Source organism: Panthera onca, chromosome B2 (genome assembly GCF_046562875.1).
Source record: "Panthera onca isolate mPanOnc1 chromosome B2, mPanOnc1 haplotype 2, whole genome shotgun sequence".
Taxonomy (NCBI): Eukaryota; Metazoa; Chordata; class Mammalia; order Carnivora; family Felidae; genus Panthera; species Panthera onca.
In genome coordinates this window covers 104,829,570-104,973,748 of record NC_138343.1, presented here as the reverse complement: position 1 = coordinate 104,973,748, position 144,179 = coordinate 104,829,570, and the positions used below count along the sequence as shown (strand labels likewise).

At 36.3% G+C, this 144,179-nt stretch overlaps 5 protein-coding genes and 1 pseudogene across 10 annotated transcripts in view; 3 read left to right on the top strand and 3 right to left on the bottom strand.

Moving 5' to 3' along the window:
* Window positions 1-2,819, top strand: part of GPRC6A (G protein-coupled receptor class C group 6 member A) — a 20,993-nt gene extending 18,174 nt beyond the window's left edge. For all 3 annotated transcript variants that reach the window (XM_078446443.1, XM_078446442.1, XM_060616489.2), the window contains one exon: window positions 1,705-2,819. In XM_078446443.1, coding sequence (XP_078302569.1) covers window positions 1,705-2,819 — 1,115 coding nt within the window. The remainder of the gene's footprint in view (window positions 1-1,704) is intronic.
* Window positions 2,820-22,370: 19,551 nt separating this feature from the next.
* FAM162B (family with sequence similarity 162 member B) lies at window positions 22,371-30,137 on the top strand. The gene is made up of 6 exons (XM_060617222.1): window positions 22,371-22,473; window positions 22,536-22,868; window positions 23,035-23,146; window positions 25,098-25,140; window positions 26,859-26,967; window positions 29,950-30,137. Exons 1-6 carry the CDS (start codon window positions 22,371-22,373, stop codon window positions 30,000-30,002), a joined length of 753 nt encoding a protein of 250 aa, XP_060473205.1. The 3' UTR covers window positions 30,003-30,137.
* Window positions 30,138-45,498: 15,361 nt separating this feature from the next.
* KPNA5 (karyopherin subunit alpha 5) lies at window positions 45,499-88,858 on the bottom strand. The gene is made up of 14 exons (XM_060616473.3): window positions 88,669-88,858; window positions 82,807-82,940; window positions 81,285-81,386; window positions 81,066-81,165; window positions 79,452-79,546; window positions 78,358-78,489; window positions 76,122-76,210; window positions 65,964-66,063; window positions 59,910-60,073; window positions 57,698-57,776; window positions 55,952-56,077; window positions 55,244-55,371; window positions 52,062-52,240; window positions 45,499-48,959 (listed from the first exon to the last, which is right to left on the bottom strand). The coding sequence occupies exons 1-14, from the start codon at window positions 88,670-88,672 to the stop codon at window positions 48,772-48,774; spliced, it is 1,620 nt and encodes a 539-aa protein (XP_060472456.2). The 5' UTR covers window positions 88,673-88,858; the 3' UTR covers window positions 45,499-48,771.
* Window positions 88,859-91,442: 2,584 nt separating this feature from the next.
* Window positions 91,443-117,539, top strand: ZUP1 (zinc finger containing ubiquitin peptidase 1). Of its 3 annotated transcripts, XM_060616469.2 has the most exons (10): window positions 91,444-91,707; window positions 93,273-93,848; window positions 101,859-101,969; window positions 103,577-103,698; window positions 105,644-105,812; window positions 107,311-107,499; window positions 108,140-108,305; window positions 112,388-112,539; window positions 113,606-113,826; window positions 117,300-117,539. In XM_060616469.2, exons 2-10 carry the CDS (start codon window positions 93,287-93,289, stop codon window positions 117,345-117,347), a joined length of 1,740 nt encoding a protein of 579 aa, XP_060472452.1. In that variant the 5' UTR covers window positions 91,444-91,707; window positions 93,273-93,286; the 3' UTR covers window positions 117,348-117,539. The 3 variants fall into 3 exon arrangements, with proteins under 3 accessions (XP_078303371.1, XP_060472452.1, XP_060472454.1); XM_078447245.1 differs by lacking the exon at window positions 113,606-113,826 and having other exon boundaries at window positions 91,443-91,707; XM_060616471.2 differs by lacking the exon at window positions 93,273-93,848 and having other exon boundaries at window positions 91,445-91,707.
* LOC132666534 (eukaryotic peptide chain release factor subunit 1 pseudogene) lies at window positions 100,603-101,297 on the bottom strand (annotated as a pseudogene).
* Window positions 117,540-119,466: 1,927 nt separating the features above from the next.
* On the bottom strand, window positions 119,467-135,764 carry RSPH4A (radial spoke head component 4A). Of its 2 annotated transcripts, XM_060616464.3 has the most exons (7): window positions 134,845-135,757; window positions 131,094-131,328; window positions 125,180-125,920; window positions 123,646-123,796; window positions 122,667-122,784; window positions 120,349-120,600; window positions 119,467-119,994 (listed from the first exon to the last, which is right to left on the bottom strand). In XM_060616464.3, exons 1-6 carry the CDS (start codon window positions 135,519-135,521, stop codon window positions 120,360-120,362), a joined length of 2,163 nt encoding a protein of 720 aa, XP_060472447.2. In that variant the 5' UTR covers window positions 135,522-135,757; the 3' UTR covers window positions 119,467-119,994; window positions 120,349-120,359. The 2 variants fall into 2 exon arrangements, with proteins under 2 accessions (XP_060472447.2, XP_060472449.2); XM_060616466.3 differs by lacking the exons at window positions 119,467-119,994; window positions 123,646-123,796 and having other exon boundaries at window positions 120,456-120,600; window positions 134,845-135,764.
* Window positions 135,765-144,179: the final 8,415 nt, after the last annotated feature.

Genomic DNA, 144,179 nt, shown 5'->3' with positions numbered 1-144,179 from the left:
ACGTTCCAATAGTCTTGTTCTGTGGCTATCTCACAAAAATGCCGCTTCTCCTAACCTGAGATGGGCTCTGCTGTGTAAACAATTAGGTAATTGTGGGGGAGAGAGATTTTCCAGGCAATGTCTACCAACTGTCTGCCGAGTGGGATAAATAAAAACGCTGGAAGAGTGTGTCGCATTTATTTCCCATAAAGACACACAAGAGTTTTCAAAATACAATTTGGGCTCTCTTTTGATAACCAAGGCAAGAATAAGTGTTGAAGACTGCTTTTCCTTTGGAGGAAAAGCAAGGATTTAGGGTGATATGAAAAGACATCATCTCCTGTCTTTCTCTCTGTCTCCAGCACACAGCTCTCGTACGTAGACAAGGCCATTAAACGTTTGCCAAACAAGCGAAGAAAATGGCACACGGTAGCAGTGGCAGTTAGGGGAGGACAGAGAAGAACCGCTCTTGTAGGGAAACAGGGTTTGGAAAGAGGAAGAGGCTGGAGAGGTAATGAAGTTCATAAACAGAAACACAACCTGACTTTGAGGTTAATGAAGAAGGGAACGCAGGCCCTATATAAAAATGAATGGGCACTGTGGAGTGTTCTCAGATGGATGCCCAGGGAGTGCCTTTTGGCAATACGGGGGACCCCACCTTTAAGGGGTGAAAATGGAGAGCAAATGCAATCACACTCCCAGGGACTCCACTCTGATATCAACTCTTCCTTCTCTGCCATCAGAATAAGCCAAAATCAGTTTTAAGCTTATCACTGCACATGTGAGTTTACTGACATGTTTACTGACAAGTTTACTGACTTCCTAGAGAAAAAAAATAAACTTTAATTTTTCATCAACTGAAGTGGTTGCAATCCTGTGTTATCTCACTTTTAGAGAGCTTTTAGGGTGACTCAGCCATATTTTCTCTGCTTTTAAAAGAACTGCAGCCTTATTTATAATAGCATTTCTCACTACATTTAGTGTCTACTATGTGTAACACTCCACACAAAGAAGTTTACATTTATTCTGGGCATTGAATGCAGCACCCCAGTGAGGCAGAGCCCTTTTTTTTTTTTTTTTTTTTTTTTTTTTTTTGCTTTTTTAAAGATTTGAAAATAGACTCAGAAAGTTCAATTCACTTAGTCAAGATTAAGGGAATTATAAGTGATAGAGAAAGGGACTTGAGATACATTTGATTCCAAAGCCCTTCTTTTTTTTTAAGTTTATTAATTTATTTTTGAGAGGGGGAGGGGCAGAGGGAGAGAGAATCCCAAGCAGGCTGTGTGCTGTCAGCTCAGAGACTGGCGTGGGGCTTGATCTCATGAACCCTGAGATCATTATCTGAGCTGAAACCAAAGTTGGATGCTTAACCAACCGAGCCACCCAGGCACCCATATTTCAAAGCCCTTCTTAACAGAGTCCCTGAACTGCCACCTATAATAGCAAGTTCATAAGAGGCTGGCATCTATCTTGAGTATATGGATTCCCTTAAGACTCACAGCCCAGCTGGGCTTTTTGCTTTCTCTTCCCTCACCCTCACACTTTCTCTCAACTTCTTTTGGGTTCTGTGCATGCTTTATTTTAATAAGTAACCAATGTGACAATTATCTATATCCTTTTCTCGTCCGCACTATTACTAAGAAGGAGTCTCATTTGTAGCATCATTGTGGACAATCAATCACCTGGCTTAAATGTTTGCAATGTAACCGAATCTCTGTCTTTTAGATATGGATCACTGCCTTTTATGTAACAACGAAACTCAGTGGGCCCCTGTAAGGAGCACAGCATGCTTTGAAAAAGAAGTGGAGTATCTCAGTTGGAATGACTCCTTGGCCATACTGCTCCTGGCCCTCTCCCTACTAGGAATCATGTTTGTTCTGGCCATTGGCATAATATTTACAAGAAACCTGAACACGCCTGTTGTGAAATCGTCTGGGGGATTGCTGGTCTGCTATGTGATCCTTCTCTGTCATTTCCTCAACTTTGCCAGCACGGGCTTTTTCATTGGAGAACCACAAGACTTCACGTGTAAAACCAGGCAGACGTTTTTTGGTGTGAGCTTCACTCTCTGCATCTCCTGCATTTTGGTGAAGTCCCTGAAAATTCTGCTAGCCTTCAGCTTCGACCCCAAGTTGCAGAACTTCCTGAAGTGCCTCTATAAACCGATCCCCATCATCTTCACTTGCACAGGTATCCAGGTTGCCATTTGCACAATCTGGCTAATCTTTGCAGCACCTGCTGTGGAAGAGAATGTCTCCTTGCCCAGAGTCATTATCCTGGAATGTGAGGAGGGATCCATCCTTGCATTTGGCATCATGCTGGGCTATATTGCCATCCTGGCTTTCATTTGCTTCGTATTTGCCTTCAAAGGCAGGAAACTACCTGAGAATTACAATGAGGCCAAATTCATAACATTTGGCATGCTCATTTATTTCATAGCTTGGATCACATTCGTCCCCGTCTATGCTACCACATTTGGTAAATATTTACCAGCTGTGGAGATTATCGTTATTTTAATATCGAACTATGGGATCCTGTGTTGCACATTCTTCCCCAAATGCTATGTTATTCTTTATAAGCAGGAGACTAACACAAAATCTGCCTTTCTCAAGATGATTTACAGTTACTCTTCCCACAGCGCAAGCAGCCTTGCCATGAGTCACGTTTCCCTGGACTCCTCTAGCAGCAACATCACAGCGACCAATCCCAGCTCCAGTGGCAGGCCTGCAGCCTGGCAGGAAAGCAGGGATATTCAGGCACAGGCATTTGCACACATACGCAGAGAAAACGCTGCAAGTATGTCTAAAACTTTGCCTCGAAAAAGAATGTCAAGTATATGAAGGAGTCCTTAAGAAATGGCATGTTCTGGAATAAAATGTCTCCAGGGTCTCTGTGTTTAAAATGTGCATTTGTTTCCCAACAAATATATTCTATGTGTTTCTTCACTGCCACCGTGTTCACCAATTTTTGGTTGAACACTCCCTCTGTCCAACCACTTCTTTAACAAAGAAAATAGTACCCTCAGCCTGGAAATGCCTTCATTCCTTATCACCTCCATCTGTCTCCATCTTTATCTCCTTCTTCTTAGACACATAGTTAAAGGTCTCTTTTCTATTTGAAATTAGCCCATCATATATCATGCTCATTGTGTCCTCTATCTCCTCTTCTCAGACCTTTTCATATGGGTCCTCCTTCTGCCCTAAGTATCTTTATCTTCCCACCTCCAGGGCTCAGTTCAGTTGAACAAGCATTTGAGCAGTTACCATGAGCCAGGTGACATGCTAAATACAAAAGTACAAGGAGGATCAAAGCATCATTTCTGACCTCAAGGAGTTCAAAATCCAGGAAGACAGTCACATACAGATATCATCATTTGAGTGTGGGGATTTCTATGATTGTCCTGTGCAGATGGCACTGTGACAAGATAGTGAAGGGGGTGCTTAGCCACCCTGGGGGATGATGAGAGAGCTTCAAAGAAAGCTAAATGTGGGATATGATGTTTAGAGGGAGTCTTGAAAGATGAGTAAGAGCTAATCAAAGAAAGTCAGAAAGCTGTTCTAGAAAAAGGGGGAAAGCAAGGAGCAGCAGCAGGAAGTGTGTCAAGAAGGTATGCTAGGGGGAGTACAGTCATTTGGTATTACTAGAGAGGAGTCTTCTTTTGCATGTAGAGATTACATCATGAATGAATACCATAGACTGGAGTTATTTTTTTAAGTTTATTTATTTATTTTTAAAGAGAGAGAGAGAGAGAAGAAGAGGGACAGAGAAAGAGAAGAGAGACAGAATCTGAAGCAGGCTCCACACTGTCCGTGTGGAGCCCAATGAGGGGCTTGATGTCATGAACCATGAGTTCATGACCTGAACCGAAATCAAGAGTCAGATACTTAACCGACTGAGCCACCCAGGCATCTGTGGAGTTCTTTTATAAGGAACTTAGGTCTTTATTTTGCGGTAAGAAAGTCATAAAAGCATCTGGCAGAAAGATGACAGGTTCAAAGTCCCATTTTAGGAAGATCACTTTAATATAGGGTAGAGGATGGAGTCTAATTGGGATAGGATTAAGATCTACATCAGGGAATAAAGAATATGAATATGTATTCTGCTATATAAGAAGTGGTAATTTACCTGAAATAGTTGGTGAGGGATGAAGTATAAGCTTCTAGTTTGGTTTATTGAAGGAAATGTGCAGTGCAGGAAAAAGACTGGTTTAGAATAATTTCAAGATATATCAAGCATTCATATGGATCTAAGACTCTGAGCTCAGGGGATAGGTCAGGGCCGGTGATGAGGATTTGAATGCCATGTTCACGATGCTGCCCATCCTTGTAAAACAGATCAACATACAAAATAGCATTGTCTCCAATCTTGACATTCTCTTTAACTACGACCCTATTTCCCCCTCCTCTTCACAACTGAATGTTAAGGAACAGTGTCCTTATTGACTTTTGACCCACTGAACCTACTGATATCTGGCTTCTAGTTTCACCACTCTGCCAAAATAGTTCAGAGAAAGTTGCCTGTGAATTTTTATCTGTCAGATTCAATGGTCATTTTTAAGCTTTCACCTCCCTTGAATCTGATTGGCATTTGTGGTATAATTCCTCCTCCTTGAAATTCTCCTTCTTCATTCCCTACATGATTTTCTAAAGCTTTCAATTATGCAAGACTCTTCAATCTGATGCAAAGACTCTTTTGGTTCTATTCTGGCATCCTGACCATGTGTCTTCCTCCACGTGACCCTTGAATGTGGGTATTCACCAGAGTTCCACCCTCAGTCTAAATCATGCTCCCTCACTACAATATCATCCATCTTCATATATTAACTTTGCCCTAGATAACTCTGCAAACCACATCTCTGGTCCAGGTCACTCTAACCAGCCCACCTACTGTCCCTTGTATTTTGGCTTATCAAGGACAATGCATCATTTCCTTCTCCTGGCTCCTCCTCCTTTTTTCCATTTCTCAGCATGTGGACTCACTGGAACCCTGAGGTTCATCCTATTCATCTCCGACTCTACCATCTGCTTCACCCTTCTACACCTTTAATTCATTACCTGTTATCTTCTAACTCCTGTATTTTTTCAGAACTTTGCCAAGATCTCTATTCCTGTTATTATTTTCTTAATCTAGGCCCCTTACCATCTCTTTCATAGATGGTTACGATAGCTTCCTAATTTGACCCTGGTCTCCCATTTTATTTCAAATGTAGAGAAGGTCTCCCTAAGCCTTCTGCTCGCTTCCACTTGATGTATTTCTAGAATAAAAACCTCTTTATGTTACTTGGTTGTCTTAAAACCTGCAGTAAGTCAAAACTCCTTATCCTGACGCCCAGGCTCTCCAAGTCCAGTATCAACTGCTGCCCCTTCCTACCTTGTATGTTACCCTTGAGAAATGGCCACCTTCTGGTGATTGTACACACACCATGCTGCTCCATGCCTCAGAATCTGCCTCTCCTCTTGGCCTTGGTGTCCTTTCTGCCCTGTCCTCCTGGAACACTCTAGCTAATCCACCAGACACAATTCTAGCATCTCTCCTTCTACCAGGCCTTATTTTCTGCCTCCATCACTGCACCTGTTACATTCTATTGCATTTACTTGTTTTTATTTTAATTTACACAGCTAACATTTACCAAGGGCCTACCATGTAACAGGCATGATTCTATGCATGGGGAATATACAATGATAAAATCCAGACATGTTGTCTCCTCTCGAGGAGTTTATATTCTGGTGTTTTTGCCATTTTACAGTGAGCAATCAGTTCTTTTGGAGCAATGCTCTCAGCTGTCCTTTCCTCTCTACTACCACGGCTATCATCATCACAGTTTAGGCCCTCATGACTCCACACCTCTGTTGCTGAAACAGTCCAAACTAGTTTCTACCCCAAGATTCCTCTTCTAATATATAGAATACATCATCACAGATCAATCTTTTTCAAGTTAGTTCCAAAGTTATTCTCCTATTCAGAAAAATTTAATAATCTCCTATCATTTTCAGAGTTAAGTTAAATTCCCCTACCTTCCTAAGAAGGACCTTCCACAGTCTTACCCCAACATGGATTGAATGTTAAACACACACACACACACACACGCACACACACAAGACATTAATCCTAGTTTACTGCTTATTCTAAATGTATTCATATATAACATTGTGAAAACGACTCATAAAATTGTTAAGGGTAAAAAATATCCTGATGTACATGAAAGTGTTAAGAAAAGAGTATTCTGTTTGTGATTTCACTGACTCATTGCTCTGTTGATATGAAAATAGTTTTGACATGACAGCAAAGCTATAGGAGAGCTTCCAGATTCTTGAGTGTGATCACACAAAACAGAAATCTCAGCACTGTTGTGCCAATACAGCAATGAAAGGAATATTGTTTCATAAGAGTTGTGACTTTTATTACAGTCACATAACTTTCAACAATTATCCCAGAATTTTTTAAAAATCCTATTTAACATAAGAAATTAAGTTCTGAACGTCTTGATGCCCAAACTATATCTTTGTCATCATGTAAAACAAACAACTAAGAAAATGACTATTGTACTTTTCATTTCTCTGTTAACTTTTGAGGCTCATAGATTCAACTGGTATAAGTTAAGTTTGCTTACTTCTTTTGGAATCAAGTGTTTCTTTTTTATTATAAAGGCGATATCTAAATATTATTTAAAAATAAGAAAATAAAATTAAGCAAAAAGAACACACACAAAAAAGAACTTATAACTCTATGACCAACCAACAACTCACCATTATGTAAGTAGTCAACATTTTACAGGTTGTTTTATTTTTAATTTTTGTGTGTGATTTGTAGCTAAATACTCTGTATTTTTTATTTTAGAAGTATAGTTTAATTCTAAATAAATCATGCATACATACATGGAATATATGTGTATATTAAAAAAGAGTGATTAAATATATACATACACTTGTGATTTTATATATATTCATGCATGTGTGTACACATATATTCCAATTAAATGTATTTTCTATTTTTAAAATTTTTTTAATGTTTATTTATTATTTTGAGAGAGAGAGGGAGAGAGAGTGAGCAGACAAGGGGCAGAGAGAGGGAGACACAGAATCCGAAGCAGGCTCCAGTCTCTGAGCTGTCAGCACAGAGCCCGACATGGGGCTCAAACTCACAGATTGCAAGATCATGACCTGAGCCAAAATCGGACGCTTAACCTACTGAACCATCTAAGCACCCCTAATATATTTTCTATTTTTATGTACAGGTTGTTTTAATCAAGTCCAAATCATTATTCAGACAGAAACTTTCCCACTGATCAAGACAAATTGATCTGGGGGTGGGGGAACATTTAGAGTTCAAGCGACAAACTCGCCTATATAGTTATCCTCTTACTCTGCTCACAGAGACACACATAGTAAAATATCTTATTGCTAAAATTCAGGGATGAGGGAAGAGTACACATTACACCATAGCCTTTACTGGCAGGATGAAATCTGAAGCTGGTTAGCCCAGGCTCTGAAGATCTCAAGAGCAAGGTACAAGTGTAATTATGGTCTGTGCATTCTGCGTTTTATACAAGGCCACCCCCAAATTAGTATTCGATATGTATTGCATAAGTAACTTTAATGTTCTCACAAATGTCTTTAATATCTTGATCAGCATAGCAACTCAATGATATTTTTTTTCCAATCTTCCCCTCTGATACTAGAATCGCGAGCTGCCTTTCAGCCAAACCTTTACATAGGCCCTTACTGCCATTATCAGCAATGTAAGACTTCCAAAAAGTTAAAGTAGAAAAGTTAATTGCAGAATCCTCAAAACTTGGGTTAAAAGGTGAAGTATAAACACATGAACAACTGAACATGGAAGTGGTAAGTGGAACTTACTAAAAAGACAGGAGTATGCCCTCCCGCTGCTCCTTTCCTCTTCTTGCTGACTCCTATGCAGAAGTGGAGCAGCCATCTTGGACCATGAGATGGGACCTGCATGCTGAGGAGGCGGGGCAACAAGACAGAAGAAGTGTTGGTGGCCAACACTATGAAGCTACTTTTCAGCCCTGGATTTCTTAGGCTTAGAGAATATGTAATAGAAGCAAATAGCCTGATGAACTCATGTGTGGGCTGCCTGTTGTCTGCTTTAATGATTGGCCAAGCCACAAAGACTGTGAAGCTTGGGAGACTGAACACAGCAAGTAGATATATTCACGTCCAAGAGCCCCTTGTAGGAAAATCTCAGGTGACTGAAATTTCTTCCATTTTACAACTCGTACTCTTACATAATTTTTCTGGTACCTGGCATTACATCTCCAGCCAAAATCAGATTATGAGAAAATGAAATTTTGAAAATTCTAGACCTACCTAAAAACAAACGAATCAAATATTTTCTCATTTTTACAAATAGCCATCCTATAATATCTATAAATATGTGAATGTGATCTGTTTCTTGCTTGTTAGACACAGAAGGCATGACAAAAAAAATGTACAAGCCAGAAGCAAAAAATCCAGTGTGAAATTAACTAGTAAGCCTGTGTTAAAAGTATTTCTCATCTAAAGGACTATCCATTGTAACATTGTAACAATTGTAACAATTGTAACATTGTAACATTGTAACATTGTAACATTAATGTTTAATGTTCAGATAAAACAGAAAACCTGAAGCCAGGTTTTGGGAGTTACCACATAAAACTAATGGAATCCAGAATATCAGAAAAACTGCTTTGTCCTTTTATGAGACTGAATAGAAGTGAGAACAACTAGTAAGTAAGAGACCACCATGTCAGTCAAAAGCACAGGAAAAGTATTGATGGGTACAGTTTATTTATTATGTTTGCAACCACCTATTTCCAAGATCTGAAGTGAATTTTATAAAAGGAAAACATATTTAATAAAATTCTTAAAATAAGTATTTTTTAAAAAATCAAACATAGAATGGAACAAGACAGATAATAACTGAAATCAAGGCTAGGAATAGTAGTTGCTCTTGTACCATTCATTCTGGGCTTCATGGCAGACAAGAGAAGTGGACACCAGAGCCCTCGACGGGCATAATCTGCAGTAATGTTGGAAACTTCATAGCCTATGAGGTTTGTTTTCTGGTCTCAGCTCCTTCTGGATTTGCTATGTTACCTTACCAGACCCCATTCCTTTTCAGAATTATTTGAAGAATTGTCCACTCTATGTGCCTCTGGAAGGACTGTCAATCTTGGAGCACCACAGTGGCAAAGGGTGGCTCATAACTGAGCCATAAGAGTCCTTCTGTGTCCTTTCTGCCCTTAGAGGGAGACAGAAAGACTCCCTGATATTGGTTTGTGATAGGGCTTCCAATCATCATCTTTCCTATCCCATGAATGAGACCAGTTTGACACAGGAGATAATGAGGTCAAAATTAAAGTGAAGCAGAGTCAAGTGATAAGAGGGGAGGAATGGAGGGCCAAAGGCAAGAGGAGGGAGGTGAAGGGGAGGGGGAGGGGAGGGGGTAGAGGTGGGGGATGGGGGAGAGAATCACTTGAGCACCTTCATCTAGCTGTGCCAAAAGCTGAACTATACTTAAACTATTGGCTATAAAAGACAGAAAATGTTCCTTTTTTCTTCAGTTTATTTTTTTTGGATTTCTATTATTTTAAACTAAAGAACAATGACTAAAACACTTGCACTTCGTATCAATGGTTACATTTTTCTATCTGTAAAATGAAAGGCAAAGGGATGAATTTATTTCAAACCTCCTTTGAGCCTAAAATTCTATAGTTCTAACTAGATTAATATGTGAACTCCTTCAGGACAAGGATATTATTTCACCTACTTTGGTATCCAAAATTTCCAGTACTTTGTAAGCTCTCAATAACTATTTCTTGTTGTAATTGAAAAGAACAGGCTGCCCACTCTTTAAACCTATCATTTTATGAAAAAAATTTTTCCTTACTAATTTCCCATCTGTATCCCCAATAAAGCAGTGTCAGATACATGTTTCCAGATTTCAGTTTCCTGGGAAGGGAGCTAAATAATGTAATTAAATTACTGAAATATTTAATCGCCAAGTGAGAAATACACATTGTACTGCAAATCTGATTCTATGGGAAATAGAATACTCCAAAGGAGTTATTTTTTAAATGTTTATTTATTTTGGAGAAAGAGAGCAGAGGAGGAGCAGAGAGAGAGGGGAACAGAGGATCTGAAGCAAGCTCTGTGCAGACAGCAGAGAGCCTGATACGAGGCTCGAACTCATGACCTGAGGCAAAGTTGGACACTTAACCAACTGAGCCACCCAGGTGCCCCAAAGAGTTATTTACTATTGACATAGACCAAGCTACAGAGAAAAATTATTAATCATTCCACTGATAAAGAACTTTATGATTTGATATTTTTTGCATTCTGTTTGTGGAAAACAGGGAACATTTGAAAGTATTTACCGGAACAATAGATTTAAAAAGTATAATCCAAGTTTTGGAACTTTAGCTATGCTTCTGTTAATGTCAAGGTTTCTTTTCTTTCTTTCCTTTTTTATTTTAATTTTTTAATGTTTATTTATTTTTGAGAGAGAGAGAGAGAGAGAGAGAGAGAGAGACAGAGTGTGAGAGGAGAGGGACAGAGAGAGAGGGAGACACAGAATCTGAAGCAGACTCCAGGCTGTCGGCACAGAGCCTGAAGGACTTGAACTCATGAACCACGAAATCATGACCTGAGCCAAAGTCAGACACTTAAATGACTGAGCCACCAAGGAACCCCAAGGCTTTCTTCTCTTTCAGGTGTATGCTCTTCCTCTCCAGAAACCAAAAATATATGCATGTGTACACATCAGTGCTGGTAATAAATTTCTAGTGAAAGAGAAAACAGAAGCTACAGTTAGATGCATAGCCAAGGCTTCCAGTGGTGATGGAGGGAAGAACACTTGGCTATCTTATCTTCATTGGGCATGGGGGAGATGAAGTGCCATGTAAAAGCAATGCCTGTCTGATAATTCTCAGTTTCTATACAACGTAAGCATTTATAAATCACACATACATTTCTATTTTCTAGTAATTAAACTTTCTTGTATAACTATATACAAAGAGTTTTGGTGTAAAATGTGAAGGGAAAAAAAAAGCTGGTCACAGAACAGTCTTTTTCTCACAACAAACATCCTTGGAATGTTGGAAAAAGAAATGCCATACACAGACAGTATTCCCTAATGCTCCTTGCTAGGAACATGTACGTATTTCCCTGCCCTTGGTATTACCTTTGTGTAATAACTTTGACTTCTCAAAGAAACATTTGTTGATAATTTTACCAAATCTTAACTGTGCCTTAGTTTTCTTATGTGAAAAACTGATAAAATGCTTGTCTTATCTACCATATAAGGTTATTATAAAGATCAAAAGAGATAACGTGCGCCAAAGTTTTTTGAAAGCTATAAATCACTATTCAAAATATTATTACTGTCCTCATCACTGTTATTATTTGTTTTCACAACAACCTGTGAGGTCGGTGACTATAACCAAGGAGGAAATTAAGGAACAGTATGAGTAAGTGTCTTGCCTAAAGTCCCACAGCTATTTGGGAAACGAATTCAAGATGATATGAATCCACACTCTGTAACTTGCTACTTGACCATACAAATTTGTGTGCACTAAACATCAAGAAGGGAAAAGATTTCCAGAGTTGTATAAGTATTTTCATGCCTTTGACCTAAAATACTTAAACTTTTGAAGAGATACATTAAATAATTTTACAGACATCTAAGTCAAAATACCAGGTTAAAATCATAAAAACCTGTTTCTCCAGTGAATCAATCAAAACCACATATGGAACAAGAGGAAAGGAGGTGTTCCACAGAATGTTTACCCAACAATAAAAAGACAGGTATTCTCAGACCTTCAAAATATGTTAAATTGACATGTTGAGTTTGGAAATAGGAAATATTAGATGTTGAAGATGGAAGGATAATTCAGAGCAACTTTTTATTTATTTTTTATTTTTTAAATGTTTATTTATTTTTGAAAGAGAGAGAGAGAGAGACAGTGTGAGTGGAGGAGGGGCAGATAGAGAGGGAGACACAGAATCCAAAGCAGGTTCCAGTCTCCAAGCTATTAGCACAGAGCTGGATGTAAGGCTCGAACTCATGAGCCTGGAGATCATGACCTGAGCAGAAGTCAGACGCTTAACTGACTGAGCCACTCAGGCGACCCTCAGAGCAACTTTTTAGGGGCCAATTTCTGAATTATCTATCACAATTAAAGGAAGTCTCTGACTTAGCAATCCTTCTGCTACAATTTTAGACCTCAGGAATACATTCTCAACTACAGGGAGATGTATTTACTTAGAGGATGTTACTCGTAACAATCCTTGTAATAATAAAAAAAATTTTAGAAAGTTGAAAAATTAAAGGTCCATAAAGAATTTGCTAAATAAATTATAATATATTTGTTCAATAAAAGACTGTTCAGCCATTTTAAAAAGTGAGACAAGTTTATATGAACAGATATTAAAAGACTGCCATCCATTGTGAGTAATGAAAACCAGTTTCAGAATAGTGTAGTTTTTGCATAGATAATATATATAAAGATTGGAAAGACAGGTATCTAACTGATAATATGAGTTTTCCCTAAATAGTGTGTGATTGAGACTTTCACTTTCTATGTTTTACTGTGGTCTGAATTTTCATTACAATGATCATGTTTTGTTTCAGAATAAAATTTAAATAAAAATAATTTCTTAACCAGTCCATTTGTTGATTTGGTGTTATCCCAGTGAAAATCATAAAAATATGTTTTATGTAATAAAAATAGAAAAATAAATGGTAAAGAATATTCTAGAGAAGAATAATGATAAAGGTGACAGAAGTGGCCAAGCATCATAAGCCCTTCCAGATAAAGTAACAATAATTAAATGATGCAATACTAAAACAAAAACAAACATAAATAAAAATTTTAAAACTCAAATAAACCAATTTATATATTGTGTTTAAATGTTCAGTGAAATAGGAATCACATAATTCCAGGAAGGTGAACATTACTTAATAAATAGAGAAAGATAATTGTAGTGAAATATCGAGAAAACTGATTTAGATCTCAACCTTACACCCAAGTGAACTTCATGGCAGTCATTTGGTTATAGAAATGCAGAAAGAAAAAAGAGAAAAGAAAAGCATTAGTTACAAAAAATAAAGTTATGCTAACATGCCTAGAATTTAAATAAAGTATGAAGAAACATCTTAACATTGTATTACTCAGACTTTCTAGTTTGTTTGAACTATTTCCTTAAGTCAGTTTCCCAGAATAAAACTCTTGGCAAGCACACACACACACACACACACACACACACACACACATACACACACATGCGCACACACACATTTACATGGTTCGTGACAGGTGTTGGGAATCAAATTCAGAACATGTTTTGACAAATATGAGAATATTTACAGACAGAATTAAATATCTGAACTCAGGCCACCCAGAACATCACACATTCTATAAACTACAACATATAAAATTACATACAACCTGTATCCACCACAAAAATAAAATAAATTAGAACATTTCTTTGTAACTAAATATTAAGATGCCACATAAAAAGATAAATGTAAAGATGAAGTTAAAAGATAAAATATGGTTTATGAACTAAGTGAAAAAATTTAAATGTTATGAGTACTTTAATTACTATTGTGTATAAATGTAGATAAAGATTCTAAAGAAGCATGGAGAGATAGAAAATATTTGTGTTGAGGATATGGGAATGGGATAATTTTGCGTTACCTTTAATATGATTATAACAATATACAATATATTCAAATACCCTAATGGAGTATATTGAAATGTACAGATGAGAGTAAGATTGTTCCCACCAACTTGCAACTCTGTTGACACTGGTTAGGATGTGACCTTAAAAGTAGAATTCCTTTCTAATCAATAAATACCAGTTTTAATTGTCTGGAGGCTGAGAAATATGAAAAAACCACAATGCCTAAAACCACATATTTTTTTTAGCGGAAATACCATCACAGAATGTCTATTAGGTTTACTTTTGGCTCAGAGGGGGAATGACACTATGCTCATAATTTGATTCCAGGAACATCACAAAACCACTTGGTAGCTCAGATTCCACACTGGCAAAATAACTATGGTAGCCTGACTTTCTTCTAACTCAAGAGAATAGTCTATACTCAAGAGAATTTTTACTACCAAAAGAAAAAGAAAAAAAAGACACAAAGCACATATATTTCAGCTGCAGAAGAGACTGAGTTAGTTGAAGGCAGGGACAGAACTCAATCCCTTCATATCCCAAGAATTTAGTAGTGCCCCTACACTTCTGGTGCGTTTGTAGAACAATTTGACATACTACTGCCACCTGGTGGGAAATTATGTTTTTACTTTTTATTTATAGACCACAGAATAACAGGAATTGAGATCCTCACAGAACACTTTTAGAACAACTTCCTGATAAACACTAATACTGGTGCTTCCATTTATCCCAATACTGACTAATACAGGCATTAAACTATATATCTTATTAGTCTACCAACATAAATAAATAAATAAATAAACAAATAAACAAACAAATAAACAAATAAATAAATAAATGGTAAGATACAGTCTTAGCAAAGACTTTTAAATTGATTGTTTTGTTTTTAAATTGATTGTTTGAAAAAATACAATTTTTAATATTAGCGGAGCAATAATCCTCAGTTTCAACTTTCACACATTTTTCTCCTTTGGTGAAACATGGTTATAGAAATTGCCTTTCCCCCCCAAATATTCTAATTATAATGCATACGAACAAAATCTTCACTGAAAAACTGGAAACTTTTTCACCATTTATTCATTCATTGAAGATTTTCCAATGTTTACAATATGCACCCTTGATGCAGGAAAAATCATTTTGACATTTCAAATATGTTCCATAATTCATGCCATGGCTCACTGATTATTATAATAAGCATTAAACACCATCTGGTATTCCTAGCTTAACTCTGTGCTCACTCAGTACTAAATTCAAGTATTTCTTTGATGCTATAGAAGTGCTTATGTTGTCAACATATAAATGAGGCAAAATTTAAAACTGAAAAATTTTTAACAATCTTTATTAGAAATTTTTTGCATCATGTAAGTTGGATTTCCTGGTGCAAAGCCTCCGTTGCCCAGTTCTGATCATAGCTATGATTTCCTTCTAGGAATTATGTGAGGAGCTGGGGCATCAGAAACAAATAAGACCTGGTGAGAAACACAAGCTTCTTTAACATCAGGCCAAAAACATGCTACAAGGGCCATGGCATATGTTACTGGGGATGTATCTACCCTTAGCCATTACCGCTGGGCTGATGATACTGAGACCACAGGAGAATTTGCACTTCCCCAGATGCAAACTTTGCTTTCCTGGAGTATTTGAAGATGAGCTGGACAGGGGCATAGGGAATAACCAAACTGAAGAACAAACATGTCTGCAGTATATATTCTCAAGTGATTTGCAGCTGGCTTCTTCATGAGCTACTAAATATGCCTTCGTGTTTACTTCAGACTAACGGAGATGAGGAGAAAACTACTAAGTTGGGCATCTATTAATCATTATGTGCTAAAATTTAATATTAAAACCAAGTAACAATTGCTTATTTAATGTCTGAGGAGTTTTCTGCTCTGTCACTTGTATTCCAAATTTCCTTTTAAGAGAGTATTTAAATTCTCTGTCTCCAATTTCTCTCCTCTGGGGTAAACATATATTTTATCATGCAAACAGGAACATTCTGGGAATGAAAGAAAGCACTAATAATAATTATGCCAGGACAACAGCCATCCCAACACTTTCAGGGATTCCCATTCTCTCTTAAACCCACTTCAGTCAGGCTTTATCTCCCACCATTGCACCAAAAAAACACTCTTGGTAAGGTATCATGTTGCTAAATACTAACATCACCATTTCTTAGTCTCAATTTTACCTGACCTTCAGTAGTATTGGATACGGTTGACCACATTTCCTCCTTAATAGTTTCTTTACTTTGGTTCGAAAACATTGCACTCTTTCTTCCTTCTTCTCCCAGTCAAAGTAGATGCTTGTTTCACTCTCCTTTGCTGGTTCCTTCTCTAGTCCTTGATCTCTTAATGTTGTAATGTTCCAGGACACGGTCCTTGGTCCTCTTTGCTATCTATACTCACTCTCTTGGTGATCCCAACAACCCCTGATTTTTAATACCATTCATATGCTGAAAGATCTTCCATTCATGTCCTAAACTCTACACTTGTATATTCATATGCCGATTTCACATCAGATTTCATATCACCTCCTACTGGAGTTCTAATAGACATCCATGATAGTTAATTTTATGTGTCAACTTGGCAAGCCCATGATACCCAGATAGTCAAACACCAGTCTAGATTTTGCTTTGGAATTTCCCTCAGTCCCACTCCAGGATTGGTAGGAGGGTGGTGGAGGAAAAATTCTTCTCTCTCACTTCAAACCAAGTGAGAGAAGTTTGGGAAGAACCTCTTGGAGAACTTGACACACATACTCTGCAGTTTGACCCTTGACTAAGAAATTTAAAGGAAGAAGGTTGTGACTGAAGCTGTTTGTCTGGCAGCAGAAAAGAGATGTACGTGCACCAGGAGCAAACTCAAACTCCACTGGTATGGCGGAGGGTTGTGGACAGTATCTCTCAGGAACCTATAAAAAGTGCCACCACCCTGACCAAGAGCAAGAGTCAGCTGCTGACAGCATCAGAGACTGAGAGCGCCTACATCAGATCACACACAAAAATCTGTCAAGTAAGACCTTTCTTGTCCCTCTCCTCTTCTCCTGTCCCTTCTCTTTTCCAGACCTGAGGGAGCCCTGGGGGACCTAGTAAAGGAGATGAGAGGTAGGGCCAAGCAGAGGTTGAAGAGAAGCGTAAAGCAGAGAGGTGATAGATAAGAAGCTGATCACACACACCCACACCCACACACACACACACACACCCATCCTCATGGCAGCCTTCCAGCTTGAAACAGACCTGATCTCCGACAGGGAGGCCAGCTTCATTTTAAATAAAGCCCAGAATATTTATCATGACACTAAATTAGACATTTAGTTTCCAAAATGAGACTATTCCTAGATTCAGAAAGTTTGCTCCTAGGTAAACACCCCAAGACAAACTATTACACACACACCCCCAAGGAGATACGTCAAGAATCCTCACTGCAGCAGAGGTTATAATGAAAATTCCAAAACCAGGAGAATAGATGTTTAATCTATACTTTCTGGTTGAAAGAAAGAATGAAGAAATTAATGAACAAATAAAATAGCTGGTTTTTAACCTCTAACATTCTGTTAGTTATTCAGTTTCAACCATAAAAACCTTCCCTAGAGTTTGGTCTTTTAACCCAACCCAGACCTCTTGTTAGAGAGCTCTGATAATTTAAATCATTTGCGCTAATCATCTGCAACAAATTCTGTCGTGAATCTTCATTATCATGATCATAAATAATAATTGTTTCCATTTGTAGATAATGGTGTAATGAAAAGTATGAATAACAACAGAAGTTTGTCACTGCCCTTTTAATTAGCTATGCTTAGATATTATTATACTTCACACTGGAAATCAGAAGTCAGTATAAGTACCCCAAGTAAAAAGGTTTGAAAGAGAAAAAACAATTATTTTGATATGTTGACTTTTTTATCCCTGAAAAGACAAAACATTCAAACAGGCCAGTTCCCAATTTCTTTTTATTTATTTATTTATTGATTTATTTATTTATTTATTTATTTATTTTTTCAGAAAGAGAGCACACAAGTGGGGAAGAGGGGCAGGGGGAGACAGAAAGAGAGAGAGAGAGAGAGAATATCTTAAATAGGTTCCATGTTGAGTGTGGAGCCCAATTTGGGGCTCAATTCCATGACCCTGGGATTATGACCTGAGCCAAAATCAAGAGTCAGATGCTCAACCAACTGAACCCATCCAGGTGCCCGCCAGTTCACAATTTCCAAGATAACATGAATGTATAAGTCAAGAGAGAAATAAGCAGCTGAGAGAAGCTGATGAAGAACTGCACAATGCATGTAGGATAAGAGATAATTATCTTAAGGGAATTGGGGGCAGCATCATTCACATTATGAAAGAACAACCTTCTTTAATTGTAACTATCTAGGAAAGGTATTATAGTACACATTTATAAGGGGTCTGATTCATTTTGCAAGACCACTTCTTTCTATATGTGTATGAGAAAGATGGTGTGGGACAGGGAGCTGGAAAAGCACAAGTAAGTCATCGCAAAACTCTACCAAAGCATGCAGATTTGAATCACACAATCATTGTGCTTAAAGTGTGAAAACTGTATATCACATTCAGTTCTTGGGATTGTAAAATGCTAACTTCGTCACACAAGATTGTTACCAGGAATTTTGGAGTTTGAAATTGATCACTGGGGACCAGAGGCTGCCCCCATTATAAAGTGATTAGGCAACTGCATACACTCTGACACACGAAACAGTCTTAAGAGACATTGAAGTAGACTACAAAAATAACCTTTCAGCCAAAGAATGTGAGAGACATGGCCATGGCACCTGCCCTTTCAATGACTATTCCGGGGCAGTCTGCATAAACAGTACTTAATAAGTATGCATGCATTTCAGATCTGCTATTTCCAGAACAAATAGAAAGTATGTATTATTGGACACAGAAAAGGTTTTGAACAGTGCAGGAGCAGTTAATCCAACCTGCTTTCTTCTGAATGTATTTCTCAGAGTAATATTTAGGACAGTGGGACAACATGTGACTCAACCAGTCAGAACCCAGCCACGCCCTGATGAGCACTGGTTACACACACAGTGCAGACCCAGCTCTCCAAGCTAGAACTAAACTGTAATGTTAATCAATAGCTGTTGTGCATCAGTATTAGCACAATAATTCTATGTGTCCTACCGACCTGTGATTAGTGACATTTTAAATGTCTAGGGATATGAGAAGACAGAGAATGTAAGTCAGACCATGTAGAATATCAAAGCAGGAGACTTTGAAAGAGTCCTCCCTGCCTCGTTATGATTTTTTTCAGGGTCCTCTTTGTAGTCTGTGGATAGGGATGTGGAGTGCAGGGTCTGAGAGGGAATAGGGGAGAGACTGGTCCCATGAAAGTTTTACATCATTGCACCCATGATTTGAAAAATTATCTCTGGAAACTAGACAGAGAAAAGATTACAGAAAGAACTGACCAGAGGTGGGGAAAATGCTTTGGAGGTCATTCCGACAGCATGGTTGAGAGAGAATGAAAGACTGAATTCCAGCAATGGAAAAGGGAATTAAAAGGAACAACAAGGAGATCCATATGTAGGATCATCTCATTAATGGTTTTTCAGATCTCATTTTGACTTTCTGCTTGTGTACTAAACCTATGTTTAATACCTATTGGGTCATTGGGCTCTCGCTTGGACCACCTACTTAGATAAGGTTGCCTGAAGCACTGGGCACTAACGTGAGTTGGGTCTGCAGGTAAACTGTTTCTTTAGAACTTTCCCTACAGAAAGATTAGTAGGGGATTGGAAAACAAATTAGTTAAGGTCCTATCCCACCCTTCATTTGGGAGCAAGGCATTTACTGACGAGGGACTATCACCCTAGCCAGAATGGGAGCATCTCAGGAACAGCTCTGCAGCAATGGTGACATCCCGTGCCTTAGCCCCGTAGCGAACACACGGTCCTTAATAACAAATAATAATAATTAAATAATTTAAAATTTACCCACACTTGGGACACCTGGGTGGCTCAGCTGGTTAAATGTCCAACTCTTGATTTAAGCTCCAGTCATAATCCTACAGTCAGTCGTTAGATCAAGCCCCGCATTGGGCTCCATGCTGGGTATGGAGTCTGCTTAAGATTCTCTCTCTCCCTCTCCCTGATTCCCTCCCCTGCTTGCGTGCACTCTCTCTAAAAAAAAAAAAAAAAAAAAAAAAAAAAAAAAAAAAAAAAAAAAAATTACCCACACTTTCCACTTAGTCTATATAATAACTTTATTTAAAATGCCTTTTGGGGTGCCTGGGTGGCTCACTTGGTTAAGCATCCAACTTCAGCTCAGGTCATCATCTCACGGTTTGTGAGTCTGAGTCCCATTGGGCTCTGTGCTGACAGCTTGGAGCCTGGAGCGTGTTTCGGATTCTTTGTTTCCTTCTCGCTCTCTGCCCCTTCCTCCCTCAGGCTCTGTCTCTCTCAGAAAAGAATAAAAAAAAAAATGCATTCCTAGTTTTAACAGTATATCCTAAGAGGTAACTAATCATAAGAAATGGAAACATAAACCATACTAATCAAAAATCAAAACCGTACTAAATAAAAAAACTAACCAGTTTTGAAGGAACAAAACTAAAAATAGTATATACAAATCAGATGAAACATGAGATTGAAAAATAATATAGTAGAGAATGGGTAGATCAAAACCACCATGGATTAATAGTAAATTCTGTAAGGGGCAAAGATTATTATTTGCTTACCTGCTGCCACCTCAGATCCTAGAACAGTGCCCAGCCCATAGGAGGCACTCAGTAAATATTTGTTGAATGTAAACTGTCCTGGTTGAAAAAAAAAGAAAGAAAAGAAAAGAAGAGAAAAGAAAAAAAGAATAGAATATAATTAGCTATGATTAGCTTTTTCTTCTACCAGAAGTTGATTTGAGGTTTTGTTTTTTGTTTTTTGTTTTGTAATTTGATCCAACTCGAGAACTAAAGAAAACATCTCATGCAGCTATATTTTATGACCACTGCCAAATACTGATATTTTAATCCCATAAGGAATAGGGAATAGAATGCAAATTGTTCTTTTTCTCATGAAAGAACCTCTTATTCTCTTGCTCTGTCACCCTGCGATTCTAGAGAAGCTTGACATAGAAAATCATGTGTATATGCTTGACATTTGGTTCTTTCCAGGGAAATAAACTTACTTGGCTAGTTTAGTACTCTTCAATGAACTGTTAATGAACTGTTGTTTCCCAGAAATGTTTTTCTCTAGCTCTATGGATATTTCTTCTCTGAAACACAAAGAAAAATAAAATCTTAAAAGGAAAAATAATACATTTGAATAATGGGAGAATTTTCAAGTAGTATATTCCTGAAACAATCAAATATTATCTATGACAACATACTTTGTCAAGCAGGAATTCATTCAGTTCATTGTGTAGCACATTCTCAAGTGCTTTAGTCTTTTCTTAACTAGCCCAGTCTATTTTATTATTGAAGACTTGCATTCATTTATTCATTTAACAAATATTTATTAAGCATCTACTAAGTGTCAATTTTTCAGCTACATCCTAGGGATACAGTGATGAATAAAATAAAATCCTTACGTTTTGGAACATCATAGTCTCCTACAATTCCCTACATGAGATTTCACAAATTAAAATGTCCTTGTGTTGTGGGACTGGTGAGACAAAAGCTGTGAATGGGGAAGAAATGACATCTTTTGAAATGTTGTTATATGCCAGGTACAATTAGAAGGGTATGATCCCTAGCCACCCTTTCCAAATAGCTCCCACTCCACCCCTGCTTACTTTTTTTTCCCCCCACCCTGCTATGTGTTTCTTTATCTACTAATCCTCACTTGTCATTGTTCAGTGCTCTATCCCCAGCTCTGAGAAGTAGCTGGGATTTGGTAGGTTTTTTTTTTAGTCATTGCATGAATGAACTTGAGGAGTAGGAATTCGTTTACAAAGGAGACCAAGACTGATGACATAAATGATTTGCTCATGATTGTGCAACTCTTTCGTCTTAAAGCAGGGGTTTCAACCTTTGTATGAAGGCAAAGCCCACCCCTTTAAATGCATACTTCTGTACAGAGGTAGGAATCTTTTGTTAAACATTGTTTGTTAAGTGAAAGACACATGGAGTTGCAGAGATCTTGTCTGCAAGAGCCTGACAGTCTGGTTAGGAAGAAAAGAAAGATCTGGAGATGCAACTAAAAGTGTCTGTCTGTGGAACCAGGATGAGGGTGAGCTGGGCCTGGTGCTGGGTCCTGAAGATCACTCTCCCCTGGCTGGGGTCTGTTGCCCCTGGAAGATGAGTAAACGGAATAAGTAAATTCCTTTAGCGTAGACAGCTTTCCTAAAAGCCCTTTTTCTGAGTCCCTGTTTCCCGTCAGATGCCAGAGAACAGCAGATTCTCCCCCCTTTTTGCAGAGGGAAGATGGTGGAGGGTAGAAGAAAGGCTCATTTTGAAGAACATTTGGAGAGTCTGTGGTCTTAGGAAGAAATGGATAGAGAAAAATAAATTCTAGCAACTGAGGCTGTTCCACGTAGAAAAGAGGAAAAGTCTGGGAGTGGAGTGTGGGGTGAAGAGCCATCTTCAAAATCTCTCTTCACGGAATTCAGAAGTGTGTTGAACGTCCTCACACTTACTTGGAAACCATGTGGCGTGTCCTGCCCTTGAAGGACTGTTGGTTCTTCCTGGAGGAGAGGGGTTAGATCGATTCTCTTGGCGCCAACCAGTGGAACCAAAGGGTGAAAGCCTGATGGCAACGCGTTTCTACTCGGTACGAAGAAATGCCTTTAAAACGAGCTGCAGGCAGCAGTCTCAGAAGGTGGTGAACCTGCTTCGAGAGTTTTCCAGCAGAGGCACGCCTCCCCCGGGGCCCCGCCCGGGAGGGAATCGGCCCCCTAGGGCCGTGGCACCCCAGTCCGAGGTCGCCGGCCGGGGGGCGGAGACCGGGAGCGGGTGTGCGCGTGCCAGAGGCTGCAGCTGCGCTCCGGGGTCTCCCCTGGGAGCGCCGCGGGGCAGGGCGGGCCGGGCCAGGGAGCTGAGCAGTCCACTGCCGGCGGCTGGGAGCGCGGGAAGGGGCGCAGCATGCTCGCGGTTGTCGGGGGCCCCCTGCGCCTCGGCCTGGGGCGCATCTTCCGTTGCGCCCCGGGAGCGCACGGAGAAGCCGCGTGGCGGGCCCTCGCGCCTCCGCGGCCTCGGGGTCTGCCCCGCTACTGTAGCAGCCGTGCCCCCAGCGGCTCTGGGCCCCAAGGTCCGGGGGGAGTCTTGACTGGGAACGACCTGGGAGGGAGGGGATGCGGAGCGGCCGGCGTGGAGCCGGGGCTGGGGTGAGGGAGGGAGGTGGAGGCGTGGGTGCGCACTGAGCCACTGTGCCGTCGGTCTGTCGGTACCTCCGTCCACCCCTGTCGCTTTCGCAGCAGGGAAGGTGCACCGGGTCCCCGCCGAATACAAGCCTTCGCAATTCGACAAGAAAATCCTGCTGTGGACCGGACGTTTCAAAACGATGGAGGACATCCCGCCTCGGATCCCGTAAGTGTGGCCTGTGCCGCGCCGCCTGGTGTCTTGCGCCTGTAAGGGGTGCGGGGTCCATCCACCTCCGGACCTGGGCTCTCCTGGGAGCGGAGGAGGCCGCGGTGGTCCACAACATCTACCCCCTTAAGGAATGTGCCTCCCCAGCCTCCCCGTAGTGAGGTTAAATGTCAAGTTCCTTGACTGGACAGTGGGCACATAAGCTTACAGGGAGATTGCTGAAGTTGAGTGAAAACCCAGAAGTTCAGTGGGCACTCGCAGCGTCGCCCAGATACCCGCTCCCAGCGAGCTCCTAGTCGCAAGGCAGCGAAGCACTTAGGCCACACGGAAGACATGGTCCGCCAGTGCGTCCCCGGGTTCCTGAGGGGTCCCCATAGAGGGAGAGAAATTCTGCCGGCGGAGCAGATCCCTGCTCCACCCAAGGAAGGATCATGGCTCCCGGGAGGACTGGAGAGTCTCTGGGAGGAAGCCCCATCTATAGGACCTCCTATCTTGGGGCGGGAGACACCTGCTATACGGGGCTCTGCAGCCCACTGAGCGCCGGGTTTACTCGGGCTAGGACTCTGGGACACCAGCATCGCTGGCCTCTTCACCATCCCAAACCCAAGATAGTGGTTCGCTTAAATGATAAAACTCAAGCTGACGGTTTCACCCCAAGGGTAAAGTTAACCTGTAAAAACTGTCTTTCTACAGTTTCAGTGCATGCAAGCCCAAGTTACTTTCCAGCGTTTTCACAAGGGAGTGGATAAAAAAGGGGAGGAAGGAAGGATAAAATCAATCTATTACCTTTTAAGCTGATCTTTTTTTTTTTTTAATGGGGAGACTAGAACTGTAATATCAAATAAGGATTTCAGATGTCCTGTATATTATGTTTATATAATGTAAGCAATGCCTATTAGAATGGAAATTGGAAACTGGGCCTATATCTTGTTCTGCTCATATCGACTACACTTTTTTAAATTTAAATTTACATTTTGTTAATTGAAGTATAGTTAACACATGTTACGTAAGTTTCAGCTGTACTTGTCTACACTTTTATTACTTTTTATTTACTAGTTATCAAAAGCATCTCAAATAAATGGGAAAAAAAAAAACATGTGATGCCAAGTGTTCAGTCAGTAATGAATTCTCAAACATTTTTGTCCCTTTCTTGGATCAAATTATTCAATGAGGAATAGACATGGAATTTGAAAATAACGCAGAATCTGAAAACTGTATTTAGCATTTATTCAACCACAGAGACATTTCTTAATATTATAAAAAAATATTGTTTTCCTTGAAATCTATAGACTCCAAACTACAGACTTAGCCCAAAGCCGAAATTATCCTCAGAGAAGCTAAAACACCATGCTTGATTTTTTGGAATTTTGGGTTTTAGTGCTACAACAGAGCAATCAATACTTCAGTAGTAAATAGAAACAAATAAACTGGTAACTAAAAAAAGAAAAAAAAATGTAAAGAACTTGCAGTAGTGTAAACTAATACTTGTCAAAACACAGTAGACCCAGTATTGCATTAATATAGCTCTACGTGTGAAGAGACCCATTTTACAGAAATAATTTAATTGCCCCAGGATCATAGTCAAAATACTTGTTATAAACAGGAGAATTTAACTTTGAATAAGATGCCTAAGAAAGGAATTGTAGTTTTGGGTCAGAAACATGAAAATACTTGAATATTTTTCATTTTGCTGTTATATATATATATATATATATATATATATATATATATATATGTGTGTGTGTGTGTATATATATATATATATATATATATATATATATTTCAAGGCACTGCTGTTTTAGGAGGGCTGTGCCTCCTAAACTGTTAGACTTACAATGTAAACAGCTTTCACTGTGCATGCTCTTAATGGGCATATAATTAATTAGTGAACTATAATCGTCATACCATACCCTAATGATATTTAATAACTGTGTTTTTCTTCTTTTTTCAGAGCTAAACTAATTTGGTATAGCAGATCAAAGCCAGATGGATGGGTAAAAAAGATCATATCTTTTAGGTTCCATCTGGAACAAAAGTCAGCAACAAATATAATCTAATAATGTTTTCATATGTTCACCTGTTTACAACTAGCATCTTAAAACGTACATTAATCTGTCAAAAATCTAAGGAAAAGAGTTAGATATTGGTTTTCTGTGCTCTTTAAAATGGTAGAAAAGTTAAAAAAAATTTTTTCATTTGTAAGCGAAATTGCGACCTGTCTTTCTAAATTTTGTTTTCAGTGCAACTACATTCTATTTAAACTTGACATTAGATAATAAAGAATACTGCTGAACACATTCTCAAGAATTATTCTTTAATTATGTATATCTGTAAACTTCCACTTCATATTATTCCAAATTGTTAAAGTTTATTTCAGTATAAAAAGCCCACAGGCATGATTACTTTCATAACACTGCTTTGTTAAATAGCACTGCTAAAATCTTAAACAACTTGCCTATAACTTTATTAATAAGACGACCTAATATTCAAGTAAGTATTTAAAATTTCAGAATAATAATAGGAAAAAGAAGATGGTTTATCTTTTTCTTCAACAAATCTTTGTAATTTTGATCACTTCTTTTGAAAACTTCATGCAAAAGCCACGAAGGAAACACCTTTCCTTTAATAATCATCTTCACAAAATGTGTAATAGTCTCTTTAATCAGGATAGGATGGGAGGGAGCAAGATGAGATCTGGAGGCTAGAGAGGAAGCAAAATGATGAAAATGAGTTTTATTTATTTATTTATTTATTTTTTTTTTTTTTAAAGACTGAGGCCGTTCTTGTGCAGGCCTTCTGTACTTTTTTTTTTTTTTTTTAATTTTTTTTTTTCAACGTTTTTAATTTATTTTTGGGACAGAGAGAGACAGAGCATGAATGGGGGAGGGGCAGAGAGAGAGGGAGACACAGAATCGGAAACAGGCTCCAGGCTCCAGGCTCCGAGCCATCAGCCCAGAGCCTGACGCGGGGCTCGAACTCACGGACCGCAAGATCATGACCTGGCTGAAGTCGGACGCTTAACCGACTGCGCCACCCAGGCGCCCCGAAAATGAGTTTTAAAAAACACCTGTTTAAAATTAAAAGTGAAGCCCGCTTAATAACAGAGGGGCCGAATGAACACAAGTCATTCGAGACATGTATAAGGTTAAATTCTTACCTTTACCCTGATCTGTGGAAAAAAAAAAAAAAAAAAGGAAGTCAGGCCATAATCTCTAGTAGTTATATTTTGAGCAATTAGAAACTAAATACACTGGGGAGAGTGGGTGGATCAGTCAGTTCAGCATCTGACTCTTGATTTTGGCTCAGGTCATGATCTCATGGTTCATGGGTTAGAGCCCTACATCGGGCTCTGCACTGACAATGTGGAGCCTACTTGGGATTCTGTCTCCCTCTCTCTCTCTGCCCTTCCCTGCTCACTCTCTATCTTTCCCTCCAAATAAATAAAAATAAACGTTAAAAAAAACATTATAAAAGAAAAGAAACTAAATATACTACACTGTGGTTTCATGGTGACTAACATTAATTAAGATGAAAATATACCTGTTAATTTGAAATTGGTAACATAATGGGCTAGCATTTGGATGTCTTCCACATCTGCAGTTTGCATTCAGAGACATCTTTGGAACATTTACATAACAAATGATCGTCTATCATGTCAGTCAGAGAATAATATTATTTCAATATGATTAACAGAATGCACATCTTGGTTTAGGCCAGAAATGATAGATGCTGCAAGAAACAAAGCTCGGGTGAAAGCTTGTTACATAATGATTGGACTCACAATTATCGCCTGTTTTGCAGTGATAGCATCAGCCAAAAGGGTGAGTATCTCTTTAAAATAAAGCTGGACTAGTGAATTTTAAGCAATATTATGAGCTTTGTTCTCAGTTTGGGGATTATTGCTGTGCTTTTAATGTAAGCACGATTGCATCTTAGACACCTTGAGCTGCCCATATATATCTATTCTACAGGAAACAAATTTTTTGAGTCCACAAATGCAAAATACATGGGTAGGAGGAACAAAAGCTAATTTCCAATTAAAAGATGAAAACAAAAACAGGACAGTTAATAGCCTGGTTAAAATCTGCACAAGAAGTTTGTTGCATGAAAGTTTCCAGACTAGATCATTCCTTAAGTCATGAACTCAATCATAGTTATCGCATAAAATCTTGAAATGGAAATGCAAACGTTGGAAGTGTTCAAGGCCGGCTTGTCAGTATCCTGTATGTGAGCCCTCTCTTTGCCGTCTTCAGTATGTGGTTTCTAGAGAGAAATTAAGAGCTGACTGCTCTCTAATTTTGTTTCTTGCTTCCCCAAATCCATCTGCTGAGCACTTTTTACCATGAAGAGCAGCCCCCCAATACTGGGAGACAACTAACACATCCCCGTGAGTCTTCTCTTCTCCAGTCTTAATTTCTCTATTTTGAGCTCTCTGAACACACTCCAGTTTATCAGAGTCGCTCTTCACTGGGCATTTGCAACTGAATGCACTAGAGCATGACTGCAACTTCTTTGATCATGAACCATGTTCTAATAGTGCCGCCAGAGTTGGAACTAGATTTTGACAACTTCGTCACACGGAAGAGTTTGCTTGGATCTATACTTCTTCACTCTCTGGGAGTGTGTAGCCAATTACCATTGTGCCTATTCCTGTGATTCTGCCTATCATTACTTTTCAGGTTTTTGAGACTATCGGAGCCCAGTAATTCACATAGGGCCTGAGGACTGTTAGCTTACTGATGTTATATACATACCCTTTCATTTCTATTAGCTTGGCAGAGAACTTGTGCTTTGAAATTATTCTCATCAAATGGCAAATTTCTTAAATATTTCTTAAGTATTCAAACACGGAAATGAAGAAATTTGGTCATCTCTTCTTTATAACCTACTCTAGATAAAATGACTGTCACCAAGTTGATGATTCTCTAGCTCCTTAATGACAGACTGGAGGCTGATACTGTCTGGACCCTCCTTGTTTCATAACGTCTTCTCTTTGTTATGCCCCATCTACAGTAGTTCGTTTCTATTTTTTTTAATATACCAAGCCCTTTCTCTTCACTAGGCTTTCCTTCCTTCCCCTGGCCTTGCCATAGCTAGCTTATTCTCATTCTCATCAGAGACCTTCTGTGACCACCCCCTCCAAAATGGCCTTGCCCAGGTGCTCACTATTTTGTCATCTTTCTAGCTGTTCATGAATAAGCCATTATACATCAGCAATCTTATTGACTCCACTTTAAAATATAGCTACCGGGGGCGCTCAGTTGGTTAAGCGTCCAACTTCAGCTCAGGTCATGATCTCATGGTTCATGAGTTCCAGCTCTGCATCGGGCTGTGTGCTGATAGCTCAGAGACTGGAGCCTGCTTTGGAGTCTGTGTCTCCCTCTCTCTCTGCCCCTCTTCAGCTCATGCCCTGTCTCTTTCTCTCTCAAAAATAAACATTACAAAAATTAAAAATAAAATATACCTGCCATTGGACCACTCCTCACCATCTATCCTGGTATCACCCTGATCTGATTAAATAACTAATGCATATATCTTAAATGAGATTGTGATAGTTGGAGGTGAAGAAAAGGTTAGCAATTTGAAATAATATTTGTGGGAATAGGAAGGATAGAACTTTGTGGTAAATTTGATATGGGAAAAGACAAGAAAGGGAAGAAAGAAGTCAAAAAGCCTGGGTTTTTGACTTAAGCAACTAGGTGGATGGTGCCGCTGGAGATGGGTGATGGCTGGGGAAAGAACTGGTAGGCACAAGAGGCAAAATACACCAAGTCGTGTACTTTGGGTATATTAAATGTAAGGTGCAAATTAGGCATTCATCAATATCTATTATTTTTTTTTATTATTCTGCTAAGGACTTCGTGTGCTCTTCAGGCTGAGGACCTATAGCTGGTCTCAATTCTGAAAAAGTCTAAGCTGTTATAACTTCAAATACAGACCCTTCACCCATTCTGTCTATTCTCTCTACCTATCATGAATGTGTGTTGGAACTTCTAATTCTATTTTCCAAGTGTCTTAACCGTCTTTTCTACTTTTTTGTTATCTGTGTCTCTGTACTGCACTTAGATTATTTTCTCAGATCCATTTTCTAGCTAGAGTTCTTGCCTCCTAATTATGATGCTGATCAGCTTTTCTTTTCACAGGTGATCCCCGCCCCCCCCCCACCTCCGCCGCTGCCCCAGATAAATGCTTAGTTTCCTTGCTAGTTCCTTGGGCTAGTGAGAGGAATTTTAGTCACTTCATTGGTGTACCTGATACTTCCAACTCCAGATCCAAACTCTAGACTCACCTGTTGGTGTAGAGATTAAACTTCCAGCTCACAGTTGTTAAAACCAATATTTTTCCCTAATGTCCCCTTCCTGAAACCATTCCTTCCCATCCTGGCTTCAATCCTTCTTATTTCCCACCAGTTCATGCCTTTTTAGTTTTTTCCATTCCTGGTACCTGAGGATTTACCTTTATTGATTTTTGAGTGTAAGCATTTGAAAGTATTTTTGTTATTTTTTGCCCCAAAATATGTCTTTGTGTGCCAAGAGAGGGTCAGGGCAGATTTCTGACATCAGCTGTCCTGTTGAGTAGAAGTCCAGCAACTTAAATAATTTTTTTTTCTATACCAGAGGATCATTTTTCTTGGATACTATTTGTGACAGACGTTGTAAGTCACTCTTCTCCTTTTCACAGAGTAGTATCTCCTGTGTATGTCTATCTAAAACACAAATTTTTCCAGAGAGTCACATTGCTTTGTTATTTATTTATTTATTTATTTATTTATTTAATTTTTCTTGTTGTTGTGTATTTTTTAGGCTGCAGAACGACACGAGTCCTTAACAAGTTGGAATCTGGCAAAGAAAGCTAAGTGGCGTAAAGAAGCTGCATTGGCTGAACAGGCTAAGGCTAAATGAAACTCGAAGTAACAAAGTGTTAATCAGAATATCATTGCTATTATCAAAAACAATAAAACATAGATAAAACAGAATATTTAAGAAGATAATTGCCATGGTTTTATTTGGTGCAAAGAAGCACAAAGTCTTTTTTATTTTTACTCTTTAGGAAAATTTGTATTGAAGTATAACTATATTCAGAAAAGTGCACAAAAGTGTATACAGTCTGATATATATTTACATAATGGACACACCTGCATAATCACTGCCCAGGTCAGGATGCAGAACACAAGTAGTACCCCAGAAACCTCCTTTCTGCCCCCCTGTCAGTCATTACCCTCCCAAGGTAACCATTGTTGTGAGTTTTATCACCATAGATTAGTTTTGCTTGGTTTTGAACTTTATATAAGTAGAATTACACAATATGCACTTGTGAAGGTGGATCCTGATATTCAACATTATGTTGTGAGATCAATCCAAAAATTTTGTGTACCATGAGTTTATTCATTTTCATTTTGTTATAGTTTTCCATTGTATGAATATGCCATAGTTTATCTGGATATTTGGTCCAGTCTTTGGCCATCATAGATAAGCCTAAACTGAGCACTCTGTGTATGTTGCTCACTAAGGGTTCTTTGGAAATCTAAGCGAATTTTCAACCAAAGTTCCACTCTATTTGGTAATTGGATAATACCTCTGGTTAATCTTTTCACATTATTCCTCGCAATTAGATAAAATAAGTTTGAAAAGTTTTATAAACTAAGAACTATTAATTTCAAAATCTATTCTAAAATGACAAAAATACCAAAACAGTAATTGTATAAGTAAGTTAAAGAGACAAAGACATTAAAGAAGAAAATTGCGTGTCAATCAATGGCCTTCAAAGTTGTTTGAGTAAGCTCTAAAACAACTTTAAAATTATATATCTCCTCACATAATTTTCATTTGGAATCTATAATTTTTAGTCATAAACTTAGGTAGTTGAAACAGTATAATTTCATTTACTGCATATTATGTCTGTGTGTGTGTGTGTGTGTGTGTGTGTGTGTACGTACCTACATACATACATACACACACACACAGAGGGGGAGAGAGAGATTTATTTAAAGGATTGGCTTACAGGTTTGTGGCACTAGCAAAGCAGAAATTTGTAGAGCAGACCAACAGGCTGGGAGCTCTCTGGCAGGAACTGAGGCTACAGTCCAAAAGTAGTTTTTTCTTCCTCAGGAGACTTCAGTTATGCTCTGCGGTTCTTTCAACTGATTGGATGAGGCCCAGTCAGACTACTGAAGATATCTTCTTTACTTAAAGTCAACTGGCTATAGATGTTAACCCCCTCTCCAGAATACCTTCGCGGCAACATTTAGATGAGTGTTTAATTAGATAATTAGATACTTTAACCTACTCAAACTGACACATAAAACCAACTATCACAGTGCCTCCAAGAGAGGAGAAGAGAAAATGAGAGACAGGAGAGAAACTTATGTATTATCTTTAGATCTAAATGAAAAGTAGGAAAAAAAGTCCTTAAAGAATATCTGACCAAGGGGCACCTGGGTGGCTCAGGCAGTTAAGTGTCCAGCTCTTGATTTTGGCTCAAGTCATGATCTCTCCATTTCATGAGTTCAGACCCTGCATTGGGTTCTGTGCTGGCAGCATGGAGCCTGCTTGGGAATCTCTCTCTCTCTCTCTCTCTCTCTCTCTCTCTCTCTCTCTCTCTCTATCTCTCTCTCTGCACCTCCCCCACATGTGCCGTCTTTGCCCCTCTCAAAATAAATAAAACTTAAAAAAAAAAAAAAACCTAACCAAAAGTTTATCATATGTATTTGGGGTCAGAATTTAGGCCATCTGTGTTATGCCCACCCACCAATAAACCCATACCAAATATTTGGCTAAAATAGCACACAACAGAAGCTTTTGAGGTGATAAAAGTGTTCTAAAACCGATTGTAGTAATGCACAACTGTGTAAATTTATGAAAACGCAACGTTACACTTAAATGGGTGAATTTTACGGTAGAGAAATTATACCACAATAAAGCTGCTTTTAAGAAAAGTGACTTGAACAACATCCTATGTTTCCAAGGTAGTGAGAGAGGAAGTCCTCACAAGGGAAATACGACAATATCTAGCAACATTGCATATATATTTATTGAACTAGAAATTTACAGTGTTATTCATTGCCACACTCTTTACAGTGCCAAAGACTGAAAACAATTTAAATGTCTAAGGGGTTAATTGAACAAATAATGGTATGTCCACACAATGGAGTACTATGCTGGTACAGTAGAGCATGAAGAGCTCTGTATTCTGCTATGTCATGAGCTACAGAATATACTTGAGTGAAAAAAGTGCATTAGAGAAAAGCATGTGTGCTATGCTATTGTTTAATAAAGGGAGGAAATATGTAAATGTATTTTTACATTAAAAGATGGAAGGATTGGGGTGCCTGGGTAGCTCAGTCAGTTAAGCATCCAACTCTTGATTTCAGCTCAGGTCATGATCTCATGGTTGTGGGATCAAGCCCCACGTCAGGGTCTGTGCTGATAGCGTGAAGCCTGTTTGGGAGTCTTTCTCTCCTTCTCTCTCTGCCCCTCTCCCACTGCATGCACTTTCTCCCTTTCTCTCTCTCAAAATGAATAAACATTAAAAAAATGGAAAGGTAAACTGAAAAAAATATTTTTAATGTGACTTATAGGACAAGGAAGGAAATATGTTGGAGAGGACAGTGATAGAAGCTAAACTTTTCTGAATATATCTTGTTTTATATATTTTACTTTAGACAGTATGGATGTCTCACATAATGATAAAAACATTACGTTCTTTAAAAAAGGCAATCAACTTTTAAAAGCAAAATCAAATGAATAAACTTATGTATCAAGTTGGCACATGGAGAGTAAATATTTCAAGTGTTTTTTAAAAATCTCTAGTGGGATATATTTGACCTTTAAAAAGAAGTCTCCTCCTTCACCCAAAAACCAAACCCCTGTTTTCAGTTAGCATATTATTAACAATAATATTGATATTGGTAAGAAAACTTCATATACATTGATTAAGCATAAGTAATTAAAAAATACATTTTTTCCTAGCTCTGTACATTGAAAAGGCCTAGTTAGCGATGGGCAACCAAGTAGTTGTATGCTCCCAGCACACAGATCTTGATTTCCAAATATCATTTCATACTAACAGAAACGAGGCCTCCTTAGGGAAATGGCTGATCCCAGATGTGGTACAGGAAATATATAAGATGATCCTGGGATATCTGGCCATATCAGAAAATGAATAAGTGAGCTAAGAGGCTATGTCCGAAGGACAAGAATGTGGAAAGCAGTCTCCAGTGGAGGGTCTAAGCTTCGAGAAGGAATGGATGAAAAAGAAAAAAAAGTAAAAATACTTAAAGTAAAAATTGACGCTATATCCTAAAAATATCTAACTTATGGCTCAGAAAAAAAAAAAAAAACCTACCTTATAAATTGTAGAGGAGTAGGGTTCTTGCATTGATTGAGAGGAATGCAAAACTATTTAGATTTTTGTTAAGTTAAATATATATGTTAAGATTCCTAGGGTAACAGGAAAATACGAACTCTCAAACAGGTAGAGATTTTTTTAAAAAATAGATGAATGAAATTAATCAAAAGGTAAAAAGGGGGGAGAAAAGAGAAAAGGGGAAAGAAAAAAAAGGGGAAACAGAACAAAATAACATGGTCAAAATGAATCCAGATATGTCAGTAGTCAGAATAAAGAAAAGAAACTCTGGTAAGAGAAGACAAAGATATGCAGAATGTATTGAAAGCAGTAATATACTGTATACAAAGTACACAACTAAAATAACAGAATACGTATAGACCATTATGAGGACTAAGATATATAGAATACAAAGATGGGGATTTTGTCAGTGGAGAAATGAAAACAAATGGACATCTAGCTTCAATACTTTAACTTTGCCAAACGTGGTTGATTGGTCAATAGAGAATGAAACCAAACTATCAACCAGATATTCTACCGTTTAAGGCAAAATTGCTGACAGCCCATTGGTTGTGCTGTGAAAATGTCTGAAGGGAAACTGCTTTCACCAAAGATGTTTACAGTGAAGTTACCTAGAACGGGGATTGAGAACAGGGTTTTTTCTGTTGTTTTCTGCTTGGTTTTAGTTACATCATTTTATTAACCAACCTGTTCACTGTCATCTATTTTTCTTTTTAACATTAGTAAATCCTAGACCAAAGGTTTTGTACTCTTTTATTCTATCTACTGCCTGCCTTTTTGGATAGTGGCCATTCTCTAGTGCGCTGGTATAGATTTCACCACGAAAAGCTGTGATTGAACCTTCAATCTGATCACATTTTCATCTAGGCATAATAGGGCTTCTGTGTCTTCAGCCTTCAGCAGTAAGGTCCATTGTTCCCACAACAACTGAAAAATAAAATATTTTCAGCTAAGTTTCAACTAGTTTGTTTTATTCAAATTCAGTTATCACATAATCTGAAACTAACATTTTGTAATAACTATTCTGTTCTTTTGGCACATAAATTTACAAATTCTCATTTGAACTTGAAAAATATTATACCAATTATAAATTTGTATGCACAAAGTAATGCAGCATCTAAATACATAAAAAATTACCAGAACTATAAGGAAAAAGTGGACAAACCCACCATTATCTTGGGAAATTTACATATCTTTCTTAGAAATTGACAAATTTCACTGACTCGTAAATATATTAAAAATGTGAATCAATTAATAATATACATTCTTTTCTAGCATGCATGAAACATTCACTAAAACAGCATATAATAAAACATAAAGCACATTTCATCAACTGTTAAACTATAAGAGTAATCCTATCCCAACTTAGAAATTAATGGCATAATGTTTTTGTTTACTTATTTGTTCATTTATTGTCACAATTTTTTTTAAAGTTTGAGGATTTTAAAACATTTCTAAATGATTCACAGATCAAAGAATAAATCATAGTAGAAGTTTAAAAATGCTTAGAATTGAATGATAAGAAAAAGCTATATATCAAAACTGTGGAATGCAGCTGAAGTGGTAATTCAAAATAAATTAATAGCCTCAATATGCATTTCTTAGGAATGAAAGGTTTATAACAAATGTGTTAAACATCCCTAAGAAATTAGAAACAGAAATATAGAATACACCCAAAGGGAATAAAAGATTGGAAATTATAAAACAGCAGAAACTAATGAAGTAAATTAAAACATAGAATATAGAGGGTTGATGTAACTGAATTTGGCAGAGTCGTCAAGATAAGAGATGAAAGGTACAAGAAAACAGTTTAGAAATGATAACAGGGATTAAAGCCAGAGATTTTATTTTTTTTTTTTTTTATTTATTTATTTATTTTTGGGACAGAGAGAGACAGAGCATGAACGGGGGAGGGGCAGAGAGAGAGGGAGACACAGAATCGGAATCAGGCTCCAGGCTCTGAGCCATCAGCCCAGAGCCTGACGCGGGGCTCGAACTCACGGACCGCGAGATCGTGACCTGGCTGAAGTCGGACGCTTAACCGACTGCGCCACCCAGGCGCCCCAAAGCCAGAGATTTTAAAAAGAACATTATGAATTGGTATGCCATCTTCTGATCTGGCCAAAATGGAGTAATAGGAACAAGATATACTCTCCTGCCTGAAACAACTGAAAAATTGCACAAAAACATGAAACAACAGTTTCCAGACATTGGACATCAGGCAATGAAAGGCAGTGATCCATGAAAAAGAGAAAATAAGTTAGTTGGGCTCTGTAATTGTTCCACTTTACTGCCTAGAGAGTTTCAAGACTGCAGGGTGTGGACAGGAAACCTAGGTGGAGCCTAGAATTTTCTCAGAGTTGAAGAGAAGGGTCAGGAAGCCAGGGAAGATAAGACAATTAGATTTCACAGGGTAGGGAACCAAAATGATAAAGCTGTGCAGAGAGCTCTAGACACCTGAGCTGAGTGACCACTACCCATGGTCATGAAAAGAACGAGTTGAAAGAATAAGGAGAAACAATTTTTGTTTGGAGCTTACACATGGCCAAGAATGGTTTGAGTTCCACTGGCCCAACTAAAAACTCTTATATTTGGCAGACTAGCAGAGTACTCAGAATGATATTGCCTCAGGAATAAAATAAAGGCTGTTCTGTGCCTGCCTTACAAAGTTTAAAAGCAAGACTAAAGGATCAAAGTGTCTTCAAGTAACTTCATTGCGTCCAATAACAAAGCTTAAGAATATATGCAGGAAATCCTTATCTAATAGCCAAAAAAGTAAAATTCACAATGCCTGGTTTCCAGCACAAAATTACCAGACATGAAAAGAATGCACGCAAATGGAAAATATAAACCATAATGAAGAAAAAGAAGAAAAACAAAAACAGAGCACATTAGAATTAGCAGATAAGTACAACGTATCAGCTACAATCATACCCGCTGTGTTCAACACAGTACAGAAAAGCTTGAGCATAAGAAGAAATATGGGAGATATGAAACAGACCCAAGTAGAACTGTTAAAGAGGAAATATACAAAGTCTGACATGAAAAATACACTAATGGAATTAAGAGCAAATTAGATACAACAGAAGACAAGATTAGTGGCTTCAAAGACAAAGCAATGAAAACTATCCAAAATGAAACACAGAGAGAGAGAGACATGAACAAAGCATCAGTATTAGAGGTATGACTATTTTGAGCAGCCTAATACAAATGGAATTGGAATTGAGAAAATATTGGAAGAAATGAGTTGAAATGTTTCCAAACTTGATGAAAACTATAAACTCAAAAACCCAAGAAGCTCAGCTAACTGCAAGAACAAGAAACATGAAAAAAGGCAAACCAAAACACATCATAATCAAATTGCTTAAAATCAGTGATGAAGAAAAAAATGTTAAAGCAGTCAAAGAAAAAGTTAACATTACTTACAAAGGAACAAAGATAAGAATGACAGCAAAATTCTTATCAGGTAAAGGCAAGTCAGAAGACACTGGAGCAACATCTTAAAGGGAAAAAAATGTTTTTAAAATTCTACATCCAACAAAAATCTTTCAAAAATGAAGATGAAGTAAGGACTTACTCAGGCATACAAAAGCTGATGTATTCACCACTAGCAAACTTATAATATAAAAATGTTAAAGTCCTTCATGTAGAAGGAAAATGATACCAGATAGAAATCTACATCTATACAAAGAATTGAAGAGCACTAGGAATGGTAACTAGGCAGGCAAATATAAAAAACTTCATACATTTTTAAACCTCAAGAATAGTTGACTAAAGGGGTGCCTGGGTGGCTCAGTCAGTTCAGCGTCTGACTTCGGCTAGATCATGATCTCACAGCTCTGTGAGTTCGAGCCCCGCATTGGGCTCTGTGCTGATGGCTCGGAGCCTGGAGCCTGCTTCGGATTCTGTCTCCCTCTCTCGGCCCCTAACCCACTCACATTCTGTCTCTGTCTCTCTCAAAAAGAAATAAACATTAAAAAAAAAAATTTAAGAATAGTTGACTAAAGCAAAAATTTATGGCTAAACAATAAATGTATTAGGGAGTTTATGACATATAGAGAAGAAAAATGTATGACAACAGGACAGAGGCAGAGAAGGAGACAAGGGAAGTATACTGTACTCAAGCTGCTTATACCAGTGTTGTCAAACAGAAAAATAACACCACATAGGAAATTTATAATTTTCTAATAGCCATGTTAAAAAGTAAAAATAATCAGTAAAATGAATTTTAATGGAATTTAACTCAGTATGTTCAAAATAGTATTTTAGCAAGTAACCATAATATAAAAATAATAAGATATTTTATATTACTTTTTCCTTTTTAAATCTTTGAGACCCAACATGGATTTTACATCTCAGTTCAAAGACTAAATTTTGATTGGAAATAGTTAGTCTATATTTACACTTCATAAAATGTATAGTCAAAACAAAAATTCCCATACCTAAGTTGTGCCAAATATACTTAGGTTTTCTAATAACCAAGTAATCAGTTTTTATTTTTAACTTTATTAAAATAAAATAACATTAAAAATTCAATTTCTCAGTGGTACTACCACATCTCAAGTGCTCAAAAGTACAGTGTTATATGTTATATGCTTCTGTATTACTTGAAAGTAGCCAGAGTGAAAAATGGCTATTTTAAATCCTTTATAAAGCAACCAATAAAAAATGAAAAATAAATATTAAAGAGTTACAGCTAATAAGTCAACAAAGGAGATGAAATGGAAAACTAAAAAATACCTAGCTAATCCAAAACTGTGTAGAAAAAGCAAAAGCAGACCAGAAAAAAAAAAAAAAAAAGGGACAAAAAGCAAATAGTTAGGTCTAAATTAAATCAATAATCATGATAATTGTTAATGATTTATAAACACTCCAATGAAAATGCAGAGATTCTCAGAATAAAAAAGCAAAATCCTTATCTTGGATTGGTAGATAAGTACAAGAAACCCACTTTATAAAGGAGGAAATTGATTAAAAGTAAAAAGATGGAAAAGATATACTATGCTAAAACAAAAGTAAGTAAGAGTGGCTATATTAACATCAAAGTAGATTTCAGAGTGAAGAATATTACCAAACATAGAGGGTTATTGGATAAAGGGGACAATTCATGATAACCAAAATGTGGAAATAACCCAAATGTCCATCAACCAATGAATGGATAAATAAAATGTGTTATATCCATACAGTGGAATATTATTCAGTAATAAAAAAGGAATGAAATATCAATATATGCTACAACATGGACTAAACACTGAAAAAATTTATGCTAAGTGAAAGAAGTGAGTCACAAAATAAAATGTTCTACAATTGATTATGGTGATAGTTACACATCTGTATGAATATAGAAACCACTGAATTGTATACTCTAAGTGGATACATTGTATGGTATGTAGGTGAAGATCTCAAATAAAACTTTTTTTTTTTTTTTAAGAAAATAGCATGTCCTTGATACCTGAACAGGAAAAATTTTTAGGTGAACATTACATCAAGATTTTATTGTCTTCATAATATAGCAAAATATGAAGCTTAGAACTAGATCGCTCGGTCCTTTCTCTTCTCATCTCCTCTCAGTTCAAAATGTTTGCATCTCTTAACAGCCAGCATTCTCTTAGATCTGCAGTTGGGCTAAACACATTCAAGCCTCAGCACAATCTTCTTTGTAGTTTCATAATTTTTCCAGAAAATTGGCTTAGTCTACCTACCATAGCCACTCTGCTTCCCGTCATAACACTGCTTTCCCTGGGCACAAAGAGAATCTTTGCCTTTCTTGTACTGTGTCACTTGTGTGTTTTAGGAATGTTCACATGGTTGCCAGAGTGCTGTCAGCACCTAAAACTGAACAGGGACAATTTAATGTAAAGAGACTAGTAATGAGGCATTGGCTACTCCTGGTAAAGAGAAGTCTGATAAATAACAGGATATGTAGGGAACAGCCACTATGTCTGAGGCAAAGTCAGTATCCAAGGAAGTAATCAATTTGGAATAGGTCTCCCTCCAGCAAGGCTAAGATTTGGACCTCATTGGTATGTAGCATTACTGGATGGCAGAAAAGTTCTTTGGGTGTCTCAGGCTGAGGCTGGCAAGCAGAAAACTGTCCACTGAGGTGCCAACAAAACTAACCAGTAAGTTGCTCTCAAGGGGTGCTGGAGGAACTCCCTAGAAAGTTGCTTCCAAGGGCTACTTCATTTCACTGAGAAGTTGCCCACTGGGATGCCTGCAAGGCTCCCTGCAAGCCTGCTGGGGCACCAGTGAAACTAGCTGGGATACCCCCTACTGGGAGCCTGTGCAACTTGCTAGAAAACGAGGTGGGTCACTGGGGTAAGTCTCCAGTGGGCTGCCTGTGAGAGTGCCACTGAACTGGTTGGGAAGCGGACTAGAGGTGCCAATGAAACTCACCACGAAGCTGCCTGCAGAAGAGCACTGACACTAGGCTGGAGGTGAGCCGCTGTAGTCTTCTGCACAGTGGCTGAGCATCATAGGAACAAAAGCTAGGAAAAGCAAACTAGGAATAGGTCATGAAACTTTTTCCTCCTTCAGTGTCCCTCCATGGCCTTCTACCGACAAAGGAGAAATGTTTATGAGGTCCTGGACCAATATCAAAAAGTAGGTTGGGGAAGGGTGCTTTTGGAGCTTAAAAGCAATAAAATGATAACTGACACATTGGATACATCTTAAAATAGGTTCAATACTGGAAAGTCTATTTTTCAACATATTAACAGTGGAAAGCCATAGGTTTATTCACGATGCAGAGAAAAATTGGATGAATTTCAACTCCATTCAGGTTAAAAACAGAATAAAATAAAAACCTTACATTAGGGAAAAAAGGGTACATTTTAAATCTGATAGAAGTTATCTACAAAAAACATACAGTCAGTTATCATTATTCATGGTAGTTATTGTATAAAGTTGCTGCAAACACTGAATTAGCAAGTATTGAATCATTACTCCTAGGGGAAATACAGGGTTAGGTTCCTGTGAACCTCTGGTAATATGTTTGTCAACCAAACAATACATACCCTGTTCTATAGGTGTTTCTCTTTAAAGACTATATATATGATTCATTAACATTGAACTCACAGCCTACAGAATTGTAACTCATGCCTCAACAAAGCGTAACTAACAAATGTGTTTTCTGTTAAGACACATCACTCACAAGGGGCTACTGGGTGGCTCAGTTGGTTAAGCATCTGACTTCTGCTCAGGTCATGATCTCACTTGTGAGTCCCACTTGGGGGAGCTCGAGACCTGCATCAGGTGAGTTCGTGAGCTCCAGCCCTGCTTTGGGGTGAGTCCCACTTCTTTGTCTCTTCCTCTCTCTCTCTCTCTGCCCCTCATGGGATTCTTTCTCTCCCTGTCTCTGCCCCTCCCTCACTTGTGCCTCTCTCTCTCAAAAAAAAAAAAAAAAAAAAAAAAAAAAAGACACATCAGTCACATAAATAAATAAATAAATAAGTAAATAAATAAATAAATAAATAGAAAGCAGTCACATTGTTTTCTTGCACTTAGGAGCACTAGACAGCACTTCAGCAATACACTTGGAGGCCATTTTAAACAGCAAAATCAACAACAACAACAACAAAAAAAACACAAGACACATGGCACTAAATCATGAAAGGATAGCTGTTTGTAGTATGAAGGCTGAAATAAGAGAGCAGAGCATTGCTTTGTTCAACCTCAGCTGGGAACATGTGTCCTGGGTGACTCGATTTTTTCACCACTATGCACAATGTCCACAAATGACCATGAAAATGCCGGGAGTATTGATTTTAGGGAGTGGGCAAATTTGGTAACACAGAATCTCCAAATACAAACTTCACCTACTACATCATCAGTGGTGAAACATTAAATGCATTTAAGAAAATAATAAGTTTAAAATGCCTGCTACTATTACTTCTAATCAATATCATACTAGAGATCATAACTTAATGCAACAAGAAACAGAAACAAGGATTTGAAATGAATGTCACTACAGTTAATATTATCTACAAAACCCCAAAATCATCTACAAATTGGAACTAATTTAGCAAGGTTGTTAGATATGATTAATATGCAAAGTTCAATTGGAGTTCTATACCCCAGGAACAATTTGGAAATTTTTAGTTAACAAGATAATGCTTTACAACAATGAAAAACATGAGGGTCCTACCCAGGAGTAAACTTAAAAGATTTGAATGATTTTTGTGAAGAAAACTGAAAAAAAGATTTTTGAAATACAGCAAGGAAGCTCTAAGTAAATGGTAAGCTATAACTTGCTAATGAGTAGTAAAAGTATAATTAAGATGTTAACTCCTCCAAAATTGTCCTCTAGATTAAATGCAATTTCAGCCAAAATCCCTATGGGGCTTTTCACAGAATTTGAGAGGTGAATTCTTTTTTTTTTTTAATTTTTTTTTTCAACGTTTTTTATTTATTTTTGGGACAGAGAGAGACAGAGCATGAACGGGGGAGGGGCAGAGAGAGAGGGAGACACAGAATCGGAAACAGGCTTCAGGCTCCGAGCCATCAGCCCAGAGCCTGACGCGGGGCTCGAACTCACGGACCGTGAGATCGTGACCTGGCTGAAGTCGGACGCTCAACCGACTGCGCCACCCAGGCGCCCCGAGAGGTGAATTCTTTATGTGGAAATGCAAAGAGCTATGACAATCCTGAAAAACAGAAAACTTGCCTTACCAGATAATCATGATGTAGTCACAAAATGCAATAGTATACAGCAAAGAAAAAGAACCATAGGTATATGTATCAATATGGATGCATCTCAAAAATTGTTAACATTGAGCTAAAAAATCATAGAATATATAAAATATTCCATTTTATACATTTCAAAAACAGGGAAGTGAAACTATATATTTTAGGTATACATAAACATGACATAAAAAAAATGAAGAAAGGCACACATAACACCCAGTGCTCATCCCAACAAGTGTCCTCCTTAATGCCTATCACCCATTTAGCCCATCATCCCCCCACTCAATATTCCACCAGCAGCCCTCAGTTTGTTCTCTATATTTAAGAGAACATTTATGGATTGTCTCCCTCTGTTTTTTTTCTTATTTTTGCTTCTCTTCCCCTATGTTCATCTGTTTTGTTTCTCAATTCCACATACGAGTGAAATCATATGATATTTATCTTTATCTGGCTAATTTCGCTTAGCATAACGTACTCTAGTCCATCCATGCTGTTGCAAATGGTAAGATTTTATTCATTTTGATTGTCGAGTAATATTCCATTGTATATATATACCTCGTGTTCTTTATCCATTCATCAGTCAATGGACATTTGGGCTCTTTCCATAATTTGGATATTGTTGATAGCACTTCTATAAACACTGGGGTGCATGTGCCCCTTCAAATAAGCCTTTTTGTATCCTTTGGTTAAATACATCGTAGTGCAATTGCTGGGTCGTAGGACAGTTCTATTTTTAATTTTTTTGAGGAAGCTCCATACTGTTTTCCAGAGTGGCTGCACCAGTTTGCATTCCTACCAGGAATGCGCAAAAGGGTGCCTCTTTCTCTGCATCCTCGCCAACATCTGTTGTTACCTGAGTTAATTTTAGCCATTGTGACAGGTGTGAGGTGGCATCTCATTGTGGTTTTGATTTGTATTTCCCTGATGATGAGCGATGTTGAGCATCTTATCATGCGCCTGTTAGCCATCTAGATGTCTTCTTTGGAAAAGTGTCTATTCATGTCTTTTGTCCATTTCTTCACTGGATTATTTGGTCTTTGGGTGTGGAGTTTGACAAGTTCTTTATAGATTTTGGATACTACCCCTTTATCTGATATGTCATTTGCAAATACCTTCTCCCATTCCATTGGTTGCCTTTTAGTTTTTATGATTGTTTCCTTTGCTGTTCAGAAGCTTTTTATCTTCATGAGGCCCCAAAAGTTCATTTTTGCTTGTTTCCCTTGCCTCCGGAGACATGCTGAGTAAGAATTTGCTGTGGTCGAGGTCAAAGAGGTTGTTGCCTATTTTCAACTCTGGGATTTTGATGGCTTCCTAAGGTTTAGGTCTTTCGTCTGTTTTGAGTTTATTTTTGTGTATGGTGTTAAGAAAGTGGTCCAGGTTCATTCTTCTGCATGTCGCTGTCCAGTTTTCCCAGCACCATTTGCTGAAGAGACTGTCTTTTTTTCCACTGACTATTCTTTCCTGCTTTGTCAAACGTTAGTTGGCCATATGTTTGTGGACCCATTTCTAGGCTCTCTATTCTGTTCCACTGATCTATGTATCTGTTCTTGTGCCAGTACCATACTTGTCATTATGATTATAGCTTTGTAATACAGCTTGAAGTCTGGAATTGTCATGTCTCTAGCTTTGTTTTTGTTTTTTGTTTTCAACATTACTTTGGCTATTCAGGGTCTTTTCTGGTTCCATACAAATTTTAGAATTGTTTGTTCTGGCTCTGTGAAGAATGCTGGTGATATTTTGATAGGGATTGTACTGAATATGTAGATTGCTTTGGGTAGTATCAACATTTTAACAATATTTGTTCTTCCAATCCATGAGCATGGAATGTTTTCCTTTTTGTGTGTCTTCAATTTCTTTCACAAGCTTTCTACAGTTTTCAGTGTATAGATTTTTCACCTCTTTGGTATTTAATGGTTTTTCACCTCTTAGGTATTTTATGTTTTTTGGTGCAATTGTAAATGGCATTGATTCCTTGATTTCTCTTTCTGCTGCTTCATTATTGTTGTATAGAAATGCAACTGATTTCTGTACATTGATTTTATATCCTGCAATGTTGCTGAATTCATCTATCAGTTCCAGCAGTTTTTTGATGGAGTCTTTTGGGTTTTCTACATAGCATATCATGTCATCTGTGAAGAGTGAGTCTGACTTCCTCCTTGCTCATTTGGAGGCCTTTTCTTTTTGTTCTCTGATTGCTGAGGCTAGGACTTCCAACACTGTGTTGAGTAACAGCAGTAAAACACTCAATGTTTAAATAGTAGGCACTTTTGGGCATTACACATCAAACTGCCTACTGTCTCCAAATTAAAATGGTTGTGCATTAACTACTGAGCATTCCAAGTTGTTTATTTGGTGGGGTTGCCCCCAATCAACATTTTAGTTCTGGTGGTGCTTTCCAGCTGGTACGATTATTTCAAAGTTTTATTTCATAACAAAATGGAAAACTGAAATGTTAAAGTGCTAATAATAATGATATGATGTAAAGGTCTCCTAAAACTTAAACTCCTGAAATATAAAATTTATTTGATGTGCTAAAAGCAGGGAATCATGTGCTCACTGAACTTAGTCAACTCTTCAAATGTAAATGAAAAGAAAATCAAAGAACGTACATTAAATTGACCAAACACATCATTAAAGGATATACTTAGGAATTTCCGGGAAGGGAATGGCACAGTCTATTGTTTGACCTGTACATTGCATTTTCAGAAATTCATTTGCCACTAAAATTGCAGACTGCCTTACTGAGAGTAAGGTACCCTAAATATAACCGATCTAATTCCTTTTGCTACTCTGTGATTAACATAGTTTCAAATACTGAAAGAAATGAAGCCAGGCAAAGCGACAAGCAGCAGCAGCAGCAGCAAACAAAAGCTCTAAGCTAGGGAGGCTTAGGCTTGGCTACGGTGTGGACCGTGTGTCCCAGAGTACATTAAGAAAGTTAAACTGGGCATTCCCTCCAATTTCTATTTATCTGGTTTAAAACTCTTCCCCTTAAATAAATGCACAGTATTGCGTTAAAATAACAGAAAAGGAAAAAAATAATCTCAAAACACGTGAAACTGCCAAAGCTTGAAATACAAAGACAGATCTGATGTATAGCAGAATACGTAAGTTCTAAAATAAAGGCAACACACTGCTTTATCAGATAGGTTACAAACAACATTCTTAATGGTTTTTATAAAGTAGATGGAATTATAATCATGGAATTATAATCAATTATAACCATTGGAGCATCTGTTTTTGCTCCAATAAGAATACAATAGCATCAGTAAGAACAAATAAAATAGACACATTTATATAACTGCAATTGTAAAATAGTATTTTATTATTTTTAATATAGTGCGGTAACATTTCATAATATTGCATACTGCTCAAATGTTGGTTTATTTAGTTAGACAAGAATATCCTCCCTTCATCCCACACCCCAGTCAGAATTTAAAGACACATTATCCTTTTAGAGCCCTAGCACATTGTCTCCTAATATGTCACATTTCATAAAACAGTAATGCTATGAACTAAAAGAGTAAAGGTTAACAATTACTTTGATTTCAGTTTCACAAGCAGCCAGGAGATTGCTGAATTCAGAACAGCAACAAAAATTCACTAGACTTTGTAGTAGTTACCTTAGGAAAAAATATGAAGGCAACGGTAATGTTTCTTCTAGTCTTTTATTCGACAAATCAACCTTTATCTTGCAAGTAAGTTTTACAGTTACCAAATGATATTATTTCTGTGCCAGCAGATTTTTTTGTTTTTGTTTTTTCAGCTTTTTGTTCTGGTGCTACCAGTAAGTGAACAAAATGACATTAAAAATTAAGTTCTAGGAACACGTTTCAAAATAAAACTTGTTTAAAAACACCAGGCTAGTGAGTCAAATACTTACAAATATAAAACAAGTAAGCATAATTGCATAGATTAACTAGTAAAAATTCAAATTCAGACAAAATGAAACAATGAATTTAATTAAATCAATGTAAAAGGCTCTTTCAAGTATTTTCTTGTTTTTTTTTTTTTTTTTTTTTGCATTAATGTTGTATGCATTCCCCTTTATAACATGTTTTAATTTTTTTTTTTTTTTTTTTGGCACAGTTTCTCTTGGATTGAAATATAAGAAGTCTTATTAGGAAAGAAAGTCAATTTTTTTTTCCATAAAGGTCAGTGAAGAATAATGAAAATATATTTTGAAGCATTTTAAAAATTATATTTGAAAGGAGTTGACATATATTAAAAAATTCTAATAACAAAGTATTTGCTAGTCTTGGTTCAATAAAGTCATCACCATGTCAATAGCTGGTCCCAGCTATTAGATACTATTCCTTGCATTCAAATCTAATCAAATTAATTATCCAAGTAACAGATCTAAATATTAGCTTATATTTAGATGCTTATAATATGGTCATATTCTGTATTTAGAGATATAAGGTTTTACTGGCAAAATTTAAAAATTGCCCCCTCAAAGATCATTTTATGTGTGAGGGTGTGTACACACACATATATTATTTTTCCTTTCATAAGAACTACTTTGTTTGAAAGACTTGACTCTGATACTTATTAATATGACTACAGGGTCCTCAAAATAAAAGCAGGCACAGCTGGTTAGTTTATGAATTATACTGCATTATTAAGTTCGGTTGATTACAAAGAGTGGAATACCCTGTCACCTGATACTTAGAACCATCTGTACCACAGAGAAGAGTTTACCTCATAAATTCACCATCAATTTGGTAATCTTTGATATAACTACCCTGTTCTTTTGAATACACATAACACAACAACAACAACAAAAACCTTTTTTTACTCAACTTTATAACTTCCACCACAATAAAAAGGGCACAGATACAATCCTCTACTTAACAATATATAAAAGAGGTTTGGCAGATACAGTCAGCATTATGGACACCATTTCAACCTGTATTTTATATCTGTAGGTTTTAAGTGTCTTGCCAAAAGCACGGTTTCATGATACATAATTTACAAAGTGTCATACTAAGTTTTAAAAGTACTCCTATATACATTTTCTTCTTGTAACATGCCTCTGATTTCCAGCAGAAACATTATAAACGCTATCATAAATGAAATCTTTCTTTACAGAATAGACTATGGATCATATCAAAAATGCTTTAGTTCCCATCTTAAGACAGTTGTATACTAATTTTTAAATAAGTATTTTAGGTATATAATTGGAAATGTAAATAGCCTGCATATAACCATAAATGAAAAGACTGCAGTTCAACAGTACCATATCTGCTTAGAAAGCTCTAACAAGTACAGCACTGTGAGAACAACACACAGACACCATATACATATGTATCTATAAATAAATAGAATTTTCCTATTGAAGCTTTTTTTTTTAAAAGCTTCACAGTTTGAAGAGGTTTTTGCTGTTAATAGGTAAAACAGATACATTATACTGACCGATCTGCTACAAATGTAATCTAATACACTGATTTACAACAAGCAGCGGTATGACCCTCTCTGTATTATGAAAAAAAAATCCCCAATACAGATTTCAACTATATTAAAGAATCCTTAGCAATTTTCACTAGTGTCACCCTTTAGTGTCCAAACATTAAGTGCATATAATAAAATTTAACACATAACAAGGTGATTTCTTCAGGATAATTTTGCCATTCAAGTACCCAAGTTTATTATTACACAAAAAGTGAAACTCTTCAATTACTGCTCTGAAATATCAGAGAAAGAATTACAGTATTATTTTTGCTATGCAGCACTACTTTAGATTCATGATGGCATCTCTATCTTGATGCTTTTTAAAATGAAGAGTGAAAAAATAATAAAACACTATTTCAAAAATGGTAGCATATTTGGTCAAAATACAAAATATAATAATATTAATAGCATTTGTATGTTAAAAACAAATATTTAAATGTTGTGTAATCATTTTAATGTGTTCAACATGAAGAACAGCTTTTCTCTTCACAATTGCCACATTTTAATTATCAGTACAATACTTCTATGTTTTATAAATAAATTTTACAGGTTTTCTGTTGTAACTTTTTTTTTTTTTTTTGCAAAGTATAACCTACAGCACAGTGATTTATAATTTAAGGTAACAGATATTTTCACATTCTAATTTAGCTTTTACACTATTTCATGCTTCTGAAGCTTTTTTGTTTTTGCTTCAAGATAGAGGTAGATTTAATAGATTGGGCATGTCAGACTTACTGCCAGAATGCAATTCTGCTAATGCAAAACTGCTAATGCGCAGTTTCCAAGATGCTAGAAAAAATTCAGAACCATTATGTAATACTTTACCAAAGTTCTCCTTTTCAAGCTTAAGTTATTAAATAATTTTATATGTATTTAATTGTTCACAAGTAGATACAAAAAATAGATAAAACAACAGAAACACAAATACAGGTACACCAAAATAAAAACAAAACTATAACAAAAGACTGCATCCGAATGGAAACTTTTGTTTTGCTTTTTAAAAGTGCATCAACTTTTTCTTTTCTGTTCTAAGTAAAAACACACCAAACATTCCTACTGACACTGTAACAAAGAAGAGATATCTGAAACTACCCTTTTTAGCCATTAATTTTTCCCCCACCAAGTTAAAGTTGAAACCCTTCCATTGGTGCTTCCTGCTGCTGAAACACGAACTGTTGTTGATTTTCATCCACCTGAGGTACAATGCTGGGATCATCTTCTTCTACACCAAAGTAATGTTCAATCAGATCAAAAGCCTTTTGGTAAATTTCCTGATTTTCATGGCTTTGCAGAAATTCAATTTTATCCAGACCTATTATATACATATATATAGAAAATTGTTACACAGGTTTCAACATAAATTTGAACCGAAATAATGAATCCACAGCATCTGTCAGTTCACTAGCAATGGGGCTGTTATTTTTATCTAATTTTTGCATATACTGATAGCTAACACCATTTATGCTTTAAACTTTAAGAATGAGAGCATGAGGCAGTGCGGTATGAGGAAGCAGCACAGGCCTGGGGGTAAAAACATCACAGTCTTCACTCTGCTAGCTGTGTGATTTTGCCCAAATAGTTTGGTTCCTTTGTAATTTAGTGTCTCAATTTTAAAATGACAGTTTTAGATTATGTAAATCCACAGGTCCTTTCCAAAGTAATTATGCTAAATAAAAGGCACAAAAATGGAAAGCATCAAAACAAAAACACACCAAAAGGTGAGCAAACTAACACACACACATTATCTCAGAGAATGAACCAGAAGATACCAATATGGAATGAATACTATTTGCAAATCCAGTGCATCTATTATATAATTTACCAAAAGTACAACCTATAAGTGAAACTGAAAATGTCTATTTTTACAAGATAAGCAGAATCTACAGCACTTCATTTCATTGCTTCCAAGAAAAACAATCTACACACAAGTCTCAGTGATACTGAAAATCTTTTTCATTTGATTACAGATGAACCTCTTCAATTGTATTATTACAGGATAGTATTGGAAGTACTAGCCAGAGCAATTATGCAATGAAAAGAAATTAAAGGCATCTAATTCAAAAAGGAAGAAGTAAAACTATCATCATTTGCAGATGACATGGTTTTATAATAGAAAATCCTAAAGACTCCACCAAAAAAATAGTTAAAACTAATCAATGAATTCAGTAAAGTAGGAGGATACAAAAACAGTGCAAAAATCTACTACATGTCTATAAACTAATAACAAACTATTAGAAAGTGAAATTTAAAAAACAATCCCATTTACAAGTGCATCAAAATGAATAAAATTCCTAGGAATACATTTAACCAAGGAGGTAAAAGACCTGTGCACTGAAAACTATAATGAAAGAAACCGAAGACGACACAAATCAATGGAAAGATATTCTGTGCTCATGGGTTGGAAGAATTAGTACTGTTAAAATGTCCACACTATCCAAAGCAATCTACAGATTCAATATCATCCATATCAAAATTCCAATGGTACTTTTCACAGAAACAGAACAAACAATCCTAAAATTTGTACTGAACCACATAAAACCCCAAATAGCCAGATGCAATCTTAAAAACAACAAAGCTGGAGGCATTATACTCCTGGATTTCAAACTATATGACAAAGCTATAATAATCAAAACTTAGTTGCATAAAAACACATCAATGGAACATAATAGAGAGCCCAGTAAGAAACCCACATATAATATCAATCAGATTACAACAAAGGAGCAAAGAATGTAACATACAATGGGAAATAATAATCTCTTCAAAAAAACAGTGTTGGGGGGTCGCCTGGGTGGCTCAGTGGGTTAAGTGACCAACTTCGGCTAGGTCATGATCTCACAGTTTGTGGGTTCAAGCCCCATATCAGGCTTTGTGCTGACAGCTTGGAGCCTGTTTCAGATTCTGTGTCTCCTTCCTCTGCCCTCCCCTGTACTCTTTCTCTCCCTCTCTCTCTCTCAAAAATAAATAAACATAAATAAAATGGTGCTGGGAAAACTGGAAAGCTACATACAAAAGAATGAAACTGGGCCACTATCTTATACCACACACTAAAACAAACCCTGAATGGATTACTTGAATGTAAGATCTGAAATTCTAAAACTCCCAAAAGAAAACACAGCTGATAAACTCTTTGATATCGGTCTTGGCAATTTTTGGATTTAACACCAAAAGCAATGGCAACAAAAGTCAAAATAAACACGTGAAGTTACATCAAACTAAAACGCAAGGTTACTGTTCCTTGCGTACAGCAAAAGAAGCCATCAACAAAATGAAAAGACAACCTACAGAATAGGAGAAAATATTTAAAAATCATATACTTTAAGGAGTTAATACCCAAAATATATAAATAACTCATAAAACTCAACACCAAAAACAAACCATCTGGTTAAAAAATAGGCAGAGGATCTGAATAGATGTTTTTCCAAAGAACACAGATATCCAACAGGTTGAAAAGGTGCTCAACCTCACTAATCATCAAGGAAACATAAATAAAAACTGCAATGAAATATCAGCTCACATCTGTTAGAATCAGTTCTCAAAGACTAGAAATAACAAGCACTGATGTGAAGAGAACAGGACCCTGGTGCATTGCTGGTAGGAATGTAAGCTGATGCAGCCACTATGGTAAACTGTGTAGAGGGTTTTCAAAAAATTAAGCTACTCAAAAAAAAAAAAACCAAAAAAAACCCACCATATAATTTAGCAATTCCTTTTCTGGGTATTTATCCAAAGAAAACAAAAACACTAACTAGAAAAGATACCCACACCCCCATGTTCACTGCAGCACTATTTACAGTGGCCCAGATATATAAACAACCTAAGTATTTACTGATGGAAGAGGAATTAAAAAATTGTGGTATACATGCATATAATAAAATATTATTCAGCCATAAAAAGAATGAAATCTTGCCATGTGCGACACGGATGGACCTTAAGGGCATTATGCTAAATAAAATAAGTCACACAAAGAAAGACGAATACCATGTGATCTCACTTATATGTCAAATCCAAAAATACAAAAACAAATGCCAAGCTCCTAGAGGCAGAGAACAAACTGGTGGTTGCCCGTGAAGAAGTTGGCAAAATAGGTATGAAGGAGGTCAAAAGGTACAAACTTCCAGTTATAAATAAGTCATGGGAATATAGTGTACAGTATGGGAACTATACAGTTAAGAATATTTTATTACATATTTATTAAGTTGCTAAGAGAGTAAATCTTAAAAGTGCTCATCACAAGAAAAAATCTTTATACCTATGTACAATAATGGTTGGTAACTAGACTTACTATGGTAATCATTTTGTAGCATATACAAATATTGAATCATTATCTTGTATACCTAAAACCAACATAATGTTAAACAGCAATTAAAAACAAAAAGAATTGACTAGAATGATAAATTTTGAACTGACTGCTTACCATATGCTTCTTCAATGAGAGCACAGTATGGATTAATGCCTATTCCATTTTGCTTAGATTCTTGTTCTCCAAGACGTAGAATATTTTCAAGTCCATTTAAAGCCACTTGGACTATTTTAGAATCCATAACAGTCAATAGGTCACAAAGGGGTTTAATGCAACCTAAGGCTACCAAATACCTTCAGAGTAATTAAAAAAAAAAAAAAAAAGTAGAGGAAAAAAATTTTAAAAAGACTTAAATATTTACAACAACGATAGGAAAATATTCTTTAGTGAAATGTTACATAAACAATTAAGAAAAGTACTCATATATAAACTCAAACATGAAAACATTTAAATATTCATCTACATAGGAACCCGAAACTTCTTTTTACTCTCCTACTCTCATTTAACATAATTAGCCATAAATGATATTACAAATATTACAAAAAGATACACATAAGCAAGTTGGTACTTGGGTCTGTTTTTGCATGGCAATATGAATACTAAGAATAGTGGCTTCAAGGTGCTTTTTTTTCTTTTTTTAAAGGTGAGCCTATGTACACATATCAGGGTCGCATGGGAGTATGCAGAAATGGAGAGGGAAAAGGGACATTTAAATCAAATTTCCCACAAAAACAATTGTAGCTGATGTTCTAAGGTATCTCCTGTGTTTCAGAAGCACAGAAGGCTTCTAGGAGCAAAACAGGCTCTGTTGTGAATAATTTTAACATAATATTCACAAAAGTTATTCCACTCATTTTTTAATACTTTGTCCTTTTCTAGTTTTTATTAGCTCTTTTCCATTCTCTATAAAATAAAGTAACTGATTTATTCACTTGGCAAAACGTCCACTAAGCATAAAGGAAAAAAGCATGTGCAGAAGCCAGAATGCATGACTTCAAGGGCCAAATCCACTCCTTATTAGTTATGTGACTTTGAGTGACTGCTCTGTGCCTCAGTTTCCCCATCTTTAAATGGGGATAATAACAGTACCAAGCTCAGAGTGTTGCTGTAAAAATACAGTTAAGAATTCAATAAAGTTAGTTTCCACTCTCTTTTTTTTTTTTATTTTTTTATTTTTTTTTAACGTTTTATTTATTTTTGAGACAGAGAGAGACAGAGCATGAACAGGGGAGGGTCAGAGAGAGGGAGACACAGAATCTGAAACAGGCTCCAGGCTCTGAGCTGTCAGCACAGAGCCCAACGCTGGGCTCGAACTCACGGACCGTGAGATCATGACCTGAGCCGAAGTCGGCCACTTAACCGAGTGAGCCACCCAGGCACCCTCACTCTCTTTTTTTAAAAAATGTATATACCTTCACTAGAGCACTCACTTGCCATATACTATACTAAAATTGATCAATATATTTGTTGAATGAATATCTCATAGAGGTATGAAGTTAAAGGACATAAAATACATGAAAGTATCTGATATACTGCTGACACTCAGTAACTGAAATGATGTAGCACAACAACTGGCAATATCAGATATTCAATAAATATTAGTGGTATGCATGCTGAAATTAATCTAAGATCTCTTCCGATATATGTAGAATTAATGAAATGGTAAAAATGGTTAGAAAAATAATCACCTTGGTTTGGACACTTGATTCACACTAATAAATCTAATTACATATGGACGACATAATAATGAATATAAACTGAAAAAACACAACTATTTATAGGTGAACAAAGAAACTTTAGTACCCAAAGCACATAAAAATAATATTAGTATATAAAAAATGCAAGCTAGAACAAAGGAAAGATCTTGTTTTATTACTGCTTATATTCATAACATAATGAAATGGAAATGTAATGAAACAAGTAGAATGGAAAATAAAAAGGAGAGATGTTATCAACATGTAGAAATATAAATCTAAGACAGCAAGATATAGTACAAGTGTAGGCAATGATAGACAAAACCTTCTCAGTGATTTGTAAAGTAGCTAGTAGCCTGACTTCTTTTATAAATTAAGAAATAAATCAAATACTAATTAGAAAATACTTCCTAAATAGGCACTTCAAGAAACCTAAAAAGTCCTGAGTTTCCAGACAAATCCATAGAACAAGAAGATTCTGTAGGAAGTTAGGCTTTTAGACAAGTGCAAAGTAGAACCTTGCTATGGGGGAAAAGAGGGTAAATGCACAAGATAAAAAGAAACTCAAGAATTCTGATCGTAAAAGCTGTGATGATTACACATAATAATGATAACAGCAGCTAATCTTAGTAGAGAATTTAATGTTTAAGCACCATGTTAAGCATTTAAATGTATGAATTACATTTAATTATCAAGATACTACCATAAGTACTATCTGTTAATCAAATTCATTTAAAAAATGAAGAAACTGGGGTGCTTAGGTGGCTCAGTCAGTTAAGTGTCTGACTCTTGGTTTTGGCTTAGGTCATGATCTCACAGTTCGTGGGATTCAGCCCCATCCATGTTGGGCTCCAAGCTGACAGTGCAGAGCCTACTTGGGATCCTCTCTCTCTCTCTCTCTCTTTGCCTGTCCCCTGCTTGCTGTCTCTCTCAAAATGAATAATTAAATTAAAAAAAAATTAAGAAACTGTGGATTAAACAGGTAAAATGACTTTGTCAAGGTCATGCAACTTTTACTGAGGGAACAGGATTTGAAAGCATCCTGACTTCAAAGCCCAGAGTACCTATTTATGTTGTTAGTAAAATAAACAAGTAAATAAACAATAAATGGCTTAGATTCAAAAAGTTATCATAAAAAAGAAAGAAAGAATACTAGTAATGAAAAATAAAAGATACCATCCATAGATAAGGCTAATAACCAGTCAGGAGAACATTACTATACAAACAAATGTCTATTTCAATGTATTTTAGATAAGGGATGCTCAAATTCATTAGCCATTTCTATATAATAAAGTTACATGTATGTGACTTTAATGGTCTAAAAAAATTTGCAAATTAATATAGACTGTTCTTTTTCAGATTTTTAATCTCTGATTTTTTAAATACAGTCTGTCAAAGAGAATGGTGTTAATTATCCTTTAATGAAAAAAAAAAACCTGTGAATGAATATACCTAATGTAACAAATGCTTTCATTTCACATTAAAATGCTTACTAACTGATTTAGAAATAATGTTTTAGTTTCATCAACAAATAAAATGTATTTAGTACTTCATTTAGTTCTATTGACATTTTAAAAAATATCAAAAAAATTTTTATCATACCTTACTTGTTCTGGAGTGCCTCCTGATGTTGCATTAGTTATAGCCCAAGCTGCTTCTTTTCTGGTGCGAAACTCTGCTTTCTGAAGAATCTCAATCAAAACAGGAAAAATATTTGCATCTATAACAGCCTGAGGAGGAAAAATGATACAGCATAATCAATGCAAATACTGTTTTAAACATATTAGTAAGTGGAGAGACTCGTTGGTTTTAAAATGTCAGGCTTTTTGGAAATACCTCTGATAATCTTTCTAATCTTTCAACAAACTTTCATGATTGGAGAATATATTAACAGAATATTAATTTTAAATATGAGAAGTACAAGGTGGATAATTTATCAAAATGGATAATTTTTGACTCAAGCTTGGTAAGATCCTAATAAATCACTACTTAAAAGCTTAGAAAAGAAGATCACTACCTATTTAAAACTAATATAAATCCATCCTTTTTAAAGAGTAGCCATATGTGCCAGCACTGTGGGCAATTTTATACACGCACGCACACACACACACACACACACAATTCCTCACTAGACTCCTACAAATTAATGTTATTATTTTAGAGGAGAAAAGGCTATGTTCTTTAAAATACTTTTCAAGATCTTTTTAAGTAACTCACTAAAAAAAAAAAAAAATCACTGGTAAAATGCTGACTTTTGTCCACACTGACTTATGAAATCTTGCTGTTTTCTTAGATCTGAAAGGTATTTACCTGAATCTGAGCTCTATTTCCAGCAGTGATATTAGAAACAGTCCAGCAGGCTTCTTTTCTGATTGATTCCTTTGGGCTACTCAACAAGTGTAAGAGACACGGTAATGCAGAGCAATTCAAAATTACCTAAAACAAAAATCAGAAATGGAAACAAAGTTTTATGACAAAAACAATAACAAAAAACAAAACAAATGAAAAAAATCCACACAAAAATATACTAATGATTTAATTTAGAAATATAAAAACCACTCTGAAAAACTAAATTGGGAAAAAAGGGATTCCTTTCAAAGTAAAACTTAGGTTTTTGCTATCTTCTACCCTCCCTCTTTGCCAAATCTGGTCTAATGCAGGTGCAGAAAGTGCCCTTGTCAAACCACCAAAATGCGAATTAGCAGTACATTCAGAGGTGTGCCCTTCAAGTTTAGGAATACACTCAAGAGTTCAACTGATACAACAATTTGAAGAGAGATTTAGTGACTGGCCAGTATCCGACCCCTAGTTTTACCAAATGAGATGATGGAAAAAAAAAAATCAAACAGGTCGAAAGTACCTGATTCTATAAATGTAAAAAACCTCAATGTCTACAATAAGGTAATTTTTTTTCATTAAAATGTTTATTCCACTTTTCTTTTATAAAATAGTATGTTCTGCTTTGTCTCTTTACATTAATTCCATGCCATAATTATGTTCCTATTTTCAAAATACCCACAATCATTTGCATTAAATTTACTTGGTGAAAAATGCATGAAGCAGTATATGAAAATTCTGCTGAAGAGTGTATGTTTAAAAGGGCATTCTCATTTAAAGAGCTATTTCAAATTAGAAACTATCAATTACTAAGAATTACCTATTTAATAACTAATGTGTAAGTACCTAAATAGGACTTGAATAAATTAAAACTGAAAGACAATATGTAAATTAGAATAAAATTTATTTAATGGTGGCAAAGGAGAACTGAATGTGTTACAGAGTTTAAGTTCCTATCTTCAAAAAAGACTGCCCCAGATGTAATCTTGACATCACACCTTTTTTTTGGTATGTCACCATTCTCCAAAAGACAGACAGACACAGACACATGTAGTTACTAATCCGGGAAATGTTTCCTTCCATTCTCATAATCTAGATCTTCAATCTACTAAAAAAGGCCCTCCCATTTCTAACCAATCCCCTTCTAACCTGTTTATAATCAATCACTCTCTCCCTGATAGTTCCTCTTCCAGTCAACCTTATTGTCTCTTAAACACAACTCATACATCTACTTCTGTACCTATGGTCATATAAATCTCTTCTGGTTTACTCAAATTCTTCTCCATCTTTAAAATACAGTTTAATTACAACTCCGTTATGGAATCTACAAAGATTTCTCAGCACAGTGATCTCTTCTTAAAATTTTTTATCGCATTTACTGACCAATCAGCTCTCGTCAAACATATACTAAACTTGGGCAATTTACTTTGTTTTAATATGTATTTTCTCCTCAATTTTATCATAAATCCCTCAAGAGCCTACCTTCTATCTTATACTTCTTTACATCAATATATATATATCTAGGATAGTGCTTTCACACAGAGGTATTTGAGGTTAATCACTTATTACCAAGAATATGCTTATTACCATTACATTGTAGATGTCTATATAGTTGTGGCAATGCTAAAGTCTTGATTAATATGTAACCAAGTAGTATGAAACTAGGTAAATTTCTTAAAATCCATTATGTTAACAATTTATATTAAAGTCTGAACTCACCTGTGTTTGAATATCATCACCAGTCACAATATTACCAACTGCTCTTAATGCAGGTGAAACAACTTTATAATCATTGTGCCTAAAAATAATAAAAATACCAACTTACATGATATATGAGAGTTAAAATTTACCCAAAAAATGCAAAAATAGTACAAAAATACCTGTATACTCTTTACCCAGAAATCCCATTCAAGTTCCACTAGTTACCCTAGTAACACCTAATCCAGGATTATGTATTACACCCAGCTGTCATGTCTCTAGTCTCTTTCAATACAAAAAAGTTCCTATTTTTTTCTTTATGATCTTGACATTTTTGATGATCATAAGCCAGTTATCTGTTTTTCCTCCAATGTATCCTCATGATTAAGACACAGATCACCTACTTTTAGCTGGGACATCACAAATGCTATAGTCTTTTCATTACATAGTATAGCATCTGACACCTGTTTTTTCTACAATAGTGGTGCAGAACTCCAGTCAATTAGCATGATGTTTGTCAGATTTCTCCTCTTTAACATTACTGTTTTTCCCTTTATAATTAATATTTTGGAGAGGATATACTTTTATACTATGTAAAATCCCATTCCTTATCCCACTTTTACCACTACTTTCACCATTTCTTGATGTGTATTGTTTGAATTATTATTCATATTGTTGCCAATGATGATTTTCTAATACCATTATTTCAACTGTATGTCTTTTCTACTTTATCTATTGATCTACCTACTTATTTTAGTATGGACTCATGGACTCCTATTTTATTCAATACATTAGTTTGGTTCTTGTTAATGAAGACTAGTAAAAACCAAGATTTTGTGTGTTCAGCTTTTTAATATAGATGTATCTCTACTCCCAGGCTCTTTAAGAGGATAAACACACACACACACACACACACACACACACATTTATTTCTACATCTCTTTATGTTAAAAGCCATGAGTTCACATTCAAATCTCCAGTTCTAATCTAATACCACAAGATTATTCTGGCTTTCCTCCCTTCCATATTTGTATTTCCATTCTCTTAGAATAAGAAACTGGCTTCTTTTATCATAATCTCCCCACACATAACCAATCTTCTGATCTGGCTAGGCTGTTATCCATCATTTGTTGGCTCCAAACCTTGTTCCAGCCTGCCTGCTCTTCTGGTCTAATGGGTGCCACCCTCAAGCTTGAGCCCTGATACCCCCATTAGATGTTGTCCTCAGACTGGAGCCACAACCCCTTATCAGACCTCTCTTCTTTGTACTGTCTGCCTTGTTTGTTTTTTTGACAAAAGGAAGGAATATAGTAAATCTTTTTTTAAAAAAAGGATACAGAAACCATCTTGAAAATTATATATATATATATATATATATATATATATATATATATATATATAACATATATATGTGTGTGTGTATATATATACACATATATATACATATATGTGTATATATATATACATATATATATATATATACACATATATGTATATATATGTGTATATATATATTTTTTTTAGAGCAAGAGAGGAAGCAGGGGAGGGGCAGAGGAAGAGAGAGAAAGAATCCTAAGCAGGCTCCAAACTCAGCACAGTGCCCAACAAAGGGCTTGATCCCACGACCCTGGGATAATGATCGGAGCTGAAATCAAGAGTCAGATGCTCAACCAACTGAGCCACCCAGCCACTCCAAGAAACTATCTTTTTAAAACAAGTTGTCTTACAAGTTTTTAACTTCTTTTATAGAAAATATATTCTTTTTAAAGAAGGTAGCAATAACAGCCCAGCAAGAGAAATACTAACACAAGTGAAATACTAAATGTTTTCATTACATGGACTTTTACATAAGTTAGCTATTGTAATGAACAATTAACTAGATTACAGGTTCTGTAAGAACAAGTACTGTGTTCTATACTTCATTAACAATATCTTGTACAACACTAGAGGCAATAGGAATTCCATATATACCTGCTGAATTAAGTCCCTCCCACTCATTAAGAGATTAAAATTAATGAAATATATTAATGAAATGATTAGTTCCAACTAGAGGATATGAGATGCAAATTTAAGCATTATAGCTTTTCAGCATTATAGCTGTTCTGAAAAGTGGGGTTGATGGCTTTTTAATCCTTCCTGAAGATGGTGACTCTTGAGATATTTACAAGGCCATTACTCTAACTGCTAGACTTAATACACAATCATACAATTATTTATCATAAATTATAGTTACATCAAAAGTTCCACCAATCTTCGACAGACTCCAGAATCAATGACTGCTTGAATTTTATCATTGGGTCCATCAGAGAGATAAGAAAGGGCCCAGCACACATCTGCTAATACATCTGGGTCACTGCTAAACAATAATCGTGACAAGACATTTAAGCAAGGTGAAACCTGGAAGAAAAGAAAAGAGCCAATATTTAACAATTTTCTCTAAGACCAAGTTTCCTTAGGCAAATGCAGAAACTCATTTTAAAACAAAAATTTAATAATACAAAAGTACCAGCGAAATTAACACATTCTATTATTTTAAAATTATGATCAGATATATGAACATATAATTATTTCCAATTAATCTTAAATAAGATATGTGGTAATTTAAAGCTTTTTAGGGTAATGAAATACATATTTGAGATGCTCTATGTTTAAATCATACACATACACACCCAAAAAAGGCATATCAAAACAGAGGGAAGTAAAAATGTTAAAAGTGTCTAATATAATAATCATGGAATATGATACAACATAAATGAATCTCAACCTACTCATCATATGTACATTATTGGAAATAAACCTAATAACAGTTGAGGATTAAAGGTGTAGAAAATACAAAAAGAAATCTGAAAGGTTTTTAAATGGAAGTCACTACTAAACTCTACTTCTTAATGTAATTAAACCCTGAATCTTCAATTAAACACACACACACACACACACACACACACACCAGAGACTTAAGCCCTCTAGCATTAATATTACAACTAATTAGCTGTGCAATGAGCACATCACTTCATCTCTGAGACTCAGTTTCCAATTCTGTGAAACAAAGGCTGAATTAGATAAATTTATGATCTTTCCTTTCTTAGGTCAGACAGACCTAGATTCATTAGCTGTGTGACCATGGGCAAATTACTTAACATCTCTGAAACCCATTTTCTTCATTTATAAAACAGGAATAACACAGTCCTGTTAAATTATAAGAATGCACATAGCATCTTAGAATAGTACTGGCATATAGTAAGCACCGAGACTGAGATGTTGGTTGGCTCTTTTTATTGCCATGATCAGTATTGATTCTATATTCCTTAAAGTTTTTTTTTTTAATGTTTGTTTATTTTTGAGGGAGAAAGAGAGAGCATGCATGTACACACACACATAAACCACACACAGGGGTGGGCAGAGAGAGGGAGACAGAATCCTAAGCAGGCTCCAGGCTGTCACGGCGGAGCCCCGACGCAGGGCTCAAACTCATGAACCGTGAGATCATGACCCGAGCTGAAATCAAGAGTCAGACACTTAACCAACTGAGCCACCCAGGCGTCCTTGAAGTTTGTTTTGTTTTGTTTTGTTTTGTTTTATCAGCAACCTAAAGTATCCCTTCTATCTCAGAAAAGGGCTGTATGCTAAATTTAGATATGCTACAAAAAAAAGAGTAATGATAGCTTTTTCATGCTTAGTATTTTATTTTTATTCAAAAAAAATTTTTTTTAAATGTTTACTTATTTTTTGAGAGAGAGAGAGAGAGAGAGAGAGAGCAGGGGAAAGACAGAGAGAGATGGAGACACAAAATCCGAAGCAGGCTCCAGGCTCCAGTTGTCAGCACAGAGCCCAAGACACGGAGCTCAAACTCATGGACCGTGAGATCATGACCTAAGCCGAAGTCAAACGCTTAACCAACTGAGCCACCCAGATGCCCCTCATGCTCTAGTATTTTAGATGAATTTTCTCTTTACCTTGATTTTAAAGACTGCCAGGACATAAACTATAACCTTCTAAAAATACTTATCAATGTTCTCTGCTGGGCCGTCTCCTGTAAGGATGACCCTAGGGCCCTGGAACAAGAAATAGTTTCTTTACAAAATAGATGTGTTTGTAAGTTAGTAAAACAAATCTGCACAACTGGATCTTTCCTGAACAATCATGCCTTCACCCTTGCCAACCACCTTCTCTTCCTTGAACAGAGAAATGTGTAAATTATTTTTAAAGCAAATATAAATTTTTGAGTTAAAAAATTCAGCATAGCTAATCCATATCTTTGTACTGACTTAAAAAACAGTGAAGTACTACATATTTTTAAAGGACGCAAAATAAAATTATTTCTGATTCACTGTCTTCTCAGAACAAGGAAAAGAAGAAAGAGAAATACAAATTCTATCTCTGAGGAGTGCAGTGGACATCGGTAATCCTGCCCGTAATATATAGGGGACACGATTATAAATGAGGAGGGAAAGGTGGCACCTCAATGCCTGGAGAGGTAGCTACCAATAAGAAGGAAGCTTAAAAAAAAAAGAAGAAGAAAGCTAATTTATCATCCAACTATCATCCCAAAGATCTCTAGAATCAGAGGTACCAGGTATCACAGAAAACACAGAAGAGGAACAGTGTTAAAACAGAAAGAGCTTAAAAATCTAAATGGGAAACAGGTTAGACTCTGGGTCCCTACCATATAGGTAGGTGTCTAATATTCTCAATGCTACCAAAGACTAGAGGTTTATTTTAAGGAGAAGCTGAACAACAAAAAGTGAACTACAGAAACTGAACTTTGGGGTATCAGGCATAGACAAGGTTGAAATAAAGCACAGGATCAGAAATTCCAGAGTAAAAGTTTACATACTAACTGAAGAAATCCTCTAGCCGTCTTCCAATACCCAATTCTCACATCTCCAGTAGTATTATCTATACACCACACCTCAACCCAATCTATTTACTTTCCAGCAGGAGACTGGAAAATCGTCTCTGGAGACAGTATGATCTCAGAAAGCATACTGAAATTTGGAGTTCCTCAGAGAAAACATGGTTTTGCTGTCCAATTACTCTGTAATGAAGTCCATGAAATGATGAGTCTAAACACCCACCTATCTACCCATTTTCCATTTAGCTTTTACTGCCTGCTTCCTAAGTATGTCCAGAGTACCCAAGACCACCAGTTAAATGAGAAGATCCCCCAGTAAAAATGAGACTAAGACAAACAAACCATAAACAAAACAAAAACATACAAAAAAAGAGACACCAGAAAAAATAAAAGCTCAAAAAAACTGTAAATCCTCACAGATACACAATTTGCTAGGTCCATAAAAGAAGCTTATAGAAGAAGTCTATATAAAAATGAGCAGAAAACAAAAAAAAAAAATCTTGAAAATATAAAATATGATTGTAAAAATAAAAATTTCAAAAAAAGTCAACAATACAGGAAAAATCTCTCATAGAAAAATCACAGAAAATGTACGCAACAAAAGTCTTAAGCCCTTTTAACGTGAATTACACTATAAGCTTGGGATATATAAGTAAACAAGAAGAGACAAAGATTCCTAACTCTAAGGAGTTTATATTTTAATGGAAGATTTTTTTAAATTAATATATGTAAAAAATTTTAAAAACACATACTATGTTAAAGGATGCTGAGGAAAAAAATTAGATTAAAATGTGGAAGTCAGTGGCTGGAGGCAGTGACAGATTACATTATTATACACAGTAATCAGAGTAGAGCTCATGGAAAAGGTGATTTATAAGCAAGCAGTTAAGGAAGAAAAGGGAATTAGGTACATATTAAGCAGATACTAAGCATTAAGTTGTAGGCCAATGGTTCTCAAAGTGTGGTCCATGGACCCCTGGAGGATTCCTGAAACTTTCAGGGGGCTCTTTAATGCCAAAACCATTTTCATAATTATTCTAACACATAATGGGTCTTTTTCACTTTGTTGGCATTTGTACTAAAGCTACAAAAGCAATGGTGGGTAAAACTATCAGTACTTCAGTATAAATCAAGGCAGTAGTGGGGCGCCGGGGTGGCTCAGTCGGTTGAGCGTCCGACTTCAGCTCAGGTCACGATCTCGCAATCTCGCGGTCCGTGAGTTCGAGCCCCGCATCAGGATCTGGGCTGATGGCTCAGAGCCTGGAGCCTGCTTCTGATTCTGTGTCTCCCTCTCTCTCTGCTCCTCCCCCGTTCATGCTCTGTCTCTCTCTCTCTGTCTCAAAAATAAATAAAAACGTTAAAAAAAAAAAAATCAAGGCAGTAGTACCAAAGTGTACCACTGATCTTTGAATTTTTTACCTCCACATACTTAGAAGGGGAGAGAAACCCAGTTTCATTTAAGAATTAACTTGTTGAAACAGTTAAAACTACTAATTTTATTAAATCTCAACTCCTGAATACAGGTTTTTTTGAATACATTATAAGATGAAATGGGAAATATGCACATACACATATATATACATATAAAATATATTTTAAGGGGCACCTGGATGGCTCAGTAGGTTAAGCAGCTGACTCTTGATTTAAGCTCAGGTCATGATCTCATGGTTCATGAGTTTGAGCCACTTGGGATTCTGTCTCTCCCTCTCTGCCCCTATCCCATTTGTGCACTGTCTTTCCTTCTCTCTCTCAAAAATAAATAAATATATATTTAAAAAAATAATCCAATACTGTTACTAATAGGGAAAAAGGAAAAATCAAACATGGCATTTTAAACTAATTATATATTTACAACTATCTCATAATTATTATTTAAAAATATACACATACAGATCCACACTATTTTAAAAGCAGAGGAAGGCAACAAAACCCCAAACGCTTAAAAGGAATGTATTTTAAAGAAAGAAATTTAAAATGAAAAGCAATGCATAAACCAAAGTTCACGGAGTAAAATCTCAATTAAAGTAGCATTTTTAAGAGGTAAAATAGATTACAATGATTGCTAAAACCATAAATATAATTAGCAAGCAAATTCTACATGCAAGTCTAAACATATAAATAGCTGGTGAAAGATTCACCACCATCAGTTGAATGGACCCTTATCATCTCCTTAGATAAAATATGAACATTTTCTTTCCTTCCAATTCTATAATGATCATGCCAAATAATCAGCTTTTTTATATAGGTTTTTTTCTAAGGCTGTTTGAGGGGTACTTGTGTACCACATAATATTCTTTTCCTTGTATTATACACAGTCCAAATACTCATTTCTTCTTTCACTATTAAAGTGAAAATTATAAAAAATCCTTTTATACTGAATAAGGCCATTGTTGCAACATTGTTTTATAATATGCTTCCTCGAGGAGCTGTGGTACAACTTATGCAAAACTTTTCTAAGATATATATCTATTAAACCAAATTTCTGATTAAAATAATAATTTTGTTCCTCCTTTTAGCATACTTTACAATGCTTTAAACTAGCTCTTTAGTCATATTATGCACTTGTCAACAAACATGGAATAGAATAAGCATAGATGGTAGTATAAGAATTTTATGAACTATGATTGAACCCATAACATGCTATGGGGTGTGGAGAAAGATCAACAGAATCATGGTACCAATGAGATTTTAAAGTCGTGTTGGCAGTTCACATGAAATGTGGCCAAATCATCCATTTTTAAAACTGGAATGGTTAAAGCATAAATGAGAAGGCATACTAATTCATGCATATTTTTGAATAAGGAATTTATTATTTTTTGCCCCCAGAAACGTTATCACTAAATCCACACCAGATTTTGAGCTCTTGTTCCTCTTTAATTAATACTGAATTCAGAAGAAGTATAATGATAGCCCAGAAATTTACCTACATTCTATTTTTTTAACAGCATCTTATTGGTAAGACAATAGAACTAGACTGGGAATTTATTAATAATAATCTACTCTTTTAGCAGAATATGAGGAGATGGGGAAAAAGATATTCTAAACAGATAAAAAGTACACTGGGAAAGCAGAAGCCACCATGGACTAATTACTTTTCAGATTTTACAACTAAGAGTAGACCTGGATGAATTACCTTTACCTTTTTAGGGGCTTCAATTTCCTATAAATGAAAAGGACTAGACTAGTGGATTTCTAAAGTCAACATTAACGTACATAAACAACAAAGTGACAATGGTTGCTGAGGGGCAATCATGAGGTAAAGTAAGAGCAGAAGGGAAACTTCTTTTCCACTGTATATCTCAATATTGTCTGGTCAATAAAGAAAATAATTACCAAAAAAAGGCATAATGTTTCCTTCAATCTCTAAAAATCTATTATAAGGAGATTTAAACATTTACATAGATAGATTCCTTAATTTGTATATTTTATTCATACCTTACTAAAGTTTGGAGGAGGGTTTTTCCCTCTACATAAATTTGAGAGGGCCCATACAGCATTTCTGGTTGTTGTTAGTCTGTTTGAATTTGTTAATAACCTGCCAAAAAAAAAAAAAAAAAAAAAAAGAAAGAAAGAAAGAAAGAAAAAAAAGAAAAGAAAAAAGAAAATTGTCACTTTACATTCATTTTTTCTCTTTAGCTATTTTGTATCATAAAGTATAAAAATTCGCAATATATTTCATAAGGTAGTCAAACCCAAGTGGTAAACTAGGAAAGGGGAATTTTAAAAATAATTATATCCCCAGAAATAAAAATATATATCACCACTTTATTTTTAAAAATTGGAATCTATGATCTGAATAGATTTTTACAAGACATAAAACATGTCAAAATAAAGGGTGTCATGGAAAACTGACTCATTTCTATATACTTTAAAAAGAGTATTGGATTACTTTTTTTTTTACCATGAAAATAATACATTATACTTTTAGGAAGCAAGGTATGTACACAGGGTCAAATCAAATGCAGATCAGCTACTGAGAAGAGATGTTTTGTTCTGAATAGATTGTCTCTCAGTATATTTGATCTGCAACCTGCCACAGCTATACAGAAACTAGGTTTAAAAAAAAAAAAACCTCTATTCTGTAGTGACATCAGCAAAAATGGTAGAGAAGGTAACTTTTGCAGCTTGTCCCCCACTAGAAAAAAATATATAAACAACAACAAAAAAATCTGCAAACTTTGTCAGAATCAACTTTATCAGAACTCTTGAAGACAGGGGCACCTGGGCAGCTAAGTCACTTAAGCATCCAACTCTTGGAGTTTCAGCTCAGGTCATGATCTCACAATCAGTGAGATGGAGCCTAACCCCTAGTGGGCATTGCAGTGCTGAGCCTGCTTGGGATTCTCTCTCCCTCTCTGCCCCTCCCCCATTTGCAGCACTCTCTCTCAAAATAAACATTAAAAAAAAAAAAAAAAAGAAATCCCAAATACAAAATCTAACAGCGTGTGCTGTTAGGAAATAGAAGCAAAACAGCAAAGACACTCCAAACCCAGCACAGAAGAGAAATAATAAAGATCAGAGCAGAAATAAACAATATAGAATCTAAAAAAACTGTAGAGCAGATCAATGAAACCAAGAGTTGGTCTTTTTTTTTTTTTTTTTAATTTTTTTTTAAGTTTATTCATTTTTCAGAGAGAGAGAGACAGAGTATGAGCAGGGGAGGGGTAGAGAGAGAGGGAGACACAGAATCCGAAGTAGGCTCCAGGCTCCAAGCTGTCAGCACAGAGCCTGATGCGGGGCTTGAACTCACAAACTGTGAGATCATGACCTGAGCTGAAGTCGGACGCTCAACCGACTGCGCCACCCAGGCGCCCCAAGAGTTGGTTTTTTGAAAAAATAAACAGAATTGATAAACCTCTAGCCAGGCTTCTCAAAAAGAAAAGGGAGATGACCCAAATAGATAAAATCATGAATGAAAATGGAATTATTACAACCAATCCCTCAGAAATACAAGCAATTACCAGGGAATACTATGAAAAATTATATGCCAACAAACTGGACAAACTGGAAGAAATTGACAAATTCCTAAGCACTCACAAACTTCCAAAACTCAAACGGGAAGAAATAGAAAATTTGAATAGACCCATAACCAGTGAGGAAATTGAATCAGTTATTAAAAATCTCCCAACAAATAAGAGTCCAGGATCAGATGGCTTCCCTGGGGAATTCTACCAGACATTTAAAGCAGAGATAACACCTATCCTTCTCAAACTGTTCCAAAAAATAGAAAGGGAAGGAAAACTTCCAGACTCATTCTATGAAGCCAGCATTACTTTGATTCCCAAACCAGACAGAGACCCAGAAAAAAAAAGAGAACTATAAGCCAATATCCCTGATGAATATGGATGCAAAAATTCTCAACAAGATACTAGCAAATTGAATTCAACAGCACATAAAATTATTCACCATGATCAAGTGGGATTCATTCCTGGGCTGCAGGTCTGGTTCCACATTCGTAAATCAATCAACGTGATACATCACATTAATAAGATAAGAACCATATGATCCTGTCAATCGAGGCAGAAAAGCTTTTGACAACATTCAGCATCCTTTCTTAATAAAAACCCTCGAGAAACTCAGGATAGAAGGAACACATTTAAACATCATAAAAGCCATTTATGAAAAGCCCACAGCTAATACCATCCTCAATGGGGAAAAACTGAGAGCTTTCCCGCTGAGATCAGGAACACGACAGGGATGTCCACTCTCACTGCTGTTGTTTAACATAGTGTTGGAAGTTCTAGCATCAGCAATCAGACAACAAAAGGAAATCAAAGGCATCAAAATTGGCAAAGATGAAGTCAAGCTTTCGCTTTTTGCAGATGACATGATACTATATGTGGAAAACCTGACAGATTCCACCAAAAGTCTGCTAGAACTGATACATGAATTCAGCAAAGTCGCAGGATACAAAATTAATGTACAGAAATCAGTTGCATTCTTATACACTAATAATGAAGCAACAGAAAGACAAATAAAGAAACTGATCCCATTCACAATTGCACCAAGAAGCATAAAATACCTAGGAATAAACCTAACCAAAGATGTACAAGATCTGTATGCTGAAAACTATAGAAAGCTTATGAAGGAAATTGAAGAAGATATAAAGAAATGGGAAAAACATTCCGTGTTCATGGATTGGAAGAATAAATGTTGTCAAAATGTCAATACTACCCAAAGCTATCTACACATTCAATGCAATCCCAATCAAAATTGCACCAGCATTCTTCTCGAAGCTAGAACAAGCAATCCTAAAATTTGTATGGAACCACAAAAGGCCCCAAATAGCCAAAGTAATTTTGAAGAAAACCAAAGCATCACAATCCCAGACTTTAGCCTCTACTACAAAGCTGTAATCATCAAGATAGCATGGTACTGGCACAAAAACAGACACATAGACCAATGGAATAGAGTAGAGGCTCCAGAATTGGACCCACAAATGTATGGCAAACTAATGTTTAACAAAGCAGGAAAGAGTATCCAATGGAAAAAAGACAGTCTCTTTAACAAATGGTGCTGGGAAAACTGGACAGCAACATGCACACGAATGAAACTAGACGACTTTCTTACACCATTCACAAAAATAAACTCAAAATGGATGAAGGACCTGAATGTGAGACAGGAAACCATCAAAACCCTAGAGGAGAAAGCAGGAAAAAACCTCTTTGACCTCAGCCGCAGCAATTTCTTACTTGACACATCTCCAAAGGCAAGGGAATTAAAAGCAAAAATGAACTATTGGGACCTCGTGAAGATAAAAAGCTTCTGCACTGCAAAGGAAAAAATCAACAAAACTAAAAGGCAACCGACAGAATGGGAAAAGATATTTGCAAATGACATATCAGACAAAGGGCTAGTATCCAAAAATCTATAAAGAGCTCACCAAACTCCATACCCGAAAAACAAATAATCCAGTGAAGAAATGGGCAGAAGACATGAATAGACACTTCTCTAAAGAAAACATCCAGATGGCCAACAGGCACATGAAAAAATGCTCAACGTCACTCCTCATCAGGGAAATACAAATCAAAACCACACTGAGATATCACCTCACGCCAGTCAGAGTGGCCAAAATGAACAAATCAGGAGACTATAGATGCTAGAGAGGATGTGGAGAAACAGGAACCCTCTTGCACTGTTGGTGGGAATGCAAATTGGTGCAGCCACTCGGGAAACAGTGTGGATGTTCATCAAAAATTAAAAACAGATCTATCTTATGACTGCTAGGAATTTACCCAAGGGATACTGCTAGGAATTTACAGGAGTGCTGATGCATAGGGGCACTTGTACCCCAATGTTTATAGCAGCACTCTCAACAATAGCCAAATTATGGAAAGAGCCTAAATGTCCATCAACTGATGAATGGATAAAGAAACTGTGGTTTACATATATAATGGAATACTACTTGGCAATGAGAAAGAATGAAATCTGGCCTTTTGTAGCAACGTGGATGGAACTGGAGAGTGTGATGCTAGGTGAAATAAGTCATACAGAGAAAGACAGATACCGTATGTTTTCACTCTTATGTGGATCCTGAGAAACTTAACAGAAGACCATAGGGGAGGGGAAGGGAAAAAAAAAGACAGGGAGGGAGGCAAACCATAAGAGACTCTTAAAAGCTGAGAATAAACTGAGGGTTGATGGGGGGTGGGAGGGAGGAGAAAGTGGGTGATGGGCATTGAGGAGGGCACCTGTTGGGATGAGCACTGGGTGTTGTATGGAAACCAATTTGTCAATAAATTTCATATTTAAAAAAAAAGAACTCTTGAAAACAGTCAAAAGTTTACAAAGAAAACTTTTAAATAGGAAAGGGCTAAAATGTGGTGGGCTTTAAACAGCATAATTTACCCTTGCCCAACTCCCTCCCCACTCTGGCAGCAGTCTTTTTTACATTTTTTTTTAATGTTTATTTATTTTTGAGAGAGACAGAGACAGAGTTGAGCAGGGGAGGGGCAGAGAGAAAGGGAGACAGAATCCGGAGCAGCCTCCAGGCTCTGAGCAAGCTGTCAGCACAGAGCCTGAGGTGGGGCTCAAACCCACAAACCGACAGATCATGACCTGAGCTGAAGTCAGAGGCTTCAGCTGAGCCAACTGAGCCACCCAGGCACTCCCTGGCAACAGTCTTGAAGAAGAAAGCTAGAGCTCCCACTGTGAGTTCCTGGTTCTAAAAATAGAGCTAAAGAGACGTGTTTCCGAGAAATTATGTCTGTCTGTTTTGATCTGTGTGGGTGCTGCCTACAGGACTGATGCAGGGGGCTTGACTTTGTTTTGTCTAACTAGGAACTCCTCATTAAGACCAGCAGCTAAATTCTCATCAAAATCCATGGAGGACAGAAGGCAATGAGATTTATATTTAATCTGCTGAAAAAAAAAAAAAAAAAAAGCTGTCAACTAAGAATTCTGTATCCTGCAAGAATTCTATATCATGTAAAACTATCCTTCAAAATGATCAAAGAGAGAGTAAAAGATTCCCTGCACAACAAAAGCTGAGAAAATTCATCACTAGTAGATTTGCTTTACAAAAGTAACTAAAACTGAAAGCACAGTAAACAGTAACTCAAAACCAGAAGAAAAAAAAAGAACACTGCTAAAAATAAGTATATAGGTTAATATAAAAGCTAGTAGTTTTGATTTGTAATTTTTCTTTTTTTTCTATAGGATTCAAAAAATAAATAAAGTAATAATTATAAGTCGATGTTAACTGGCATACAATGTACAATGTTATTTTTGACAATAGCAACTTAAAGGAGGTAGGACAGTAATATACAGGAGCAAAGTTTTTTCATAAGATTGAGATTAAATTGGTATTAATTTAAACAAGGTTATTGTAAGTTTAAGATGTTAACTGTACTCCCTGGATTAATCATTAAGAAAATAACTAGAAAATATACAGAAAAGGAGATGAGAAAGGAATCAATACCATATCTTACCACAAAAAATCAAACACAAAAGAAGGCAATAAGGAACTGAGAAGCAAAAAAGATATAAAACATACAGAACACAATAAAATGGCAGAAGTCCTTCCTTGTCAGTATTTATGCTGATTACAAATGGATTAAAGCCTTCAATTAGAAGGCAGTGACTGGCAGAATACATTTTTAAAAAACCCAAAAATAAACAAGCAACAATCTATAAGCCATCTATAATAAACTTTACAAGATACTCACTTTAGATTTAAAGGCACAAAGAGGCTGAAAGTGAAAGGATGGAATCAGATAAATACTAATTATACTAGTATCAGATAAACAGACTTCAAGTTAAAAGTTATTTTAAGGTGGGGTGCCTGGGTGGCTCAGTTGGTTAAGCCACTGACTCTTGATTTCAGCTCAGGTCATGATCCTATGGTTCATGGGTTCGAGCCCCAAGTCTGGCTCTGCACTGACAATGTGGGGCCTGCTTGGGATTCTCTCTTTCTCTCTGCCCCTCCCCCCTGCTCGCTCACTCTCTCTCTTAAAATAAATAAACTTAAAAAAAAGTTATTTTAAGAGACAAACACGAATACTATATATTGATAAAAAAAAATCAATCCATAATGAAGATATAACACTTAAAACTTATAAAACCTAACAACACAGCAAAGTATACAAAGCAAAAATGGTTACACCTGAAGGAAGAAATACACAGTTGAACAATCATAGTTAGAAACTTCAATACACTGTTTTCAGTAATGGATAGAACACCTAGATAGATGATCAGCAAAAAAACAGGGAACTTCAACAAGACTATAAACCAACTAAATATAAAAGACACCTATACAACATTCAACTCAGTAACAACAGAATATATATTCTTCTCAAGTGCACATTAAACATTCCTCAGGATATACTGTATGTTAGATCACAAAGCACTACCAATGAACAAGTCAAAAAAGAAATCCAGGAACAAATTTCACCTAAACACCATCAAAAAAATAATAAAATACTTAGGAATAAATTTAATCAGTTCTGTACCCTGAAAACAGATTCATATGGAATTGCAAGGAATCCTCTATAGCTAAAACAACCTTAACCAAAAAAAGAAAATTGAAGGACTCACGTGTTCTCGTTTCAAAATCTACCACAAAGGTACTGAAATCAAAACAATATGGTACTGGCGTAAGGATAGATGTATATATCAATGGAACAGAATTAAGACTCTAGAAATGAACCCACACATGTATAGTCAACTCATTTACAACAAAGGTGTCAAGACTGTTCAATGGGGAAAGAATATTTTGTTCAACAAATCATGCTGGGATAAGTGAATGCCCAAATGCAACTCACATCATATAAAAAAAAAAATAACTCAAAATGGATCAAAGATGTAAATATAAGAGCTAAGACCGTAAGATTCTTAGAAGAGAACATAATGGCAAATATTCACAACCTTAAATTTGGCAATGGTTTCTTACATACGACACCAAATGCATAAGCAACAAAAGGAAAAAACAGATACATTGGATTTCATCAATTTAAAAAACTTTTGTGAATCGATGGACACTATCAAGAGAGTAAAGACAACCCAGAGAACGCAAAACAAAACAAAACAAAACAAAACAAACTGTAAATCATTTACCTGATAAGAATCTATTCAGAATATACGAAGAAATCTTTTTTTTTAATGTTTATTTACTTTTTGAGAGAGAGAGACAGAGCGCGAGCAGGGGAGGGGCAGGGAGAGAGGGAGACACAGAATCTGAAGCAGGCTCCAGGCTCTGAGCTGTCATCACAGAGCCTAATGTGGGACTTGAACTCATGAACCGTGATATCATGACCCAAGCCTAAGTTGGACACAACTGACTGAACCACCCAGGCACCCCTATGAAGAATTCTTGTAACACAACAACGAGACAAATAACTAAATTTAAAAAAATACTCAAAAGACTTAATAAACATTCTCCAAAGAAAATATACATATGGCCAACAAACCTATGAAAAGATGTTCAATGCAAATCAAAGCAAAATGAGATACCGTCTTACAGCCTTAAATCAGAATCAGAATAACAGATAACAAGCGCTGATGAGAATATGGAAAACCTGAAACTCTCATACATTGCTGGTGGGAGTGTAAAATGGTACTGCTGCTATGGAAAACAGTTTGGTGATTCTTAAACAGTTAAAGATAGAATTACCATACAACCCAGCAATTCTATTCATAGGTATATACCTAAAAAGAATGAATGTTCATAGGAATACTATATAATCAAAAGATGGGGGGGAAAAAACCCCAAATGACCATCAACTGATGAATAAGGGAACAAAATACAATAGAAGATTATTCAGCCACAAAAATAATGAAGTACTGATACATGCTATAATATGGATGAACCTTGAAAACATATGCTAAGTGAAAGAAGCCAGATACAAAAGGTCACACAACATATGATTCCATTTTTATGAAATATCCAGAATAGCCAAATCCACAGAAACAGTGGATTAGTGATTTCCCAGAGCTGAGGCTGTGAGGAAATAGGATATGACAGCTTAACGGGTCATGCAGTTTCTGCTTGGGGTGTTAAAAGTTCTGGAACTAAATAATTGTGATAGGTACAAAACACTGCTTAATATCAGTGAGCTGTATATTTTAAAACAGTCAAAATGGTAAATTTTGTTATATTATCTTTTATCATACATAAAAACAAAATCTGTTCTACATGTCTTCCTACAGTCTTTGAAACCTCCTAAAATCGTAACACATTTAGAAATAAAATAATTATATTGACATTTTATATCAGGGATTGAGAAACTTTTTAAATAAATATTTTAGGCTTTGCACACCTTTCTGTGTAGTAACTATTCAACTGTGCTGACGTAGCATGAAAGCAACCATAGATATTAAGTAAGCAAATGGGAATGACTATGTTACAATAAAATTTAATTTACAAAACAGGAAGCAGGCCGGATTTGGCCTGAGGACTGCAGTTGTCCAAGCTCTGTTGTATACTACTCTTCTTTAACTATATTAATGGGGTTATTATATAAATTAAAGTTGAACTAAATTAAAACAACAAATGTGTCAGTATATGAAGTCTATAGTAGTAAGAAGTTTACATTTACCGAGAGGTTTATGTTTACTGAAAAGTTATATTTACTGATATCAAATGAAGTAAAGTAAAACAAATTAAAACTCAAACACAATTGATAAAACCATTAACAGAAGTTTTACATTTACTTATCAACTAAAATGTGAACTTCAATGTGAACAACAGATAATCCATAATCTTTTTTAAGCTAATAACTTTCATCCTTTTGCCCAACTAAAGTGTATGCATCTGGTAGCTAAGTTGACATAATTTCTTTTTCACTATCTTTCTCAATTTTTTAATGAAACTGAAACTTACTTTTTAAGCCTATTCTTTTTCTGAAATTTATTATGTTTATAACTATTTAGCTGGGTGCTTTTGTTCTCCTTTAGAGCTTTATTTTTTTGTTTTGTTTTGTTTCTTTGGTCATGATTAAAATTTCCTTAAACATTTAAAGGAATCAGAATTAAGAAATGCTTACATATTATTTTATAAACCATTACCAACTTGAAATACTAACAAATAAGAAAATGAGACAGCAAAAGTAAAAAGAAACAAAGTGCTCAATCTACAAACCCTATAATCAGGCCAGAAAAATCTCAAATTGAAAATTTAAGAGATACTTTTAACAGTATGAAATTCAAAATAACTCTGATATTGAACTCTAAATCAGTATTTTATTTTATAGCACAGCTAAATTCTCCAACACTTTGGAACATTAACTTTGAACAAGCCCAAAGTTAATGACATAGCAAGTGGTTCAGTGGCCTGCACATACTAAATATTCGATGTTATTGAGTGAAATGCTGAGAAATCACTCTATTCATGGAAAGTTACCCTCTCTAAAAGAATAAAATATCTTTTGCAAACTAGTATCTAAAGTTTATTCTTCCTATTCAATTTTTCAGCTTGGAGAGAATGACTAATAGCACAGAAATGACAAAATTTTTCCTTTCAACCATCTCAACTAGTTTTTTTCTTTTTCACTACTTGCCAGTGGCAATTAGCCTAAAAAAAGATCTTTTTAGTGAAAGGTAGCCAAGATGAATAAAGGAATTTAACTTTCAAATAATTTCATGAAATTTCTGTAAAGGATTTAGAATAATTCCTTTTTAAAAAAAACGTGTAATGTATTTGAAAAAGAAACCACTAGATAAATCGTTTAAGTAAAATTCTAACTCTGAAAGAAAAACCTCTTATGATCTTTGTTCTCTGAACATTTCAAAATCAAATATAAAAACCTGATATCCTAAATACATCATCTGTTCATGCACTAAAGATTCCATGCTTTAGCAAAACTTAAATTTTTACTGTAGTGCAACTACTTATATCCTCATTTTATAGAATTATTTCAGCACAGTAAGCATCAAGCACACAATGAACACTGTTAAGTATTGCTTAAGAAAAAATAAAGATGGATACGATAAAAGTAGAAACATTTTTAATCTACTTTCAAGCTATTACTCTTGGTACAGCTAAACAGAAGCCAAATTTAAAAGCATCACTGAAGAACGCAATTGTGTATACAGAAATATACTGCAGAATATAATTTTTTTCCCAAAACTAGTATTCATTTGTGATAAAGTACTTACTCTAAAAGAGGTGGAAGTATTTCACAATTCAAAACAAAATCTCTGCATTCGGCATTGTCACCAGCAATATTGCCAAGTGCCCAAACAGCCTTAGAAAAATGAGAAAGAGATATCCTGTTACAACAATATCTTAAATAAGATGCTTTCTCTTACAAATAAGATTTTAGTACAGAATGAACAAAGTAATAGCTTCCAAGATGTTTAAAAAAACAAAACATTCTAGATGGACAGTAAGAAAAGTTTAAAAGTGCCATTTACTAATATTTTTAGTCAAACTCAAGGATTGAGCATTAAACAATTTTTTCATTACATACTAGTGAAATGTTTATTCTGTTCAACAAAAAGACTGTCTACTCCGAATCTACATGGATTCAGATAAGATATATTAATTTAGTGAATTATTTAATTACTTATACTAGAGGTTTGCTCTTATGCCAAGGAATCCACTCACTGGGAAGGGACTGATTTGTAAAAAAAGGGAAGGAGACACAAAACACAGAAAAGTGAGGTAAAGCTAATATCAGAATTGGCTTGGGATTGATCTTTGAAAATAAGTTTAGAATTAGTCCAGATTCATCATAATTTTTTTAAATAATTGGAAATAAAGATTCACTTATTAAACTTCAATTAAATGATAAATTCTACAAATACAAATCATCATTTCATTATATTCTTAATCAAATTTTTCAAGTAAGTACACAAGTAGACAAGTCACGTTTTTCAATTGACAAAGTTTTAACATTTAAAACATGAGTTAATATTTTTAACATCAACTCTAGACCTAAGTTTATTTTCTATTTTTTTTTAATTTTTTTTTAAACGTTTATTTATTTTTGAGACAGAGACTGCATGAACGGGGGAGGGTCAGAGAGGGAGGGAGACACAGAATCTGAAACAGGCTCCAGGCTCTGAGCGGTCAGCACAGAGCCCGACACGGGGCTCGAACTCATGGACCGCGAGATCATGACCTGAGCCGAAGTCGGATGCTTAACCGACTGAGCCACCCAGGCGCCCCTATTTTCTATTTTTTTTAAGAAAAACCTTCTATAAGGGGCACTGGGTGGCTCAATCGGTTAAGTGTCCAACTCTTGATCTTGGCTCAGGTCATGATCTCATGGCTCATGAGTTCAACCCCTGCATTGGGGCTCTGTGTTGGCATTGCAGAGCCTGCTTGGGATTCTCTCTCTCTCCCTCTCCCTCTAACCCTCCCCATCTGTCTCACTCTGAAAATAAATAAAATAAACTCAAAAAAAAAAAAGAAAGATCTTTTATGAGATAGGTGCTTTAACCAAGTAAGCCATATATAGCTACCTTAAGAAAACTCTTTTAAATTAATGATATTTTTCACCCTGTGGAATTGATATCCTATTGGTGGGGAAATCAATACATATAACTTTTTTGGAGGTCAACTTTGAAATATGTAATAAGAACTTAAAATTTTTTCTTTTACCATAATTAAGTCATTTTTCCTAATGAAATAATCAAGAGACCGATAAAGATTGATATATAATGTTCCTCACATATCAGTAACATTAATAAGCTAGAAATAACACGATGTATAATATAACTGAGGGATAGATAACAAATTATGGTAATATATCTGACTAGATAATGAGTAATCAATAAATCTTCTTGGAAGAATAATTAATGTCATTAGAAAAGGCTCCTAATATCAATGCTATGTGGGGGGAAAAACCCCATATACTGTATATATAAAACTAAACAGATGAATGGACAACAGATAAATCTGCCATAAAAACAGTTCAAAACAAAAATACCACATTTTATTTTCTTTTGTTGGTACAAATCATATGTGATTAAAATTTACCTCTTACAACAACTATGAGAATTTATTTATGTTTATTTTAAAACAGTTCTATTAAAAATAATGTGATATTTAAAAACAACAACAACAAAAAAATAATCTATGGACAAGCAAAGAATGAGGAGTCAGACCAGCCCAGGTTTAAAACTTGGTTCAGCCATTCACTGTGACTTTGGGTAAATTACTAACTTTCTGGGTCTCAGTATGCTCTGTTATACATGGGAATAGTAATTTTTGATAGTTGAGATCATACAGAGAACCCAGGATTATGCCTGAGACAGTGCATTCTACTTTCATTCTAATTTGACACCAAATAGAAATTACTGTGTTTTAAGAAATGAAATGCACATGCAACTCTCAAGAAAACATGAAAATCTAGTAAACATAACCATTCATATTAGAAACATATACCTGTTCTTGCACATCTTCATGTTCTGAATTAAGAAGTTTGATAAAAATTGGAACAGCTCCAGTTTCAATCACTACCTTGGTATGCAGAAAAGTTCCAGATGCTATATTAGTTAATGCCCATGCAGCTTCAAACTAAGGAAAAATAGAAGTAGAATAAGTGAGAGCACCAAAGAAATGTCAAAAAGAAAGGAAAGAGGGAGAGTAAAGACTTAGCTGAACAACCTGGAAGACTGATTTACAACTAGTAAAATTAATCAGATTTCATAAATAAAAACTCTTAATTTTGAAAAAGGACTCAATCTGGGGCGCCTGGGTAGCTCAGTCGGTTGAGCGTCCAACTTAGGCTCAGGTCATAATCTCAAGGTTTGTGAGTTTGTGCCCCACAGCAGGCTCTGTGCTGACAGCTCAGAGCCCATTTCAGATCTTCTGTCGTCCTTTCTGCCCCTCCCCTGCTCTCTCTCTCAAAAATAAATAATAAAAACATTAAAAAAAAAGACTCAATCTGGAAAAATAAGAACTGAAAAAAATATAATGAAAATGTATAAAATCATGAACAATAAATGAACACATCTGAAATTATAATTCACAAAACTAATGTTTAGTATTAAAGAGTCAGGTATTCTGACAGAAGCAATGCTCTTTTGGACAAACCTAACTTTTTATAATCAGTAAATTATATTGATTAGTTTTTTTTTTTTTTTTCAAAAAAAAAACTTAATCACATAAAAATATTTTAAGAGGTAAAAGAGCTTATACTAAAATGTTACAACCCTAATTAGCTAAGGGTCAAAAAAATTTACCCATTAATATTTTGAGGTTTTCTAAAACAAAAAATTTATTAAAGGTTGACAGCTACAAAATTTTTATTAAATTAAGAATGACTTTATATACTTTTCCCAAAATTGTTTAACAGAACAAACGTTCCTAGGAGAAACCAGCATTGCAAACATGACCAGGGCCAGACAGGTGGCACCACCTCTCCCTTTATTCCTGAATGCTTAAATATATTCAGTACTGTAGAACTTACTTTCACTAGAAACTTTAATCACATGTTATTTCTGGAAAGAATTAAGAAAGAAAACTTTAGAACTCACTTGTAAAGTACAATTTTCATTTCTTTCAAGAAATTTCACAAATCTCTGTACAACTCCTGGTTTCTGTATAACCTGATCAATTGGTGGATTAGGTTCTAAAAATTAAAAAGAATTAAGTTATTACATGACACAAAAAGACAATAATCTGGTCCCGGTGTCAATTAACAGGACACACAAAATAACTTTCCTAGGTTTCACTGACCAAGTTTAAAAGCCTCAGGTATATGTAATTGAAGTAAACAAATGTTCTCCTAATTGCAATGTTTACTGCAAATTCTTTTACATTGACCACAGTAAGACAAATCCTAAAATATTTCCTATACAAATATTTAATTTTGTAAGTTGAAGGCTATTTCAAAGGTCACCTTCGCAACATGGAGTATTTCAGTCTAACATTCGAAACACCAACTGAAAGATAATGTTCCCTCTAATTCTTCATAAGCATACTCCACTTTCCAGGGATGTCCCCTTCCCTGTCAACCATTGCTAATGTTTTCCAGTCAAGTTATGTTCCATTTTGTCAGAGTATAATCCATTATTTACAGAAATGCTACTGAACTATTAGTATTCTTCATAAATTTTCATGAAATGCAGAGGACTTTTGAGAACCACAAAATCTCTAGGAAATTTTCAAACAAAGATACGCAAAAATAAAACCAAGATATTTTAGCAATTGGCAATCTAAGTACCAAAAAGTCTTTCTTCTCCCTTGGTTTCAACAAAAAGTATATTCTTATGGTTCCCCAGCAACTTCTCGGTTAGTGTTCCTTATTTATCAGTCAGTATAGCATAAGACTCTTGAGCTCCAGGTTTTGAGTGAGTTCAAGCGCCATGCTGGGTGTGGTGCCTACTTAAAAAAAAAAAATTAATTAATTAACTTTATTAAAAAAAATAGATATTTTTTAAAAAGTTTTTTATTTTGAGAGAGAGAGAGACAGCGTGCGTGTGCGCAAGCAGGGGAGGGGAAGACAGAGAAGGAGAGAGAGAGAATCCCAAGCAGGCTCTGTGCTATCACTGTGTAGCCTGACATAGGGCTTAAACTCACTAACTGTGAGATCATGACATGAGCCAAAATCAAGAGTTGGACGCTTACTCGACTGAGCCATCCAGGGACCCCCTCCAAAAATATATCTTATTTAAAAGTACATTTTAAAGAAAAATTAAGACGTACAGACAAAGAAGAGTGCCTTAAAAAAAAAATCCAATAAATAAAACTCTAGTGCAGAATCTTGTAATATCAAATAAGCATACTGAAATGGGTGATGGGTTAAGGAGCGCACTTGGTATGATGAGCACTGGAGGTTATATGTAAGCAATGAATTACTAAATTCTACTTCTGCAACCAATATACACTATATGTTAACTAACTAGAATTTAAATACAAATTTGGAGGGAAAAAAAAAGTGACATCAATTTTAAATCGTGTCATTACAAGTTCAGTTCATTATCCATTAGCATTAGCAAATTTTAAAGCTTATTTTATCATGTTGATCTAGAAAAAGTAATGACCCATAGCCTTCTTTTATTAAATGATTAAATTTTCTGGTTTTATAAGATAAATGTACTAAATTAAATTGCTTATTAAAAATCAATTCGTAAAATAATAATTCTTGCCTTTAGAAAGCAGCTTTCTAAATTTCTGTGTTGCTGTAAGCTGTTGATCAGCGTTATTAGAAAAAATCATCTGAACCATATCTGTGGTGATAACTTCTTCCTAAAACACAGAAAATATAATTTATCATTTAAATATTTTATATGAATAATATTTGCTGTATCCACTACCTCCAAAATATTATTGAAGTAGAATCTGAAATATATTTTTGTAATATCTACCTCTGGAATAGGTACAGTGGAACTGATATCTGGATCCTGGATTGGACTTTCTAGCATAGATTCATCATTTCTGGGCAAAGAGACATTTCTGCGTTTGAACAGCTGTAATAAAGAACAAACACTTTATACATAAAACACTGAATTCCCATAGAATTATATTTTTCATTTAAGTGTACAAAACAAACTAATAATCTTATCACTTAAAATTCCAAATATTTTAGGTGTTTCTCAATCACTATGCCATGAAGACCTTAATAATCTTTGAGAAGTTAAACTTTCCAAGCTAGGTTAGCCTCTATCCTGCAGATTGCTGTAAGTCATTCTTAATTTCAGATCTTTTACCAATGGCGGGTCCCTTCAGTGCAGTACACATTTATGTTTTATAGTACTTGTAAAAGCATATATGCTCACACTAGTGTATGAGATGTCTAAAAATTTTTCAAAATTTTTTCCAAGAAATCTTAATAAAAAAGCAAATTAGTTACCTAAGAAAAATAATGTGGCATATTAACACACTTAGTATATCAGATTAATAAGGAATAGAGAACAACTCTCAGGAAAGATGGCCCTATCCTTATTATTTCAGAAGTGAAAAAAATAATAAAGAAAAAAAAGATAAGAGAAATAAAGCATAGAGAAGTCACTGAGTAGGATGCATAGATACATTTCCTACATCAAAATAGAGAGGAAAATTTCTGGTATCATATTCTTTTTGATAGCTAAATAATTACCACTCTTCTTCAGCCAGTATAGTTCTTTCTAATCATTCACTCAACAGATTTTTTTAATTTTTTTTTGAGTTCCTACTATAATATAGTTAGGACTGTGCTAGATAATACAGATAGGGAGATGTCAAATCATATTTATAAAACAGGGTCTTTCTCTACTTTCTTCATTGCTAGCCCTTTCTGCACATTAGTTTTAATTTACGCATGTGAAGACTATACCCTCTTAATTACTTATAAATATTTCTAAACTTAAGTATAACTTGGAATGAAAAGCATTGAGAGGCACTCTTTCTAATGATGTTTCTATTCCTTATGTCACATATACAAAGTTCAGAACAGAGAAGTCTTAGAGATCTAGCTGGCTGATGAGACTACAGAAGGAACAGTATGATCAGCATAGGAAGATGACTACAATTAACTTAAAAGCAAGAACTGTGAAAACCACAAAGCAACAAATGAATACAATATTTTTTGGGGAAGAATTTTACAATGACAAACAGAAGTGATCTAAACAGGCTTAAGGGTAAAAAATCCTTAGCACTGGGATAAAATATAATTAACAGAAAAGTTTTATCAATAGAACAGAAAAGCTGTTCCTCTCAATGATTAAAAATAGTACAGGTTTCTGATTCATGAATTACTCCTGGAGTCTAACAAATTAAAGGATAGGCTTATATTCAATTTCCTAAAACACTTTTTCATTTAAAGTTATCTAAAAATAAGCAATAATAACGCAACTTCTAAAATCTATACAGTTTTGTGATAAACAGAATTAAATATTTTGAAACACCTACCTGTTCTTCCCTTTTTTGTTTTCGAAGCTGTATTCCTTCTTCTTCTCTTCGTCTGCGCATCTCTTGGGGGTTTAGGGCTTTGTTCTTATAACTTTTCATTCTATAGTTATCTTTCCCTGGACTAGCCATGGCATCTTAAGGTTAGGAGAGAAGAAACAGATACTTGTAACTCTCAAAACAACATGAAATGTTTACTCTAGGAAAACTAAGTTCATGCTTACTGCTTAAATAGAATTACAAAATCCATTCTAAAGATCATGTACAAAGAATACATTCCCTCATTCCCATAACAAAATTGGGGCAAAAGGACCAAATATTTTAAGGACTAAACTATCAAACAAATAATAGATTTTGGTCTAAACACAGATAAAGTCATTACCCTAACTTCACTGGTTTTAAGACGCACTCCCCAAAGCCTGCTGTTTTAACCTTTCTGAAGTAGGAAACGTCTTATATTCACTGTCAGCCAGGAAATTATCAATCATGAAATAGTTGAGTAAAAAACTTCTAGGGGTGCCTGAGTGGCTCAGTCGGTTAAGCAGTTGACTCTTGATTTTGGCTCAGCTCATGATGTCATGGTTTGTGAGATGGAGCCCCACATCAAGCTCTGCGCTGAAGGGCAAAGCCTGGTTGGAATTCTCTCTCTCTCTTTCTCTCTCTCCCTCTCTCTCTCAAAATAAGTAAATAATAATAATTTTTTTTAAAAAACTTTTTATTTTTTAATGTTTATTTATTTTTGAGAGTGAGAGTGTGTGCATGCACAAGCAGGGGAGGAGCAGAGAGAGAGGGAAACACAGAATCCAAAGCAGGTTCTAGGCTCTCAGCTGTCAGCGGAGAGCCAGACGTGGGGCTCGAACCCATGAACCGTAAGATCGTAACTTGAGCCACAGTTGGATCCTTAACCAACTGAACCACCCAGGCGTCTCCAAAATAACATTTAAAAAAAAAAAAAGAATTGAAAAAAAAAAACCTCCTAAGTTATGCTCCCAACAAGATCAAGAAATGGCCAGAATGAAATACCTTATTTTCAAGGGAACATGGTATTAGGCTTCAATAAGCACAGGTCAAATATTTTTGGGGGTCTGGCTTCTTTTATTTACTTAAAGTGCTGCCTTCAGAACTAAGACTGGGGGCGCCTGGTGGCTCAGTCGGTGGCTCTGCCTCTCCCCTGTTCATGCTCTGTCTCCCCCCGAAAATAAAATAAAATGTTAAAAAAAATTAAAAAAAAAAAAACAAAAACTAAGGCTGCATGGGTCATGACTTCAGTCATGACTGCAATACTAGTTTGCAGTACTATGGTATAATTAGTTCTCTTTAAATGCTGAAATACTTATATATTTTTAAGTAGTTTTATTATAAATGTATTTAAAAACATTAACATTTATATAAACATTTTCTTACAAATGCACTTACAGTATTTTATGTAACATGTTACATTTAAAATAATATAATAATTTTACTTTCAGAAACCAAAGAGAATATTGTGATCAATTAACACTATGAAGTAAACAGAAGAAAAAGAAGGTTGGCATTTATCTGCTATCTCTGATGTCAAAGACAGACTAATGAAGTAGCAAATTATACTGTAATTAGTAGAGTAGCTGAAACATATGCATTGAATCCCGTGAAAGCCCAGAAGACCTAGCAGCTAACTGTGCCTCAGGGAGCTCTGAAAATCTTCACAGTTATTTTAAAGGAAGAGCAAGAATTTGCCAGGAAAGAGGATGAAAAGGGAAAGGGAAGGAACAAGCATTTCAAGCAGAGGGAATACATGCAAAGGCACAGTTCTTGCAGAAAACTGGCATAATCACAAAACAGTAAGAAATTAAGTGTGCCTAAATTAAATTCATGGGAGAAAAGGCAGGAGATAAAGCTAGAAATGTAACTAAGAACACCTATGGTTCCTGCAATGAGGTTGAGAAATTTGGATTTGATCCTAAGGAACAGAATTAAAGAAATTAAAGAGAAGATTGTTTTGAACTTTGATGATGAAGACCAGAACTAAATTAATAGTTACACTGGAAATGTAGAAGACTGTTGATTCCAGAAACATTGCAGAAATTGATTCAAAAAGAATAAGAGACCAAATAAATATAAGAAATATGAGGTGAATAAGAAAAAGGAGTTTAGGAAACCCTATGGTTTTTAGCTTGAGCTATTTCAGTACAATGACAAAATAAGCCAAGACAGGGAATACAGATGGAGTATCAGAGGGATGGTTTTGTTTGATTGCTAGCTTGTTTTTGAGATGAAAACAATAAACTTTTCTTTTTAAAGTTACATACAGTAAAACAAGCACTCCTTTGGTATAAAGGTCTATGAATTTGACAAATGCACAGCATAAAACCATCACAATCAAGATACAAACAGCTCCATGACCCCTAAAAAACTTTGTCATGCTGGGGTGTCTGGGTGGCTCAGTCAGTTGAGCATCCGACTTTGGCTCTGGTCATGATCTCACAGTTCGGTTTGTGGGTTTGAGCCCCAGGTCAGGCTCTGTGCTGACAGCTCAGAGCCTGGAGCCTGCTTCAGATTCTGTGTCTCCTTCTCTCTCTGCCCCTCCCCCCCCCCCCAGAAGTAAATAGACATTAAAAAACATTTTTTTTAATAAAAAATAAAAAACTTCCTCATGCTGCTCCAATTAGCCCCTCTTCCACCCTTAATACCTGGCAATCACTGACTTGTTCTCTATCTCCACAGTTCTGACTTTTCCTGAATTTCACAGTAAGTGGAATAAAAACAGTGTATAGTCTTGAATTGGCTTCTTTCATTTAGCATAGTGTATCTATGAGATCCATATTGTTGGCATATATCAATAATTCATTCCTTATTGTTGAGTAGTATTCAATTGCATGCTTATATCACAGTTGCTCGATTCATTAGTTGAAGGACATTTAGGTTGTTTCTAATTTAGTACAATTATGAATAAATGTTATAAATATTCATGTACAGGTTTTTGTGTAAATATGTTTTCATTTCTCTCGGGTAAATATTTAGAAGTAGGACTGATGGATAACATGGTAAGTTTATGCCTCCCATTTTATAAGAAACTGCCAAACAGCAAAGTATTGTACCATTTTGTACTCCCATCAGCAATGTGTAAGAGTTCCTGTTGCTCTTTGTTCTGCTACAGTTGGTACTGCCAGAATTTTGTTGTTGTTAATTGTAGCCATTCTAATACATGTATAGTAACTTTCATTTTAAATGTGTTCAATTTATAATACTTAGGACATATACAGGAAATTTAGACCTATAGATGGTTAAAAATATGGGTCAAACCCCAGGAAGAATCCTAATTGATAATCTACGATCATGTACAGCTATAAAAGAAAGGTGACCAAGGATTGAAATCTTGAGGATGTTTATCTCTTAGTGGGAAAAGGAGCAAAGGACCAAAAAGAAATAGGTCAGAGAAATAAGAGAACCAGAAGAAAGAGGAAAGAGAGGAGAATTCAAAAGACAAGGTTGTATTTAATTTATAGTAGCACTGAAAACAGACCACTTGATTTATTCATTCTTTGATTCATCCAGCAAATCTAAGTGCCTACAATAAGCCAGGTGCCACACAAGGCATCAGATTTGATAATTAGGTCACTGGTAAAGACAGTGAGAGAAATTTCATTAGTGGTGGAGCTAAAAGTAGAATGGAAAAGGCTGAGCACTTCAGAATGATGTGAAAGATACTTTGTGCCTCTGAACTTAACACATGTACATTATAGCAATTAAGGTATATTTATACTTGACCAAAATCCTTCTTTAAAATAATTAATGAATTGATTTCAATAATACTGTGTGGACCTACAAATACTTATCATTAGAAACAGCTCAATCTAACTTTATTAATAAAAACAGTGTGCAGCAGTATTCCCTAAGTATTTCATATATAAACATTCTGGCTCATTAATAACAGCTTTGGCTCTGAGATGAGAAAAAGATGAGTTCACTACAGAACAAACTGGACTTCAACATTAGTTGTTGACTTATGCTCAATAAATACAAAATATTTTAGGAAAATGAAATGTTCATAGTAATAAGTCTCTTAATGTTTATCACCTACACATTAGGCTTTTCGAGGCCATCGGCCTCTAATCTTTTTTTGATCACATATCCTTACGTATGCAAAATATATTTGTGCAGGGGCGCATGAGTGGCTCAGTCAGTTACACATCAAACTCTTGATTTGGGCTCAGGTCATGATCTCACACTTCATGAGATCAAGCCCCACAACACATCAGGCTAAGAGTGCAGAGCGTGCTTGGGATTCTCTCTCCCTCTCCCTCTGCCCCTTTCCCACTTGTGCTCTTCTCTCTAAATAAATAAATAAATAAATGAATAAATAAATAAATAAATTTGTGTATTCATCCTCAATGTTTATTTATATACAAGTATTACTAGCCTAATAATCTCTCCCATTACAAAATTCACAAATAGAAAAATTTTTTATAGAATAGTTTTAAAAGGTAAGGAAACAAGTTCTAGTATTTTCTCCCCACATCTACTTCAGTTACCTTGTGCCTCTCCAGCCTACACACTGGACACTACTTCTAATTAATCATTAATCTAGGTGCCCACATTAAAATCTTTAATATAAATGGTAACCAAATAAAATCTACCCCCAACAACTCATGTATCATTTGTTCCTTTTTCTGGTACTATTTAATACCTGCATCCTCACTGCAATTGCTTTAAAGGAGACATATAGTCCAAGAACAATCTCTAAAGGTACCTCACCAGAGAGGATTGTTCCCTTTTCCGTAAAATAACTTTAAAGACTACTTCAAAGGTTACCATCTCATACAAGTTATTTTAAATATAAGAAATGCCATTCAGATACTTTGAGACTGCAGGACAGAGATTCTTTCTCTCTCTCTCTCTCTCTTCTCCCAGTTATAAGCTTATTTTTCACTCAGCTTTTTGAAAAACTGTTTTGAGGTTGGGCAAGTAATTGCATCTTGAACTTCTTCTAATATATATTAACGGAATTTCTTGTGCCCCTAAAGCCTCCATTTCTACGGGTCTGGATGCGTATTAGTAAAAATATAAGGCTGGTACAAAGGGGTAAGTGTTCTGACTACATCCCCTATAACCAAACAAGCAGTACTTAAAGAGCTAAAGGATAAGGCTGTTTCTTGTTTACCAAAAAAGAAAATCGCTTACTGAGTGCTGTTATTAAGAGACATCAAGTCAGACGTAAAATGCTTTTAAAAGCCTAAGAGTAAATGCCGATGTCATATTCTTTTGAAGTATCACTATCTCGTTGCACACCTTTCGAATCCTTCGCCTCTCATGCATTACCGAGGAAACACTTGTTAAATTTTCATCTTGGAACGGAGCTATTAGAAGCATCTATCCCACCCAGTCCCGCGTCGACATCCAGGTGGAGGAGGGAAGCTGGCGGACCGCGAGCGTGCGACAAGTAGGCCCCCGGGGCCAGCCGTGCGGTATTCTGGACACTGTGGAACTTCTAATAAGCTGCCGGACCCACACAGACGCTAGGTCCCAGGACTGAATGGCAACATTTGACCAGACCGTGTACCTCCGAGAACGGAGCTACCAAGGCACGGTGAAGCCGCACCGGGCAGGATGAGCTCGGCCGTTTAAGGCTCCTTCCGAGGGCCAGCCCGGCTGGCTGCGAGGATCTGTAATCCCCCGCACCGTCGCGTCAGCAAGGAAAAGGTCCGGCTGCCACGCCCCCGCCACCAATGTGTCCCTTAGGGAACCCTGCAAAAAACCCTGGCAGAATGGCCTGGTCCTCAAGCCTTCGCAAGGAAAGGGCTAAATACAGTGACCCCTGGAACCAGCAACCCCCAAAGGGACCAAACCCAAGCTTCACCCAAACTGGCCTGTATCACTCCCACTTACCCATTAATGTGGCACGATCTGCTGTCCTAACTTCCCAGTCCCCGGTTGCGGCGTCCGCTGCAGGTAACAGTGGGGTCGCCACTCCGCCCCTAGCGTTGAGCGTAGCGACAAGGTTCGCAACTCAAAATGGCGGCTACCTGCGCCCCTTCCCCGAGACCCCGAGACTCGGCTCCCAGAAGCCCTTGCAAGCGGCGACCGCGGCGGCGGTGGTGGCGGCGGCTGCACCGACCGGCAAGAGGGGCGGAGAGAAGCGAGCGCAGAGCTCCACCCACCGAAGGAGGAGCCGGTACCTGCGCTGACTCCGGGATTTCAATCGGGCGCGGTAGCTGTGGCAGCAATGAGTTCTACTGCCCTAAGTCTTCTATGGGAGCTCTCATTCATTCACTCATTCGTTCTTTTGGTTTGTTCAGTCACTCATCCTACAAGATCGTATTGATGGAGAGCCTAATCTGTGCTAGGCACTGTTTTAGATATTGGAGCTGAAATAGTGTGCACTCTGGAAAAATTCTAACCTCGTGGAGTTTTACTCAGGCTCTTTCCTTCTTCAGCTTCATTAAACCTCTTCCTATGTCCTGCTGGTTTGTTTCAAGCTTTTCAATTTGCCATTTATTTAGAATTTGGATTCTATAATGTCTGTGGATTTTTTACCAAAAAATAGTCATTGATACATGAATAATTCCAAATAAAGAACTCTAAATTACTATAACACACATAAGCTTTGTAATCCACCCTGGAGTTCAACAAACAGTATTGAAAAGATCTGTTTCCAGAAGTGATGCTGGGCACAGAGTATAGTAGATAACACATGATAGCTGCCCTGAAGAAGATCCTGTTTTCTATCTCTTGTTCTTTTTGTTTTCTTTTCTGAGAATTTCGTGGTTACCTTTTGGCTCTCTATCGAGATAGATAGATAGATACATACATACATACATACATACATACATACATAGATTCTGCTATTGTGTTTTTAATCCCAAGAGCTATTTCCTTTTTGATTCAAGGATTAAATATCTTTTTTTTTTTTTTGTCTCTCTGAAGATATTCATTGTAGTTTCCTTTAAGTATTTTTTTTCCTCCTTCATTTGTTGTCTCTGTTTCTTCAGAGTTTTGTTTTTTCCTTTTTCATCATTTGGTTTTCAACTTTACTGCTACAGGCTGTACTCTAATGCCTAGTGATCCTTGAGTATCCATTCATATTTAAGAATGAGACACTAAAGAAAACTATTGTAAATTTGTTTAACAGCCCATTGTCTGCTTGCCAATTGTCCTCCCTACAGAGTAATAACCTGGGATATTGGCTGTTTCATTGAAGGACTTTCCTTATCTGTAGGTCTTATCTTTTGGACCAATGATATTCCCTGGAGAAGAATTTTTTAATCTCCTGACTGGAAGACACGTATCAGACATCAGAATGTGTTGGGGGAAATGGCTAGGAGCCTCGTAATTCAGTATTTAGCTTTCACTCTTCCCCACTTACAGTCCAACACCTTGACTCCTCCCTGCCCCCCTCCACTTAGCTGTGCATTTCTGACATTATAACCTTGCTGGTTCATTTTCTTCATAAAACCAAACCTGTAGCCTTCTGTCTTGGACGGAAAGATCAGTCACTTGGCAACCTAGTGTTGGAGGAAATCTGGAGATGGTTCTAACTGCTCTTTTTTCAGACTTTTCAGCAAAATGTTCCTCTTTTCAGGCCAGTTTTAATATGGTTTTCAGATGTGTCAGCTCTTTAATTTCTGAACATTTCCTGAGTTCTGGTGTATGAAGTGACTTGTTTTTGTTGACTTCTCTTCTTATCCAAGTTAGTTTCTACTCATCTATCCTTTTCCTAGCTTTCACATTTTGTTAAAATTTCATCAGCATTTATTTTTATTATTGTTTTTAGTCTTCTGTCATTTTAGTAGATTTCGAGAGGCAGGGAATATAAATGTACATGTCCAATCTGCCATATTTAACTACAAAACCGTAAATATACTGTACATAATCAGGTTTTGCCACTTTTCTATGTAAATATTAAAATAGTTTTCTCCAAGAGCCTACATGATTTGGCCCCTGTCTACAACTCTGACCTTATATAGTAACCACTCTTCCTTCGAGAACATTCTGCTCAAGTCACAAAATGTTCTTTTTGCTCCAATCTTAGAGCCTTTGCTCTAATTATTTTCTTTGCCTGGAATGCTCTTCCTCCTGTTGGTGCAAAGTTTATCACAACACTCACCTTCTCGGAGAGACCTTTTCTAACTACATTAGTCCTCCCTATAAATAACCCAGTTTTATTTCTTCATAGCACCTATCATGATCAGTTCGTTTCCTTGTTTATTTTCTGCCTCACTAGCATGTAAGCTTCAAAGGGTGTTCATTTTGTATATTTTGAAGACTTCTGCAGCCCCAGTTCCAAGCAAAATGCCTTTCGAATAGACACTCGCTATATATTTATTGAATGAAATGAAAACTGAACCCTAAAAATAAGGTGTGTGTGATCTTGTAACCTTGAGGCACGAACTCATCTTAGTTATCCTCCATCTGTGGAGCAGTTTGGATTTTGGAACGTAGTAGTATTATAAGCCCTTTATCGATACACAGCGGTAGTCAGGCCCTAGGTTCTTATGGATTCGTGTAATGTCCTAGGACCCGTCGTACGAATTCATTCTGAAAATTCTCAGAGCCTCGCGTGCCTCTTAGTAAATTAAGAGTCCGAAGCCGGGAAAGAGGATGCAAAAAGACTACAACTCCCAGAAAACACTACAACCTAGACTGGCATGGAGCGGTGCATGCTGGGAGCCTTTTCCTTCCCGGGGACAGAGGAAGAGCTTTTTTGAATGTGTGGAAGCGAAAGTATTTTGGAGTCGTCAGTTTTTTTTTTCTTGGTTAACTGTGAACTTCTGGATATAGGGAGAGCCTGCCTCAGGCTTTCAGGCCGGTAAAGGTAATCGACGCTGCGCGTGCCCTTTTCTGCCCGAGAGCCAGAAGGAGTCAGCTGCGGACCCGAAGAGGAAGCCAAGCATAGGACAGTGTGGCCGCGGCCGGATCTTCGGGCCGGTAGGAACTAAAGGTCCCATCCCTTATTCCCCCGGCCTAAACTTTAACCCACTCAGTGCCTGCTCTGCTTCTGGTTCCTGGACGTTGGCGCCGACTTTTGGGCACACTTGGCCTTGCGGCATTCGGCCCTTACGGCTTCTCTTACCACCTACCTACCCTGGCATCCGTCACCAGCCTCCTTACATCTCTCACCCACTTGTTCTGATCACACTGGGAGTTCAGGCGTATCCCTCTGAGTCTAGCCGTGCCCCAGCCCCGGGAAAAGAAGAAAGTCTAGGCATGACGTTGGTTCAGCTGGTGGTTTGGAATTTCGTTCTAAAATCGAAGACTATTTTCACTTGTCTTAAGGGGAATAAGAAAATTAAGGACCATGTAGGGAGTTCTTATGAAACTAAATTTATTTAAATGATGGGAATTTCCTTATTCTTTTCCTGCTTGTTTTTCAATAATCCTTAGCTGGACAAAGGTTGTGGCAGTGATGGCTTTTTAAAAATTCTAACAAAATCACATTTTTTCGGCATCCAGTATTTTATTAGTCCATAAAACCTTAAAAAGACTGCCAGTGTAGTACAGTTCATTTTATAGATTGAACCTCAAAGAGATGAGATGTTTTACCTAAAATTTTGAAACCTGAAATTGTAATCCAGGTCTCTTGGCTCTGGAATTGGTGCTCTTTTCTACCATGGTCAACTTTGAGTTGAGAGGACAGCCTCTCAAAAGGTTTGCCTAACCATTTTCTGGCTGTGGTGACCTATCTGAGCCAGGGTTTCCTCCAGATAGAATGATGATAATGTACTTAAATTACTTTGATATACCTAAAGCTTTTTAACTGTTAACTACTGAGTTAAGATGTGTTTATTTACCCTCCCCATTGTTAACAACTTTAAGTTTCTGTGTTTAGATACTTCAGTTGATAAGGTTTTTTGTTTTTTGTTTTTAGTTTTCCCTTAACTGAGTTATCTTACTTGGACAGTTTTATAAACATTTTTTTTTTTCCTTTATCTCAGACCAGACATGTTTTTTGAAATACTTTAAATATTGGGGTGCCTGGGTGGCTCAGTCGGTTAAGTGTCTGACTTTGGCTCAGGTCATGATCTCACAGTTTGTGAGTTCGAGCCCCACATCAGGCTCTGTGCTGACAGCTCAGAGCCTGGAGCCTGCTTTAAATTCTGTGTCTCCCCCTCTCTCTGCCCCTCCCCTACTCACGCTCTGTGTCTCTCTGTCTCTCAATAATAAATAAACGTTAAAAAAATTATTAAATACTTTAAATATTATGTATTTTAATTTGAATTATTAAAATTCAAATTTTTGGATTTTTATTCAAAAATAAATTTGTTTTATTGAAACCATAAACTTGAAATATAGTAGTGAAATTTTGGTTCAGATTTGTAAATAAGTTTGTATATTTGAGGGACAATTAAGTTCATTGAAGATATCTTCATCTAAACAATCCAGTTTTAAGTAAATACTTGTTAAAAATGTGTTCCAAATCATTTTATAAAGTGCATTTCTTTTTCTTCAGTCTTATTTTCAAACTTAACATAGTATTATATTTTTTTTTCTAGCTCCCTGATGTACTATGCTTTCTTGTGATATTTGTGGTGAAACAGTAACCTCAGAACCAGACATGAAGGCTCACCTTCTAATTGTTCACATGGAAAATGAAGTTATATGTCCATTTTGCAAGTTGTCAGGCATGAATTATGATGAAATGTGTTTTCATATTGAAACTGCTCATTTTGAGCAGAATGAACTCGAAAGAAGCTTTGCCAGGATCAATACAATACAGTATAGAACTTCAGATAACAGGAAGGACAACACTTTACAATGTAGAATGGAAGTTAATTCTAGTGTCCATTCAGCTTGTGCATCTAATCATCCAAAAATTTTGGCTCAAAGCCTGCCTAATGATGGTACTTTAAAACAGAAAGCCTTTTATTCAGAGAACTTAACTGAAGCTAGAAAGTTCCTCAAAAGTAAGGAAAAAGAGTGTGACCTATCCAAAATAAAAGGATCAATTTATGAAACAACGTATAGTCCTCCAGAATGTCCCTTCTGTGGAAGAATAGAAGATTGTAGTCAAGATATGGAAAATCATGTGAAAACAAAACATGCTAATCTTTTAGACACTCCATCAGAAGGTAAGATGTTAATATTATGTAATAAGTAACAGTAGTCCTGGTTTAATATGTGGTATCCTAAAAGTTGGCTTGTAAATCAAATTATTGCCAATGTGTTTTGAAATTCAGTTTATAGTATTATTCATTTGCTATTATTGCAATATAAAAAATACTATTATGGAAAAGAATTTTGATTCAGATAATAAGTGTTTCAACTACATTGAGAGTAGTTTTAAAACCTTTCTGAGGAGAAATACACTCAGTCATTTTCCAAGGGGCATTCTTTTACTTACTTCTAGCTCAGTGGCATCTGAACTGGCTTGGGCTCTGATTTCCTGTGGTTCTGAGTTTGACTCTTTTAGATCAGAGAATGCACTCTGTGATTTTAGCTCTTTCAAATGTGTTGAAGCTTCTTTTATCTCCCAAGATACTGTATATGATATCTTGGTACATGTTCCATGGACACTTGGGAAAGAAAAGTATATTCTGCTTTTGTTGGGTTGAATGTTCTAAATTTGTCACTTAGATCATTTTGTTTGTATTCAGATCTTCTGTATCCTTGCTGATTTCCTATCTAGTAGTTCTACCAGTTTTTGAAAGTGGGCTGTTGTGGTTCACAATTATAATTGTGTAGTTGTCTATTTTTTCTTTCAGCTCTATCAGGTTTTATTTCATGTATTTGGAGGCTTTGTTGCTGATGCATACAGTACATTGAGAATCTTCTCTTTTTCCTTACTGTTGAGTTTTAAGAATAATTTATTTTGGATACAAGTGCTTGATCAGATATGTGTTTCACAAATATTTTTTCCCAGCCTGGAATTTGTCTTCTCATTCTCTTAACAATGTCTTTCCCAGAGCAGAAATTTTCACTTTTAATGAAGTGCAACTTCCTTGATTTCTTCTTTCATGGATTGTGCTTTGGATGTTGTTTCTAAAAACTCATCACCAAACCTAAAGTCACCTTTCCTATCTTCTAGAAGTTTTATAGTTTTGAATTTTACACTCAAGTCTGTGTTTCATTTGAGTTAATATTTTTAAAGGAGTAAGGAGAGTATTTAGATTCATTTTTTTTAATTAATAAGTGTTATTTTTTAAAACCATTTCAGGTTTACAACAAAATTAAGTACAAAGTACAGAGAATACCCATATACTCACTGTCCCCGTATACTTACATCCTGTTTCACTATCAATATCTGTATCAGGTGATACATGTGTTATAATCGGTGAACTTACAATGACCCATCATTATCACCCAAAGTCGACAGTGTCCATTAAGTCGACAGTTTCCATTCCAGACCTTAATGGAAGGTCTATATAATTCACTCTTGGTGTTATATATTCTACAAGTTTTGACAAATGTGTAATAACAAATACCATTTTAGTTATCATGCAGAGTAGTTTCACTTCCCCAAAAATCTTATGTGCTTCACCTACTCATTCCTCCCCTACTCCCAAGCTACTCCTGGCAATCACTGATCTTTTTAATATCTCCGTATTTTTGCCTTTTTCAGAATGTCATTGGAATCATACAGTATATAGCTTTTTTAGGTTGGTTTCTTTTACTTAGTAATGTGCATTTCAGTTTTCTCTACATCTTTTCATGGCTTGACAGCTCTTTTTTTTTTTTTAGGGATGAATAATATTGCATTGTCTGAATGTACCACAGTATATTTATCCATTCACCTACCAAGGAACATCTTGGTTGTTTCCAAGTTTTGGCAGTTAGAAATAAAGCTGCTATAAACATCCAGGTGCAGGTTTTTGTATGGACAGAAATTTTCAATTCCTTTGGGTAAATACTAAGGAATGTGATTACTTGATTGTATAATAATAGTGTGTTTAATTTTAACAAGAAACTGCCAAACTCTGAAAGAGTGGCAACACCATTTTGCATTGCCACCAGCTGTGAATGAGAGTTCCTGTTGCTCCACATCCTCATTAGCATTTGGTATTGTCAGTATTCCAGATTGTGGCCATTCTGATATTTGTGTTGTGGTATCTCAATTTAATTTTAAGTGCTGCTCATTAATATAACATGGGTATCTTTTCAAGTGCTTAATTACCATCTGTATATCTTCTTTGGTGAAGTATCTGTGAAGGTCTTTGGCCCACATTTTAATCTTGTGTTTTGTTTTCTTATTGCTGATTTTTAAGAGTTCTTTGTATATTTTGGATAACAGATCTTTATTACATGTATCTTTTGCAAATATTTTCTCCCATTCTGTGGCTTCACTTCCTATCCTTTTTGACACTGTTTTTTGCAGAGTAGAAATTTTTTTTTTAATGAAGTCTACCTTATCAATTATGTTACACCTTCATTTTGCCTGTGGTGTTGTTATTGCCATACCCTAAGTCATTTAAGTTTTCTCCTGTTACCTTCTAGGGATGTCATGGTTTTGCATTTTATGTTTAGGTCTATGATCCATTTTCAAGTTAATTTTTTCGAAGGATGTAAGGTCTGACTCTAGATTCATTTTCTTTGCATTTTGATGTCCCCATGTTGCAGCACCATTTGCTGAAAAGATTTTCTTTGCTCCATAGTTTTGCCTTTGCTTCTTTGTCAAAGATTAGTTGACTGGGCTGTTAGTCTATTTCTGGGTGCTCTGCTCTGTTCCATTGATCTATTTGTTCTTTTTTCAGTACCACAGTATCTTGATATTATAACTTTATAGTAAATCTTAAAGGCAGGTAGTGCCAGTCCTTTGACTTTGTTCTTTTTCAATATTGTTGGTATTGGTTATTCTGAATCTTTTGCCTCTTCATATACATTTTAGAATCAGTTTTTTGATATCCATAAAATAACTTGCTGGGATTTTTATTGGAATTGCATAGAATCTATAGATCAAGTTGGGAAAAATAGACATGGCAATATTGAGTCTTCCTATTTTGAAGAAGAAATATCTCTCACCTTAGTTGTTCTTTGATTTCTTTCATCAGAATTTTGTATTTTTTCTCATGTATACCCTGTGTATTTCGTTAGGTTTTTACCTAAGGGTTTCTTTTTTTTTTTTTTTTTTTTTTTAATTTGCCTTATCGTGTCTTTGTCCATTTCATCTAGTTTACAAATTTATGTCATAGTTCATATTATAACTTTATTCTCTTTTAAATGTACATGGGACATGTAGTGATGCCCCCTTTTTATTTCAGAGTTAACAATTTGTGTTCTCTTTTTTCTTATCTTGACTAGAGGCCTTTTGGTTTCATTGGTTTTCTCTGTTGATTTTCTGTTTTCTCTTTCATTGGTTTCTGCTCTAATTTTTTTTCTTCATTATTTCTTCTGCTTATCTTGGGTTTGATTTGTTCTTTTTATAGTTTTCTGAAGTGGAAACTTAGATGCTTTATCTTCTTTTCTGATACATGTGTTCATTGTTCTAAGTTTCCTTCTACGCATTGCTTTTGCTGCATTGCACACATTTTAAGTTGTACTTTCACTTTCATTTATTTTTTTTTTAAAGACTACATTTTTTTTTTTTAGGTTTATTTATGTACTTTTGAGAGAGGGAGGGAGGGAGGGAGGGAGAGAGAGAGAGAACAAACAAGTGGGGAGGGGCAGAGAGACAGGGAGAGAGAGAATCCCAAGCAGGCTTTGCACGGTCAGCAGAGCCCAATGCGGGGCTTGAACCCACAAACCGCGAAATCATGATCTGAGCTGAAGTTGGACACTTAACCAACTGAGCCACCCATGCACCTTTTAAATTTCATTTAGTTCAAAATTTTAAAATTTCCCTTGGGATTTCTTTGATACATTATTTAGGTGTGTGTTTAATTTCCAAGTATTTGGGGATTTTTCAGCTCTTTCTGTTAGTTACTTTTTGTTTATTTCCATTGTAGTTTGAGAGAAGATTTTGTATCATTTTAATTCTTTAAATTTCTTAAGATGTAATGGCCTAGATTATGTGTTGTGGCCTAGAATGTGGTCTTAGTGAATGTTTTATTTATTTAAAAAAAATTTTTTTTAATGTTTTTATTTATTTTTGAGACAGAGAGAGAGAGAGCATGAGCAGGGGAGGGGCAGAGAGAGAGGGAGACACAGAATCTGAAGCAGGCTCCAGGCTCTGAGCAGTCAGCACAGAGCCCGACGCGGGGCTCAAACTCACAGACTGTGAGATCATGACCTGAGCTGAAGTTGGATGCCCAACTGACTGAGCCACCCAGGCACCTTCTTAGTGAATGTTTTATACAAGCTTGAGCAGAAAGTATATTCTGCTGTTGTTGGATGAACTTGTGTAGAGGTGTCGATTATATCCAGTTGATTGATGGTACAGTTGAGTTCAATTACTGTATATCCTTACTTATTTCCTCCCGCTGGATTTGTCTACTTCTAAAAGAGGAGTGTTAAAAATTTTCTAACTGTATAATAGCGAATCCATCTGTTTCTTCTTGCAATTCTGTTAATTTTTGCCTCATGTAGTTTTTTTAATGTTTATCTTTGAGAGAGAAAGAGAGACGGAGTGCCAGGGGAGGAGGGGCAGAGAGAGAAGGAGACACAGAATCCAACGCAGGCTCCAGGTCTGAGCTGTCAGCACAGAGCCTGATGTGGGGCTTAAACTCACAAACCGTGAGATCATGGCCTGAGCTGAAGTCTGACGCTTAACCACCTGAGACACCTAGGTGCCCCTTGCCTCATGTATTTTGACACTCTGTTGTTAGGCACATACACATTAAGGATTATTATGTCTGCTTGGAGTATTGAACCCTCTGTCATTATGTAGTGCCCCCCCTTATCCTGGATAATATTCCTTGTTCTGAAATCTGCCCTCTCTGAAATCAATAGAGCTACTCCTGGTACTTTGTTTGTATTTGTTTTTGATTAGTGTTAGCATGCTGCATCTTTCTCCTTTCTTTCACTTTTAATCTGTAAGTGTATTTATATTTAAAGTGAATTTCGTATAAGCAAAATACATGTAGATTTTGTACTTTATTCCACCCTGACAGTCTGTCTTTTAATGGGTATGTTTAGACCAGTGATGTTTAAAGTGACTATTCCTACAGTGGAATTAATATATCTACCATATTTTTTACTGTATTCTATTTTTTGCCCTTGTTCTTTGCTTCTTTTGTTTTCTACTTTTTTTTCTGTCTTTTGTGGTTTAATTGAGCATTTCATATGAGCATTCATATGATTTTGGGGTCAAGATGCAGTGTTTGGACTTCTACTCCTGGTAATAGGCAAGAGATGTCACTTGCTCAATTAATGCTCTCCTTTCTTAGCATATCAATTATCCTTGTTTTTACTTTTTTTAGTGTTTGGCCTAGAGTTTGCAGTTTTATTAAGAACTAATCTAAGTCTAATTTTAGGTAACATTGTATCACTGTATGAGTACAAGGACCTTATATTAATAAAATATTCCTAATTCCTTCCCTTGTCCTTTGTGTCATCGTTGTCATTTATTTCACATAAATGTAAGCACACATATGTATACATGCATATATATATATATATATATATACACACACAAATAATTGAATGCATTGTTGCTGTTTTTATTTTGAATAAACTTAAGTCTTACATCTTACGTCAATTAATGAGAAAAATCAAAGTTTTTATTATACCTTCACCTATGTCTTTTCTGATGCTCTTCCTTTATGGAGATCCATGTTTCTGACTAATATCATTTTCCTTCTCTCTGAATAACTTCTTTTAACATTTTTTGCAAGTCAGGTCTACTGGCAATAATTTCTCTCAGTTTTTATTTGTCTGAGAAATTCTTTATTTTTCCTTCACTTTTGACAGATTATTTTGAAGGATATAGAATTTTAGGTTGGTAGAGTTTTGTTTTTTTTTTTTCTGGAAAATTTAAATATTTCACTCCTGTCTTTTATTAGTTGAATGGCTTCTGAGAAGTCGTATGTAATTTTCATATTTGTTTCTCTATAAGTAGGGTGTTTTTTCCCTCTGGCTTCTTTCGAGACTTTTTATCTTTGACTTTCTGAAGTTTGAATATGATATGCCTAGATGTAGTTGTTTTGGCATTTACTATGCTTGGTGTTTTTTGAGCTTCCAAGATCTATAGTTTGATGTCTGACATTAATTTGGGGATGTTCTCAGTCATCATTGCTTTAAATAATACTTTTGTTCCCTTCTTTCTCTCCTGGTGTATGTTACACCTTTTGTGTATTTTACACAAAATTTTGTGTATTTTGTGTATGTTACACCTTTTGCAGTTCTCCCACAGTTTTTGGATATGTGGGATATTGAGGGGTTTTTTTGTTTTTTAGGTTTTTTTTTATCTTTTTCTCTTTACATTTTAGGAAATTTTATGTTTCTCATTTCATTTTGGGAAATATTTCTTGTCATATCCTCACACACAGAGATTCTTTCCTCAGCCGTGTTCAGCCTACTAATGAGCCCAAGTGTTTGATCTCTAGCATTTCTTTTTTTTCATGTCACTTTTATTAACTTTTGAAGATTTATAGCACTTAAATCATGTTTGCTTATGTGTATGAAGGTTAAAAAAATTTTTTTTCCAGAAAATTCAAGAGCAACCAATTCATCATCAAGTAAAGTAAAAACTGGGTTTCTTTCTAAATTAGTCCAAAGTAGCATTTAGGAACTTAGTTGTAGGTTGCAATGTTGGCACCATGGCAAAACCAAGTGTAGGGTTGGATCTGGTTTTGTTTTGGTTTTCTTTTCAGTATCTGATGCTCCTGGATTAAGTTCTGAAAATGGTCCAATTTTAAGGCAGGGATCTGCTTGGATTCCATCAGGGGTATGCTTCTTGGGTTGGATGCTGCAGGGTGAGGCACATTTTGTGGGACTCATGTCAACTACCTATTAGTTATCAAGGTAAAAAAATTCATCGTGTCCTCCTTTGTGTTCTGTGGAACTCAGCTCAGTATTGCAAGATTCTTCCAATTCCACCAAATCCGTTCACAGACTGGGATCTTTCTTATCACAATTTCCAGTGTAGCTCCAAATTTTTTATAGTTGTGAGCAAACCATTCTAGCAGGGACATGTTCTTAATCAGCTCATGTACCTGTCCTGTCAGTGAAATGAGATTTATCATCTTATTCTGCAGTTAGAGAATTTTCTCCTCTTCTGTGCCTTGACAATGAGGAATATTTCTCATTATATCCAGATTTTCATAAACTGTTAGAATCTTTACAGCTCCCACTTCCAAAACCTTTAGTGTATCTTCGGCTCCAAAACAGTACTTGTCTGTTCTTGGCTGATTTCACCCAAGTATTGAATTAATTTCTCTTTTTGAATGAATTTCATTGGAAAGAACATCAGTAGATAACTCAATAGCTTGTTTTTCATTTTCACCACCATGGGGTATATCAACTAATTTTAAATCTTTTGATTGCAGCCTCTGCATATCAGATTGACTTAGTTCAGTTTTAAAGTCAGCTGATCCAGCTAAAATGAGACGAGTCACATCTACTTTGTGGAAATAAACAGCTTCATAGCAGTCTCAGCAACTTTCTAAATACTATTATTCCACTTCCAGACCAGGCCTTACATGCATGGTTGCTTAGCTCAGTCCTTTCACTATGGGTTCCTCTTTCGTGACTGACATAAGGTCTTGGCCTTGGGGAGGTACTGCCTCTGTCCTGGGCAAGCTGCACCTCTCTGCTTGCAGTACTGCTTGATAAATGCAGCTCTTTGATCTTCTGCTCCCAAACAGGCTATGATCCCAATTCCAATCCCAATTCCAAGCTTTATGCTGAATGCTCTATGCTTAATTTCACATCTCACCACTTAGTTTGGGGAGAGGGTACTGAGAATTTAGTTCCTAAAATGGCCCCTACTTACCATTTTGATTTTCCTTTATACTTTTCTTTTCTTGCTTTGACTATAGATCTGAATGTTTATTATTAACTTTTTCTTTTATTATCGTGGTAAGAGAGATTTGTGCTTTTGTTCAGTCTTCCATTTTGACCCTAGAAGTAGAAAATAGCTTTAAATCCAACTACAAAGATCTTTGATTTATTTAATAAGGTTAGTGGGCAGTGGACATTCTTTGACTTAGGGTGAAAAATCTAAAAGTTTTAAAAATAAAACCAACTGAACTATATCTCTGAAACAGACCATGATCAACCACTGTATGACTGTCCTATGTGTGGGCTCATCTGTACAAATTACCATATTCTCCAGGAACATGTTGACTTACATTTGGAAGAAAGCAGCTTTGGACAAGGTATGTTGATATATTTCAAAATAAGAATCTCATGGTTTAATTTCTACTTCCTACGATACATCTAATTTTTGGAGTAGTGATATAGAGAAAAAAAGTAATGTAGCTTCAACTTTTTAGAAGTTGTTTCACAGAAAAGTTGTATGGGATGAATTGTTGTAACCAACAACTAAACTCGTGGTGTGTACCCCAGTGTTTTGCCCCAGAACACCAATATTGAGAAAACAGTGATATATGGTATAATTTAAAAAATCTGTTTGATGAAGTTGAGGCTTCATGAAAGGCTTAATGAACTAGGAAGCTGTCAAATGGCACATAAAATTTAAAAAGTATATATGAACTATATGACTTAAACGTTTTTCAGGTTCATTTCCAATTTGCCTAGTTTCTTATATTATAGCTTATTAGTTTTGTTAGTGACTCTACAATTTTTTCTCTGCCTCCTATCTTTTTAAATAGTGGCATTGATTAATTAATCATTGTGGTACATTACAAGTGGAAAGATTCTATATGAGTTTCAGAGTTCCACTGAAATAAGACCCTAAGAGCAACCAATTGTATTCTATTGGGTTTTAGTTTCTTAAGTTACATTGTTATCTCCTGTTAATTCAGGGGTCTTTAGTGTCCATTATTATTGTTCCTAATACCAGTCAGTTTCATGGACAACATTTCCTTGCTCACTCAGCCTAATCCCCAAATGAAAATTATTGGAACAAAGATGGAACAGTCCTCCCATTCTGGTAGTTCTCTCCTAACTACAGTGGGAAAATAACTCTCTGAAGCTGAATGTCCACTAATTCTTACTTTGTTTATGATAGACTTTGTACGGGTACATAAATTATTCTGTAAGCCTATAGTGGATAATGAAAAGTATGGCCTGAGTGAATCACTGTAGATAGCATCAAAATACTCTAAAAATCAGTTGGAAACTGCTTATCTCTAGCAGTGAAAGTGGGGACCAAATAACTAAATAGGAAGATGTGATAGAGGCTGAGAGATTTGGAAGGAAAGAAAGAATATTCAAATACATATTAAACTATCAAATTGGAGGTCAGGGAAACAAGATGCTGGCCAGAAGCCACTGACTAATGGATCTGTGGGATATTGGCTAGAGAGGAAACAGGGCAAAATGTTACAAAGTTGTACTATTTGTTTGAGATCAGACTGTAATTAAGCGGCACTTTGCAAACATATTTTTATGCTCTTTATTATTTCCTTTTCTCCCCTCAGTTTATTTTAAATGCCAACCTGCCTTATTTGTGTTAGTAAAGAACACCAATGAAGAGTATTACTTAATATCTCCAAGTTCTGGTTTCCTTAGTAGAGAATACCTAACTTCCTAAGTTTGTTACGAGGATCAAATGAGGTAATTAATGAAAAATGCTTGTCACAGCCTAACTACTCAGTGAATAGTAGGGATTTAAATGGAGGTTCTACCCTTGTGGAAGCTGTTCACGTTCTGCCAGAAATAGTGCTTCCATGACATCACAGTCATGAATAAATATCAAAATAATAGCATATACTCCCTTTTAAAAATATGAATTAACATATAATAAGTCAGATTTATATTCAGAAGTTATTTTATTCTAAACATTAAAAATATCTAATAGGCATAGATAGAGTCCAGTGTTCTAGAGATCTAGAATTGGCTCATCAGCTTCAACAAGAAGAAGACAGAAAGAGGAGATCTGAAGAATCACAACAAGAAATGGGAGAATTTCAGAAGCTGCAGGTACAAAGATTAAATAACAATGTAATATTTTGCTTTGGTGGAGTTCTTTTCAGTCTGTCAAGACTGCAGCCTATTATTTTTGTCTGTGTTTATATACAAAATATTTTTTGTAAATATTTATTTATTTTGAGAGAGCAAGAGAGCACAAGCAGGGGAGGGGCAGAGAGAAGGGGAGAGAGAATCCCAAGTAGGCTTTGCACTGGCAGCATAGAGCTAGACACGGGGCTTGATCCCACAAAGAGTGAGATCATGACCTGAGCTGAAATCAAGAGTCGGATGCTTAACTGACTAAGCCACCCAGGCGCCCCCCAAAGTATTTTTTTTTTACATATACATTTATAATTCATAACAGCCACCATTTGTAAGTACTTACTCTGGTCATGTATTGAGATAAGCACTTCGTAGTATCTCAAAATCTTTACAACTCCATAAGTGACAGATGAAGAAATGGAGACAAAGAGTGCTTACATAGCTTAACTTCTTCAGGTTCAGGCTGTATTAAATGGTTAAAGCCTGGATTCAAACTCATGTAAATTGATAGGGCAAATTAGGGAACTGAGACTCAGAATTTAACTGTTTGTACAGATTCTTAAACATTACTCTTTCTGAAGCTCAATGCTAATCAATTTACTCTCCCATCTGAGTGTTACTCTTAACGATTGCAATTCAGGTACTCAAAAAGAGCAATTTTTAATGGAAAATGTGTTTTTGATGATATTTGAGGCTTTATCTTAGGTTGATGGTGGTATCTGCTGAACTAAACTGGCAGCAGCTATATATATATATATATATATATATATATATATATATATGTATATACGTATTTTTAATTTTTTTTTTTTTTTAAGTAGTCTTCATGCTCAGAGCGGGGCTTGAACTCAACCTGAGATCAAGAGTTGTATGCTCTGCTGAGCCAGCCAGGTGCCCCGAATGCGTTTACATTTTTAATAGATGTTTCTACTTTTTTCAATCCTAATTGCTGTGGACTATGGTGTTATCTGTGCTAATAATGCTCAGAGTTTCTAAATGTTCTTTTTCCATGTGCTGATAGGATTATGTATAAATAAAAAGAATTTATGATTGAATAGGTTTGAAAGTATTCAGTTAAACAGGTTTGTATACTTCAAGATTTCTCAGAACCTTTCATATTCTAATGTGCATTGTACATAATCATAATTTTCTCAGATTTACTTGACTTCTGAGTTTGTCTTCTCAGATACCTCACATAGGACTGTGCAATTCTTGCTTTGGAATATCTGATTTAGGCTATTTTTCTCCTTGGTGATTCATTTATTTGCAAAACATTTTCCCATTAGGATTCAGAGGAGGAAAATAAGTTGGTGTTTCCTATGTTTTTTTTTACCTTACATAATTTTCAACATTATCAATACACAAGGTTTCCAGTATTTAAGGGAGTTTGCTATGTAACTTTGCAAGTTGTTTAGATTTCAAAACTTTTTCCATAGAGGCTGTGTTATACATTTGAGATTCTCTATACAGTATGCAAAAAAACCCAATTAATTTACTATGTAGAATCATTGCCTGAATGAAGTATGGATTAAGTAAGCCTTCATAAGCTAGCCTCAGAATCAAATAACAAATACGGACAAATTTTCTTCAATAAATCAGTGCTATATTCAGAACTCATCTGCCTTTTTCAGTATGTTTAGTAGGAAGACAGGATTCACTACTTTCCCTACTACAAGGAAAGCAAATCTCTCGCTATGGTGGTGGTTTATAGAGAAAGGCTGTCATTAACTCAGGGATGTGTGTGTGTGTGTGTGTGTGTTACTTATCTTTAATAAAAATCTTTAAGTTGATTTGTATAAAAGTCTATAAACCAGAATGTTTCAAAATGCATTTCCAAATAAAATTGTAGTACGTTTCCATCCTCACTGAGGTAAAGAGGCATAAAAATTAAGTGATTCATTTTTATGTTTGATAGAGACAATATGGTTTAGATAATTCTGGAGGATACAAACAACAGCAACTACGTAATATGGAGATAGAAGTCAATAGGGGAAGAATGCATCCATCTGAATTTCATAGAAGAAAAGCTGATATGATGGAATCACTAGCTATTGGTATTGATGATGGAAAAACAAAAACTTCTGGTGAGTTCTTAAACATCCAAACCATTATTTTAATATTTCATGTCAACGAAGTAATAATAAGAATTATTTGAATTTTGCTTAATTTTTGTAAGCCATAGTGTATCTACTTTTAGGTGAGACTGTTCAAATAATTATTTTAAAATAAACCATTTTTTAAATTTCTGTACTTCTATTTTTATGATGAATTAATCACTTAAAAATATCTCCTTATCAATGCTGTAACATTTAATATAACATGCTGTAACATTTAATAATCAATTATATAGCATTTTAATTGTTCTTTTTCTTGATTCTAAGTCTTTTAAAGTTCCTTGGAAATGGTTTACATATATTTCTATCTTTCGTATGCTAGGCACAACTACAACACTTGGTTCATTTAATTGTTTTGATTTATCGACTCTCATCTTGTTAAGGACAAAACCCATTTTCCCATAGGATACCCTCAATTCAAATGAAAAGAATCCAGTGATTGCCTTTTTCGTGCCACATACTGTAGGAGAAAGTATCAGCTACCCAATTAAGACCTTCCTGCCCATAAGCTTCACAGAATCTGTAAATATAGTATACACGAAAAACTGTAGTGTTCTGCCATGACAGAATATACCTAATGCGTAGGGGGCACAGCAAATAGATGTGGTGAGGGTTCAGAGAAAGAGGACCTTTGTGTTTGGGTTTTAGAATCAGGAAAGGGGTCTATAAAGACATGAGCATTTGATCTTTGGAGTGTCTGTAGGGTTTCAAAATACCCTATAGGGTATTTTGGTATTACAGGATTGCATGGAGGGAAGGGACAGAGTCTGATATACCCTGTCTTAACATCTTGTTTATCTATATTGTAGCACTTACTATAATAGTCTGAGTCCACGAGATTTCAAGGAACATTATTATATATATCTTTTGTAATTTTAGTACTTAGAATAGTGCTAGGTATATAAAAAGTGCTTATCAGATATTATAATTGAATGGAAATTCCATGGGCAAAACGTTTAATGTGTTCGGTTAGGCCACAGCCAGAATTATGTCAAGAAGAATGGTTTGAAAAAAGGTAAGTCAGAAGATTGCTTGCTGTGGGGCTTCATATACCATGGATTATAACCATTCTGTAGATAATAGCAAAGTTATTGAAGTTTCTAAATTGGGAGCAAATTGATTAGGACTGAACTTCAGAGAGAGTAACATCTAGCAGTATGTATAATAATAGATAATAATATCATTCATTCAATAGTATGCTTTTATGTGCTCGGCCTGGTAGGTGCAGAAATGAAAGGTGCGAACAATTTCAATTCAATGTAATTAGTAGTGTGCTAGTGTTAGGAAACTTGTATCATAGTAATAAGAAAGACATGAACTAAGGTTGTAACAGTAAAAACATAAAATGGAATTGACAGGATTTAGAAGGGACCCCTGAGGGAGAGACTGATAACTAGAAATATATGAGACAGCCATAGAAAATGTTAGCTTACGCTTCTAAATCTTCTAAATCTCTTTTCTATTTTAGGAATTATTGAAGCACTTTATAGATACTATCAGAATGCTGCCACAGAGGTGAGGCGTGTGTGGCTTTCTACAGAGGTGGATCACTTTCATTCATCTTTTGGTGACAAAGGTTGGGGTTGTGGTTACAGAAATTTCCAAATGCTACTTTCATCATTACTGCGAAATGATGCTTATGATGATTGCTTGAAAGGTATGTGAAATACAAGACTCTGAACCTGTCAGCTGATATGATAACGTACAGTTGACCCTTGAAAAACATGAGTTTGAACCGCATAGGTGCACTTATACAGAATTGTTTACAGTGCAGTATTGTAAATGTATTTTCCTTATGCTTTTCTTTTTTTTCCTTAGGATTTTCTTTTCTCTAGTTTACTTTATTGTAAGAATACTGTATATAATATGTATAACATATAAAATATGTGTTAATTGACTGTTAGGTTTATGTTTCTTCATAAGGCTTCCAGTCAACAATAAATTATTCGTAGTGAAGTTTTTGACCAGCAAAAACTTTCATGCGGATTTTTGACTGTGCAGGCGGTCAGTGCCCCAGCCCCTGCATTGTTCAAGGATCAACTATACATATAATATGGAATGAGTTAATAAATCGTATTCACAATTCATAGCTTTAATGAGGAAGCATTTTAGTGGATATTTACATTAAAAACCTGAATTCATGTTGGAGAAAGAGAAAATGTTGTAATAAAAATGTCAAGAATGATGGTCTTTAAAAAGTGTGTTGTAGGTCCTGTGGAGTATATGGCATACAGCTAAATGGTATGATTCAGTACTTTAGTAACTGTCATGTAACATGTTTGCTTGTATAATTTTAGGTATGTCAATTCCTTGCATTCCAAAAATCCAGTCTATGATTGAAGATGCATGGAAGGAAGGTTTTGATCCTCAGGGTGCCTCTCAACTTAATAACAGGTTACAGGGAACAAAGGCCTGGATCGGAGCATGTGAAGTGTATACACTTCTGACCTCCCTAAGGGTAAAGTATGTACCTAAAAGTCCAAGTTAAGGTTATTGCCATCTCTGGGAAGTTTCCTTTGTTGTTGTTTTTTTCGTTTATCAAAGAGACCGCTAAAAAATAAAATTTAAGTGGCACTGAAACACTTATACTGAAAACCAACAGTTCAGTCCCTATCTCATGTTCCTCTCTGTTCTCAAGTCCTATTGCAGCTGTTACTCCCATTGTTTCCAAATAATATGCGTTCAGGGCCTTTTTTTTTCTTTTTTTGGTTTATCAGTTTTAGATGTCTGCTGCATTTCCCTGACATGTCCTACCTGTGTTCACCCTCAATCCTTGTAATTTAGTTAAATTTCACTTTTTTATTAAGTTAAAGTCAGAGTTTACATCATGACTGTATTAATATTATTCATTGCTGATTTTATTTCCTTTCCTGAAAAGCTTTTAAAAAATTTACTTGAATTAAGGATTGCCTTTTCTTTCCCCTTTTACTATTGACTGCATCATGGTCTCAAGCTTTTCTAAACACTCCACTTAACGTAATCTGCGGCTTTCCTATTCCTGAACACCTCCTCCTTGAAGTCCTCTATTGTCTTTGCTCTAGTCTGGATTATTTGCCTCCTAGATCCCCTTGAAAGCTATAATCATCTAGCATTTCTTCATTGTTTTCTTGAAGTGGAGTCTGGATTTTTTTCTGGATTCCATGTCTTTATCTTTTTTGGATTACTCTTCTGCTTAAACACATCTTTCATTAGGTTCCTAAGGAAAGATGCCTAGTCCTAATTACTTAAATGATAGTTTGGGTGGCTATATTCTTCTAAATTCAAAGTCATTTTCAGATCAAATTAAGTTTTTACCCTGGTGACTTCTAGCAGTCAGTATTACTATTGAGAAGGTAAGATGTCATCTGATTTTCATTCCTTTTATGTGTAACCTACTTATTTTCTCTGAAAGTTTTTTTGCATCATCTCTTAGCCCTGCTGTTATGAAATTTCACCGTGAATGTGAGGCTTCAATTCCTTGCATTGGGCATTTGTTTTTCCTTCTGAATCTGGAATTATGAGTTGTAAGATCTCAGTGTAGTGGTTTAGAGCTTGGACTTTGTGGAGTCTGACTGCCTACAACTGATTCTAGTTTTCCTGCTTATTAGCTGTATGACTTAGTTTGTCTGTAGTCTTGTGCCACCATTGGAAAAAAACATGTAAAAATAACTGCCTCATAGAGTTGTAGTAATATTAAATGAGGTCATAAAGTCCTTAGAACTGTGACTGGCATGTACTAAGAGCTCAGGTTAACTGTTGTTTGATAATTATGATCTCTCCATTTTTTTTATTCTTCTTTCTAGAACTTTGTTAGTTGGCCAGTGAACCTCGATATTAAGTTTATTGGTTAAGTTTCATTTTTCATCTTTGTTTTTGTTTTACTGTCTAGATTTACTCAACTTTATCTCCCAACTATTTTATTCAAATTTGTATCTTAGCAATCATGTTTTTTAAATTTTTTTTTTTTTTTTTTCCAACGTTTTTTTATTTATTTTTGGGACAGAGAGAGACAGAGCATGAATTGGGGAGGGGCAGAGAGAGAGGGAGACACAGAATCGGAAACAGGCTCCAGGCTCCGAGCCATCAGCCCAGAGCCTGACGCGGGGCTCGAACTCACAGACCGCGAGATCGTGACCTGGCTGAAGTCGGACACTTAACCGACTGCGCCACCCAGGCGCCCCAGCAATCATGTTTTTTAATTATAAGGGTAATTTCATAGCATCATAGTCTTTTATGTTGCAAAAATTTTTTTCCAACATTTTGTTTCTTTCTATTCCTTGCATTTTGTACTTTCTTCTGTGTTAATTTGTTTTCATGTCTATTTTAGTCTTTTGCATTTTGAGGGCTTTCTTCTAACTTTTATAAATCCTTAGTTGTCCATTCCTAGGGTGAGGAATAAGGCACTAAAAAGGTCCTGTAGGATTGCATGGAGCTAGCAGATGAGCAGACTATTAGGTAGAAGCTTGCTGTTTGGTTGGGGAACTCTCAAATTTCAATATAGGAAGGGATGTTTTCTCAGAGGCCATTCAGAGAAGAGTTCTCACTCTTCTGCCTTGAGCTCCTGCATTGATGGAGGGGGTGTTTAAGGAGAGATTTGCCTTCTTTATGCAAACTTTCAATTCATTTCACATTTATAGCTGTATTACTACTCTCCCTAATACTTAGTGCCTCTAAGCTTCTAGCCTCTCTGGAATTTTAAGACAGTTGTCTATTTCTTTGCATTCACTTTTATGTTTTCTTTTCTGCTTTTCATTTTCCAAAAATGCAGGACAGTTTTGTCTGTCTCCATTTTCTTTGTCTTTGGGTGTTTGGATCATTTACTTTTTCAGTATTATGTTGTTGGGCTTTCAAGAGGGAACAGAGATAGATGCTTGTGATCATCTTTAATGGAACGTTTGCCATTAAGCTTCATGGCTCTGTGTTTTCCTTTATGTTTGCTTTACATCATTTCTATCATATTAATTGATTAGATTCAGCAGTAAAAAGTATTTCTTAACTTTTAAGTAGGAAAACTTCGTATAATGACTTTCTTGAATTTTTTAAATCAAAAGGACGATTTTAATGCCCTCTAAATTTATTTATTTTTCTTTTTTTCTTCTTGCCAGTCTTTTCACACTTTCAGGTTATGTATATGTCATGTACTGAGTTTTAAATCAGGTTTAAGGAAAGGAAAATTTCTGTCTAAAATACCTGATATATCCAGCTTTTTTCTGGGTGACTGAAATAGTTTAATCTTTGAGTAAAGCCTTTTCGATGCCCTTCTCTGCATTTGTTTACTACTTGTTTAAATGTCTTCCTTTTCCTGTTTATGAGTTATATTCTATAGGGCACTATTTAAATTCTAAATCTAAACATGTGGTCAATTTTCTAACCCAAAAACCCTGTACCTACTTTTTAACAGTTTATCCAGAAATTCAGCATTTGAAACTCAGTAGTAATCAGTTGAAAGTTACCAACACAAAACTTGCTAAGGCTAAAGATAGCAACCATTATAGTTTTGGTGTATTTGGAGATTTTATTGTTAGGAAAGACAAGGACAGGGTATCCATGCTATACTTTAAAATGACAGTAAAGCTTGTAATTGCTTTTGGTTATACCTGACCTTTTGAAAATAATCGATGAGAAATGTCAACAGTGCTTCTAGTTAAAATAATTTTGTTTACTCAAGGTTGACTTTCTCTTGTGGAAGGGATACCACTGTGGTCTAGTGCCAAATAGGGGATGGGTGGGTGTACAGATGGGAGCACATGCAGGGTTTTTCTGAGATCTTTCCAGGTATTATTTTCTTGTCTATTATTGGAATTTGTGAGAGCCAACAGGAAAAATGTTCAGGATCTTTTTGACACATATAAATGGCTATTGCAGAATTAAAATTAGAAGTCAGCTTCTAATTGATCATCAGGTTTAGAGACTTTAGAATGAAAGTTGTGTCTCAGGTTATATGAAGAGGACTTTTAAAAACCAAATATGGTCCTTATTTACTATTCATGGAGATTTCTATGTCAGAAAAGGTTTGTAACTTTTAGATCAGTCATCAACCTTATTATGAAGTTATTTAAATAATTATTCATAAAATGACAATAAAATTTATATTCATTTTCCTCTTAGGAAAATACTGATGAGATCAAAGTAGTTCTAAATTAAAACTTTGATAACTCCATTGATGAAAATGTTTTAAAAAATATTCTCCAGTGTTATGCTAAGTGAAATAAGCCATACAGAGAAAGACAGATACCATATGGTTTCACTCTTATGTGGATCCTGAGAAACTTAACAGAAACCCATGGGGGAGGGGAAAGAAAAAAAAAAAAAGGTTAGAGTGGAAGAGAGCCAAAGCATAAGAGACTCTTAAAAACTGAGAACAAACTGAGGGTTGATGGGGGTGGGAGGGAGGGGAGGGTGGGTGATGAGTATTGAGGAGGGCACCTTTTGGGATGAGCACTGGGTGTTGTATGGAAACCAATTTGACAATAAACTTCATATATTGAAAAAAATAATAATAAAAATTAAAAAAATAAAAAATTAAAAGTATTCTCCAAATAATCCATTTTGTCAATTTTTTATAGGTGCCACATTGTTGATTTTCATAAGTCAACTGGCCCTTTGGGTACACATCCTCGTTTATTTGAATGGATATTGAACTATTATTCTTCAGAGAGAGAAGGGAGTCCAAAAGTAGTGTGTACATCTAAGCCACCTATCTATCTTCAGCATCAAGGTTGGTATAACACTAGATAGTAAGTGTAACTTATAAGATAATACCTTTATATAGGACAACTAGTTGGCTTTTGCTTTAGGACAGGTTAAGATTATGATAATGGGGAGGGGGAGAGTATTGTGACCTTAGTCTGATTTTCAGAGCCACATTATCATTACAGTACCTTCCTGGGTAACGAAGGGTGCTATCCCTGGCATATTCTGGGCCACCTGTTTCACTCTTCCTTTCTTATTTATCCCTTACTTCTTTTAGGTCTTCACCTCTGTCGCTTCAGTGAGTCCTTCCCTGATCACCTTGTATTTAAAATTCTATCTTGTTATCTCAAACCCTCACCATTAGTATTTTTTGTGTTTCTTCCCTGCTTTATTTTTTTGTATCTAACACAATATATGCTTACTTATTTAACTTGTTTATAGGATATTTCCTCATTTTAGGATATAAACTCCACAAAGGCAGGAATGTTCTGTTTGCTTCTGTAAAGCTAACTTCCTGGAATAGTGCCTAGCACATGGATAGTTGGTAAATTTTGTTGAATGGGTGATTTGAATCAATAGTAATAGGAGAAGTAAATGTTGAGGATTTCATCATTTAGGAATATAAGCTATAAAGATCAAACCCTCTCCATTGAAATTCTAGTATATAAATTTATTTTTGTTGACCTTTTGGAATCATGAGACGTTTTGTTCCACGGTAGGTAATTTTCAAATGCTTTCATCTGAGATCATTTGAATAAGAAGGATCAAGGGATTAGGAAAGAAAAACTAAAATATATGGCACAGTAGACAGAATTTTTTGTAATGAAGCCTTTAGAAAAGAAAAGTTGAACAAGACAAAACTGAAGGTTAGGAAATAGAACTAAAACTATTGTGTCTTCAGAGTGAGAGAGCTCAAATACCTACAGTCAGAGGGACTGGCAGTATTTATATTCAGAACACACGTGTGCACACACTACATACAGAGAGTATATAATATAGTGTGTGTATGTAGTAACTTATGTCTATACATATAGAAATAGTTATGACACACACACACACATATATATAGCTGTTATTTTATTTTTTGATAGGTCATAGTCGAACAGTTGTTGGAATTGAAGAGAGAAAAAACCGAACATTATGTTTACTAATATTTGATCCTGGATGTCCTTCTCGAGAAATGCAGAAACTATTAAAGCAAGACATGGAGGCTAGCAATCTCAAGCAACTTCGGAAATTTGTAGGAAATTTAAAACATAAGCAATACCAGATAGTGGCAGTAGAGGGTGTTCTTTCTTCAGAGGAGAAAGTTGTAAGTATCTCAATTATTTGATTATGTGATGCTTAACAAGTTGAACTTTCAGGAGTTTAAATTTTTTAGTTAAAATCAGTGTTATCCCTTTGTATCTCATTCTGCATTACTAAGTTGGCAAAGATATATTGGTTTTGTATCATTTAATTTCTGGAGTGGGCATCTTTAAATTTCAAATGCTACCTAATGACTTTTTTTACTTTTTTTTTTTTGAGAGAGAGAGGGCACAAATGAGCAAGGGACAGAGAGAAAGAGAGACAGAAATAGAGAGACAGAAAGAATCCTACGAGGGGTAGAGAGGGAGAGAGAGAAATGGGCCTCACCCGAAGCAGGGCTTGTGCTCACCTGATGTGGGACTCAAAACTCACGAACTGTGAGATCATGACCTGAGCCGAAGTCAGATGCTTAACCAACTGAGCCACCCAGGCGCCCTACCTAATGACTTTCCAATACTTTACTCAGAGCTTCATAAAAATATTTAACTGTATAATATGTAATTGTTAATGTCAGACAAGTAATGAAAGTGGCAACATATATGGTCTAAGGAAACCTAACTTATTCCAAGAAGACCTAATGTATATTGGTCTTAATATAATTATTGTTCATTAAATGTGATTCTTGTGATTCTTAAGGCTCTGTTTTATGCACTTGGACTTACTGGATAATACACAGTTCTAGAATTCAACTTCAGTACAGTTGCCTCTTTATCCCTTACAAGTTAAGTGTTGACTGGTACATTATAGAAGAATTTCTAGAGATTGAAAACCCTCCTCCACTTGGTATAAACTGAAGCTATGTTGTGGCATATCAAGTCTAGAAAATGCACAGTTCCCAGAATCTTAAAAGAAAAAAAAAATGTTCCTATTAGAATACTCCACATAGATTTGTTTCCCTCTGAGGAGATAAGAGATGACTAGAGAAGAGCATTTATGAAGAGTAACAGGATTATGGGAGGAAGGACTGAAATTGCTTGAAATGAGAGAACTAGAGCAATCTTTTCAGGCTCACAACTTGGGATATAAAGGCTAAGATTGTTTTAAGAGGTTCTTCCATTTAATTATGATATCTTAAAGGTTTCTTTGCAGTGACTTAAATGCCAAAATTGCATTCATTTTTTTCACCCTGTCTTAAATTTGGCTGCAAAAAGTTAGAGATTAACAAATTTTATTTATTTACTTATTTATTTTTGACTTCTTAAATCCAGTAAACATACCGGGTTTGTCTTAATTCCAGTAAACATACAGTGTTATATTAGTTTCAGGTGTACAATATAGTGATAAAACAATTCTATACATTATTCAGTGCCCATCAAGATGAGTGTACTCTTAATCCCCATCATGTATCCCACCCACTTCCCCTCTGGTAACCATCTGTTTGTTCTCTATAGTTAAGAGTTTATTTTGATTAATTTTAATCATTATAAAATACAAAAGTGCTTGATAATCAATACACAGATAACTTTTTTGAAAGCATAGGTGATGTTAAATATTATCATGGAGCCTGGCTGAACACTTTAGTTAGCTGTTAACTTTCTTGTTTTGAAAACTGAGACAGTAGTAATATTAGAATACTAAAAATGTACATTTGCTACTGCTCCTCTATTCCTTTTTTTTTTTTTTTTTTTTGTGAGTCATGGAGAGTAGCTGTGTCTTTAACCGAAAAGAATTAGAACTTGGCTGACGATGTGCAATAGTGCCAGATAGAGAAGAAATGATAATATGATATAATTGTAATTTTAATAAAAGCAACACTTTCTAATGCTTATTTTATGCTGGGCACCATCATAAGCACTTTACACATATATTAACTAATAGCTGTATGACTGCTCTATAGAGTAGGCACTATTATTTCCATTTTACAAATGAGGATGTTTATGCTCAGAAAAGTTGCTATACTTCTAAAGTCACGCAGCTGCTAAGTAACAGGAGGCAGGATTCCGATTCAGTCCATTTACATCCAGAGTCCTGCCCTATATTGCTTCTTCTGTGAGAATACAAAGTCTCATCATTTTCATGTTTGCTAATTAAGCTTATGTGTGAACAATTCACTTTCATTGTTGAAAACATAGGATACTATTTTTGAAAAAAAAAAAAATCAGTAAACATTTTTGCATGTTGCTTTCAAACCTATGTTTTTGTTTCTTCCTTTTTTTTTTTTTAATCACTGTGTCTTACAGTTAGTTATTCTGTCAATTTTACAGTGCTTTTATACACTCTAGGAAGTCAGCAAATACTGATATACTGATTGATCTGGATATCACCAGGTAGAAACCTGCACCTTTAAATAAGGGCACATTAATGACTTTACTTTTATTTCATGTTTGTTTTTATTTTTTTTATAGCTCATTTTAAAACATCTTTTCCCTAAGTGAGAACTATGATTTTAATTGTAGGAATTTCAGAACAAATTTAGTATTTTAAAATATTCCAAAATGTAGATGTTTGTAACTGAATTTTATGTTTTGTTCTTCATATTTGGAGTTTAATTAATTATAATATTGTAATAATATGCAGCTCTTACTCAAGGAGAGGAATCAAGTTTCACAAAACTTTGTTTTATCCTGGCAGCTGTCTTATAATTACCTTAATACATTCCTACCATATTTTGAATATCTAATAATTCCAAACTGTTGTAGATGTTCAAGTACTTGTTTAGGTGAAAGCATTTATGTTAGAAAATAACTTCTAATGCATTTCAGTTCAGTAATGCATACAAATCTATTTAATAGCCATGTTCCTCAATTCTTTTCATATTTTGATACATTGTGGTTAAATTACATCACTGCATTCTTTGTTTTCCATTGTGTAATCCTTGCACTCTAGACTTAACTTTGTTTTAAATTAGCTTGGTAAATTAGCCTTGATTTGTAACTCACGTTCTGAAGATAGAACACGTTTAGAGATAATTTCTTTATCTGTTTATACATGTCTCTTTCTGTGAGCCAGCATTTTTACTTAAAAAATGTTTTTTTTGTTTCTTTTTTATGTTTATTTATTTTTGAGAGAGAGAGAAAGAGAGAGAGGCAGAACGTGAGTCGGGGAGGGGCAGAGAGAGGGAGGCACAGAATCTGAAGCAGGCTCCAGGCTCTGAGCTGTCAGCACAGAGCCCAACATGGGGCTCAAACTCACAGACCATGAGATCATGAACTGAGCTGAAGTTGAACATTTAACCGACTGAGCCACCCAGGGGCCCTGCATTTTTACTTTTGACTCCTTATTCCTTAAAATAGTGACATTTCCTTTTTACTTTCTGTTTTGTCTTCATCTGGTATTTTTGTTTAATTTCTTTTTTTGCCTGGCTTTAAAAATGTTTATCCCTAATCACCTAAGTTTGAAGTTGTAAGTTTTCTTAAGGAATTTTCATTATCTTGAAAAAATTTCCAGATTTTATTTCTTATGTTAGATAAATAATATGTATTCTAAATAATGGACTTCTTGCTTAAAATTAACAGTTTTTTAAAATTCCTTTTCAAGGCCAGGAGACAAGCATCTCAAGTCTTTACAGCTGAGAAGATTCCTTGAAGAATTAAGCATGTCAGTGACTATGGAATTTTACTTTATTTTCCAAATTGAGATACTAAACTCCCTAATACAACTTATGAGTCTGAATTCTCTAAATATTCAACTTGTAATTTAATTTATAAAATGTCTAAATCATACCTTGAGTACCTCATTGTTCAGTAATTATTTCAATAAACTATTTCATTTGCATTATGAATTCTGTGTTTCCTCTCTTATCCGTATTTTAGAAACTAGTTTTGTATGATAGTCATATGTAATATTTATTGGGTCCTTAGTGGTGTTAGGTATTCTTAGTATGTTCCATGTATTAATTAGTTTAATCTTCAAAATAGTTCTGTGAGACAAATTCCGTTAGTCCTGTGAGGAAGCTGAATGTCTGTAAGGTTAGTAATTTGCCCAAGAAAATGATTGTAATCCAGGGTGTGAACCCAGGCTTTCTCATTTCCAAGCTGAAGCTCTTTGCGTTATAGCATTCTGCTCTCTTGTAAAACATATATAATGAAATTCCCCGCTCATTACTTAGAAATAACCTTAATATTTAACAGAGGGATTTGCTTTTGTTAAATGTTTATACCTTACCCATACAACTTTGAATTGGAATTTCATGTTTAATATGTCCTGTAGGAAAGAAACTTTCAGATTCATGTTGGATGTGTCAAGTAAGGTTGCAAGCAGGCATCCTACTAGAGCCAATTTGAGCAGAAGGGAATGCACTGAAAGATTGTCAAGAGCTCAGAGAAGACACAGGTAACTAAGAAACTGTGCTGGAACAAAGGCAGTTCTAGAGGCTAGATTTACAGCAGAATAATCCGTCTAGGAGCCGAGGTAGAATGTCTCTGTACAAAATTCAGATTCTAGAGAGGGCACATCTGATTGGCAGGAGACTATGCCATGGGACGGTAGATAAGAAAATGGATATTATACAACAACAACCAAAGGCAACACCATGAATAAAAAGAACATACTTGAAGTTTTATAAATATCATCTACTCCATCAAATAGTAAAAGCTGCGTTCCTACGAATGAATAATATTGCCAATTGGAAAATTCTGGAAATCATCCGTTCTAATATTCTGTCCTTCAGACTGGTAACCAGGCTTCTACTTTATCCTGTTTCATGCCACCATTTCCTCTTATCTAGATAATGTGATAATCCCCTAACTCGTCTCCCAGTCTTGATCCTTTATTAGTCAGTCTTCCACATATAAGCCAAATGTTCTAAGGTATAGATGCGATTTTATCACTTCCTACCTGAGTCCTCTTCATTGCTCCTGGATTCCAACAATCTGGACCCTGCTTACCTCCAGACTCGTCTCTCCCCACTCTCAAAGTTCCACTCCTTCCAGCCTAGAGTCCTTTGCCAAAAAAAATAGCTTATGCTACCTACGACCCTTCTCCCCTTAGTTGTCCACCTCTTGGGAGTGCTTTCTTCATGGCTGAAATCCAGGTTAAATGCACCCTCTAAGTGTTTGATAGCACTGTTTTTTTTTAAAGCATAGATCAGTGTTTTGTGAACTGGCAGTCTGACAAGATAATTATAGAAATTAGAATTGTGATATTTTATTTTCCAAAATAATGACATTGGAGTCGAATTTTAATTTTTAAATTGGTACGTCACAAGATTTAAGAAGCACTGTTCTGTGGTATCCTGTGATATTTATTTCACAGTACATGCTAAGTTGCAATCTATTCTAACTTTCTATTTCTCTTTTTATACTTCCTTCCTTGATGAATGGAAGCTCTAAGATTTCAGGAGCAATGTCTAGTTTTTAAAAGTAATCTCAGAGTGTCCAGCACAAAGAGGATTTAAAAATACATTTTTAGGAATGGAAATAATAACTAGTTTTAGAGATGCAGTGCTATAAAAACAGTAATCTTAAGTCTTTGGATATCCCAGCTAGCCATCTCTGTGCAGATCATATAAAACCAATTTTTTTTAGGATAAAGGAGTCAGACTGAGAGCATTTTTTTAAGAAGTAACAAAAAGTATTAACATTTTGAGCGTTCCCAGTCTTTGGGCAGGTGATAGAATTATAAATCCTGTCCCCAGCAAAACAAAACCAACCCCCCCACACACATATATACATATGCAATATTTGCATATAGTATCACAGACTGGTTAAAAGTACATGCTTTAATTCAGTGATTATCAGTATTTTTGGTCACAGTTCCCATTGACACAAAATATATTAAAGACCACCAAGAAGAGATTGTGGATTACATCTTCCCAGGTTTGCCATATTAGAAATTAAAACTTTTTTTTTTTTTTTTTTTTTAAAGAATACACATGCTTCTATCAGCCGTAGTCATCAGAACAGTGATGTAAGAACATGTCATCTAGCCTCTGGAAAATCCATTGAGCTTCCTTCTACAAGTACATATTAATAGCTGCACGTATGAAATTCCAAACTTGACATTTTCAAGGAATGACATTTTGCACAGGAATAGTTGCCAATATTTATGTAATTATATGCTACAGTTATGTATGTAAAACAGGTTCCGGGGCACCTGGATGGGTTGAAAGTCTGACTCGATTTCGGCTCAGGTCATAATCCCAGGGTTGTGGGATTGAGCCCTGCGCTCTGTGCTGAGTGTGGAACCTGTTTAAGATTGTCTCTCTCTGCCCCTCTCTGTGCTCGCTCTCTCTCTAAAATAAATAAATTAAATTAAATTAATAAAATAAAATTAAATAAATAAAAGTAAATTAAAATAAAATAAAATATAAAATAAAATAAATAAAATAAAATATAAAATAAAATAAATAAAATAAAAAATAAAATAAGATATAAAATTAAATAAAATAAATAAAATAAATAAAATAAAATATAAAAAAATAAAATACAATAAAATATAAAATAAAATAAAAAATAAAACAAAATATAAAATAAAATAAATAAAATAATAAAATAAAATAAAATAAAATAAAATAAAATAAAATAAAATAAAATAAAATAAAATCGGTTCCCCATAAGGTATATATGTGGATCAGTCTTACCCAAACCTGGGCTAATTTTATTCTTGGTCATAATCATCCTCCTCTTCATCTTCCTCAGTTTCTTCATTTTCCTCAGCTGAAAGAACAGCTGCTTCTTGTGCAGCTCTGAAAGCCTGCTCTTCTTCCACAGTAGGATCATCCATTTCTGTAATTTCTGCTCCACTGGGGTATTCTTGGTAAACTGGCGGTAGAGCTGGGGGTGTATAGTTGTCTGGACTATATTTGTGACCCCAGCCTATGTAGAAATTTTCAAACTTTCTATAAAGTTTAAAAAAGAAAGTAGGTGATTGTTATATAATTTTTCGGTAAGAAAATCGCTCCTTCTCTAAAAGTCGATCACTCTTCGAGGGTCATAATCCCATAATTTTAAAACAATACATTTTAAGTGCTAGAGATGAAATACCCCTCAATGATTCTCCTACCACAGGAAATGACTATGATCCGAACTGCCTAAGCGGATTAAGAGGCCACCAGACCCTGTCAAATTCTACCTTACACCTAGACCACAACGAGTACGTTGCTGGTATGGCGGAGGATTCTTGTGATTGGTTACAAACACCTGTGTGTGATTTTTCAGGCCCAACCGCATGCAATTACAAGTTTTGCCCGACAGGCCTCACAGGGGAAGACTGCCATTCCCACACCAGACTTGATGCCCAGCCAGTGCATCGACGTCTCTAAGGGAAGCTGTGGTCAAGGACTCTGGGCCATCTGGCCTGCCGTGCTCTTTGCATGGTTGAGTTCCTAGCACAGGTGCCTTCGTTCTAGGTCTTATCTGAGGCCTTAAGCAGAGGTCTTCAGGTGCCTCTGCCACGGCCTCCTTATGGGGTTAGGGAAGGAGATATACCTCAAGGACACTTCTCCCCACCCAGACTCAGTACCGAGTACTTCTTCACTTCTAGCCCTTCCCTCCACCCTCTACCAGCTTCCTGGGCCTTCAAGGCCATAAAAACTGCAGAAGCCTGGTATCTGGGGACTCCTCAGTGAGATGACCCCCATACATACACTGATCCACTGATCTTCCTTCAGTGTGCCATTCCACAAGGGAAAACGGGACAGGGACAGTCAGAGTTTTCTCTTGCTTATCACAGTAAATGTTCACAAGCTTAACTCTTTCATTTTGGACTTGTTGCTTTAATGGCATCTCTGACATGTGACAGCTCAGCTCTCTCTCCAGCTTAGCTGAGCTTCTGACAGAGGGCTCTTAGGTGAGAAATGGAAGCATAAGACAAATGGAAGTGTATGTTCTGGGTGAGGAATAAAAGGACATTGAGTATCCTCTTTGATCCTGATTCTCTTGAAAGTGATAGTTTAAATAATACATATTTTAAATTATTTTTTATCAAGATGTCCAACAAAAACTGTTGAGATTAATTTAAACACCGCATAGAATTACCTCCATTAATCTTAGAAAACGAGTATATCTATTAATCATAGAATAAAAGCCATATTTTAGCTCCACTAATTGGTTAATTAAAAGGACAGAAGTCTGAGTTGCTCTAATGTTCTAAATTTGATGCTTCACTGTGTAATACAGATGTTATCTGAATAAATCTTATGGCACACACACTTGACATGCCAACATGAATTAAAGCCATAGTAACCCGCTTCCTCCTTACCAAGCATTCCTGGCACCAGACAGCTCTAGAAACGAACACCAGTGAGAAAACAGCTCCGGTGAGAAAATAGCTTACCAGACTGCAGTGGTGTAGGCTCCCTGGAAATGATTATCTTGGCAACAGGAGGAAGCTCATCCTGGACAGCGACATTTTACCCACTGTGGAGTCTGGGGACTTCATCATCTGCCTCCAGCCTTTTGTTCTTTCTTTATCCCAGCCCAGTTTCTTAATCTGTGAAATGCGGACCTCTCTTCTCAGTTGTGATAAGAATGCATGGGGAAGATGTAGGTGCCAGTGCTGCACATGACATCTAGCTCATGGCCTGGACCTTCCTGGGTATCACCTCTCCATACTCCCTACTCTGGGTGGACTGCCCCATGCCCTTTCCCCCTCCCCTCCTGGCCTTGGGTCTCTCCCCTGGTTATTGCGAATGACTGCCCTGAACAACTACTCAGGGCAGCCTTGTCTCTTACTCTGGGGTTGCTCTAACTCCTGAGCCCAGGTTGGTACTTCACCTGGAGAAGCAGGTGAGGGAGGGGAGAAAGAAAAGAAGGAAAGAAAGAAAGAAAAGAAAGAAAGAAAGAAAGAAAGAAAGAAAGAAAGAAAGAAAAAAACAAAACTGGAACATAACATTCCAGTGATAAGTTACAATTTTTAGCACTTAAATAATCACAATAATGGCTTTGTAATTCGTCAGACACTTACTTGCCATTGGAAAAGGCATATGCCCCAGGCCAAAGGTTGGATCTAAGGACTGCAACAGCATATTGAGGAATGAGATTTGAGGACAGCCGTGTTGTCCAAGGTGGTATATTCTGGATTTCTGTAAACCAAAGAGAAATTCAAAAGCTTACCTCTTAAATAGACAAGGATCTACTGTAGTGTAACAGAGAAGCTCTTTTTATAAATCTTAAAACACACATACTTGACATAAAAATTAAACATCAGCAGCTTAACATAAAATCAGAAGGATATTTTACGAATGTTGTGGAACAACAAATTTGATTATTTATATGCATGTATGTGTGCGTGTGTGTGTCCATCTGTGCAACAGGGAAAAGTTTTACTAAGGGAGAGGAGGCCTATGTGGTGGAGAGAATATTACTTAATGACCAAATAAAAGATTAAAATTTTCTTATTATGGAAGAGAACAAGGATTACAAGCAAAAATGCCCCAAAACCGAATAGGAAGAAACAAGAATATGAAGATAGTAGTAGATTTTAAAAAGCCACAGTACCTCATATGATACTTTACTGTAACTATGTCATGTGTTTATGGCCATATTTTATGGTCTGCAAAATGCAAGACAAGAATGATACACAAGATAACTGTCAGCATTTCCAGTAAGAGCTGCAGCCAATTTATGTTTCCTCCCTGCATCACTCCTCCACCCTCTGTCCAAGAAAGTTGGCGGTGAGGCCAGCTATATTCTCTATTCCCCATTATCCCAAAACACATGAAGGGGAAAGAGGAGGAAATTTTGGTTATTATCCACTTTTTATAGGTAATCAACTCCCATTTGCCATATAATATACATAGTATGTAATATATACATATATAAAAATATACTATAGTACCTAGTATATATATGGATGCTACATATACTATATCATATATGCATATATATAATCTACATAGTATATATAATATACACGGTATATTATGTAATCTGTGTAAAGTTACCTAAATCTTCAGAGATTGGTGTCAAAAGAGGTGGCCCCACTTCCTGTTCTGTATAGTCAGGCTCTTCTCCTTTCTCTTCTTCTTTTTCTTCATCTTCCTCTTCTTCTTCCTCCTCACTTTTTTGTATGGGGTTAAACCAATTACAGCGGCCCTGGGAATGAGTATCACAAGATTTAGTAATCTCATGAGGATCTTGAAATATTGGAATATTTATTTGGATTGAAGCAATTATCTGCAAGATGTCCTATTGTGTGGGAATTTAACCAGTCAATCGTTTATTCATTCAACATACATGCCAAGTGCTAGGTTTTTGATCGTTTATGTCTAGCAAAAAAAAAAAAAAAAAAAAAAAATTGTACAATTTATTTCAGAAATTTGCCAACTTCTTAAAGTTACAGAACATGTAAAATATATTTTAAAATTAGTCAAAGCCTTGTGGAAAAAATAATGCATTTTACTAATTTTTCATAAATAGTTTATATGAAAGTGGTAAGGTACGATTAGTAGTAGTAATAACAAATTTTTAAATGTGATAATAAATTCAGGTAAGGAAGCTTGGGGCTATTTTTCATTTAATTAACTCTTATCCATAGACATATTAGAGTATCTCTTACGTAGATCAAAGTGTAAGGATTTTCTGCCTGCAGATGAGGCAGCACAGCACAGTGATTAAGAGGATGGACTCTGGATCCATTCTGCCCATTCACATCTGACCCTGTTGCTTATTGGCTATATTCTCTTTGTCACATTTTCTAAACTCTCTGTCTCAATTTCCCCATCTGTGAAATAAGGATAATATGTCTTTTATACAGTTGGGAGGATTACATGAGATAATATACAGAAAGTGCTGTTAAGAGCACCTGGCAGAAGAGGTGCTATATAGCACTGCTTGTTTTCATTTTTGTTATAATATATTATTTTTCTTGGTATAAAAGCTCCATGTATTAGAGAAATAGAATAAAACAACTGTTCCCAAAACTAAAGTACCTATCTATGTTTAACATATAAAACATAATTTCATGGGGCGCCTGGGTGGCTCCGACGGTTAAGCGTCCGACTTTGGCTCAGGTCATGATCTCACCGTTCCTGAGTTCGAGCCCTGCATCAGGCTCTGTGCTGACAGCTTGGAGCCTGGAGCCTGCTTCCGATTCTGTGTCTCCTTCTCTCTCTCTGCCCCTCCCCCGCTCACACTCTGTCTCTGTCTGTCTCTCTCAAAAATAAATAAAACGTTAAAAAATTTTTTTTAAAAAGCACATAATTTCACAACATACATAAATCGAAATCCTTACATAACTTGTCAAATTCTCCATAGAAATACTTACTTTATTTCTGTTTGGAAATAAAAATTTGTTTGAAGATCCCAGGTCTATACTACTTGGCAATTACGTAGTACCCTGTGTCTTCATTTGGTTTTTCAAAGGTTTCTTTGTCTAGGGTCTGAAGAACTTTGTTTTGTATACATTTGTACACTGTAGAGGGAATTTAACAAATATTTGCCGATTGGCTGATAGATTGAGAATTGGAAAACCCTTACCTGGGACAGAATGTGTTGCACGTGATGAACCCAATTGGATAGGGATTCCACGAGATCGATCACTTGGATGCCTTCAAAATCGGGGTTTTCTTCATAGCTGTCTCGTCTGCCTTCTACCTCTTCCTCCTCCTCTCCTTCCTCTTCACCAAACTGATAGAATCCCAGAGGACTGACGTGGGTCCCTGCTGAAATTCTGGCAATTTGTGCTCGTAAGTAATTGCTCTCATTTCCCGGGAAAGGTGGGTAGCTTATGATGGGAGCATCTAAACGCCCAGTGAAAAATTTCTTTATTTTTCTTGCAGTAACAATTTGTGCAGGCGTAACCGAGGGTAACTTCACCCATGGTCTTCCTGGTTCGTTGCAAACAAAATACACATATTTATTGGCTCCCGTCCTGTTTTCTTCTTTTGGTATAGCCTGTGGGGTCTTGTAAAAGGTCCTTGGTAATTGGTCTTCGTCATCTTCATCAGCTTCGCTATCTGCATCGTCCCTCTCTTCAGTTACATCTTCCTCTTCCACGTCCTCTTCATCCTCTCCCTCACGGAATTCTACTTCAGCTACAATATAATTCATTTCCAGACCCAAGATTTTGCCCCAGAAACGACATCTTTGGATGGGGTGGGTGTCAGTAAGCTGCTTGAGGGCAAGAAATATGCGATAAGTCTCATCTGTGCCCAAACCAACTCCAGCTTGTTCAAAATAAAAAGCTGACTCCATTACATTTGGGAGAGCGTTTTCTGCCTGGGGATACAAATGCTGTGGTTAATGTTTTATCTATATGAGAACTGCTTGCTTCCTGTTTCCTTTTTAAAGATCTTGGTGTTAGCTTTACTTTCTCTGGCCACCATGTCTTTGACATTTCTTGCAACATTTAGATCAAACTCTGATAATTCCTGTATGTCAATTTTTCCCTTATTACTTATAAATGTGACTTCTATTATGTCTTATACTTGTCAATATAACAGTTACCTTGTTATCTGTGTGTATCTTAAGTAAAGGTAATTTAAGCTACTATGAATAATAAAAATTCAACATCCTCTTTTTATAAAAAATATTTAAGTGGGCTCTTTACAATCTTGAAATAATAAAGTATAGTCTACCTCCTATATATATTTGGAAAAAATGTTTATATGTTTGTATATGTTACCGTATTTTTATAAATGATAAATATTTATTATATACATATGGTAATCTATAGGGTAAATAAAAATCAATATAGCCCTCTATATAGGGTAATATACAAGATAAATAAAAGGAAAATATAATAAAATAAGCGCTCAGACATGACTTCCTTTGAAAACATAATTGAGTCAGATGTTTTCCCCTGCTTACAATAAATACTTTTGGATTTAACATAAGGAAGAAAATTTAAAAAACATTTTCATAAAAGAAATACAGAGACATGAAAAAGCAAAGTCTCAAGTAGACTGTAAGAAAACATCTGTGAGAAAGTAGAAAATAACCTTAACTAAGAGAGGGATCACTTGCAAATTTTAGACAAATTTTAGACCTTGAAGATGGAGAAACTGAGAGCACTTTGCTATTCTTACAAATGATCCATTCTTACTTCTACTGTAATTTTGAGGTCAAAATAAGCATAAAGACTTTTTTTCAATCCTCATCTCTTTCATGTTTGACATCTACTGCACCCCTCACTTGTTTTTCTTTTTTTTTAATTTGAGTGTAGTTGACACACAATGGTACATTAGTTTCACATATACACAAAGTGATTAGACAAGTTTCTACATTATGCTATGCTCACTACAGGTGTAGTACCATCCATCACTATACATCACTATTACAATATCATTGATGATATGCCTTATACTGTGCCTTTTATTTCTGTGACTTATTCATTCCATAACTGGAAGCCTGTATCTCCCTCTCCCCTTTACCCATTTTGCCTATGCCCCACCCCCCACTTCCCTCTGGAAACCATCAATTTGTTCTCTGCATTTATAGGACTGATTCTACTTTTTGTTTGTTTATAAATCTGTTGGGTTTTTTTAGATTCCACATATGAGTGAACTCATATGGTATTTGTATTTCTCATTCTGACTTATTTCACTTGGTGTAATACCTCTAGGTCCATCCATGCTGTCATAAGTGGGACAGTTTCATTATTTTTTATGGCTGTGTGATATTCCAGTGTCCTTATCCATTTGTCTTTCAGTGGACATTTAGGTTGCTTCCATACCTTGGCTACTGTAAATAGTGCTGTAATAAACATAGGGGTGCATATAGCTTTTTGAGTTAGTATTTTTGCTTTCTTTTGGTAAGTACTCAGTAGTGGACTTATTGGATCATATGGTATTTCTATTTTTAATTTTTTGAAGAATCTCCATACTGTTTTTACACTGGCTCTCACTCATGATCTTACTGTGCCTTCTGTAACTATTTATTCTTAGTCTCTAATTGGTTCCTTTTCCTTATTTGGGTCCTAAATATTGCTGTTTTCAAAATTTCAGCCATCGTTCAGTACTTTGTGCTTGGCATATTCCTCCCACATTACTGCAAGTGTTATGTGGGTTGTTTAAAACCCAACTCTCTTACTCTGACTTTTCTCCCATGTTCTACACCCATGTTTCTAGCCAGTTTCTAGAAATTTCAGTTGAATAGTCTACATATACCTCAAATTAAGATTGAAGTCATGTATCTCTCAAAATCTCCCTTTTTTTTGTATATGTCCTATCTTTGCCAATAACATCACCATTCACTCAGTTTCCCAAATTAGAAAATTCCATTATCCTTGTTTCTTCTTTTGTACTTAATTAGTTATAGTCATATTGATTCTACCACCTAAAAAGCTGTTGGCATTATTACCTCCTCTTTAGTTTATTTCTACCATATGAGTCTCCATCCTGACTACTTGTCCTGTCACACAAGGCTCTGAATGCCCTGTTCTAATCTTTCTCCTTCCATTCTCCTCCACATTATCACCAGGGTTACCTTTCTAAACCACAAGACAGGCTATGCTATTTTCTAGTAAAAGCTTCTACTGACTTCCCATTGTGGAGAAGAAAAAACTTTCTTATCAATGCACAATGCACAAGAGCAGTCTGGCTTTATGCATCTTGTTTGCTTGGTTTTCATTGTTCCTTCATGCTTCACTTTCCCAAATATTAAATAATGTGTCCTGACTTTCTGTTCTTCTTTTTGCTCAGAATTTATTCCTTACAGTCTTTATCTCATGAACTTCTACTTCTCTTTCATGACCCAAATGAAATACCACCTCCAGGACAATTCCCACTAGTGGAGTTAGTCATTCCATTCCGTTTCATAGATTGTCAAAACAACATAATAACAATTGCTGCTATCCATTGAGCTCCCAGTATGTGCCAAACCCTTCATAAATAGTACTCTCCCCTTGAGTTGTTGCCATCTGATTACTCCTGAGGCTTGTAAAGGTTTAATCATTTACTCATAGTCACACAGCAAGTAAGTAATTGAGCTAGGATCCTAATTCAGATGAAATCTTCTGTTTGCCCCACCATATGAGGCTATCTCTATTATTGCACTAATTAAATACCTTTACAGTCCTTTTTGCTTGTTTCAGTAGACCGTGAGCAACTTAAAGTCAGGAAGTTCTGTGTATATGGGTTGCCTGGGTGGCTCAGTTGGTTGGGCATCCGACTTTGGCTCCGGTTATGATCTCATGGTTTGTGAACTGGAGCCCTGCATCGGACTCTATGCTGACAGCTCAGAGCCTGGAACCTGCTTGAGATTCTGTGCCTCCCTCCCTCTCTCTGTCTGCCCCCTCTCCTGCTTGTGTTTTCCCTCTCAAAAATAAATAAACATTTAAATACATTTCTGTGCAGGGGCGCCTGGGTGGCTCGGTCAGTTAAGCGTCTGACTTCGGCTCAGGTCATGATCTCACGGTCCGTGAATTCGAGCCCCGCGTCGGGCTCTGTGCTGACAGCTCAGAGCCTGGAGCCTGTTTCAGATTCTGTGTCTCCCTCTCTCTCTGCCCCTCCCCTGTTCATGCTCTGTCTCTCTCTGTCTCAAAAATAAATAAACATTAAAAAAATTAAAAAAAATAAATACATTTCTGTGCATATCATTTCATGTGTGTATCTTTTTCATGTGTACCTGGCATGCAGTAGGTAGTCACAATGTTTGTGAATTAATGGGTAAATGAATAAATGAATGCTAAAACTAGGAACAGGAATTCTGATGTGGTCAAAGACAGGAATAGAAACATGAACACTCTAAACATTAAGTTGGCATTCCAACTTAATGAGTTAATGAGTTGGTCACAAAGCTCACATTTCAGTGCTTCCAAGATCCATGTGTCTTTCTATTCCTGCATCTTTCTACTCTTTCAGATAGAACTTTTAATCTTCATCTCATGGCTCAGCTATTCCTGGCCCTAAAACCAATCCTACTCTTCCTTAGGAAGAATTTATCAAATCTGATTAAAGAGCTCAAGTTCCAGGACCAAAACACCTTGTTTGTGTTCTCACCCCTAGTTTCCCTAGTTTTAGGATGCAGACCCCTACTTTGTAATACTGTGCCTATAGATGGCCCAATGCCCCATTCTAATACTGGAGTCTGACTTCTCTTTGATAAGCTCCTCCATAACAGTGTCTACCTATCTGCTTAATCCCTACATGCTGATTGCCCCCAGACTTATCATCACTGTATGTGGCTATTTAACCACATGTTTGGCGTAAGATATTTTCAGAAAAGGTGCAGCCAATGTCAACTCCTTGGCACCTATCGCCTGTTCCTTCTGAGTACCCTGTATCCCACTGTGTCAGGTTGGATCCCCACACAAAGGTTGCAGAGCCCTAGATGGTGTACCTACTGTCTAGATCCCTCCCTCCTTTTTCCTGACTGAACTTTCCATCCTTTTCTGAAACTATCTTACACCAAACATCAAATTTGCAAGTATATAGGCAGATTTAAGTAGTCTAGTGGTTAACAAAACATGGAAGCTCAGTAGATGTATAGTGTAAACTAATTACTCAGTAGTATAAATGACAAGCATATGGACATACAGAAAAAGCATGCTTGATACTATTTAAAAATATTTGGAGCTAAAATTTCTGTAGTACAACTAATTTTATTCCCTAATGATAATTTTTTATCTCTGTCGCCAGCTTTCTCTGTAAATATTTTCAATGCTTTGTCTATAGAGATTAAAATAACTATCTTATCCCTCTCCCCTCGTATCATGCCTCATTGATGTAACATGCATAATATCAAGACATAATATGAAGAAGTTGCCTTGGAAAAGAATGCAAATGACATTAGAGGTACTTCTAATTATTCTAGTAAATTAAAGGGGAAAATATGCAACTTGTTTTAAAGTCCAATTTTAAACTATCTGACATTGGGGCGCCTGGGTGGCTCAGTCGGTTGAGCGTCCGACTTCGGCTCAGGTCATGATCTTGCGGTCTGTGAGTTCAAGCCCCGCATCAGGCTCGGTCTGTGAGTTCAAGCCCTGCATCAGGCTCGTGCTGACAGTTCAGAGCCTGGAGCCTGTTTCAGATTCTGTGTCTCCCTCTCTCTGTCTGACCCTCCCCCGTTCATGCTGTCTCTCCCTGTCTCAAAAATAAAAAATAATAAAACGTTAAACTATCTGACATTAATCAATTCATTTAATAAATTAATAAGAAACAGCTATAGACCCAGATCTGTACCAGGTACTTTGGAAGATATAAAAGATGAAGAGATCATTTTCTCTGACATCAAGGAGCTCAACCCCACAAACATATAACAAACAACCAACCCTGTGAAACACAATGTAAAAAAATCAGAAAGTATAACAGGGAAATGTATGGTGTGAAATGAGGTTACACATACTATTTAGGAAACTATAAAAGACAGTTGATATGAATTTAAACCCACACCCACTCATCTGAAATAAAACTCTAAGACTGAGCTATTCAAATTTACAGCAGTGACTTACTATTTCATCTTCTAGTTCTTGGTCAGCTCCTTCCAAATTTCCCTGGAGAAAAAGAGCCCTTTGCTTCTCTGCTATCTCATATGTTGGAAGCATCTCATTCTCATTTTGGAGTGTATCTAATTTTTTCCTAAAATGTCCCATCTTCACATCTTGGCTGATACTTTCAATGATATCCACAGCATTTTCCGGACGCTCATCTAAGACCTTGGCGAGCATATCAGAAAGATGATCATACCTACCCGAAAAGAGAAAATTCCAGATAATATCCTTGTCAAAAAGCCTTTGAAGAAGCATCACATGCAGACTCAGTTAGTTGGTTTCTAGGAAACTTCAAGAACTCAAAGCCTTCAGATATCGTAAATGGATAAACACCGTTAATTTCACCACTGCCAGAAAGAACCTATGCTAGAATATTTCTTAAGAAATGCCTCCAATGTGAGGGGCGCCTGGGTGGTGCAGTCGGTTAAGCGTCCGACTTCAGCCAGGTCATGATCTCGCGGTCCGTGAGTTCGAGCCCCGCGTCAGGCTCTGGGCTGATGGCTCGGAGCCTGGAGCCTGTTTCCGATTCTGTGTCTCCCTCTCTCTCTGCCCCTCCCCCATTCATGCTCTGTCTCTCTCTGTCCCAAAAATAAATAAAAAACGTTGGAAAAAAAAATTAAAAAAAAAAAAAAGAAATGCCTCCAATGTGATATGAATATTTAACTTATTAAAACACATATTATGGCAAGATACATATTTTGAATCAGATACATTTTCACATTTTATTTGATTTGAAATCTCTTAGTTATATATTTAAGAGATTAACCTTATTTTACATTTTTTCCCTTAACTTCTTTTTCATCCCCTTTCCCCTACACTCATCAAATCCAATTTGATTTCTAAATCCTGTTGACTCTTAAATATGTTCTCTTCCTTTCCATTTCCTGGACCAATTATCTACTTCAGTGGTTTTTAGACCTATAAGAAATACATTACATATTGCAACCCTTCCCCACACACAATTGAAAAATGTCATCAAATATTATTCATCTTTATTAAAATGTGCTGTACTCTAACACTTTTGTCCTATTCTATTAAAAACACAGCCCTAAGGGGGCACCTGGGTGGCTCTGTCGGTTAATCCAACTTTGCTTTTTTTTTTTTTTTTTAATTTTTTTTCAACGTTTTTTTTTAATTTATTTTTGGGACAGAGAGAGACAGAGCATGAACGGGGGAGGGGCAGAGAGAGAGGGAGACACAGAATCGGAAACAGGCTCCAGGCTCCGAGCCATCAGCCCAGAGCCTGACGCGGGGCTCGAACTCACGGTCCGCGAGATCGTGACCTGGCTAAAGTCGGACGCTTAACCGACTGCGCCACCCAGGCGCCCCTGTCGGTTAATCCAACTTTGGCTCAGGTCATGCTCTCACGGTTGGTGAGTTCGAGCCCCACGTCGGGTTCTGTGCTGACAGATCAGAGCCTGAAGCCTGCTTCAGATTCTGTGTCTCCCTCTCTCTCTGCCTCTCTCCAGCTTGCACTCTGTTTCTCTCTCTCAAAAATAAATAAACATTTAAAAGCAACAACAACAACACCGTCCTAGGTACTTATTTCATAACTGAATTAGTGAAACTGCCTAAAAGTGGTTAATTCATTACATTTTATACTGCTCAGGTGTGTTTTTTCAAATACCAGATTTTCTGTGTGAATTTACTATTTAAGAGCAAAAAATGTCTGTCAAAGTGCTCTTCAGTTAGATAGAAATTCCTTTGTCCAATTTGCAAACTTGCCTGAATTTCTCCTCTGGCAGATAAGGATTACATCTCTCCAATTTCATTTCTAATAATTAGCTCAATTAGAATGTCTGCCCCAGTGAGGTAAATCTACTCAAAATCAGTTTCACATAGTTGTTAAGTCCTAACCTGAGAGCTTTTGCTTGCTATGTGCCATATATATAATTTCTCTCAAGAAATCATTTAAAACATATTTTGTCCTTGAGGACTTATCACTCTAGTCATTCCTGAAAACCATTCAATGGGCTTCTCTGAGATCACCGATCCACTGCTATGCAATTGTGTAGATGATATATTTCCCACTCAGCAACTGCATTAGGTTCTTACGTGGCCAAAACTAAGTTCTTGATGTTGTTGTTTTAATGCATCCTCTCCCTTATTAGAGTGAAACAAAATAGATACTCAATAACTGCCCACTTTCTACTAGTTGCCCATAACTATTATTTTTCATTTTTTCTTTATATCTTTATTTATCTAATGGGTCTCAGGAATATCAAAGAAAAAATATGCAGATTATGTGAGCAACCAATGTGAAGGGCCATTTAAAAATACATGTGAAGAATAAATCCTTCTTTCCCAAAATATTGCTATTCTTGTAGGTGAACAGAAATGGAGTTTGTTTAAAACTTCATCATGCTTCCTTAATATTTGTTCAGTATTGAAACTCCTGGAGAATGAGTCAGGATAAAAATATTATTGCTTACTAGGCAGCTGGGTTGTAACTGGAGTTCTTGATTTGCTCCAGTAGGGACCATATATGCCATTGAATTGAGGACTCTAAGTCCAAATTTTATTTTATTTTTCAGGCTTTAATATAATGTCTGCTTGTGCTTTATTTATAGTTCTTCAGGCAAGATATTGCATTGGTTTTTTAAGAGGTCCACATCTGAAAATGCCTTTGTGTCAAATTATAAAATGTGGATTTTAATTCATAGTTATAGCTTTTTCAATTTGGAAGGTTTAATAATTTGTTTTAATAGAATGGCAGAGAAGGAGGAAGCAATTCTTTTTTGTAGGCTAATTTTATTCAACAGAGCAAAACCAATGTCAGATCTTGTATTTTAGTAAGAGACTGTTTCAATTGCAACAAAAACAATATTTTTCATGGCTGTCAAATAAGAATTGCATATAAGAGATAGAGTTAAAGTCATTTTTACCAAATGGTTTTTAACTGCAGGCTCTAAAGTACTTAGAAGACAATAGTGAATATTATAGAAGATATTTATTACCTCAGAGACTTAGCATTTGGAAATAAAATAAAATTTGATATTTAATTAATATCGGTTATAAAACAATTCCATAAAGGAAAATTTTCCATTTTTATGTTTGTGTTCAGTTTTAAATTTTAGTTAACTAACTCTCAAGTATGTATGATTTTTTCTGGAATTTTAACAAAGTTTGTAAATTTATGCTTGTTATTTAACCCAGAGAATTATGACAATAAGTTCATATGAGAAATTCAAGTAGAATAACCACTAAGGATAAATCACATCCTTGAAGCTTAGTAAATTATAGTTTAAAAACTGTACTTTAGAAGAAATATTTTAAAGTGTCAATCTCAGGTTTGGGGGAAGATTTCTCACATTAAATAAAGAATTCTTCAGACTTAAAATTATTGTGATCAATTCTTCTAGTTTATCCAGGACTGAGGGTTTTCTCGGGATACAGAATATTCAGTGCTCAAATCAAGACAGTTCTGAGATAACTGAGATAATTGGTGATCCCCCCCCCCCCGCCTCCGCCCCCCCCCCCGCCTCCGCGCCCCCCCCCCCACCGGCCTGCAGGGGAACTCAAAACCAAGCCATACAACTACCATGATGCTCAGAGTTATTAAGCCACCAACTCTCTCTTACCAATGCAAACTTTTCAAATATATTTCCATTCACCCACAGAAACAAAGTCTCATACACAGATACACCCCCTTTTCTTTGCTAAATACACACACACACACACACACACACCCCTTTAACCCTTTAGGACTTACAAATTTAAGCCAGACTTGCTACTAGTCTTCTGTAGGTAAGCCTTAGCACTCTGAATGGTGATCTCAAGCATGCTGGGGGCCAGTTCAGAGACCCCAGGTTCAGCGTAATCCAGATCATAGTTACTGTTTGAGTCTTCGTCCTGAAAGACGTTAAATCTCAGCTCTTTTTGTTTAGAGTCCTTATAGTTCACATCCTCTGGTCCATACAGGTGATGTTTGGTTTGCTGAGACTGTCGGAAGGTGCTTCCCTCTGATTGGAATGTGTGAGAAGCAGTCGATTCTCCTTTACCAGACGATTGTTCCAAATGGTGGAAGTGAGGTGTCCCAGCTTCGGGATTCACACTAGTGGTTTTGTCTGACTGCCATGGCGCTGCAAGGTCCTGTCTGGCCAGAGCCAGGGGAGAAGGAGTGTAAGAGGCCTCCTGTGGAGGGGAAGGTGGATATGATGCACCTGGTCCTGTGAGGTCATCCAGAGGGATGCTGGCTCTGGACTGTGGGCTCTGAGGAGGGCTTCTGGGTTGGGGTCCAGTTTCCAGCCCCTGCTCCAATTCCAAGGGCTCAGATAACCCAGACTCAAGACCTTGGGAAGAAGCTGCTGTTACTTCTTCCCATGGCTGCCCTGCTTCCCTCGGATCTTGGTTTGCTTTTTCTCGTTTCGGGGACGTCGAGTCTTCCATGGAAAGAGTCAAGAAAAAAAAATTCTGGATGAAGGAGGAGTGCAGATATGGAAAGAGGCAACGCAGGGCAGTCGCTTTGCTGAGGTCAGTTAAAGGATTTCAGGGTCCCAACTGCTCAGCAAGTTACAGCGTCCCATCTCCTTAGCAACCCAGGCAAGGAAGGGTTTCTCCTCTAAGAGAAACAATGCACACCAGTTGCCAGGATTCTAGGGAGGAGACCAAGTAAAATTAAAATCCTAGATTTGTGATTTGGTGGAGCATCTGCTCCTCTTCCTACCGCAGCCAATCCGACCTGCAGTTGACCAGTCTTGGTTGGAAACCTGAGAACCCGTCTGGCGCCGCGGGAACAAAGAAGGAGGAGCCTCGAGTCCGGATCCAGCGCTGGAGAACTTTCAGGATCTGAATGTTGCTCGGAAAGGGGCGAGTCGTGCATTCCTGGAGAGAGAATGCATTTACAGAATGCGTGTGTGTGTGTGTGTGTGTGTGTGTGTGTGTGTGTGTGTGTTTGGCAGAGAGACCCAGACCCAGGCACAGACAGACCTTGGGAATCCTGAGGTGCAGGTATGAATGAGATGGGCGGACGAGGAGAGTTCAAGACTCGCGCTTAGAAGGCAAATGTGTCTCATCTGCGCCAACCAAACTCAGGAGACTGGAGGATAAACAAGGAAGTCCAGGTTTTTGCTCTTCCCCCTCTTATGGAGTGTGGCAGATGAGTAGAGAGAATATCACCTTGAAGGCGAAGGCAACGCAGAAGGTTATCCTGTATAAATAATACAGTTCATGGGTTACTTGTTCTCTAATAATTGAAATTCAAATTAACCTTAAGACTATATTGGCATAATTAATCCTTTTTTGATAATGTAAGTATGAATTCATAATTTTGCAATATTTAAGGTCATGACTAGTACTATTAATTTATATTACCTCCAACTTGAAGAAGGTATAAAGGATGGGACAATATCTGGCCTATAAACTGTATATATATTTTAAAAAAAATTTTAAATGCTTATTTTTGAGAAAGAGCGAGCAAGCAGGGGAGGGGCAGAGAGAGAGAGGGAGACACAGAATCCAAAGCAGGCTCCAGGCTCAGAGCTGTCAGCACAGAGCCTGTCGCAGGGCTCAAACCTGTGAACCATGAGATGGTGACCTGAGCTGAAGTCAGACACTTAACCGACTGACCCACCCAGACGCCCCTAAACTGTATATTAATTAGCCTTTAACGTTTATTTGTCCTGTATCCCTCTCTTTTTAAATGAACTAATACTTGGTTTTGACACTTTACATTGATACAACTTCCATTTAGCAAGATGTTGGCTATTAATTTTAACTTCATGGAAGAACATAATATCACTCACTCTCAATTTTGGTGGGAGAATTGCAGAATTCTTCAATAAAACTGTGAACCTGTACCCTTCACAAAATACACGTGTCTGTGCATACAAAATGTTGCATATAATTTCTGCTGGTTCAGGGACTCCTTGAAGTCTAACTCCCTAGATTAGAACCCTTGGCATAGACTCAAAGTGAAAGAAAAACTAAAGTGATAAATTAGGGGAAAAGGGCAACTGAAAGGAACAACCTTCAGAAAATGTCCATTATTTTTCCTGCTTCATTGCCAGTCTTTGACTCCAGTAATCCTAAAGTTGCTTCTCATTGTTCTTAGAATCACTATCAAAGCTCTTGGCCTCCTTACCTTTCCAGTTTCATCTGCAGCCACTCTCCCCACTCTGTCGGCAACCTAGGCACCCTGATTTTTCCTTCATTCACTCAAATATTCCATATTCCTTTTTAACTCTGAGCAATTGCACATGCTATTTCTTTTGCCAAAAAAGTTTTCCCTTAGGAAAAGTTCTTTTCCTTAGGAAAACCTTCATTGCTCCCACAGACTTTCTCAGTTTCCCTTATTATGTACTATCATAGTACCCTGTACTTTTCATTCTTAGCATTGATACAATTTGCCCTTGTAATGAACTGCTGTTGAGTTTTCCCTCCAGAGGTTTCCCTAGGTTCTGTAAAGACCAGAGAAAAAGCCCTCCTGCTTTTGGAGGGAGACAAAGGAAAGTAACCATTCTGAAAAATGCCCAGAGCTCCCTGTTCTCCTTAACAAGGACTGCCCTCAAGGGAAACTAATTTTTACTAGGGTTTGTTTGGGGTTTTTACTAAAGCTTAGCTGCCCTGAAGGGAGATACCCAAATCTAGCCCCCTCTAGCCCTCTTATATCACCTGAGGTTGGACAGGGGGAAGGAAGCTGAGAAACATTTGTGAAACTCACAACCCAGAGACACAGATTTACAAAAGGCTGAGACCTGATAATAGGATCTTGGAATGCTTCCCCTTTCTCTTCCCCTCTCTCCCTGCATCTCACCACCCTGTCAACAGGGCTTCTGTGTAATAATAGGAGCTTGCACTGGAAGAACTGCAAACCTGAGACCCATTTAATAAGGACTCTCTGGAGAAACCCAAAGACAACAGAGACAAAACAGGGACACAAAAACGGGGACATTAGAGGAGATTTTATCTTCTGAAACCACAGCTGCAGCAAACAGTGAGTACAGCCTAACTCTTAGCCACATAAATACAGCACCTCACACTAAAGGTCTATCTCAGTTCCTTTTACCTGATACAACATTCCACCTTTTCACAAAAAAAATTACAATGCATGCTAAAAGACAATAAACATAGTCTCAAGAGACAAAACTAGCATCAGAACCGGGTTCAGATATAGCAGAGATTTTGGAATTATCAGACCTGAATTTAAAATAACTATGATAGGGGCACCTGGGTGGCTCAGTAGGCTAGGTGCCAGATTTCAGCTCAGGTCAAAATCTCATAGTCCCCGAGTTTGAGCCCCACGTTGGTCTCCTTGCTGATAGTACAAAGTCTGCTTGGGACTCTCTCTCTCTCTCTTTCTCAAAATAAATAAATAAACTTAGTCAATAAAAATAAAAAAATAAAATAATTATGATATGGTCACGTGGGTGGCTTAGTTGGTTAAGCATCCGACTCTTGGATCTCAGCCCAGGGTCTTGATCTCAGGGTCATAAGTCGAGCCCTGCATTGGGCTCTGACCTGGGTGTGAAGGCTACTTTAAAATAGCCTTTTAAAATAAAATAAAATAAAATAAAATAAAATAAAATAAAATAAACAAAGGCTTTAAAGGAAAACGTGGATAATGTGGGAGAACAGATGGATACTCTAAGCAGAGAAATGGAAACTCTAAAAATCAAAAGAAAATGCTGGAAATCAAAATCAGTGTAAAAGAAATGAAAAATATATCTGATGGGCTCATCCGCTTAATGGGCATGGCTGAGAAAAGAATCAGTGAGTCTAAAGATATGTTAATAGAAATTTTCAAACTGAAAAGCAAAAAGGAAAAAATTAAAATAAGAAAGAAATAAAAGAATTAAAATAAGAAAGAAAGAAGAAAGAAACAGAAACAATATTTGTAGTAATAATGGCTAAGAATTTTCCAAAATTACTAACAGACACCAAACCACAGATCCAGGACACTAAGGAAACATGCAGGATAAATGCTGAAAAATCTGTATCTAGGCATATAATATTCAAACTTCAGAAAACAAGACAAAGAGAAAATCTTGAAAGAAGCCAGGGGAAAAAAAACACTTTACCTGTTCTACAGAAACAAGGATAAAAATTACATCAGACTTCTCTTTAGAAACTATTTAAGCAAGGGGTGCCTGGGTGGCTCAGTCGGTTAAGTGGCTGACTTCAACTCAGGTCATTATCTCAGGGTTCATGAATTTGAGCCCCCCATCAGTTCCTCTGCCTGCATCACAGAGCTCATTGTGGATCTGTCCCCCTCTCTCTGCACCTCCCCTGCTCATGTTCTCTCTCTCTCTCTCTCTCTCTCTCTCTCTCTCTCTCTCAAATAAATAAATAAATCTCAGAAAACAAGAGCAACCAGTAAGGCAAGAAGAGAGTAGAGTGAAATATGCAAGTGTTGAAAGAAAAGAAATGCACTCATCTAGAATTCTGTGTCCAATGAAATTATCTTTCACAGGTGAAGGAGATAAGGCTTTCTGAGATGAAGATTTGCAGCCAGTAGATAAGACATGTTAAAAGAAGTTCCTCAGAGGTAGGGGAAATGATATAGATCAGAAAGTCAAATCTACACAAGGAAAGGAAAAGTGTTAGACAAGGAATAAATGAAGGTAAAAGAAAACATTTAATTTTATTTCTTTTAACTTATTTAACCTAACAGTTTGATCAAAATAATAATATAATAGTGTGTTGGATGAATATAGCTTATGCTTAAGTAAAATGAATGACAGTAATGCAATCAGCGATGAGAGAACCTGGGAATAATCTTTTAAAATACCTGACCTACCTGTGAAGTGGTATAGCGCTATTTGAAAGCGGATTTAAATAGTTGTAAATGTTTATTGCAGTCTCTAAGGCACCTACTAAAAATATTTTAAGTATCATTGTTGTGCTAAAAAAAGAAAAAAAATAGAGTCATGTAAAATAGGAGAAGGCAGAAAAAAGAGGGGAAGGCAAAAAGAAGAAACAAAGGCTAAATAGAAAACAGTTCCAAAAATTAGTGGAATATTAATCCAACTATAGCATATAAAGTGGAATATTAGTGGAATATTCATCCAACTATAGCATATAAAGTTGCTATGAATATTCACGTACAGGCTTTATGCGAATAAAAGTTTTCCTTTCTGTAGGGCAAATAGTAGGAGTAGAATTTCAGAGTCATATGATAAGTGTGTATTTAGCTTTATAAGAAACTACCAAATTGTTTTTCAGAAAAACTATCATTTTACATTCCTACCAACAATGAATGAGAGATTCAACTTCACTTTTTACACTGCTTTTATCACTTTGAGAAGTGTCTCTTCCTTGTCTGCTGAGGGATGCAAATGCAGTGCCCACTGGGGAGGGGAGAGGGAGGGGGGATCATCTCTGCTCCTGTTCATGCAGGGGAGGACTGTCAACAGCTGCAAACCACCCACTGTGCAGTACGGGTGTGGAGGAGACTGTGGGGCTTCTTCCTTTGTGTTTGCCTAGGAAAGAGTGAGTAGAGTCAGAAAGATTCTGTTCTGTGGAGTCTCTCTATTCCGAGTCTAGGAAGAACAGACCTTTCTCGGGTCTTTTAAAAGTATGCCCATTGGAATTTCTAGGTGTGGGCTGGTTTAGCACCCAGGCATGGATACATGTGAGAGGAAAAAAGCAAAAAACAGCAAAGAAATCACCACTGGGTCATCCCCTGAGTCCTGTGATCTCTGGCTAGTCTGTTCCACCACGCCCCCCACCCCCACCCCGGCTTCAGAATCTTCTAATAGTTGCTTTATGCGTTAAAAAAAACACCTTTTTTCAGAGAGAGATGGAGCACACCAGAGGCGGGGGAAGGGCAGAGAGAAAAAGGGAGAGGGAGCATCTCAAGCAGGCTCCACGCTCAGTGCAGAGCCTGACATGGAACTCGACGTGGGGTTCCATCCCATGACACTGGGATCATGACCCGAGGTGAAATCAAGTGTCAGACACTCAACCAACCGAACCACCAGGTGCCCCTGCTTTATGTATTTTATTCAGAGTTTTTAGATGTAATTAGTGGAAGTAATAGGGGACAGTATGCCTACGATATCCTTTAGCGATCAAAGAACCAAAATCTTCAAAGAATGAGGGAACTGACCCAGGAGTTGGTAGATGACCATATTAAAGATGTATAATGAGTGATATGGGTAGATGATAAGAATATCCATGACAAAGCTGGGTATTTTTATGGAGGAAGGTGGGATAATAATCTGAAAGCAGCAATAAGAAGGAAGAAGGATAAACCCCCACTTATGAGAGAAAAAATAGCCACCACTTGAAAGAGAAATAAGGAAAGCAAGGTCTTCACAGGAATGTCAACCTGAAAACAAAAAGTCACAATGAGAGTCAAATGAGAGTTTATTTGAGATTCCAGAATTGCAATTTGGGGTCACAGATTCAACTAGAAATCCAAATAGTTTTCCTGCCTGTCGGGTGAAAGCAAGGGGTTTCTGCTTCATCAGAGGTGTTTACTTAAGGACAGCCACAGGCGTTTATCACAGAACAAACCTCACTTTGTTCAGCTAGGAGGTAACCAAGAACAATTCCATTAATTAACACAACTTGTGCAAGGGAGTCCAAAGAGTTTTCTTGGGTGGCTATTGCATTAGCAAAACATTTTAGCAATATCTCTCAGGATTTTAGAGAGATCAGGCATTCATTCATGGTAACATCTACCCAAGGAAAAGCAATCCTACAAACCTAGCAGCTTTGCTGGAGTCGACACCACCCGTAGTTGAACACCCTTGACTATGTGTGCAGCCGGTATACACGTTAGTCAGTGAAGTAAACTTAAAGGGGTGCCCAGTGCTAAGTTTCTGATTGATTACACAGAGGAAATAGGTGTAACCAATAATCCAATTGCACAACAACCTTTACTTCAATAAGGACTTGCCCAGTGTGTTCCTGGTAGTGTTTTTGCCAAGCACGAGTAAAAATAGATCCGGGAGAAGCAGAAATTACGGAGTCATTATACACTGTAGTTCCGACAATAGGGTAGACGTGGTTTAGGAGGGAAATTAACTTAAGAAAGGAGATACAGAGTAGCAGTGTTTTGAAAATATCGATAATCTGGCCATGTCAGAAATGTTGAGTTATCAAAAGCGAAGGGATTTGCCAGCGTTGTAAAGGAGGTCTAATGTGAAATAGATTAAGAGCAGAATCAAAATAATGTTTATGAGTATGCGGGCCTGGTATGGAATCTTGACTTAGCTGTCCACATTAGCTGTCATCTTTGTTTTCTTCGTCAATTTGATTCAGAGGTCTCCAGCATTTGTATAGAGCTAGACGCCATGTGGAGCCTTCCTTAGCTGTGAGGTGTTTATCTAAGGCTTGAGTCCCCGAAGTCACTGCCATCTGGACAGTGAGGATGCCCTGATATAGTCTCTTCCAAGGAGATTCAAGAGCAGTTATTATTCTTATTGATTCCAAATTACAAGGGTGGGAGAAAATTGGAAATGCTAGTTTGGAGAGTCATAGCCAGATGTTTGAAGATACTACACAAATTTAGGATCCAGTCCAGCTTTGGTGTATAACCAAACCTCAAAGACACTTAATAGGACTAGAATCTAATGTAGACAAAGGTACAAACATAAATTTTCTCTCTACAATTACTCCCAGTTTTTACTATTTTTATTATTTTTTTTAATGTTTATTTATTTTTGAGACAGGGAGAGACAGAGCATGAACGGGGGAGGGGCAGAGAGAGAGAGAGAGAGAGAGAGAGAGACACAGAATCTGAAGCAGGCGCCAGGCTCCGAGCTGTCAGCACAGAGCCCGACGAGGGGCTCGAACTCACGGACCGTGAGATCATGACCTGAGCCGAAGTCGGATGCTCAAATGACTGAGCCACCCGGGCGCCCCAACTCCCATTTTTTAAATCAACAATCATGACAAGCCTAATTTGTTTAAGCTTGGCCTGGTTATTTTTATAAAAGCAGGAAGAATAGTGACTGGGTATGTAAACTTTTTAAAAGATTGCTTTGTTGGAGCTTTGTAAGCAAGGTATTAGGCCAATTTTTGGAAGCAGTTCTTTAAACCTGTATGGTGATAACTGAGTCTATGTACCTATCTCTCAAACATGACATTTTAGTCAAAGCCTTGGCAAGATAGGCATTTGTTTTTTTAATTGTGTCTTGTGATAAGGGGAACAATTTCTCAGTGAATTTATGTAAATAACTAACAATATTGTTTAAATTTTGGAGGGATTAGGTAGGGAGAAAAGATAAATGTTTCATCTTTGTTTACAAAGGTATATCTTACCAAATTGTTGGCAGCTTAAGAGAAGAGATTTTCCTGGGGCGCTTGGGAGGCTCAGTCAGTTGAGCATCTGACTTCAGCTCAGGTCATGATCTCACAGCTCGTGAGTTCGAGCCCCACGTTGGGCTCTGTGCTGACAGCTCAGAGCCTAGGGCCTGTTTCTGATTCTGTGTCTCCCTCTCTCTCTCTGCCCCTCCCTCACTCACACTCTGTCTTTCTGTCCTTCAAAAATAAATAAACATTGAAAAAAACTTTTTAAAGAGAAGAAATTTTCCTAAATCTGGAAAAACAGAAGGTTAAAAGCCAGTAACACTTTAGACAACAAGTTATGAAAAGTATAATCCATATTCATCGGTTCATTAATTACATCAGCCCTATGTAATCTGTACTTGTTCTGCTTGAGTATAATTTTTTCATTAGTTTTGTTGACATTGCCTGATTATTGACAGTGATAATTTTAAGAAATTTGTAAGGTTTTCATTGAGGCTTATATAGTGTGCCCAGTGAAGTGGGTACTTGGATGTTGTGAAAGTCCACCCCAGGAAATACATTTTGATAACCCACAGTAAGTGATAGTTGAATGAAGTCCAGCTACAGATGTTTAAGAAGTCCAGAGAGAGGTCTGAGGCCTCTGAGGACCAAACTAATTTTTTCAAACGCACCAAGGTCACTAAAGGAATACAAAAACCAAAAGTGGGATTTGCCAGAGAGTTAGGAAAGACCAAGTGGTCATCTTGGGTTTCTCATAGTTCTGTTCATTTAATTTATAACCATTGTTTACTCATCTTAATTTCTGTGATTCAGGAGCAGACTGTTGCTGTCATGTTAGAAGGACATCAG

Bases quoted from the DNA above. Each gene is read 5' to 3' on its own strand.
- FAM162B (XM_060617222.1), top strand. From the start codon at position 22,371: ATGGCAACGCGTTTCTACTCGGTACGAAGAAATGCCTTTAAAACGAGC. The intron at 22,474-22,535 runs GCACGCCTCCCC...GTGGCACCCCAG, and splicing joins TCGAGAGTTTTCCAGCAGAG to TCCGAGGTCGCCGGCCGGGG. The intron at 23,147-25,097 runs GTAAGTGTGGCC...TTCTTTTTTCAG, and splicing joins GACATCCCGCCTCGGATCCC to AGCTAAACTAATTTGGTATA.
- KPNA5 (XM_060616473.3), bottom strand. The intron at 66,064-76,121 runs GTAAGTACTTTA...TTTTTTTGGCAG, and splicing joins ATACTTCCACCTCTTTTAGA to GTTATTAACAAATTCAAACA. The intron at 57,777-59,909 runs GTAACTATAATT...TATTATTTTTAG, and splicing joins AGATTGGTGGAACTTTTGAT to GCACAATGATTATAAAGTTG.
- ZUP1 (XM_060616469.2), top strand. From the start codon at position 93,287: ATGCTTTCTTGTGATATTTGTGGTGAAACAGTAACCTCAGAACCAGAC. The intron at 107,500-108,139 runs GTATGTGAAATA...GTATAATTTTAG, and splicing joins TTATGATGATTGCTTGAAAG to GTATGTCAATTCCTTGCATT. The intron at 108,306-112,387 runs GTATGTACCTAA...AATTTTTTATAG, and splicing joins CTGACCTCCCTAAGGGTAAA to GTGCCACATTGTTGATTTTC.
- RSPH4A (XM_060616464.3), bottom strand. From the start codon at position 135,521: ATGGAAGACTCGACGTCCCCGAAACGAGAAAAAGCAAACCAAGATCCG. The intron at 131,329-134,844 runs GTAAGTCCTAAA...CTTTTCGGGTAG, and splicing joins AGCAAGTCTGGCTTAAATTT to GTATGATCATCTTTCTGATA. The intron at 125,921-131,093 runs GTAAGTCACTGC...TTGTATCCCCAG, and splicing joins AAGAACTAGAAGATGAAATA to GCAGAAAACGCTCTCCCAAA.